At 43.7% G+C, this 144179-nt stretch overlaps 8 protein-coding genes, 2 long non-coding RNA genes and 1 pseudogene across 13 annotated transcripts; 9 read left to right on the top strand and 2 right to left on the bottom strand.

The window, feature by feature from the left end:
• The first annotated feature begins 619 nt into the window (after positions 1-619).
• LOC138971731 (oocyte zinc finger protein XlCOF6-like) lies at positions 620-4857 on the top strand. Its single transcript, XM_070344524.1, has one exon. It carries the CDS (start codon positions 754-756, stop codon positions 3184-3186), a length of 2433 nt encoding a protein of 810 aa, XP_070200625.1. The 5' UTR covers positions 620-753; the 3' UTR covers positions 3187-4857.
• Positions 4858-5576: 719 nt separating this feature from the next.
• Positions 5577-11509, bottom strand: LOC138971730 (zinc finger protein 93-like). Of its 2 annotated transcripts, XM_070344523.1 has the most exons (3): positions 11375-11455; positions 10704-10780; positions 5577-9889 (listed from the first exon to the last, which is right to left on the bottom strand). In XM_070344523.1, exon 3 carries the CDS (start codon positions 9856-9858, stop codon positions 7411-7413), a length of 2448 nt encoding a protein of 815 aa, XP_070200624.1. In that variant the 5' UTR covers positions 9859-9889; positions 10704-10780; positions 11375-11455; the 3' UTR covers positions 5577-7410. The 2 variants fall into 2 exon arrangements, with proteins under 2 accessions (XP_070200624.1, XP_070200623.1); XM_070344522.1 differs by lacking the exon at positions 10704-10780 and having other exon boundaries at positions 11375-11509.
• Positions 11510-12008: 499 nt separating this feature from the next.
• On the top strand, positions 12009-16395 carry LOC138971732 (zinc finger protein 93-like). Its single transcript, XM_070344525.1, has one exon. It carries the CDS (start codon positions 12163-12165, stop codon positions 14464-14466), a length of 2304 nt encoding a protein of 767 aa, XP_070200626.1. The 5' UTR covers positions 12009-12162; the 3' UTR covers positions 14467-16395.
• A 2105-nt stretch (positions 16396-18500) lies between these two features.
• Positions 18501-22759, top strand: LOC138971729 (endothelial zinc finger protein induced by tumor necrosis factor alpha-like). Its single transcript, XM_070344521.1, has 2 exons — positions 18501-18726; positions 19455-22759. Exon 2 carries the CDS (start codon positions 19490-19492, stop codon positions 21602-21604), a length of 2115 nt encoding a protein of 704 aa, XP_070200622.1. The 5' UTR covers positions 18501-18726; positions 19455-19489; the 3' UTR covers positions 21605-22759.
• A 13180-nt stretch (positions 22760-35939) lies between these two features.
• LOC138971727 (zinc finger protein 585A-like) lies at positions 35940-45683 on the top strand. Of its 2 annotated transcripts, none has more exons than XR_011457356.1 (2): positions 35940-36099; positions 38172-39927. XR_011457356.1 is itself a non-coding variant. In XM_070344519.1 (2 exons), exon 2 carries the CDS (start codon positions 42372-42374, stop codon positions 45111-45113), a length of 2742 nt encoding a protein of 913 aa, XP_070200620.1. In that variant the 5' UTR covers positions 35940-36099; positions 42351-42371; the 3' UTR covers positions 45114-45683. The 2 variants fall into 2 exon arrangements, 1 of the variants encoding a protein (XP_070200620.1); XM_070344519.1 differs by lacking the exon at positions 38172-39927 and adding an exon at positions 42351-45683.
• Positions 45684-45808: 125 nt separating this feature from the next.
• LOC138971728 (uncharacterized) lies at positions 45809-46818 on the bottom strand. The gene is made up of 2 exons (XR_011457357.1): positions 46433-46818; positions 45809-46152 (listed from the first exon to the last, which is right to left on the bottom strand). It is a non-coding gene; the product is annotated as an uncharacterized lncRNA (long non-coding RNA).
• A 3767-nt stretch (positions 46819-50585) lies between these two features.
• Positions 50586-53930, top strand: LOC138971717 (uncharacterized). Its single transcript, XR_011457352.1, has 2 exons — positions 50586-50650; positions 51220-53930. It is a non-coding gene; the product is annotated as an uncharacterized lncRNA (long non-coding RNA).
• A 14670-nt stretch (positions 53931-68600) lies between these two features.
• LOC138971716 (uncharacterized) lies at positions 68601-90463 on the top strand. The gene is made up of 9 exons (XM_070344499.1): positions 68601-68873; positions 71311-71510; positions 71796-71919; positions 76892-77030; positions 84117-84171; positions 84605-84850; positions 86167-86355; positions 88525-88658; positions 88937-90463. The coding sequence occupies exons 1-9, from the start codon at positions 68621-68623 to the stop codon at positions 89610-89612; spliced, it is 2016 nt and encodes a 671-aa protein (XP_070200600.1). The 5' UTR covers positions 68601-68620; the 3' UTR covers positions 89613-90463.
• Positions 77764-77882, top strand: LOC138972083 (5S ribosomal RNA; annotated as a pseudogene).
• A 1156-nt stretch (positions 90464-91619) lies between the features above and the next one.
• On the top strand, positions 91620-127136 carry LOC138971715 (uncharacterized). Of its 2 annotated transcripts, none has more exons than XM_070344498.1 (12): positions 91620-91690; positions 94083-94276; positions 94563-94674; positions 107830-108027; positions 108595-108794; positions 110236-110359; positions 119649-119787; positions 120637-120691; positions 122128-122373; positions 123371-123559; positions 124027-124157; positions 125193-127136. In XM_070344498.1, exons 2-12 carry the CDS (start codon positions 94094-94096, stop codon positions 125902-125904), a joined length of 2289 nt encoding a protein of 762 aa, XP_070200599.1. In that variant the 5' UTR covers positions 91620-91690; positions 94083-94093; the 3' UTR covers positions 125905-127136. The 2 variants fall into 2 exon arrangements, with proteins under 2 accessions (XP_070200599.1, XP_070200597.1); XM_070344496.1 differs by lacking the exon at positions 91620-91690 and adding an exon at positions 92098-92328.
• A 4958-nt stretch (positions 127137-132094) lies between these two features.
• Positions 132095-138268, top strand: LOC138971721 (zinc finger protein 678-like). Its single transcript, XM_070344508.1, has 2 exons — positions 132095-132151; positions 133505-138268. The coding sequence occupies exon 2, from the start codon at positions 133538-133540 to the stop codon at positions 135482-135484; it is 1947 nt and encodes a 648-aa protein (XP_070200609.1). The 5' UTR covers positions 132095-132151; positions 133505-133537; the 3' UTR covers positions 135485-138268.
• The last annotated feature ends 5911 nt before the right edge of the window (positions 138269-144179 follow it).

Here is a 144179-nt window from a genome sequence, read left to right as displayed (position 1 = left end):
ATACCTTAATCTGCACAGTGGAACTCCAGTTAAAGATCTGAAATCTGAGAAAATCGGGTCTTAAAAAGGGGTGGTCTTAAAATAGAGTTACAATTTGGGGATTATGAACAGAACATCTGAAAAAAAATCAGTCTTATAAAGGGGGAAGTCTTGAATTTGGGAGTCTTAAACGGGGTTCCAGTGTATTTGTAAACTTGCCAAAGGTATACCTGTAATGAGAAGCTTTTTATATTGTTTCAGTTTAACTAACCTGAGCATACAATTGCAACAGTCATCGGTGGTAAATAGTGGTGCACATGTATTATTAATGTATTTGTTAGGTACCAGGCAATCCAAATCTCTGCGATTTTGCAGATTTCCGCGAAAGCAAATACAATTTTTTTTAAATAAGAAACTACACACAAAAATTGATTAGTTGAACTTGAACCCAATTGAGAGGAACAAAATAGTATGTTTCTTTACCTGCACAAGATATCTTTCACCGCAGGGGGTGACATTCATATAATACAAGGCCAAGATGCTTCAGCTTCCACCTATGTGGCCCCGTGGACCCCCGTGTTCTTTATTTTCTTGAAACTCATTCTTCCTTGAATGGAGTACCTGAGGTACTGAAAGGTGCTTTGAACTATAGTAGAATTTACCCATAGAAATCCTTGTGATTATTTTTATTTTATTTTTTTTATTCTTGGATGCTTATAGTCTTTGCCTACTTTTTTCAGGTGACTGAGCAGCCACAAGCTTGTACCTGTTGCCATGGCTTCAGCATCTCCTGGTGAAGGTCAAGGTCAGCAGACTGTGGCCATGACACCATCAGACAACAGCTTTTCACAAGAGCAACCACCCAGTGACCAGAGGCCTTTCCAGTGTGGTCTGTGCAGCGTGACCTTTGACATCAACGTGGAGCTGGTCACCCATGTCCACAGACATTCCCTCACCAAGCCGTACCAGTGTGGATACTGCAAAGTCAGCTACGATGACAACCCACAGCTGATAATTCATGTCAAGACACATGCACTTTTTACAATCCATGTATCCACCAGGGGTGCAGGTCCTGTATTCGATGAACATTCCTTTCCCAGCCTGCAAGAAGGGACAGAGTCCCCGCACCAGACTTCTGCATCTAAAACACCACAAGATATTGGCAGCCCGACTGCTCAAGTTGAAACCAATGTCAGCTTGAAGAATGATATTGACGACACAGCTGATACTGTCACCACAGGAGGACATTCTGTTTCCAGCATTGTTCAAGCAATCGGATCAGAAATGGTTCTAGAAACCCCATTGCATTGGCCCCAGCCAAAGAAAATCAAATCTGAACTTTTATCGGATGATGAGTTGGCAGATTCTCTCCCGAATGAAGATGTCAAAGAAGAAGAAGATGAAAGTGCGGACAAAGATGTGAAATTGACAGCATACTTGACAAGTACTGAGAGGCGTTTTCACTGTGACATTTGTGGATCTGATTTCAAAGCTGCTCGTTATGTAAACGATCACAAACGCAGGGTTCACAAAATGTCCCTTACAGTTACACCGACCCCCAAGAAATCAGCACTTTCTCAGGTTAGAAAACGTAGAAGTACTAGAACAACAGCAACCTCTTCAAAAGAACTAGAGAGAGGTACTAAACATGCCAAAGGCAGCAACAACATTGCAGACAAACATGCAGGGAATGCAAAGATTGACGTTAAACTGGATGTGGATGCTTCTCCAGCTGACCAATCAACTGAGGAGGAAGATTGGGCTGATACACAGAACTGCTTGGAATGTTCAGTTTGTGGGAAAATACTGAAAACAAAAGAAACATTGCGAAGACATGAGCTCAGTGTACATTCTGAAATCAGGCCTTTTCAGTGCCAAGAGTGTTCCATGAGTTTCAAGACAAAGAAGACCTTGAAGGATCATATTTTCTTTGTCCATACCAATGAACGACCTTTCCCATGCACACAGTGCAGTGCGCGTTTCAAAACGAAAGTGCAGGTGTCCCGTCACATACGTTACAAGCACACTGACGAAAGACCGTTTCCATGCACTCAGTGTACACTGCGTTTCAAGACCAAGAAAACTTTGAAGGATCATGTTTCTTTCATCCACACCAATGAAAGGCCGTACCCATGCAGCTACTGCTCCATGCGATGTAAGACCAAAGTGCACTTGAACAGTCACATACGCAACAGACACATTAATGAAAGACCATTCCAGTGCACAGAATGTCCTGCTCGTTTCAATCAGAAGAGCACCCTCACAACTCATGTCCGCAGCAAGCACTCTGGCGATACTGACACCAACCAGGGTGACCCCACGAACGAAAAGCCATTCCAGTGTATGCACTGTTCTGCAAGGTTCAAGATGCAGGGGACTCTTTCCGGGCATGTCCTCATCAAACACAATGATGTTGTCAGTGCCAGTGAGGACAGGCCTTTTGCTTGCCCTCACTGCCCTTGGAAATTCAAGGGAAGCTTCAGACTGGCCAATCACATAGCGAGGGTGCATGACAACCAAAGGCCTTTCCCTTGCGTTCATTGTAAAATGCGCTTTAAAAGCAGCGGTGAGCTGTCTTGTCACGTGAATCGCAAGCACATAGCGGAGACACCACACCAGTGCACGGACTGTGGCAAATGCTTCAAGGTCAAGAGAGACCTCAACCGACATTTCTGCAAACCGAAGGAGTGCCCCTTTTGCCAGCATCTCCTCAATTGTAAGAGTTCCTATGAACACCATATCAAGCGGAAGCACTCCACGGACAACTATCCATGCACCCTGTGTGACAAAGGGTTCATATCTCCTCGTGAACTTGAAATTCATACCAGAACCCACACTAAGGAAAAACCGTTCACTTGCGAACTGTGCGGTCACTCATTTGCAACACTCGCAAATCTCAACTATCATCGTAACGCAAAACACCTCAACAACAGACCTTACAAATGTGACATCTGCCAGAAGGGCTTCAACTCTCATCAAAGTTTGCGACTGCACAAACGTCGCCATATTGGTGACCAAAGGTACACCTGCGATCAATGTGGAAAAAAGTTCTATCAGTCCTGCAACTTGAAAGCACACGCTCTGACTCACACAGACCTTAGGTCTTTTGTTTGTACGGAATGTGGAAAAACATACAGAAATCGAGGCAACTTGTATTACCACATCAAGCATTCTCACCAGGTAACTGTAGGTCTAAGTACTGACTAAATACCTCAGTTACACTTCCAGGAAAGGCAAAGTATGTGAATCCAAGAATGACTGTAGTTATTGTTGGCTCACGTAAGTGTAGCCTATGCGATCGTAACTTTGTCTGTCTGTGCGTGCGTGCGTATGTGCGTGCATGCGTGTGTATGTCTGTGGTAGAAACTCTAACATTTGAAGACGTCACATTACATGGTCACATTATGACGTAAGAGGGTTAGACGTCACGCGAAGGAAGTACTGAAAGTCTCGGTCATTATTATTTTGAGCGGGCCGAGACTAGTTGGCAGTCGTGTCCCTGTAAGTAGGCTACATGCAGACAGACAGATCTAGATCTAGTGTCTCGCTTTCTTGCACAGTTTCACCTATGCTCTTTCTCTGTGTGTGTGTGTGTGTGTGTGTGTGTGTGTGTGTGTGTGTGTGTGTGTGTGTGTGTGTGTGACGGAGTGATTGAGTTTGTGTTACTGTTTGTCGATTTCTTACGTGAGCCTTGATGGCTTCGCCTCTTGTTTTAAATATTTTGATACATACATACATGTACGTAGTCATTTTGAATGTCAATTGTTATTGACTTATGTTCATGGAAAATTCTTGTGAATCAACTTGCCTTGTTCATCTACTTGAGTCAAGAAACTAAAATATTACTGGAGGTACATGGATTTTGCAGCAAATTCATCTCTTGCCTTGTTTAGGTAGAGCCGTCAGCTATGACTTGAGAAGACTGGTGCTCATCTTAAGGGGAGGCACTGGTGTTAAAAGTGATTTTTTTCGTTTAATAACTCTCTGGTCAAATTTTGTGTGTGCTTTAATAGGTCTATGATTTCATTCAACAAAAAGTTTTATTAATTGACTGTTTTTTCACTCAGTTAAAAATGTATGCTTTGGTGGTCATCAGTTTTCTTTGTCCTTGCTGAAAACTCAAAGATCACTGGTTTTTTCCTGAGCAAAATGTTTGAAACTCGCTAGTCAGATCTTACAATATTACATGAATTGGGGGTGTCCTGACTGCTAAATATTGCAGCAAAGCCTTTAAAATTAAACACCTTCCTTCCCGTGTACATGATGATATAAATCCCAACAGATCTGATCCCTTACGACCTCCTCTCGAAAGCGACCACTTGCCCACAACCACCACTATGAAAGATCCCAGGCGACTCTTTCTTCTATATATGTATATAATTCATCTTTCCATTACGGCCACCTGTCTATAACGACCACTTTTGATATGTTTCTTGAGTGGTTGTGACAGACAGGTTTTACTGTATTTGGGACCAGAGCATTCATTTCCACATGGACCAGGAGTCTACAGCCTGGCAGTGTCGTATGCAGACTAAATATTTTTGCTGAATTAATTTTTTAGATCTCCGTATTTTTTTTGGGGGGGTAGCCGCCTGGTGACTACTTTGAGAGAGACAGAAATACATATATATTGAGACAGCGAGTGTGTGTGTGTGTATGAGGAAAGAGAGAGATACAGAAAATGAGAGAGAGTGCCAAAGAAAGAACAGTATTATAATACAAAGATAATACAATATTTACAAATGACATAATATCCATCACGTACCGTCATTCTTTAGTTATCCATACCATCAAGAAGAAGTCAGCGACAGGCTGAAGAAATATTGATGAAGAATATAAGAAAACTGGATACTGTTGTGTTTTCTTTTTGTTTTAACTTTTCAGTTTAAAATAGGTGTCAGTAATAAAGTTAATTCAGTGAAGAAGAAAAACTCCCACTGTGCCGAGGACGATTTTTGTTTCTGTGCCTAACCAGAAAGATGCTCTTACATCATGTAAAAGATGGGACAGATCTGTGGTGGTTTACATGATCATTTACGTGAGATAACATTTACTGTTCAAAACGGACATTTACCCTGTTATGACAGGACTTACTTTACAGTTATGTTTTCATCGACTCAAAATACAAAAGAGAATATCTGATATTGATTTAGTATTTCTGTATACCAATTTTATGAAATAGAAAGACAATTTAGATTTTTTTCCGTTTGTTGTGGTGTGTTTTAATGGAGAAACTGACATGCACGTGTATGTTATAATTATTATACCTGAACCTTTTTATTTTTATCATTTAGCATTATTTGACTAGAAAACCGGGTATTAACTATAAGATTGTCTGGTATTGTACCTTCGACATTGTGTGTGTGTGAATAATGTACAGTTAATGTACTGTACGTATTTTGAGTTTTTGCTATATATTTAGTATTACAAAGCCAAAAGTGGTCAACCAGCCAAAGCCAGAATATTATCATTGTTTCGTTAGTTATAAAATAAATGAACAAGCTGCCTGGATGAACATATTTATACTGCATGACTGAGAACAAGAAAATAAAACAATAAACTGCAGTAGTTAATTTCTAGACCCGAGCACCTTCCGAAAAAACTGTTAAAGAGTGCATGGAATGGTTTTGCAATGTTAATTTAACATGCACGAATTCTGTTATTGTTTCTTTTACCCTGAGGTATGTTACATACTAGTACATGTATTGAGAAGAGGTTCTGTAAGATTCAATAAATACAACATTCAATGAATTCCATTACTCGTTTTTGTTTTATCTGTTGATAATGTACCAACGTGTGTGTGTGTGCAGAAAAGCTGAGAAACATGATAACGCTGAACATGCTATTGTAAAATTCTGTAGATGAATCCACAATTCAATGAGCTGGGATTGTATCTGTGAATATTTGCAAGGTGCCATCCTGTCCATAGACACACACACTGACACACACACACACACATAAAAAGCAGAAGAAAATAGTAAGTCTCCTTTGATTACAAAGTAAACTGTATATATTATTCTAAACAATCACAACAATCACTGTGTATTCATTTTTCTTAACAATCACTGAGCATAAAAGGGTTTATCATACCGGTATGCATGTAAAGATGTACTTCACACTGAAGTGGTGCAATGCAGTTAAACACAAATTTTGGCATAAGATCGTGCTTGTTTGCCTTCATAAGCATAAAGTACACATTTAACTACAGGTTAAATTTTACATTCCACATTTGCAATCAGGACATGCATTTGATATATTCATCAACAAGACAATATTTCCTTTCCTATCTGTTGGAACACACACACACACACAGGGCACACACACACCCACAGACAGGCTGGGAATAAATAATATCCCAAAAAAATGCATAAAAATTGAATTTCAAATAGTAACATGTGTACTACATTACAATACAATACAATACAATACAATACAATAACTTTATTAATCTCTAAAAGAGAAATTACATTGCTGAGCGTTTGTGTCCGTAATAATAACATACATAAAACATTCAAAATAAACATTTGTTCTTTGTAAACATTCAAGTATACCTAAGTGTGTACATTGTTAAATAAACATTTTCTTAAAAACACACAATTATGCAAGATTCATATGAATAAGTGGAACAAACAAAGTTCCACAAATGTACAATCAACACATTACCCCTGATTCAATCATTCTCAGTCAAAAAAGCTAGATCCTGAATAGCGTGTTAAAAAAAATTACTCCAAGATATTGACCTCTTTCTCTCTCACAAACACAAACAAAATCACACACAGTGACTCACACAGTCACACAAGCGCACACTGTGACACACACTCATGCGCGTGTACACACACATACGCACGCACGCACACACACGTGATGTGTACTCACACACACACTTATACAATACAGTTTTCAACTCACAACAAACAAAATGACACACTTGTCCTCGAAAATGCCAGATATATAATATATAATTCATATAATTGTATTAATACTAATGTCTCTAATTTGTAAGACTTTTTCAGTTGATAGTGCTTTGGTCACGCTACTTATTTTTTCTTTCATTCCATTCCTCACCACCAAGCGTCACAGGATACTTTTCACTTTCATCACATGCATGCTTTTCTACATCTTTACATACAAAAAATATGTATAAATATAATAATTAATAATTTTTGTATGGTCCTTAGTTTATCAAAAACATATACAGGTACTGGATCTCATTTGTACTGAGTAGTTCTGCATCACCAATTTGCCGTAAACATCACTCCATCAACCTACAAAGTATGATTTTTACTTTGTCAACATTTCCTATCACAAATTTAAACCTTGTTTTTCATAAATACTCATGGGCAATCTGCTCTCTTTAAGGGACAATAATGTGCATAAATGCATTGGTTTGAAATTGTCCAGTAATCACACTCACAACCAGCTGACACGCAACTAATGGGAATGCTTCACGTGGTAGTTTAAATTCCCTCTGTTTCTGTACGTTTTCCCACACTCTAAACAGGCGTATGACCTGAGATCTGTGTGAGTCAGAGCATGCTCCTTCAGATGACAAGATTGATAAAACTTCTTTCCACACTGATCACAGGTGTACCTTTTGTCCCCAAAATGACGACGCTTGTGTTGAAACAAACTAGGATGGGAATTGAACCCTTTCTGGCAGATGTCACATTTGTAAGGCCTGCTGTCAAAGTGTCGAGCGTTTCGATGATAAGTGAGATTTGCAAGTGTAGCATAGGACTGACCACATATCTCACAGGTATAGGGCTTTTCTTTAGTGTGAGTTCTGGTGTGAATCTCAAGCTCACGTGGCGACAGAAAGCCTTTGTCACACAAGCTGCACTGAAAATTATCTGATGAATGCTTGCGTCTCATGTGTTGTTCGTAAGAACTTTGACAATTTAGCAAATGCTTGCAAATGGGACACTCTTTAGGCTTGCAAAAATGCAGGTTCAGGTCTTTTTTAATCTTAAAACATCGCCCACACTCTGCGCACTGGTGAGGTGTTTCTGTTTTGTGCTTTCTGTTCTCATGGCAAGACAGTTCACGGCTGCTTTTGAAGCGCATTGGACATTGGGAGCAGGGATAGGGTCTCTGGTCTTCATGAACTCTGGCTATGTGAGTGGCAAGGCTGAGTTTGCTCTTGAATTTCCAAGGACAATGTGGACAGGCGAAAGGTCTGTCATCACTGGCGTTGGCTGCATCCTTGTGTTTGATCAGTATGTGGGCGGAAAGAGTCCCTCTCACTTTAAATTTGGCTGAACAGTGCATGCAGTGGAATGGTTTTTCGTTGCTGGATTCACCGTCCTTGTTCTCAGCATTGCCCGAGTGTCTGCTGCTAATGTGAGTCAAGAGAGTGCTTTTCTGATTGAAGCGAGCGGAACAGTGAGCACAGTGGTATGGCCGTTCGTTCAGGTGCTTGCTACGAATGTGACTCTTCAAGTGCACGTTAGTCTTGCATCTCACAGAACAATAGGTGCATGGGAATGGGCGTTCATCAGTGTGTACAAAAGAGATATGATCCTTCAAAGTTTTCTTGGCCTTGAATCGCAAAGGACACTGTGCACATGGGAAGGGTCTTTCATCTGTGTGTTTATGACGAATATGACAGGACAACTGGACCTTTGTCTTGAATCGCATAGCACACTGATCGCAAGGAAAAGGTCTCTCATTGACATGAACAGCATACACATGGTCCTTCAAAGTCTGCTTGGTCTTGAACACCGAGGGACACTGCGTGCACGCGAAAGGTCTGTCAGCAGAGTGCACCTGCACCGTGTGTCTGCGTAAAGTTTCCTGGGTTTTCAGGAACTTCCCACACACTGAACATTCAAAGGAATCTGGAATATCTGTCGCATCTGAACTCTCAGACGCTCTGTCTGCAGCAGAAAGTATGCCACCCTGTGGGATATCTTCAGCTGTATTTTTTGACAAACTGTTCATCTTAGCAGCAAGTTCTGCTCTTTCTGAATCTAACTTAGACTTAGAGAGACCTGATCTTGTACTCCTGCCATTCTGAGAATGTCTAAATTTTTGATTTGGCTGGTTGGGCGAGATTTTATGAACTCTTCTTTTGTGATCTTTGACATATCGAGCAGCTTTGAAGGTTGAGCCACACATATCACAACTGAAACGACCTCCAGTATCCATCTTGCTAGGCTGATCTTCTTCGTCCAGCTTTGTGTCTCCATCTGAACTATCTACGTCTTGTTCATCAATGCCTTCTGCATGCTGATCTGATTCTTCATTGTCATCATCAGATAACGCTTCAGGTTTGATCTTTCTTTTGCCTAGCCATGGTAACTGAGTTTGCACAAGCATTTCTGATCCAATCTGAAGGACTGAGCCTGGCTCTCTTGTGGCTGGATCACAACTGGAATTCACATTAACTTCAGTCTCACTGACAACAGTTTCGGAGGGGTTACTACCTGTCACACTCTCTGCTGTTTCTGTCAGTGCAACTTGACCAAATTGGCCAGATGAGCTTGTGTCTGCAGACAGGTGACTGAGGACTGGCTGATCAACATCAACATCAGCTGACTTCGGAGGTAGCCGGATGAAGAAGGTGGCATGGGTCTTGACATGAACGATCAGCTGTGGGTTGTCGTCGTAGCTGACTTTGCAGTAACCACACTGGTACGGCTTGGTAAGGGAATGTCTGTGGACATGGGTGACCAGCTCTACATTGATGTCAAAGGTCACGCTGCACAGACCGCATTGGAACAGTTTCTGGTCCGTCTCTAATGGCGACACAGTCTCAGGTGACCGTTCCTGTGAAAGGAGAGTAGTGGCAGATGTCTGGTCCTGCGATGATTGCATGGTGACAGACTGCTGACCCCGAGTCTGCTGAACTTGACTATCCCCTGGAGATGCTGAAGCCATGGTGGTGTGTGGAACAAGCAGCTTCACTCACCTGCAATTGAAAGGCACAAAACTAAAATCATTTTATTATAACCTGGAAGAGACCTGTATACAGCAGCTGCATGAACCCTGCCTGTTTTTATTTTTAATTTTTATTTCCACTGCATGACCCTGTGAGTAAATAAAAAAGCAGTGGCTCGGGAACCGACAAGTCGGTTATGGAGCCCCCGGGCTCGGGAACCTGCGAGTTGGTTATGGAGCCCCCAGGCTTGGGGACCGGCATTCTCAACAAGCTACCTTTATTTTTCGAGGTCCGATTCGTTAATTTTATTGAAAGATTTTCTTCTTAAGTTCAATTAAATAAACTGTGGTCTTTGCCTTTTAAGAGAAAGAGTACTAATGGAAATCAGTTTTAGACTCAGAAAGACTTTGGCAACAACGCGATCACTGATGACCGCTGTGACTGACCGTAGCCTCACGAGAGATGCAGTTCGCAGGTGTCAGAGATTCTGTCAAACTCAAAGCACTGAGAGTGAGAGACATAGGTCGAAGTAACTCGATGCAAAGCAGACTTGTGTTTTGCCTTTTCCTTAACTTAAACAAATGTGTTGTTTTCATGTTCATAAGTACTGCATTTTGCTAAACTAATGCCGCTTCTAGCTTGGTTTGCGGACGAACTGCAGTGACGGTGACTAGTGACAATAACTAGCTTTGTTGTTGCAATCTCAGTTCGATCACCAAAATGCTTTTGGAATAAATTAGAATAGAGAAAATAAAAGAAAGGCGAGTTAAGAAGAAATTAAAACTAAAAGGCAGAAGTTATTAGTTAAAAAGATTTTTTTTTTAAATTGACGAAGAAGGCAAACCTGATACCAGCAGGGCTCGAACCGACAACCTCATGAAGGTGAGCATGATTCGCTTCCAACTGAGCTATGGCGAATACCTGCCAGGATAGGGAAAACTAAGAGTAAGAATGTTTATTTTGTGAGACACCGGTGACTGTCGTTTCCGGAGCCACACTAATAATTATGTAGTAGTAGTAGTATGTAGGGGCGGCTATATTTGTTAGCCGAAGGCCGCGAGGCCTTATTGGTGCCCCTTCTTTGTCAGATACTTTGCATGCCTAAATCCCTATTATACACTTTTAATTAGCAACACTTTTCTCACTTATTCCAGTGGCAGTGGAGAAAGTTCTGATAACACCCTTATTAAATTTTATATAAAATATAACTTGAATTTTGAAAGAGATCTGAAATGACTTGTTATGATTACAAGTGCAGGTTCTACAAATTTGGAGACTTAATTGCCTCTAAATTATGAGCTATGAATTTAACACGCTAAAGTTCAAGATTACCATATAAATTATAATGGCAAGTGGGATACCCCTTTCTTTTGTTGCCAAGGGGCAGTTCCAACTGAGTCTGAGGTATCCACTATCTGAACATTTTGAAGGAGTGGAAGAGCGACTGTACTATCAATTAGGCTATAGAATAGCGCTAACATGCTTGTGTTAAAAACTCAACACGGTTTCACCTACCTCTACTTGTACAGTCACTAGTAGTTCAGGTTCTTCTATAAAAAGCTCCGGGGTAACACAATCAGTCTTTCACTGGAACTGAGAAAACAAGGTGTAGACATAAGACGGAAATGTCTTTTTACCCAAAACTACATCCACTTTTCTAAAGATAAGTAGCGTATGTGAGACTGTTTCTTTAGGGCAGAATGTACATTTGAAGTTAAAATCATGCATACATGCTACAAATACTTCTTCTTCAGCGTTCCAGAAATACAAAACATGGGTCTCCAAAGACTAATATTCTTTCTTTGCAATTAGTGGAGTAAAAAGACACTTCCGTCTTTACCACTGCAGAAGAATCGTCTGCCAAATAAAAAGAGAACATCGACTTTCAACAACATACCTTTAGTTTACCTGAAGAATTGCAAACAACAAAACAAAAGGCAAGTGATTTTTAAACCAATTAATCTCTATACAAACGTTTGGAGAAAGGAAAGCAGCAAGATCGCCGAGTTTCTGTGTTGATGTTCACCTTTTGCTTGTCCGCCTTGACTGAAACAGTGAAAGAATCATGCAGTGTCCAGTGATCATTAGTTGATGTCTAGAGGCCGAGTGTTCGTTTGCTTCTTCTTGTATAATTTCGTATTTTACCTTTATTTGTCACCAGAGCCATGAACTGTAAGTATTCCTCAGTTGTGACTGGAGTGATCGAGGGCTAGTTAAAATTTACAGAAATAATTGTTTGTTAATTAATTAAATACTTAAATTGTCCATCTCACAGGTTCAGGTAATCAAGAGTTGACAACACAATGGCTTCAGCATCTCCAGGGGAGCATCAGTGCCAGCAGACTGTCAACATGGAACAATCAGAGGACCAGCCGGCTGTTACTTCCATGCCTCCATATCAGCAATCACCCAGCACTGGACAGCAGCAGCCTTTCCAGTGTGGCCTGTGCAGCGTGACCTTTGACATCAACGTGGAGCTGGTCACCCATGTCCACAGACATTCCCTCACCAAGCCGTACCAGTGTGGTTACTGCAAAGTCAGCTACAACGACAACCCAGCACTGATAATTCATGTCAAGTCCCATGCGCTGTTTATGTTCAGCGTACCAGCCAAAGCAGTTGATGATAGTGCTTCTCAGCTTACCCCTTCGCACTTGAATACAGATGCCATATTACTCATGACCTCTGCAACTGATGAATCACTGGGGCTTGTGGGTAAAGAAATTCCATCACAGACTGTAGGGGCCGATGTCAGCGTAAAGGAGATATGGGACAAGTCAGATAGTGTTAGTACTGGTGATCTAAAAGAGACAAATGTGGCTTCTGGGACAGTCATAGTGGGATCAGAGATGGTAGTAGAAAATTCGTTGCCGTGGAAACTTGAAGTTATGTCAGAGGATGAGTCACTTGAATCACATGAGTATGCCGAAGTAAAAACTGAACAAGATGATGAAAGTTTGGATGAAGATGTTAAATTAGTGAAAACAAATCAGGGCAAAAAGAAAACTACGGGGAGACGGTTCTGTTGTGATATTTGTGACTCCACTTTCAAAGCTGCTCGTTATGTGAAAGATCACAAACGAAGGGTTCATAAAATTTCATCTGCGCGAATGTGTACAACTTCAGAACATTCTCAGGTTGATGCAGCAATGGGTCTCTCTGGTACATCAGGAAATACAGTGACTGATGATTGTTCACAGGTTTCTGTGTCTTCTGATGCCAAGAGAAGGTCTGAAAGTGTAGAAGCCACTGACAGTCAGGATGGGACTGAAGCAGACAAGCGACCTTTTCCGTGCCCTCAGTGTTCTTTTCGTTTCAAAACAAGGCAGACTTTGAAAGATCACATCGCTTTTGTCCATACTGATGAAAGGCCTTTCCAGTGCACGCAGTGTTCTATGCGTTTCAAGAGAAATGTGCACTTGTCTCGTCACGTGCGTTACAGACACACCAGTGACAGACCATTCCCATGTCCGCAGTGTTCTCTGTGTTTCAAGGCCAAAAAGACTTTGAAAGATCACATTTCATTTGTTCACAATAACGAAAGACCGTTTCCATGCAGTTACTGTGCTGTGAGATGCAAGACCAACGTGCATTTGAAGAGTCACGTTCGAAATAAACATCTCAATGAAAGACCCTACCACTGTACTTATTGCTCTGCCCGGTTTAATGAGAAAAGCACCCTCTCCTCTCACATCAGCAGCAGACACTCTGGCAGCACTGTTACCAATGATGGCGATTCCACGGATGAAAAACCATTCCTGTGTACGCACTGTTCTGCAAGGTTCAAGATGAAGGGGACCCTGGCAGGGCACATCTTGATCAAACACAAAGATGCCAACAGTGCCATTGACGACAGGCCATTCTCTTGCCCACATTGTCCGTGGAAGTTCAAGGGAAAGTTCCGACTGGCTGACCACATAGCAAGGGTCCATGAAAATCAGCGGCCTTTCCCTTGCCCACACTGCAGCACCAATTTCAAGAGCAGTAGCGAACTGTCCTGCCACGTGAACAGAAAGCACACGACAGAGACGCCTCATCAGTGCGCTGACTGTGGCAGATGTTTCAAGGTTAAGAGGGACCTCAACCAGCATTTCTGCAAACCAAAGGAGTGCCCCATCTGCAAGCGTATGCTCAACTGTCTAAGTACTTACACGCAGCATATGAAGAGAAAACATTCCGAGGACAGGTTCAAGTGCAGCCATTGCGAGCTGGGCTTTTTGACGCCTCGAGAACTTGAAGTTCATACCAGAACTCACACAAAAGAAAAGCCCTTTACTTGTGAAATTTGCGGTCAATCATTCTCCACACTTGCTAACCTCTCATACCACCGAAATGCTCGGCACTTGAACAGTAGACCGTACAAGTGTGATATCTGCCAGAAAGGGTTCAATTCCCACCCAGGTTTGTTTCAGCACAAACGTCGTCATTTTGATGACAAAAGGTACTCCTGCGATAAGTGTGGAAAAAAGTTCTATCAGTCCTGCAGTCTGAAAACACACGCACTGACTCACACAGACCTCAGGTCATTTGCTTGCTCAGAGTGTGGAAAAACGTATAGAAATCGAGGCAACCTGAACTACCACATGAATCATTCCCACAAAATGTGAATGGATGTTTTCTAACCACTGCAGATACAATAAACTAGTTGCTGCAACGTGTATTCTAAAAAGTATATGTAGTACATGTGTACATCACAACAAGAAAGAAAACTAGGATTTGGTAAGTTGATGCTGTAAGAAGCTGTATTTGCCTAGTAAGGCCAACAACAAAGATATGTTGGTCAAAGATCTTGTAGGCTACGCTAAGATGTTGCACCGCCTCTTACAGCCCTTTCGGAAACGCGCGGTAGCGGCGCTCCTCTTATCGCAAAAGTGTCCTTATCGTTGGCTGAGCCAGGCAGAGAGCTATGCGCGCTGACTATTTATTTAGATTGTTTAAATGGCATTATTTATAAACACGCGGCGAAGTGTCAAAACTGTTAATGAAGGGTTATTGCAATATAAGTGGACGCTATTTCATTACAAAACATGCACTTTCAAAGATAACAAAATGTATGTTTGCTGGATCGTTCGAGGCTCCATTCACGCAGTGACTTACACATGATATATATCATAAACAGGTAGAACTGTCTCACAAGAAAAAGACAGGGAGAGTAAACTGGTCAGACAATTTTAGATTTTAGATTGAATTAGAACAACGTGTAGTTCACTGAAATTGTCTGGCTTTGAAGTTCTGGGTTAGGTTTTTATCATTGTTTCTGACCTGTATGACAATTCACTTGTCTCAGTCAGTTACAGTCAAGAGTATTGTCACAGAGATTGTCAATTTTAACAGCAACAGAGACGTCACAAACCAGTATTGAGGGCGTCAATGTCAAAACACACACACACACACACACACACACACACACACACACACACACACATCCCCCACAAAACAAAACAAAACAAAAACCTATCCCACATCTTCTGTCCCCCATATGTGACTGATGTGCTTTTGTGTTCTTGTGTCACTGGTGTGACACTTTCAACACCTTTCTGTTCTGCCTTTTCGACATCTCCCCGAAAGACCTGCAGCTCTCTTTGAGGGTGAAGTGCAGCCGTATATTGAGGTACAGACGTACACAGAGGGTCATGAGAGGACAAGCGTTTTCTGTCGATGGACAGGCGAGGCGGTTGTCTCCAAGTTTTTCTTTGAGCAATATTGCCATCCTGGTCATCACTTTCCGCATGTGGATATTTCTCTCTATGTGTAGCTTGTATGTACTTTCCATGACTGTCACAGCACTGACGAGCGAAATGCTTGGGGTGATGAGGCCTTCCTTGCAACCTTCGTGCATCTTGTGAACAAGAAGCAGTTCGGTCTGTGCACCTGTCAGTTGACCGGTCAGCATGTCAGTACATCCTGTGCACACCTTTTCTTGCAGCTTTCGGACAATGTAGCCAGAAATGTAGGTTAGCACGTTGTCTACTGTATCCTTGAAATTATCAGCGGCAGCAGAGCCCAACAAGCCAAGGGGCGTGGCACCGCAGCTAGCAGCGAACGCGCAAAAACGGCTCCAGTGCAACATCTTAGCGTAGCCTACAAGATCTTTGTGTTGGTTTAGGGTAACCCGACCGACCTTATTTTTTCCCGCCGACCCTCAAACTTATTTTTCATTTCTAAAATAACAACAAAAAACTTTTGGCACATTTGCGAATCATATCGAGACTAAGGGAAGTAACCTCCTTTGAGCTCGAGACAAAATGGTGTTTGTGATGTTTTCATATTACATGTACATGTATTATGTATTATGAGGTCAACTAAGTTTTGTTTTTTAAAAGAAGAGAAAAACCTACCTAGCGACCTTATTTTGTTTGGTCACGTTACCATAAACCAACTTTTTTTTTGGGGGGGGGGCCTATATAGTACATGTAATTGCTTTTGTGACTGCTCTCTACAACATGCCTTGTCTTCCTGCCCTGTTATGTGTTTTCTTTATTTAATGCTTCTCCGGTCAAGTCATACATGTATTAAACTCTTCAAGAAGAGCCTCATGCAAGTCTTTCTGATTGTTCGAATGAGTAAACGGGTCGTGTGAGTGTATGTTTGTAGACATGTGTCCCTATATGTGTACTTGGACGTTTGTATGTGTGTGTGAAAGTGTAGGCATCTATATATCTATATATATATACAGCTTGTGTGTGTCTGTCTGTCTGTCTGTCTGTGTCACTTCGCGATGCACGGCCAAAGTTCTCGATGGATCTGCTTCAAATTTGGTGGGCATATTCAGGTAGACCCCGGACACAATCTGGTCGATGAAAATTTTGAACACGTGCTCTCAGCGCGCAGCGCTGAACCGATTTTGGTTTTTCTGTACATCCATTCCCAGTAACTCTTCCTTATCTTCTTCAGTGTTTTGCGCGTTTATCTCCCTTCCTTCGTGTGGCGTCAATCGCGTACAATGCGCCGGCAAAGCCGGGTATTCGGCTCTACTTCTTCCTGGCGAAGCCAGGTACCCGGCGAAGCAGGTATTCATCTAGTGCATATATATATATATATATATATAATACTAGATGAATACCCGCTTCGCCGGGTACGGCTTCGCTGGGAAGAAGTAGAGCCGAATACGCACCGTACGAAGGAAGGGAGATAAACGCGCAAAACACTGGAGTCAAGATAAGGAAGAGTTACTGGGAATGGATGTACAGAAAAACCAAAATCAGTTCAGCGCTGCGCGCTGAGAGCACGCACGTGTTCAAAATTTTCCACGATTGTGTCCGGGGTCTACCTGAATATGCCCACCAAATTTGAAGCAGATCCATCAAGAACTTTGGCCGTGAATCGCGAACACACAGACAGACAGACAGACACACACAAGCCGTATAGATATAGAAGATGCAGTACCCTGATCAGGGCTCCCCGAACTGCATCCCTTAAATTTGCGTCAGCATGCACACATGGTACTGATTTTTAGACTGTCAGCAGTACAATATTCGCTCAGTCAATTTCTCAGATTCAACAAAGGTGTCGGTACCTCAATAACAAACTATACGGTGCTAATGAGTAGATTACAAAACAGAAACGATGAATACATACTGCTCAGGCCTTAACAATTGGCTTGATAGAACACATACAAATTGGACATTTTAACCACTAAAGGTCTTCTTCAGGTGGAAATGTCTGTTTGTATTTGTTTACATCAAGCAAACTGGTGAGGCGGGTCCAGTTTTCATTGTTTCTGTTTTTCTTTCTGAGGGTACGTGTCACTTATAAAATCAATTCAGGAAAAAATGCAGTCTGCACAATTACTACTGAAATAGTAGCAGCCATGTTGTAGTTTGTTTTACGTACAGTGTACCGCATAAGGCATTTAGACTTGTCTGCCATTTTCAAGCTCCATGGCGAGATCATCCTAAAAGGGATATATACATACTATATTGATTTGAAGAATCTGAAAAATCTAGGGAATCCACTGTACCATAATCTAGACGCACACACATGATTTGCTCTAATTAAAACACACCACAAATATGGTAAGTAGATAATTGAATCAATTAAAGTGAGTGAAAGCGCTTCAGGGCGCCGCTTCTCTCCAATGTTAAAAACACAAAGCAGTCCAGATGCGCTACACCTGGCGACCAGACGACTATCGCAATCTTTGATGCAGCGGCCTAGTAACCACATCAAGTATATGTTAAGTACCTCAGTGGAAGTAACTCAATCCAACCACCTCCAAGAGGGCTCTTTCTTTGCCTATTTTTACGAAATTTAATTATGCTTTTAAAAAACTTTTCAAGTTTGTAACTTCATACAAGATATAATGGTATTACACTAATTAATCCCATAAAAAAATCAGTCCTCTGTGCTTCAATTACAATCAGTGAATTACTTATATGGGAAGGAGTGTACCCTTAAATGTAGGTATACTCGGGCTAAATCTGGTTGTGAGAGTCACGATAATGTAAAAAACGGTAATCTCAAAATTCGTGTCACGGTGAGTGACTTCAGGTGCTCTGTGATTTGTACAAATTCCACTGAAATGTCTTTTTGCTACGTCTCCAGTCTCGGTTAACCAGCACAGGAAAAGAATGGATTCATCGCGTGTAAAATCTCGTCGGTAATGAGTGATATTTTCCGAGACTATACAATTTCCCGACTTCCGTTTACATTCCGGGCTAGCAGCTTCGTTCTGTGTACAATTTTCAGTCATTAATATTGCTCCGGCTGAAGAGGCTATTGCACAAATAACGCGGAGAAGCTTACTGAAGAGAAATTCTCTATGCGAATTTGCTTTGTATTTTTTTTCCAACTAAGTTCTCATTCGGGATTCAAGTATGCTCGTCGCAAGAATCGGCGACAAGTTTTTATGATGTCTGCAACCGCAGGTACTAGCATTAATGGGAAACTTTCCTAACTGCGATTGCAGACATCTTCCCAATTAACGGGAGAGAGGAAGAGAGAGAGAGTTTGTGTGTGTTTTTGGTGTATGCGTCAATGTTTGGATGTACTTCAGTAACAGTGTGTGTTACTGTTAGTACTGTTACTAATACTATGTTGTATCATGTACATGTATACTGTTCACATGCTCGTGAGTAAGTCAGTGTAAATTACTATATGACGTGTCTTCTGTGTCCTTCGGCTTCAGTGTGTGTGTGGGGTGGGTATGATGCATGAGTGTTTGGGTGTATGTCAGGGTACATAATATTAATATGCCGTGTGTCAAATGCTTTGTGTGTGTAGATGTGTGTAGCGTGCATGTGCCAGATGAAGGACTTCTAATTTCTATTTAGAGAATTAATGTACGCTTCATATCTCAGTGTGTGTGTGACTTATTTGCCAATGTTTGAGAGTATGTCAGTGTGTGTGTGCTCATCGGTGAGTCACTGGGTGTGTGTTGATCAATATGTCATGTGTTGTTAATTAAATTGTTGTGTGTGTGTGTGTGTGTGTGTGTGTTGGCTGTGGTGGTGAGTGCATGACTGTTAGGGTGTGCTCTGTGTGTCCGTGTTAAAATCCATTGGATTTCATAGTCACATCATAGTAACTGATTTATGACATTTTTCAGCTGTGTACCCATTGTCTTCTTATCATTGTTTTTATTTGGATGTTTCAGGCGGTTGGGCTGATTTTGAATAAGTCTTCATCACCATGGCATCAGCATCCCCAGGTGTGGCAGAGGGTGAGCAAGGTGTCACCATGACGCAATCAGCAGACTCAGTACCTGAAAGTCAAATCTGGGGTCTTCCACAGGAGAAACCTCCCAGTGACGTCCCGTCTCTGCAGAAGGACCAGAAGCCTTTTCAGTGTGGACTGTGCAGCGTCATGTTTACAGTAAACGTCGAGCTAGTTACCCATGTTGAAAGACACTCCCTAACCAAGCCGTATCAGTGTGGTTACTGCAAAGTGAGCTATGACAACAACCCAGAGTTGATGGTTCACGTCAAGGTCCACACACTGTTCATGATGCAGATATCTTCCAGTGCCCCGTGCGACCATGGGGATGTTGGTCAGTCTTTGTCGTCCAACTTACATGCAGGTGAAGGCTCACCAGGTCAGTTTTTCGCAGCGAGTGTGGCTCAAGAAACTGAGAGTAAGCAACACCCATCGTACCAGGCTAGTGTTGATCTTACTAAGACAGAAGCTGCTGCTCATTTACATGGTGAATTAGTCATGACAGAGACAAAGCCAACCCCCAGCAAAGTCCTGCAGATTGGGTCAGAAATGGTATTGGACAATCCAATGCCATGTTTTCGCAAAAAGAAAATCAAGCCTGAAATGCTGTCTGAGGATGAGACAGCTGAGTCAGACCACGATGTACAGGTGAAAACTGAACAAGACACTGATGAAGAAGTGCCGTTAATAAAACTGAAAGTGAAAGCAGGCAAGTCCACCAAAAAGAAAGCTTCCGTTTATTTCAGTTGTAACATATGTGATGCTACTTTCAAGGCTGCTCGCTATGTGAATGATCACAAAAGAAGGGTGCACAAGATTTGGCTTTCGCAGACAAGCAAGAAATCTGCACAGGATGATGGTGACGACGACACAGAACCAGGCCCAGCAGCCTCCGAGTCCGACCAATCAGAAACACAGAATGAACGTTCCAAAAAAAGAAAAGTTAAAATTGAAAGACCTTATGCATGTACAGATTGTTCTTCGAGCTTCAAGACCAAGCAAGGGCTCAGGGATCATCTCACTGTCCATTCCGAGGAAAGACCGTTTCAGTGCCCCCAGTGCCCTCTCCGCTTCAAGCTAAAAAGGCAGATGAACAACCACATACGCTACAGACACGTCAACGAAAGGCCACACCTGTGTGCTCAGTGCCCTGCTCGATTTAATCAGAGATCAACTCTCACAACGCACATCCGCAGTAAGCATTCGGGAAATCCAGATACCAGTAATGGCGAAAAGCCTTACGAGTGCATTCATTGTCCTGCCAAATTTAAACTGAAGGGAACTCTGGCGGGGCATATCTTGATCAAGCACAAGGATTCTGCACATTCTATTGATGACCGACCCTACGCTTGCCCCCACTGCCCTTGGAAATTCAAAGGAAATTTCAGACTGGCCAGCCACATAGCTCGGGTCCATGACAACCAGAGGCCTTTTCCCTGTCCCCACTGCAAAGTGCATTTCAAAAGTAATTATGAACTAACGAGTCATATAAACAGAAAGCACCAGGCAGAGTCGCCGCATCAGTGTACGGACTGTGGGAGATGTTTCAAGTTGAAGAAAGACCTCAACCTGCACTTCTGCAGACCAAAAGCGTGTCCGGTTTGTAATCATGTTTTGAACTGTCAGAGTACATATGAGCAACATATGAGACGCAAACATTCTGACGACAATTTTAAGTGCAGTTTGTGTGGGAAAGGTTTTCTTTCCCCACGTGAACTTGCCATACATACCAGAACTCATACCAAAGAAAAGCCTTTTACCTGTGAGTTGTGTGGACATTCCTTTGCGACACTTGCTAATCTTACTTACCACAGAAATGCCAGGCACTTTGACAGCAGACCCTACAAATGTGAAACTTGCCAGAAGGGATTTAATTCTCACCAGAGTTTGTTTCAGCATAAACGTCGCCATACAGGTGACAAGAGATACCCTTGCAATCAATGTGAGAAAAGGTTTTACACTTTGGGCAGCTTGAAACGCCACGCAATAACACACACAGACCTCAGGATGTGCGCTTGCACAGAGTGTGGAAAAACCTACAGAAGTTACAGCAGTTTGCGGTACCATTTAAAACATTCCCATCAGCTTTGACTTTGAGTTTGAGAAAAAGACTCCTGACATATTGTGCACTGATGTTGGACAATGTAGTAACTGAGCACTTGCTTGTAATGTAAAGTACAGTTATTGTGCAGACTCTGAAACCAAACAAAGGATCGTCGTTTTTAATATTTGACGATGTACAGAAATAACTTGTGTGGGTTGTGAAAGACTGAATACTCTTGCGTTTAGTGAGTCAAACTTTCCCACATGACATTATAAGCCAGTGCCTAGCAAGGGGTGTGTCTGAAACACAGTTGACAAGGAGCACATGTAGGAATGTTTGTCTCACTAGAACTATAAGCTAGAGTGGGTTTGTGTTTACAACCCACATACAAACCTGAGTTATATCCGGAATAGGTCTATTTGTGTCTAGCATTTAATTTATTCATAGACATAGATGAAATGTATCTTTTTTCAACTTTATTGACAAATAGATTTATGTATTCACTATATTTTTGCTATGCTGGCTTGCTCACTTTAAAATTGCACATTCTAAGTTCTGAAAAATCAAATGAAAATGCATCACTCAGTTTATGCCAAATGTATTCTTTTGTCATTTCCTCATGGGAATTGGGATCGCTTCAAATTTTCTTTTGATCAAAAATAGCTGATAACAGAACCGTTATTTTTTTTTGTATGCTGACTGTTAGCAAATTATTACAGATACCAACATTCGGCTTCTGGCTCATGTTTGATATCCATTTCTCGCATCATGTCTGTTATTTTAGTCAAGCAGTGTAAGAAATGTTAAGTCCTTTGTACTGGAAACTTGCATTCTCCCAGTAAGGTAATACATTGTACTACGTTGCAAGCTCCTGGAGCAAATTTTTGATTAGTGCTTTTGTGAACAAGAAACTATTGACAAGTGGCTCTATCCCATCTCCCCCCTTTCCCCGTCGCGATATAACCTTCGTGGTTGAAAACGACGTTAAACACCAAGTAAAGAAAGAAAGAAAGCATCATGTCTGTTAATTTTATCAATTGGTAAGTCAGCACATTGGAAAAGAATTCGAACTGCCAGTCTGATTAACAGAAGTCTTATGTTTGTGCAAGAATTAGCTACAGTATTTTCACTTGAAAGTTGAATTCATCTGTGAACAACCCGATCTGCAGAGGTGTTTCCGATTGTGCCCCAATAGACGATTTTTTTAAAAATCAAACTCCGTTGGTTTGTATGGGTAGTGGAAGAGTGACTTTTCTTGCAAAACCTCGTGCAAATATTGGAGGGGCCAATCACTAGCAAGGGGTGTGAAGGACAAACGTGCCTGTTTCCACGTGTTGCAGTCAGACCCCTTGCTAGTGATTGGCCCCTGCAATATTTGTACGAGGTTTTGCCTGTAAAGGTCACTCTCCCACAACCAACAGAGTTGTTTTTTTGGAATTCTTCTATTCTGCTAGTGCTATGGCAGGGATTCCTATACATGTGTATGGGTATCAGGAGCAACTATGCACACACACACGTACACACACACACGAAACAACATTTTTTTAATTAAGTTACACTTCTTTTATTCTTCCATTCCCTTTGACAAGCAATTTTAAAAAAATACATAACACCAACAAGAAAACAGATTCAGAAGAACTACAAAGACAAAAAGATACTGGTAATACCAATTGTGACACCAACATGACAATGTAAAATGATGTCATTGTCTTTATGAATCCTATTGTTGGTTGAAATGTGTGAAGTGCAATGAAGTTAAACTTTTCATAAAAAAATTCTGTTTAATATGACATTACTTGGCTTGTTTTGTATATACATGTACTACATATATATATTTCAACTCAACAGTCATAATTTTTAGATATTCATGAAAACAACCATAGCATGTTTTTGAATCATAAGATTTTTAGATTTTCTTTGGATTGTTACATCTATGTCTTGATCTGGTGTCAGTGGTTCACTGTATTTGAAAGTACAATAGCAATATTCAGTATATCTGGCAATTGCAGGCCCAGTTATGATATTAGAGAAATTTAAAAAAAATTATTATTATTATGTGAAGTCTTTTATCACGCGCGTATCTCCAGACTCAGACTCAAGGCGCAGGGATCTATTTATGCCGTGTGAGATGGAATTTTTTACACAATACATCACGCATTCACATCGACCAGCAGATCGCAGCCATTTTGGCGCATATCCTACTTTTCACGGCCTATTATTCCAAGTCACACGGGTATTTTGGTGGACATTTTTTATCTATGCCTATACAATTTTGCCAGGAAAGACCCTTTTGTCAATCGTGGGATCTTTAACGTGCACACCCCAATGTAGTGTACACGAAGGGACCTCGGTTTTTCGTCTCATCCGAAAGACTAGCACTTGAACCCACCACCTAGGTTAGGAAAGGGGGGAGAAAATTGCTAACGCCCTGACCCAGGGTCGAACTCGCAACCTCTCGCTTCCGAGCGCAAGTGCGTTACCACTCGGCCACCCAGTCCTTTTTTCTCTCACAAAATCCACATGGGCCGAACAGAACCATATTCAGATACATGTGTAGTCAACACTGTATATTCCCGCAGTGGGGCACTGCGGTTATGAAATTAAAGGCCCCTCCTGTTTTTGGAACCGCAGGAGCTTTCTAGTTTGCTGTTAGGTAGATTTTTGGTTCCTCTTTCCTGTCATGCTCTCTTTTTCTTCATGAATTCTTTTCTTTTTTCTGCCTTCTTGCTCATTCACCTGTATTTTTTCCAAAAATCTCTTCTCTTGCCGCTTGTCCCGCGATTCATGTATAGTTTAATCTGTTAGTGTTCTGATGCAAGTCCAGCAGTAGATAGGTTAAGCCTATTTTAACATACTGGAAACTGGTAATCTTCCAGTAGGTATTAATTTAGTTTTACTAAAGCCTGCTGGGACACAAGTAATGGGTTAGTGCATTTGTAAACAGGAATCGCTTGACAAGTTAGGGCCCCTTCATCCCCCCTTCCTCGACCTGATATGGCTCTGCGTAGTCGGCTGGACGTTAAGCAACAAATAAACAAACAAACAAACACTGTATATTTATTTATTTTCTTTTTTTAAAGCATTTACCGCCATTACTTCTTCTTCTGTGTTCGATGTTGATAGAACCGCCATTACTGAATGATTGCAAAACATTTTACAATGTTTTCAAGTGTTTTGAAGTTTGAAGAAAATGGACTGCCTGGTTTTAGAGATGAAGTCTTTTTAAGAATATTTAATTTGTATTTGTTCATGGCATTTATAACCCCCCCGCGGGTTAGGGGGAGTCCCATATTGGTTGGGACGAGAAAGAATTTACCCGATGCTCCCCAGCATGTCGTAAGAGGCGACTAACGGATTCTGTTTCTCCTTTTATTACCCTTGTTAAGTGTTTCTTGTATAGAATATAGTCAATTTTTGTAAAGATTTTAGTCAAGCAGTATGTAAGAAATGTTAAGTCCTTTGTACTGGAAACTTGCATTCTCCCAGTACGGTCATATATTGTACTACGTTGCAAGCCCCTGGAGCAAATTTTTGATTAGTGCTTTTGTGAACAAGAAACAATTGACAAGTGGCTCTATCCCATCTCCCCCCTTCCCCCGTCGCGATATAACCTTCGTGGTTGAAAACGACGTAAAACACCAAATAAAGAAAGAAATGGCATTTATAAGAATATAGGTTGTTTACAATCTATTACCTGGCTGAAGGGTATTGATTTTGTTTGTATGTAGGATTCCATACTTTTTGTACCATACCCAACCCCCACCCCAACCCCCATAAAAAAGGCTGTAATAAATGCACCCTGATAAGGTGAGGTTGCTTTTTTGTGTTATTCATTTGTTATACAAAGACACTGTTCAGTGTGAGTGTGTGTGTGTGTGTGTGTGTGTCAGTGTGTGAAAACATACTGATGCAAGTACAGGAGCAGCTTCCAAATGTTGTAATATAGATAAATCTGACTTTCTAACCTGTTTAAGAACAACAAGTCGCGTAAGGCGAAATTACTACATTTAGTCAAGCTGTGGAACTCACAGAATGAAACTGAACGTAGTCCGCCGCTAGTGCAAAAGGCAGTGAAAGTGACGAGCCTGTTTGGCGCGGTAGCGATTGCGCTGTGCTTCATAGCACGCTTTACTGTACCTCTTTCTGAGCGTGTTTTTAATCCAAACATATCATATCTATATGTTTTTGGAATCAGGAACCGACAAGGAATAAGATGAAATAGTTTTTAAAACGATTTCGGAAATTTAATTTTGATCATAATTTTTATATTTTTAATTTTCAGAGCTTGTTTTTAATCCAAATATAACATATTTATATGTTTTTGGAATCAGAAAATGACGAAGAATAAGATGAAATTGTTTTTGGATCGTTTAATAAAAAAATAATTTTAATTACAAGTTTCCGATTTTTAATGACCAAACTCACTCATTAGTTTTTAAGCCACCAAGCTGAAATGCAATACCAAACCCCGACCTTCGTCGAAGATTGCTTTGCCAAAATTTCAATCAATTTAATGGAAAAATGAGGGTGTGACAGTGCCGCCTCAACTTTTACAAAAAGCCGGATATGACGTCATCAAAGGTATTTATCGAAAAAATGAAAAAAACGTCCGGGGATATCATACCCAGGAACTCTCATGTCAAATTTCATAAAGATCGGCCCAGTAGTTTAGTCTGAATCGCTCTACACACACACACAGACAGACAGACACACACATACACCACGACCCTCGTCTCGATTCCCCCCTCTATGTTAAAACATTTAGTCAAAACTTGACTAAATGTAAAAATAACTCTTAAGCAGGTAAAAATCATTTCAATCACTGGTTCCATTATAATTGTGCATATTTATCTGAGTTCTATCAGTTCCACTGTTCACTGACACATCATGTACAAAATAGACAAAATTAAAATTCCAAGATGAAAGATGTTAATTTCCAATGAGATCATAGGGCTGATTAAAACGACCTTTTATTATTTGATTTGTGAACATTCTTATTAAATTATGTAAAAGTCAGGTGAGATCACACCTGCATATGGAAATTCCTTTCTAAAATTGAAATCGGATGTCATAGAGAAATTACCAAGATGAGCAATGACGTTGCTCAGGTAATGCAAAAGCAGGTTGACGTTGTCTAAAATTATGTTCACTGAAAGGAAGGAAAATCTGAGGTGACCTTCTTAATGACTTGGTTGACATTGACCCTGCACAAATCTTTTCACTTTCAAAATTGGAGTGCACAAGAAATTCACAAAGTAAAAAATACAATAAAATTAGAGCACTGTAAAACTCAGATGACAGAAGACACGTTCAGTAACAGGGTTGCACCATTCTTGAATACCCGTCTACAGATATATAGATACGTTTGAATTTGAACAAGGTACTAACCATTTCAAAAATCCCGGGGTCAGGCTATCTCCAATTAGGTGGCGGGGCGACCATCCCCAACCCGGCGGGTCCCCAGGTGGCGGATAGGGGGTGTCCCTTAGATATAAGGGATTGCAGCGATATAAGTCGGGCTTGCCCGGACGAATAAGCTGTCCTGGACCAACTGGCGGTGTTCCTATCAGAGCGGGGTGGTTAACAGGTGGCACTGTTGACTAGTAAATACCCTATGTGCTCATACGGGTTCATCACGCGGATAAGAGGCGCGTTAAAACCCCTGCTACCTGTGCTCCCAGGTAAGGTCCCTGACCAGGAGCTAAGGGTGGGGTAACCCCGACAGAAACCTCTAGTGCTGAAGTCGGCGGTACTGAGCGAGACAGCGCACTTTAACGGATCACAGTACCACGCACACCATCGCCATGAATACACGCAGAGACCAAACCAATCGAAATGGTGCTCGCCCTGTGAGGACCCCCCAGGCAGGTGCAGCGCCGGGCTCCGTGCCTCAAAGGAGCCCACCCTCAGCTACTGGAGGTCCCTTCGTCTTGTCCTGTGGAGCCAGGGGACGAGCAAGGATAGCGACTGGCCGAAAACCAAGCAAGGTCAAGGAGACCCCTGACATTAACATAATGCAATGGAATGCAGAAGGGGTCAGCAACAAGAAGGAAGAACTCGTACACTTTCTTCATAAGAACAGTATCAACATCTGCTGCTTACAGGAAACACACCTGCAAGAGGGGAAGCCGTTCAAGATCAGAGGCTACCAGGTGTTTTCAAATGGACGGAAAGGGAGAGCAAAGGGAGGAGTGATGACACTGGTGAGAAACAACATCAACGCCACTGAAGTCAAGAAACTTACAGGCGAAGCTGAGTACATAGAAGTCAAGGTCATTATCCAAGACAGCACATTTAACATCGTCAACTACTATTGCCCCGATGACAAGATGCTGTCCCTTGACACTATCCAGGTCCCAGACAGCGGCTTCCTCATCGCTGGAGACTTCAACAGCCGGTCCCAGAGTTGGGGATACAGCAACATGGACAACAGAGGAGAAGAAGTTGAAGCCTGGCAAGATGAACACCACCTTATCCTTGCAAATGACCCCACTGACACACATACCTTCTACTCGCGCCGCTGGCACACCACCACAACTCCAGACCTGGCCTTCTGCACCGATGACATCCACAGAAAGATCAGCAGAAAGGTAGAAGAACAGCTCGGAGGTAGTGACCATCGCCCAGTCGTCCTTACCATGCGTGCTAAAGCACCAGAACACTCGCAACACCCGCGATGGAACTACAAAAAGGCCCAGTGGGGATTGTTCAGCGTACGCACCAACGAGCTGACAAAGGGCATAGAAGTTACAGATAGGAACATCAACAATGTAGTCAAAGACTTCAACAACAGTATTTCCCAGGCAGCCAAGGAGTGCATACCCAATGGCGCAAGAAAAGACTACACCCCTTATTGGACAAGTGAGCTGCAGAAGGCGCATGATGCTCTGACAGAAGCAAGAAGAGAGGCTGAAACCAACCCCAGCCAGGAGAACAACATCAAGCTCCAAGAAAGAAAAGCAAAGTTCTTGCGAACCAAACTGGAGAGCAAAAGAAGAAGTTGGAGAGAGAAAACAGCAAGCCTCAACATGGAGAAAGACACAACAAAGCTTTGGAAACTGACAAAGGCCCTGAACGACGAAAGCACCAAAGGCCAGAAGATCACCCTGGAAAATGAAGGAAACACTCTTACAGGAAGGGCTGCCGCCAACAATTTTGCAACAGCATATGCAGCAGAAAGTAATACCACCATACCCCAGCACCACCAGAAAGAGATACGACAGGAAGAGAAGGAAAGAACACCAGGAGAAAATGAGGTACCAGACGCAATGCATACTGACATCAGCCTGGCAGAAATGAAGAAGGCCATCAGGAAGTTGAAGAAAAAGAAGTCTCCAGGACCTGACAACATCACAAACGAAATGCTTCAACATCTAGGAAACACCGCGCTTCAGAAGCTACTAGATATTTACAACCTCAGCTGGAAGCAAGGCCAGGTACCGCAGTGCTGGAGAGAAGCCACAATGATTCCCATCCTCAAACGTGGCAAAAACAAAAGCAAAGCCCAAAGCTACCGTCCCATCAGCTTAACAAGTTGTGTCTGTAAGACCATGGAGCGCATCATCAATCAGCGCCTACAACTCTACCTGGAGACACAGAGCATCATTGCCCCAGAGCAAGCTGGCTTCAGACAGTACAGAAGCACAGAAGATCAAACGACCCACCTCTCACAGGTCATAGAGGATGCTTTTCAGGCCAAGAAGGCTGTCCTGGCAGTGTTTATTGATCTACAGAAGGCATTCGACAAGGTCTGGAAGGATGGTCTTCTAGTAAAACTCCTACGGTGTGGCATCAGAGGCAACATGTTCCAGTGGACCAAGTCCTACCTACACAACCGAAGAGCCAGAGTGTCGGTAGATGGTCGCTGTGGCCAGAAGGTGTTACTGAGGCAGGGAGTTCCCCAGGGAGGCGTCCTCTCCCCCTCTTTGTTCATACTCTTCATCAACGACATTGTAGCAGAACTACCAAGAGGTGTCCACGCAGCGCTTTACGCAGACGACCTGGTACTCTGGTGCAGCGAGGAGTATGCAACCACAGCAACATACAGAATACAGATCGCCCTAGAGAGCGTTGCAGCATGGGCTGAAAGCTGGTGCGTAACAATCAACAGGGAGAAGTCAACCGCCACTCTTTTCACACTGTCAACAAAAGCCAAACCTGGAAAACTTACCCTGGGAAATACCACACTAAAGTACGAAGACCAACAGACGTACCTTGGTGTCACCTTTGACAAGAAAATGACCTGGAAACCTCACATCAACCAGGCAGAGGGAAAAGCCAGAAGGAAGCTCAACATCTTAAGGAAACTGGCAGGAACTACATGGGGCGCAACTGACAAGATTCTGAAATCAGTTTACCAAGGTACTGTAAGACCACACCTCGAGTACGGGTCCAACTCTTGGATGACAGCTGCGAAGACGCATCTACAGACCCTGGACAAAGTCCAAAACCAGGCACTTCGACTAATCACAGGTGCCATGAAGACAACACCTATAGTGAAGATGGAAGAAACATCTAGCATCCCACCACTTGCCAAGAGAAGAGAGCAGAAGGCAATGCTTCAGGCCAACAAATTCAGATGCTCACAGAACCACCCAATGAAAGAAAGGCTCCAAACGCTATCATCAGGCAGACTAAAAAGATCAAGCTTTGCTGTGGAGGCCAGAGCACTGAACAGGAAGCACCAAGAAACCCTCCCTAACCAGGTCATTCCCATCTCCTTTTCCCTCGACGCCCCACCTTGGGAAGATACAGAAGAAACTGTCACTGTCCAAACAACAATACCCCACATCAACAACAAAGGTGAACATAGCGACCAAGTCTTGAAAGCCCTGACGTTGGCAACGCTTGAGGAAAGATACCCTGATGATGCCTGGATCCGGGTGTATACGGACGGCTCAGCCACAAATGCCGTCAAAAGTGGAGGAGCTGGGGTCCACATCCAATACCCCGGTGGAGAACGGACGGAGGAGACGCTTCCGACCGGCCTTTACTGCACCAACTACAAGGCAGAGGTATACGCTCTCATTCAGGCAGCACACACCATTGCAACAAGAGCAGACCACAACACAAATGTCGTCTTCCTAACAGACGCCCTCTCTGTGCTGCAAGCCTATAACAGTGACAGTCAACCCTCATTGAAGAAGGCCCTCAACAACATCAAGAGCCTACGGACAGTGCTTCAGTGGATCCCCTCACACTGCGGCATAGAGGGAAATGAGAAAGCCGATGACCTGGCAAAATCCGGTGCAGAAAAAGAACAAGAAGACAACGCCGTGAGCCTTGCCGAGCTAAATACCATCACTAAAGCCCTGTTCCGAACCCCGGCTCAAAAAGACAGCCTTCACCTGCTCTCAAGACCAGAGCAGGTCACCATCTTTAGGCTGCGAACAGGGCACAACAGGCTGAACAAACACCTCCACTCAAAGCTGAAAGTTGTGCCATCCCCGATGTGTCCCTGTGGAGAAGCAGAGCAGGACACCCACCACATCCTACAAGACTGCGGGAACTTCCAGTTGTTGAGAAGGAAGATGTGGCCGGAGCCGACCCCCATCCAGGATAAGCTGTACGGCACGGCGGCGTCCCTGCAGATGACCACTACATTTCTAAATTGGACTGGTCTCCACGTGTAGCGGCAACAAGAAGAAGAAGATTTCAAAAAACTGGATAAGCCAACAAACATACTTATTAGTATACAGAATTTTTTCAAATCTGAATCATAAGAATAAAGAAAATAAAAATCCAAATATATGCAATCCAAAGTTTAACTATAAAATGGGACACATTATGGGCAGCCAGTCCTATAACTACTTTTACATTAATTCACATTCCATTCTGGCATTCAAGTTTTGAAACAAAAAATATTGACCATTTATTTCAATTTTAAAAGGTCTTAACAAAACTGGGTGTTATTTTTCACTTTGCAAAAAAATGTGTGATAAAAGTTATTTAAAGGAAATAATGTAGTAAATGAAATGTAACCATTCAGACATGAAAGAGTTAAAACATCATGGATTTGAGATGAAAGTTAAAAGTTTCAGTGCATTATAAACAGACACAATTTGTGTAGCTTTTAGGACCTTTAAACGAATATCAGAGAAAACAGAAACTATCACAATTATTGACCAGATCACAATTGTGCATGACAAAACCAAGTAAATTACAATTTACTCGGCTTTGTCTTTCTAAATGACCAGACCACCCACAATGTATTTTATAATGTGATTGGGTAAAAAGACACTTCCTTCCTCCTGCGAGGATAAGTCTTGGTCAGCCTAGATTTCGCTTTGACAGGAGCTGGTTTTCGAGCGTTCTACAGACGTTTTCAGCGTCCGAGAAAGTAACTGTGACTACAAAAGCAAAACCTGGTTACGCTTCCCAACCACGCTTCCAATTTTGCGGTCTAGAAGTGTCGCGGAAGTCATAGTCATACATCTGCATACATTATTTTGCTGAGCACAATTTCAAGTCCCCACCATGAAAGGCAACCCCCGCCCTGCACGGCAGTGCATGTAATCGGACCTTGCAACAAGACAGGTACAGCAATTTCGCGAATAATGCCCAACACTACTGGCGCATGGCACTAGTTGGGGGCATGGGGGTCTGAAGGCTGCCTGGTATGCCTTGCAACACAACCGTAAAGCGGATTTACTGAGACCCCGATGCCCTTCCCCTTCCAGCCCCCCCCCCCCCCCCCCCCAAAAAAAAAAAAAAAAAAAAAAAACACAAAAAAAACAACTAAATCAGCGTCATGTGCTAGTGGTGCTAAACACAGGATAAAACGACGGCAACAAAATACGAGTCTTTGATATGCTACAGGTTTTCTTGTTACTTGATTATCAGACCTAAATGAAGTATTAACAACCTATTAATCTTGTTCCCTTATAATCACATACATATAATTATATTGTGTATATATTTTTTTAATTTAAAAATCCATATCCAGGGTCCGCCACTTTTAGCAACAATACTGGGTGCGGTCATATATATCCCACTTGATTTTATGTGGCATTTTTCCCCACTTTCACATCCCCCCCCCCCCCCCCCACACACACACACACACACATACATACATACACACACACACGCACATGTTGCATGTACACACGTACAATGCAAAACAGGAAATAAAGATATCAATAGAGTTAGCACAGAATGAAGAATAGTTATTATATATATATATATATACACGTACTAACCATGAAGATCTTTGCAAGTTACAGTTCAAATTTAATTAAGTTGGCTGACTTAAAAAACCACTTTAACAGTCTCAATTAATACTGTTTTAAAGTGAATGATTGATAATAACCAAAGAACATAACATTTCCATCCTTTATCTTTCAGGTAGGAAACTACTGGCAAATCAGAATCCAGGAGGGACCATATGGGGCATGGCATCAGCATCTACAGGAACGTATCGGGGCCCACAGACAACCAGCATGAAGACATCTGGGGGTTCAAACCCTTCACAAGCAAGACGACAAGGACACGTTTCTTTTCAGCCTGAATGCAACGACCAGAAGCCGTTTCAGTGCGGTTTGTGCAGTGTGATGTTTGCCATCAACGGTGAGCTGGTCACCCATGTGTCGAATCACAGCCGCGTCAACCCCTTCCAGTGTGGCTACTGCAAACTGAGCTACGCCAGTAACGTTCACCTGCTTGTTCACGTCAGGAAGCACACATTGGTCATGCTTCCCGCCCCTCTCAAACCGTCCAGTGCATTTGTTGGTCTGTCGATCCAAAGCTCATCTTCTGGGGCTTATGTAGGAGCAGCATTGGAAGATATTGTCAGTGACAACAACCACAGTCCCACTGTCAAGACTGAAGCCACCAGGGTGAAAGTTAAGGAGGAGTTGGAAGATGATTCAGCTCGACCAGGTTCTTCACATTCAGCTAATTCCAGCAGAATCAAACAGGTGGGATCGGAGATGGTGTTAGAGATTCCTTTATCCTTGCCCATCAGCAAAACAAAAACCAAGTCTGAGTTGTCAGATGTTGAGTCCAAAGATCCAAAAAAGGAACTCAGTTCTGAATTATCAGATGATGAGTCCAGGAGTCCAGACCTTTCTGATCCTGACGGTACTCCCAATCAGTGTTTGCTGTTTGAAAAAAAATACATTGAAAGCAAACATCCAGCTGAGAACACGTCATCTGAGACCAAAAGACAGACTGAGACGCGTTTCTCCTGCAGTAAATGCGACTCTACGTTCAAGAAGCCGAGCTATGTGAAGGCACACATAAAGAGAGTACACAAGGTTTTACCCACCCTGTCATGCACACAATGCTTGGTTAGTTTTAAGACGAAGCAAGCTTTGGAAGATCACCTTGCCAGTCATGCTGTCAAAAGACCCTTTCAGTGTAACTATTGCAGTTTTCGTTTTGAAAGCAAGAAATCAGTAAACTTCCACATGAGCACAAAACATGATGAACAACTCCCACATCCTTGTACTCACTGCTCAAAAAGATTCAGTAGCAAGAAACAGTGGCTTGCTCACAACTGCACTAGGCATTCAGGCAAATCTGACGCGAAGAGTGAAGAAAATTTGTACAGGTGCAGTCATTGTCCGGCAAGTTTTAAAGTGAAAGGAACGCTGTCTGCGCATATTCTTATCAAACATAATAACAAAGGTGATGACATTGGTGACAGACCTTTTGATTGCCCACACTGCCCTTGGAAGTTCAGGCACAAATTCAAAATGGATGAGCATATAGCCAGGATTCATGACACTCACCTTTTCCCCTGTCCTCACTGCGCTAAGCTGTTTAGAAGCCGTGCTGACCTGACATGTCACATGGATAGAATGCACAAGACAGACACGCCACATCAGTGTGCAGAGTGTGGCAAATGTTTTAAGCAAAAGAGAAACCTAAAGATGCATTTCTGCAAGCCGAAAGAGTGCCCTATTTGCAAACACGTGCTCAACTGTCTGACCTCTTATCAGCATCACATGAGGCGAAACCACTCGGACGACAATTTCAAGTGCAGTTCTTGTGAAAGAGGATTTTTGACACAACGTGAGCTGGACGTTCATGCCAGGACTCACACAAAAGAGAAACCCTTTACCTGTGAATTTTGTGGTCAGTCGTGTGCCTCCCTTACCAGCCTCACCTACCATCGGAACTCACGACACCTTGATAACAGACCTTTCAAGTGCAATCTGTGTCAGAAAGGGTTTAATTCCTACCCAAGTTATTATCAGCATAAGCGTCGCCATGCAGGAGATAAAAGATACTCTTGCGATCAGTGCGGAAAGAAGTTCTACAACTCTGGCAGCTTGAAACGCCATGCTCTAACCCACGGGGATCTCAGAACATTTGTCTGCTCAGAGTGTGGGAAGACGTACAAGAGCTACGGCAGTTTGAAGTACCATTTGAAGCATGTTCATCAGCTGTAGGAGGATACTACATGTATTGCAGTCTCTCTATAAATTAAAACAAAAATTGTATTTATTGTCTTAGCGTTCAAGATTGTGCATTTATTTTGTGCTTCTATTTATCATGCACTTCACAAGAAGTAGAAGAGCCAAATGTTGATTTACAACCTCATTGCTACCGGTATTGCCACCCTGTCCAAGATCATTCTGTTTACCACATGAAATCTCACAATCATTGAGTGACTTGTCTGTGTCCAAGATCACTGTTTTTTAATACAAATATTTTTTACTTCAGCTTGTTGGAGTATATTTTGCAAGTGTACTTTTTTTTGGGCCCACTTTCTTTAATAAGTATGCATTTCACACTGCACTGATCAAAATAATACCAGTCAGGTTGTGATGTGTAGTTAAAAAACTGAAAGAAAAATAAGTTAATGCTGAAGGTGTTTTTTTCCCACAGGTAACATAACAACACAATTATTTTGTGTTTCCTGTGGGTTCTAAAATGTAATTTATAAAATCATGTTCCTTCTGTGTGTGGGAAAAAACTTACATAGGAATAGTACCTCTTTCGTGTGTGTGTGTGTGTGAGAGAGAGAGAAAGAGAGAGATCGAGAGAGATCATTACTTTTGTGTGTGTGTGGCGTTTTGTTGTTGTCATTTATTTAATTTATCTATTTTAATTCTAAATATATCAGTCAGGCTGTCAACGGATTTCTGTTACAAAGACCCAACAGACAAGGGGGCTTTAGGCTCCTATTACACACATCACAGTACCCACAGGTCCACAAGATATGTCAGGATTATAATATGCTCAACGCTAAATGATAAGGTTTCATTGTTCAATACAATGACTTATCATTTCTAAAAGATGGAAAAGAAACAGATGAATAAACCTTAATGAAACTAATAAACAGACACATACAAAGCGGTACGACATCAGACTTATCGTTGTTATCTAAAGCTATTTGTGTCCTGCTGAGAAGGAATTTGGTAATTTTCTGTGTTAAGACATAAAGTCAGGTGAAAAGACATTTCCGTCATATCCGGTTAGTACTTGGAGAGGATACACTTCACAAATTGACTACATTCCTGCTATCAAGTGATTGACCGCAGTAAGAAGAAGACGAGTGCACTGCACACGATTTGTCTGGTTTTGGGAAGAGAAGGTAACCCTAATTTGGTTGCATGATAGAAAATGGACAAGCACCTGTTCTTGCTTTGTTGCTCGGTTGTTTCTGGTGATCGCATCGGCCGGCTGTCGTGTTTGCCCTACGCTACGTACTAAACCAGATCTCGTCTGACACATACCATTCCCAGTTTGCACGATCCCTCCCAAGGTTGTGGTGTCCCAGATCCTGCGTTACCGCATCTCAATTTGTCTCCCTCTTCGCTGCAGTACGGGTACATTAGGGCGTGTTTGTGTTGTATACGTAACAATAAGGCTGCATCTAAGTCTAACTTCTAAGCAGAGACATCGAATCGATAGATGTATGTCTCTGATCTCAGTCAGTCAGTGCATGGTTCTTTGTTAAAAAAAACATTGTGCTGCTGTTGTGTGCGTGTGTGTCCCTGATAGCATGCTAACGTGTTTTTTTTAATGTTAGATTAACGTTAGCACGGTTAGATAATAATAATAATAAATGAGCATTTATATAGCGCAACATCATAACTTTACAATTATGCTCTTTGCGCTTGACACATTTAAAAATTAAAACACAATTATGTAAGCATTTACATCTACATTCATAGTCAACAACGCTTAATTAAAAGCATACACCATCAAACATACATTTACACAAAATTTTGGTTTTAAGGTCCTCGTCTACATTTTCTCACAGAAATTGACATTTTACAGCTAAAATGCTGAATCTAGTCACTAACACTTTCAAAAAAACACCCCCCTCCGATCAGAAAGGACGGAGCCAGGGTATCCGTTTGAAAATTCATTGTAGTATTTCAGCATAGCATATATCCTTATTTGGAACATAATGTAAACCGAAAGTTTTCAATGTGCTCAACCACCCAGAATTCCTAACGGTGAGCAGCCGCTTCCTTGACGAAAGTTCTCTGGTAAGTTCTTTTATTAATTATGCAATACATTCTTGTCGTATAACTTCTATAAGACTTTTAAGTGGCTGCAAACAAGGCTTCATAATGCAACAAAACAGTTTCAAGCAATGTGTTTGCTCTGTTCACGTACTGTGTTCGTCATTCGTAGATCTATATTAAATCTTAGCCGAGTTGACGCATTTCAGGGAACCTCTCAAAAGTCAGTTTTACGCTTTCAGCATTGCACGGTACTTTATGTTTTATGGCGGTTTACAAAGAGGCTTTGCTTAATGATTCTGTTCAGGAATTAAGGAGTCATCATAAAAATAAAGCAAAAGCATAGGTCTAACGCTTACTGAATGTTAGCGAGTTACTCAAATGTACCATTTTTTGTCTCACTACCCGCTAAAACGGCTTCAAAAACTGCCTTTTAGTTTATGCCTGCTGAGAGGATTGACACCTACACCGCTCAGCATGCCATAGCATCCATGTTAGACAAGATATGTGAACAAAACTTACTGATTTGGATACAAATTTGATTGTTTTGTCTAAGAACATGCTAAACATGTTTTGTTTTAGCAGTTCTGATTTTGTTTTCAATTTTAACGCGGGAACCTTGATTTTGCGAATTTGATTTTAGGGGGTGTGTGTTGTAGGTTTCACTGTATCGACACTACGTCATGTAAACTCAATCTGTTTTCTGAATAAGTTAGGGGCATAAAAGGCCTTTCCAGTCATATAATTGGTTTTACGATAAACGGCCTCATCATAAAGATCTGCCCTCAAACGCATCTGTAAATTTTTTTGTGACGAGTAGTGTAGAACAATCACCATCTTACACATCTGATCGCAAGATTATGCATCCCCGAAAAATTCTGCTATGTCTCCGGCGCATTCAGTATCTGTCTGAAGGGTTTGAAAACAACTAATTACAACACACACACCCCTCCCAACCTCCACCACCACCCCACCCCCTTCCCACCCAAGGAAAAAAAAGAAGAAAAGAATAAATACATTGATAAATACAAGGAGAAGGAAAGAATTAATTTACCTTTTTTTCAATTGTTTTTGATAACAAATTTATTGCTTCTAGGACATCATTATCAGGCCGATGATTAAACCAAAGCTTAGTCACGGAAATGCATATATATATATATATAGACTAAAAATGACGTGTTTTTTCTTGCAGGACAATGGCTTGGACATGACTTCATCCTGAATCGGCAGAGCAGCGATGTATTCTTACATGGATGCCATGGACGTCTTCCACCTAGCGGGCACACAGATGGTCCACAAATCTACCCACTTGTATATTGCATACCTACCCCCTCACTGCTGTAGTGTGGGCGTGTGTGTGTTGGTGTGTATGTCAGTATGTGTGGGCGTGTGTGTGTGTGTGTCAGTGTGTGTGTGGGTGTGTGTGTGTGCGTGATTTTACCAACACTACGCGAAATTCCTTGTGCTTTAAATGTTTTTTAATGTCACTTGGCTCAATAAATACTGTATTCTGTATTCTGTATTCACTCTTAACCATTGCTCCTTCAGTTCTGTAGTAAAACATAGAGCGATTCTGAAAATATTGCAGGACATTAGCTTCTTTACTTCTGCAGCTGCATCAACACACACACACACACTTAATACCGATGCCACATTTCAAGTAATCGGGCTGCATGTATATTTGTTGTCTTCTGTTTGCAACGAAGGACACACGGCTATACATGCTAAAGTCCACAATCAGAATGGCAGGAGCTATTGGGAAAACCGTTTTCTTTTTTTACATTTTACGGTAAATATATTTTTGTCTTTGATCTTCAGGTTTCCATAACAGTTCTCTAAATGTCTTGAGAATACGCCTGAAACGTTACATGAACCAAAACAATAACAACCGAAAAACAAACGCTGTGCATAGGGAACACAAAATCGATGATAATCAATTTAGCAGGGAGTATCAGCCGGGACATTATTTATTATTCTGAATAGATCAACATTCATATATGCATCAAGTGTACTAATTGATCCTGCTAAATAGTTGTATTTGTTTGTGACTGATGCACTATTTGTTTGTGACTGATGCACTTTTTATTCACTTTGCACATGTATCACGTAAGAAAAATCAAGGGAGGTAATTTTGCTCGGATTAGATGGTTCCCTCCCCTGATAACAAAAGCACACAAATTAATTTTTCCCCCCTTCTCGTATGTGTTATTCAAACGTTTTGTTGAATATTGATGTGAAAGGTTCAGTCCTTCCCGAGTAAACTATTCGATTTACAGTCTCAGAACAGACCAGGCCTGAAAAGACCATCGCTAAACACATCAACTAATCAACCTGGGTGCAGTTTGTGATTGTTTTTTATTGACTGATTTGTGAACGAACACAAGCAGGAATCTGTGATGATAACACATTAAAATAAATTATCACTTTGCGCAGGAAGCAGCCAGGTTGTCGAATCTAAGTCTTTGTTCATGTACAATCTTGTCTAAATCTGAGATGGTGAGCCAAAAGTTTTCATGGGAACGACTGTGCCTTTCTGTGTCTCTCAATTTTTACACCACTTGCTACTCATGATTGCATGACACTAAGAACAGGCAAGATGTGGATATCGTGGTTTTAATGATACATTCGGACATATACATGGTTACCGCTGTTTTCTTAGATACTGTGATCTCTCTTTTTCCCCCTGGTCCTTTCTTTTTGATGTTATTTAGCCTGAAGTTTGTTGCAACTATTGGTCCGCTTGCATTTGTTGTTATAGTAATTGTGGATATGTTATTTAATTTGTCTGTGTTCCCTTATTATGTTGTCACTGTCAGCTTGATGAATAAAGGCTATGAGAAAAAAATGTTACCCTTCACCATTAGCAAAATATGCAGCTGCATATATATACTAAATATTTCTGATACCTTGACCAAATGCGATGTTTATTTTTGCGTGTTCTCGTTTTTTCAGAGCGAACACACACACACACACATACACACACACACACACACACACACACACACACACACACACACACACACACACACACACACACACTCTCTCTCTCTCTCTGTCTTTCTCTCTCTCTCCCACAAACACACACACACACACACACACACACACACACACACACACACACACACACACACACACACACAGTTTCAATGTTAAAAACTTAAAACAAGTATCCCTGTAGCATCGATGAAGGTTGTGTACAGGAACATCATAAAAGCTTGCTTACAAACGGACTCGCTGTCTTCGAATAAAACAGCTTTCGAATATAATAGCTTACCGTTGGATCTTTGCTCAAACTGCGGCTTTCTTGTCCACATTCCTGGCGCACAGATCTGCAATGTGCAACGTTACTGTTGAAGACACACAATTTATGTTGAAGTCACAGGGCAAAGACAGACATATCCCCCCCCCCCCCCACACACACACGCGCGACTGCGTGAAGATGCACGTCACCTTATCATTTAATCACACAATGTAAAAACGTAGTGGTCAAAAATCTCTGAAGAGAATTTTTTTTTTTTTTAAACAGTCGTTCGTGTAAGGCACACGCAGACGGAATGTAGCTGAAGCCATACCGTAAAAACTAAGAACAGATCTATAAGATTCTACAAAAAATGTGACATTTTAGTTCTATTCATCTGGATGAGCTTGATCTGTCCGAAGTAGAATCGGCCACTGAAAATGCAACTCCCCCCCCCCCCCCCCCCTTTCCCACGACACACACCACGACACGACACTAGCTGAGAAAAGGAAAACGTGTGGAGGAATACATAATGTAACAAGAGGCGAAGCCATCAAGGCTCACGTAAGAAATCGACAAACAGTAACACAAACTCAATCACTCCGTCACACATACACACACACACACACACACACACACACACACACACACACACACACACACACACAGAAAGAGCATAGGTGAAACTGTGCAAGAAAGCGAGACACTAGATCTAGATCTGTCTGTCTGCATGTAGCCTACTTACAGGACACGACTGCCAACTAGTCTCGGCGCGCTCAAAATAATAATGACCGAGACTTTCAGTACTTCCTTCGCGTGACGTCTAACCCTCTTACGTCATAATGTGACGTCAATGTAATGTGACGTCTTCAAATGTTAGAGTTTCTACCACAGACATACACACGCACAAACAAACACACACACGCACGCACAGACAGACAAAGTTACGATCGCATAGGCTACACTTACGTGAGCCAAAAACCAGATCTAAAAGTAAGCCCGGTTTACGATTTCAAACTTTGAGTATGAAATGTTCGGACGCGCCCTTTCAGCCTACAGTGAAACGGTAATGTACGTACAAGCTTTGTTTCAGATCTGTAATAACTAGGTTTGAATTCAAATATATATACAAGTAAAGTTAATGGAAGATCAAAGTAAAGGTTGGGTGTAATGTCAAAAATTATACTTACATTCTGTTTCAGCATGCTCTTCCACACGAAAAACTCCCAGGGCTTTGTCCTGCTTGCGATTTTGCCAAAAGTACTTTGAACACACCCCCGACGTAACTTTCAATGAGCATCATAGTGTTTTTGCCACTTGCCGGTTGAATTTGGCGCCTAATTCCAACTTCGCTGCATCTCAGGGTTGTTTCTGGTCCCCCAAATGTACACATTCAGACCTATGCCGCCCTGATCGATCACAATTTTGACCCCCCGTGGGTTAGGGGGAGTCCCATATTGGTTGGGACGAGAAAGAATTTGCCCGAAGCTCCCCAGCATGTCGTAAGAGGAGACTAACGGATTCTGTTTCTCCTTTTACCTTTGTTAAGTGTTTCTTGTATAGAATATACATGTATGTAGTCAATTTTTGTAAAGATTTTATTCAAGCAGTATGTAAGAAATGTTAAGTCCTTTGTACTGGAAACTTGCATTCTCCCAGTACGGTCATATATTGTACTACGTTGCAAACCCCTGGAGCAAATTTTTGATTAGTGCTTTTGTGAACAAGAAACAATTGACAAGTGGCTCTATCCCATCTCCCCCCTTTCCCCGTCGCGATATATAACCTTCGTGGTTGAAAACGACGTTAAACACCAAATAAAGAAAGAATGGATCTGGATCCTCTGGACTCTCAAATAAGCATAAAGTGTCCCATTTAACTGGCTTCATGGACAGCTTTCTGTACAGAGTACTCAGAATTCACTCATGCAAGATGCCACGTGTATAACTATAAGCAATGTAATAGGTGCCCATTGGCCGTTGGTTTGTCATCTCAAACAAGGGGGGTAATTAATGACATGACATATAAAATGATGTATGTATCCGCGAAGAACTGGAAATGTTACCATGTTACACTTGAAAGATTTGTTTTGTGGAATTCTCCAAGTGACACTGTTTTTGGTGCATGTTTCAGGAAGGAGAGTCCAGTTCAACCATGGATTCATCATATCCAGGGGCAGGTCACGGACAGCAGAATTTCGTCATGAAACTTTCAGAGATTCAACCTCCAACCATTTCCTCACACAACCAGCCACACAGCAGTGCAATGCTCCCACACGTCCAGTCTTCAGGCATTGTACATCCTGCACACAACCAGCCACACAGCAGTGCAATGCTCCCACACGTCCAGTCTTCAGGCATTGTATATCCTGCACAAAACCAGCCACTCAGCAGTTCAATGCTGCCACACGTCCAGTCTTCAGGCATTGTACATCCTGCACACAACCATTCACTTGGTACTCCCGTACTGTTACATAGCCAACCTCCTGTCATGTCAGTACCGCCACAAAACCAACAATCTGTACCAGTACCCCTACAGAACCAAGTGCCTGTACCATTACCCCTACAGAACCTGATGCCTGTACAAATACCACCACAGATTCAACAGAACCAAGTGCCTGTAGCAGTACCACTACCATTGCACAACCAGATGCCTGTGACAGTACCACCACAGAACCAGGTGCCTGTACCAAACCCGCAACAAAACCAGCCTTCTGTACCAGTACCATTACAGAACCAGGTGCCTGTACTGGGACAGCACCAGATGTCTGCATTGTCACAGAACCAAACTCCTGTACCTCTACCACCACAGCACCAGATGCCAATACTGGCACAGAAACAGATGCCGGTTTTGTCACACTCACAGAACCAGGCGTCTGTACAATCACAGAACCAAATGTCTTTACCGAAACAGAACCACATGCCTGTATCGGTACCGGCACAAAACCAGGTGCTATTGCCAATACAGGCACAGAATCAAGTGCCTGTACTGTCTCAAAATCCAACAACTGGGACGTCACCATCACAGGGTCAGCCACCCACGGCTCTGCTGCCTGTCCAAAAAGACCAGGAGCCCTTCCAGTGTGGTCTGTGTAGCTTGACTTTCAGCATCAACATACACCTGGTCACCCATGTTCACAAGCACTCCCTTACCAAGCCGTACCAGTGTGGTTACTGCAAAGTGAGCTACGAGGAGAATGCTGAGCTAGTGGTACACATCAAGACTCACAAGTTATTCATGATTCACGTCCCTATCAAAGCTTTCGATAGAGGAGCTTCTGCTCAGCCAGTTCTGTCAAGTCCTTCTGTAGTCGCCAAATTGTCCAATCTGTCACCTACAGCTGCAGTGGCAAAGAGAAAGTCTATAGGTAAAAGGAGCTTGTCTCGTACGTCAGATGCTGGCAGTGGCACCAAGAAAAAGAAAGTTAAAAAGGAGCCAGTCTCAAAAAAGATGAATTCAACCTCAAACAACGTTGTGCATGTTGGATCAGAAATGGTGCTGGAAAATCCACTGCCATGGCTCCTGCGTGAGAGAAAAATTAAGCCAGAAGTGATGTCAGATGATGCAGAGTCGGTGGACTCCGTGCAGCATGAAGATGTCAAAAGTGAAGAGGATGACACAAGTATGGATGCAGGTGCAAAAGTGGAACAGGAAGATGGAGAGGGAAAAAAGACAATGGGGACAGATTTTGATTGTAGTATCTGTGGTTCTTCTTTTAAAAAAGATCGCTATTTGAGAATGCACAAGAGAAGAGTGCACAACATTTTACCCGACCTGTCATGCGAACAATGTTCTATGATTTTCAGGAGTAAAGCGTCCTTGCATGACCATACTTCTCGTCACTCCAGCGAAAACGCTTTCCAGTGCAACCACTGCAGTCTTTGGTTCCCAACCGAGAGAGCGAAGCACAATCACATGAGCTTCAAACACGTTGATGAAAGACCGCATGCATGCTCTCAGTGCTCTGATAGGTTCACCACCAGAAGCGCCCTGATTACTCATGTGCGTGCCAAACATTCTGAGACCAGCTGCGAGGAAAGGCCGCACCAGTGCACCCAGTGTCCAGCAAGCTTTGCACTGAAGGAATCACTGGCTGGACACATGTTGGTCAAACACAAGGACAGTGACAGTCCCATAGAAAAACTGCCCTATGCTTGCTCACAGTGTACAGGCAAGTTTAAGCTGAACTGTAGGTTGATGATGCACATTGCCAGGGTTCACGAGGGCAAGAGGCCCTTCTCCTGCCAACATTGCGGCAAGAAGTTCAAAAACAAGACAGACTTGGACACACATGTCATGAAAATGCACAAGACAGAGACGCCGCATCAGTGTGCAGAGTGTGGCAAGTGTTTCAAAGTCAAGAGTGATCTTCGGCTGCACTTCTGCAAACCAAGGCCGTGCCCTATTTGCCGACATATGCTGAACTGTCTGCCGACCTATTATAATCACATGAGGCGAAAACATTCTGACAAGAGTTATCTGTGCACGTACTGTAAGAAGGTGTTTCTCACACAGCGTGAGCTTGAAGTTCATACTAGAACTCACACGAAGGAGAAACCATACACTTGTGAGTTTTGTGGTCAGTCCTTTGCCTCCTTTGCCAATCTGACTTACCATCGCAATGCACGGCACTTGAACAGAAAGCCTTATAAATGTGATATCTGTCAGAAAGGGTTCAGTTCTCATCCAGGTTTGTTTCTCCACAAGCGTCGACACTTGGCAGACAAGCGATACCCATGTGATCAGTGTGACATGAAGTTCATCAATTCCGCCAGCCTGAAACGACATTCCCTTAGCCACACAGACCTCCGACTCTTTGCCTGCACAGAGTGTGGCAAAACATACAAAGGTCATAGTGCTCTGAAATACCATTTGAAACATACGCATCAGCTATAAGAACATTATATTCAAGCATTCACTACAGGTATCATTCTGTTAGTCCTGTGTTTTTATTAATTTGTACATGTATCATAACCGGCATTGTTGGCCTAGTGGTAAGGCGTCCGCCCCGTGATCGGGAGGTCGTGGGTTCGAACCCCGGCCGGGTCATACCTAAGACTTTAAAATTGGCAATCTAGTGGCTGCTCCGCCTGGCGTCTGGCATTATGGGGTTAGTGCTAGGACTGGTTGGTCTGGTGTCAGAATAATGTGACTGGGTGAGACATGAACCCTGTGCTGCGACTTCTGTCTTGTGTGTGGCGCACTTATATATGTCAAAGCAGCACCGCCCTGATATGGCCCTTCGTGGTCGGCTGGGCGTCAAGCAAACAAACAAACAAACATGTATCATTGATGATCAACTGGGCATTTTATTGAACAGATGTATTTGTTATGGAGTGGTATAGCCCGGTTTTTAGACAATCATAAATGCCCCTACACAACTCTATAAATTTAGTATTTGTTTACAGACTTGAATGTAATCTGAATAGTTGTCCGCTACCGTAGCTTACAAGGCACAAGCGCACACGCACTCACACACGCAAAAACCTGGTGTTAAATGGATCTTGACACTGCCAAGACTAATTATTATTGTTTACAAAGCTTTTTACATCACAAAATCATTTCCGGGCTTCGACCATTACTCTAGGCCGACAACACCGCAAGAAACTCTACAGTCCAAGACGCAGACACCTTTTGGCTCAAACAAAGCAGCTTAACAGGTAAGACGAATAGGTATTCTACTGTACGTTACCCTACTGCCATCTTTCGGCCCTCAAGATGTTGGTATGGCTGTAAGTCCTTCAGACGACTGACAAGGGTGCACCAGTCCTCACGACACCGCAACCATTGCTTGACGTAGTCCTTGATCCTTCCAGTTCGTCTCGGCGGCTAACTGTAGAACCCTGCCAGCTCTCCATGCCATGGTCATGTACACCAAGCCGCAGTTGACTGGTTCAGTTCAGCCTCCGGCGATGAAAACCCTCCAGTTGGAACACTGTAAAGTTTATAGTCCATAAATCAACTTGTCTTTAGTTTCTTTCACTCGCACAATAAAAATACTCACTCGTCCAACATATTAAGCTGCATGAGCCAATATAATTATTTACACGTTAATTCCTGTTTTCTAAAGCCAAGAAAACTTTACGTAAAACCCTCACATGTTTAAGCAGTGTAGCACAATAGCTTAGGCCTACACAATAACGTTAAACACAGAACCAGTCACTCTTCTCACATACGACAACATGACATGAAAATATAACCGGTTTCAAACATACCTCAAAAGAGTGTAAAGCCAACATTTAGTACAGTCGCCGGCCTGGCATGAATATGAAAATGGAAGATATCACGTAGACTGATAGGGAAAGTTCGTCAGTCTTCATCCTTCTTCAGTCAGATACCTAAAACAGGAGCCCGTCTGCTAAAGTGTTACGAAAAACATGAGTCGAGCTTGGCTCCTTGACGGCGACTGATTTTACAAAGTCGTTCTTGCTATGACATTGCCAGTGAGCTGTCGCCTGCATTACTTGCACGTGAAAAACCTTGTCAGTTACACAAAGGTTCCACTGCGGTCAACGCGACGGTATGCAGCCTATAGCCCTTTCCAATGTCTGACCATCGCTATAGTCTATTCTATTTACAACAATACACATTACCACAAATACGAGTAAACCGCTTCGTAACAGTATTACTATTAGAAATAGAATTATGTTGTGAGAATACTGTAACAACATTGACATGTTGGTGTAAAAGTAAACCCAAGTATTTCGGGACAGTACTGATCTGTGTGTACAGTTTATGTGTGACAACTTATTTTTATTGCTAAAACTGTAACTATAATTGTATAATTAAGCATAAGCACTCTTCTGTCTAATACAGGCTCATATTTTTGGGCTGGTGTTTCATACTTAGGGGGGGGAGGGAGGGGGGAGGGAGGGGTATTGTTGGTTTCGATAACTAAGTAGATGTGCTTGTATGTTTATGTCATTGAAAAGTGGACCTGTTGTCCACAATTCCAACTCCAAGAGGTCATCAGTAGAGATCTGTCATTAACAACATTATTTACACAGCTAAAGTTGGATGAGTTCTGCAGAAAACTGAGACAGAGTATGGATGGTTTGAGTGGTGGTAGAGAGGGGGTATGCTGACTTTAGCCTGAAAGCTGTCTATGTAGGCGTGTGTGTGTGTGTGTTTCTGTGTGTGATGCTCTGTGTGTGTGTGTCTGTCTGTCTGTCTCAGTGTCTGTGTGCTATCAACAGAAGCAGATGATAATTGCAAAGTTTTGCCGTGGCAGTGATTTTCTTCCAAAAGCCCTCTTCCAATTCCATGTACAGTAGTACCTGCCATATCCGGTCACCCATTAGTCATTGCAAAGGTGACCGCAAATATCAGGTGGCCGTTCATTACAGGCCCCCTCCTCCTCCAAAAAAACCACCAAAACACGATCAAGTTTTCATGAAGAAAAGAAAGCGATCATCCACGAGCCGCCGATTCATTGTCTCTGTTAGTTTTGCTTTCGTTTATACATCTTAATTATTTGCGTGTTTAACTCGATCGTCCTGGCTAAGCTATTGTTTCGTATGTTTCTATGTGTGTTGTTTGGATTATTATATATGTATTTGAGTGTCAGATAAACAAGTGTTTCAAACTCACATCAGCTGTGATCGATCCGGAAGTGACTGCCGTAAATGTACATGTATGCGCATGTCTGTATTTACAGTTTGCGCATGCGTAAGTATTCATGTCGTCTGCTCGTGCTGTGCCGTCTGTGCACACAACACACACACACACACACACACCACAGGCGCTCACCCGCGAAAGTGACAAGTGGCCGTTAAGTGGCCGCTCCTGTCGAGTAAGAGGGGCACCTTAGGGCAAAAATCAGTGACCGTTGACCGCGTCAGACAGGTTAACGGCCATTAAGAGTCAATTATAGAAGGAAAACTCATTAGTCATGGGAAAGCTGGCCGCTCCGGGTAGGTTCACGCCCACGAAAGGGCCGGAAATGGAAGGGACTACTGTATCAGTCTATGCCATGGACCCATCTCCCTTCCTTCCAGTATTTAACATTTTGTACACGATTCATCTCTTTTGTCTGCTATTTATAAACTATACTCAATTTTAAATACAACAATAAGATATATTTATATGTAAAGTTCACAGCACATAGTTTTGTAAACAAAATATGTCAGTTTTGTCGCACAATTCCTTGAATATTGAGGGTACATGTATGCTATTACGAACATAGTACAGAGGAGCCCCCCTGTTTACAACCTCGTCTGTTCTTATCAGTCAGAAATTGTACAAGTTATTGTGAGGGTGTTTATTATTTCCCACAGTTGTGATCATGAAATGTTCTTGACTTTAATTTGTAACATTGGTTACTGTTTTTTATAGGGATATGCAGTGACTGTGAATAACTTTTGATATTTGATATGTTCAGGATATTTTGTATTAGTGTCTTTGTAAAACACTTTTGTAGGTAGGTACATGTACATGATGGGTTGTTAATTATTTTTGAAGTAGCAACCTTTCTTATTTGAAGTGTGTATACCCCCTGCGGGTTAGGCGGAAGAATTTACCCGATGCTCCCCAGCATGTCGTAAGAGGCGACTAACGGATTCTGTTTCTCCTTTTACCCTTGTTAAGTGTTTCTTGTAAGTTGTATAGAATATAGTCAATGTTTGTAAAGATTTTAGTCAAGCAGTATGTAAGAAATGTTAAGTCCTTTGTACTGGAAACTTGCACTCTCCCAGTAAGGTAATATATTGTACTACGTTGCAAGCCCCTGGAGCAATTTTTTGATTAGTGCTTTTGTGAACAAGAAACAATTAACAAGTGGCTCTATCCCATCTCCCCCCTTTCCCCGTCGCGATATAACCTTCGTGGTTGAAAACGACGTTAAACACCAAATAAAGAAAGAAAGAAAGCTATCTTTCAAGTGTGAGTAGGTGTGTATTTTCTGTAGTAATTATACATGTACCTCAAATAAAGTAATCAAGTATGAAGAATTGTGCCGATTGTGTGTGTGTGTGTGTGCGTGTGTGTGTGTGTGTGTGTGTGTAAAGCAAAGTAGAACATAATAAGCACAACAAAGAAATCAAGGAGAAGAAGATAAAATAAAGGAAGCGAGGGTGATAAACATATTGTTACTCAGACAAATTCGGCTTTCCGCATAACTCGATCTGACAGATCGACTACAGGGGTGGGATTTCGTCCCAGGAAGAATTTTGGAATTTTTTTTTTTTACATGTATATACTTTTTTTGTTAATCCCTTGCAGCTGTTGTTTACACTCCGTTATGTGAACTACCTTTCACCAGACTATGTCGTCCTGGCGAATGTGGCATCTTAGTTGCTATCTATTTGAAAAACAAGACATGTCGAGAAAAAAGATATCAAGCATGAGCCTTTTAGGCAAATGCTGATATCGTTTGTGAGACATGTCTGTTATCATTTGCTAACAGTCAGCATATTAGAAATAACGGTTTTATTACCGTTTAATTCGACCAAAAGAAATTTCGAAGCGACCCCGCGAATTAGACAGAACAGCCGCAATGGGAACTTGAGGGATTCTACCTGATTATGCCTGTCAGTCAACGAATGCTCGTGACCTGAGTCAGCCAATCAGAGTGACGTGATGAATATTCACAGGTCAAATGCCTTTGACACACAACAATCTCACAAGATAAACCATGTTGAACATGCGTTTCGGTTTCTTCGCTTTTTCTCGTTGAACAGAGAGCGACAGATTTAGAACCGACTCCAGACGGATAGGAAATGACGTAAAGATACATTTGATGTAAAGCGAGTGACGCAATTTCACTTGATTTTTGCGAACTTTGATCATTTAGATTTCAAGTGAGCGGTCGGCATTGCACACTCAGACGATGGGCGGTGCCTTGCTGTTCCGTAACGCAACCCACCGACAAAACTCGCTTTTCGGTATTTTTTTTAGATAAAGAGAGTATTATCTGACAGCATTTGAAGTGTCATTCTTTAGAATAAATCACGCTCATATTGTTGAATTACATTTGTACTTTGTCTTGTTAATTTTTAGCGTGATAAACAAAAAGGGTCCCTGTCTGAACGTTATAACATTTAGAGGGTCACCTAGAATCCGTCCTGATTGGTCAAAAAGCCATATGGGGCACTGAATTGGTAATAAAGTGAGATATTTTGACTAGAACAAGTATATAACACGAACATGTTTACTTTAGTTTATTATATCTGTCAGTGTGCATGTGTATGTGTGTGTATGCACGCGCGCGCTCTTAAACTACCATGGTTTATTAATACTGTACATGTGAGACATACACGCCATACAACAACAAAAAAGTTTGTGTCGTGTGCTCATAGCGTAATATTCTCTGTGTTCCATGTATTTTTTCTGCATTTGAGTAAAAAGACACTGGCAGCTTTCTTGTTTTCATGCCAAGAGAATAGCTGTCGATTCTCGACACTTCAAACTTGTGCTGCTAAAGGCGCGCACCGCAGGTACGGTAAACGTCTAAAACACAAGACATTTGAGTGTTATGTCGATGAGGATCTTCATCAGTAACTTTGGAGACTTATGCATCAGTTTGGTCCTATTATTCTAAAATGTTGAGGCTGTAGTATTTGTTGTATACACCGGAGAACAGGAAGTTGAGGAACTGAGGTCAGTGAGGAAGTAGAAGTACCCGGAATACAGCCTGATGTAAAATCAAGTCATGCGAAACAGAGATTGCTCAAACTTTGCTACTAAAGTGTGTCACTGTCAGTTGAAAACATTGCAAACAAGTAAGACAATACTCAAGCAGGGAACGGCATTGGAAGGCATCCATATATAATAATATATTAGTTGCTGAACTCGCCCAGTTGTAATACTTGTTATATTTTTAGTACATTTTAGCATTTTAACTTGTAAGCATTTCCTTAACTAGGCAAAGTATACTTCACGAAGCTTAAGCACTGAGTTTTCGACACAAAGACTTCGCAATTAAGGATTTTATTTTTATTTTTTAGATATGATTATGAACTGATGAAGGTACTTATTTTTTATTTTATACCGTATTGTGTTTCAGGGTACACACACTCATACTGAGAGGCATCGCGCATGTCTTCATTGTCCCCAGGAACAGGCCAGGGGACTGTCGCCATGACTCCCTCGCACGCACACACCCCTGCTTACACTGCCTCTTCATCAATCATGACTTTCCTGCATGTGGAGAAGGAGCAGAAACCTTACCAGTGCGGTCTGTGCTGTGTCATGTTCAGCGTCAACGTGGAGCTGGTCACCCATGTCCACAGACATTCCCTGACCAAGCCGTACCAGTGTGGTTACTGCAAAGTCAGCTATGACAGCAATCCAGAGCTCATAGTGCATGTCCAAACCCACACCGTGTATCGAGTTCACTCATCAGCAAATGCTGGTTTTGGGTTGGTCAGTCCAGCAGGCCAGTCTGTCCTGCTGTCTGCTGAATCACTCTTGACCCCAGGCTGTGGAGTCCTTACCGAACTGGAATCTGGCAAAGACCATAACAACTTGAACAAGGCAGCAAACTGCTGTACAACTACAAGTGGTTGCCCTGCAGAAAGTCCTGGCCACATCTTTGTTGAGCCTGGGGTAACTGCCCTGAACAATAATGTGGAAACGTTGGATAACTCTGCTAGCTATCGTAATGATGACAACAGTGCAAAGACAGGCGTTGTAGACCTCACTATGCACGCTGAGGGTGAATTGCAACTGAAACTGGAGGCCATAAGTGATGATGAAACGGAAATGCCGGAAACATTTGCTGAAATAAATGCAAAAACCGAAGACATTGCAAGGTGTCTTGTGCCTAGCCAAGTGGGGGTGACACATACTTTTAGCTTAGAAATAGAAGCATCTTGTATAGAAACAGGAAAGGTTCCTGTTGACAAGATCAATGCAGACAGACCTTTTCGGTGCGACATTTGTGGGGCTGATTTTAAGCTCGCTCGGTACGGCGAAGATCACAAGAGATGCTGTCATGACAGAAAGGCCTTTCCAGATGCTACACTTTTTAAATGCGTAAATTGTGAGGCAAGTTTCCAAAATGAACATGACCTCGGTACTCATGTAAGGTACACTCACAAAGGAAACCCACAGGTTCATGAGACTGAAAGTAAGAATCAAGCACAGCTGACAGTGACGCAAGGTTCTGGTTCTGAGTTAAAAACGCCATTGGGTGAGTCAGAAAAAGTCACTGCTGACAGTGACAAAGTGATTCCAGACCGACGCTTCTACTGTGACCTTTGTGGGGCTGATTTTAAGACCACTCGGTACGTCAAAGAACACAAGAAAAACATTCATGAGGGAAAGATCTTTTCAGATGCTAGACCTTTTCAGTGCACTATTTGTAAGGCTGGTTTCAAACGCCAATGCGACGTCAGTTCTCATGTAATGTTTGCTCATAAAAGACCGCAATATGTTCGTGAGAGAAACAAGAGAGTGCAGCCATTGAGTGAATCGGGAGAAGTCATAGATGACACTGATAAAATAAATCCAGACAGACCTTTCAGGTGTGACCTCTGTGGAGCTGATTTTCAGTTTGCTGAGTATGTCGGCAAACACAAAAGAAGGGTTCATGAGAAAAAGATCTTTTCGGATGATAGGCCTTTTCAATGCACTGTTTGTAAGGCTGGTTTCAAACGCAAATGCCACCTCAGCACTCATGTAAGGTGTTCTCATGAAAGAAAGGGGCAAGTAAGGAACCAGAAAGCAGATCAAAATGAGAAAACGCATCCTTTCCAGTGTCATATTTGTGAGGACAGGTTCACGAAGCTTTGTGGTCTCAGCACACATCAAAGAGTAATCCACAAAGAGGTGCTCTCCAAAAGGGCGAATTCTGAGGAACTTTTCCAGTGTGAAATTTGTGGGTCCAAATACAAACATGCTCGCGGCCTTCGTTTCCATGAGAAATTTAAGCATGGATCGGCCATTTCTGAAGTTCCTACCACTACCGGAATGGAAAGTCACCATCAGTGCCCAAAGTGTGGAACTTGTTTCAAATCGGCAAATAAGCTCAATGTGCACTTCTGTCAGCCAAAGGAATGCCCTGTCTGTAAGCGAAAGTTGAAAAACAAAAATGCGTACAGAAGTCACATGAATATTCACACACGTGAAAGGCAATTTACCTGTGAGTTTTGTGGGCGTGTCTTTCTCAGGCACATCTTTCTTGTTTACCATCAAAACAGCTCTCATTTCAACAGCAAACCCTACGAGTGCAACGTTTGCCAGAAGGGATTTAGTTCCAACATTTGTTTAGCTAAACACAGACGCCGACATACTGAGGACAAGAGATATTCCTGCACTCAGTGTGACAAGAAGTTTTATAATCCGGGCAACTTACAGCGGCATGCTCTCACACACACAGAGTTAAGATTGCATGAATGTACACTGTGTACAAAGACTTACAGAAGTCGAAGCAGTCTGGAATACCACCTGAAGCATTCCCACGAAATATGATTGCATGAAAGATGTACTGATGTGCACAGTAGTGATGTAATACATTTACCAGCAACAATCACTGCCTGCAAATACTCCCACAGTCATACATACACACACACACACAAGCATGCATGCATATACACATACATTCACAATATAAAATGTATAATATATGCACATGTATACGTACATAATTACAGCATGAATTACTGTCAAAAGCTTTTAGAGCTTAAAAGGTTATCTTTGAAATGATTTTGAACAAGCACACCAGCAGACAATCCCAATTCCCATGCAGACATTAAATAAACTCAGAAGACTGTGCATTGTTTTGTATTTTGTTGATTCATTGACCCACCAAAAAGACTGCATGATTTGAAACAATTAACGTGTGTCAGCTTTGAAGCTGAAAATGTCTTCAATTGCAACTCTCTTTGAAAATACAGCTGAAACATGTATACATAATTGTAAAGTCCAGTGTTGTTATTTGTGTGTGTGTGTATTTTGTTTTGTTCTGTTTTTGTTGTTGCTGTGTTTGTGGAGAAGTTTATGTTTGGGCGTGTGCATGCATGTTTGTATGTGTGTGTGTGTGTGTGTGTGTATAAGAGAATGTGACTTGAACCCATAATCTGTCCACCTGACTTGTCAACATTGAAAGCGGATAAAAAAAATCTCAACAACAGCACTTAATTGAACCCTTGTTTATCAGTCTATGTGCTGGGGTGGAAAATAACAGTGACTACAGTAGCTATAAAAAACAAACATTTGTGACCGAAAATCTTAGTGAGTAACCATGTAGCTATTCTTTGTTTATTCAAGAACCTTTCATATTCCAACCAACATAAGCAAACTTCTGTTGCGGGTTTGACCCTTAGTGGGCAGCACACTAACTTTGAAACAAGCTCGGTCTGAATACAAGCTTGGCGAGGACATTATTATTTGCAAGAGTCAATTTTGTGCAGATCAATACTCTTCCAGGTGTTCAAACACCCCCTGAGCCGCCTCAAGTTTCAGTAAAAGTTGAATATGTGGTCATCAAAATCATTTACACACACAAAAAAAAAGGTCTGAGGACATATATCATACCCAGAAACTCTCATGTGAAGTTTCATGCAGATTGGCACAGAAGTTTCTCTGAATCGCTCTACACACACTCAAATACACACACACATACAGTACATACACTGTCGTCGATTCCCAGTCTATGTTAAAACATTTAGTCAAAATTTGAATAAATGTAAAATGTACTTGGTTGTGTGATTTCGTTGTTCCAAACTATCATCAAGGTTATTAGCCCAAACTTACTAAGTAAATATATCAAACATGAAGTGTCATTAGTTCAGACAGCCAATGCTGTAACTGAATTCTTGGGTACAGACTCATGATCGAGTGGTTCAGACGGCCAATGCTGTAACTGAATTCTTGGGTACAGACTCATGATCGAGTGGTTCAGACGGCCAATGCTGTAACTGAATTCTTGGGTACAGACTCATGATCGAGTGGTTCAGACGGCCAATGCTGTAACTGAATTCTTGGGTACAGACTCATGATCGAGTGGTTCAGACAGCCAATGCTGTAACTGAATTCTCGGCATACCACTTTGGTACTGACAAAGATGGAGGCTTGACGCACCCCCCCCCCCCCCCCCCCCTAGGGGCATGAATTTACAGAACCACCCATACAGAAGAGTGTAATACTGTACAAGGAAAATAGAAATAAAGGTGCAGACATAGATTATTCCATTTTAACTGTAAAGATCCCATTGATAGAAATGCATTGCATTTCTATGTCACTTTGTTTAAAATTGATTATTATTTATCCTTTTATCTATTTTATATATATAGCAATGTTAATGTTTTGGTATCACTCAGTGCATGTGTGTGCACACAAACTGCCATATTTTCTTAAGAAGACATATATACTTACATACACAACATAAGAAAAAGTTATAAGGCCACCCAAAAAAAGTTCGTTTAGGGTAACGTGACAAAAAACAAATAGGGTCGGTAGTTAGGCTTTTTTTTTAACTTTTAAAAATTTAGTTGACCTCATAATAATATGAAAACAGCACAAACACCATTTTGTCTCAAGCTCAAGTTGTAAGGAGGTTACTTCCCTAAGTCTCGGTATGGTTCACAAAATGTGCCAAAGGTGGTGGGTTTTATTTTGCAGAAATGAACAAAAGTTTTGGGGTCGGCGGGAAAAAAATAGGGTTGGTCGGGTCACCCTAAACCAACATATTTTGTGTGTGTGGCCTAATCGTTTTTTAGACGGCAGACCATTAGCCTGTATCAAATGATTTGTTTTTATGAAGGCAGTATTGATATTAACTATAGGTCTTCTTGTCGATTGCCTTTTACAATCGGATTTCAGGTCTGGAGATGAAGCTGATGGTCTTCTGCAGAGCAGCTTCCGGCCGCTGTACAGCTTCTCTTGGAGGGTCATCGGCCTGGGCCAAACGTCTCTCTCCCCCTGCTCTCGCAGCAATCATGAGGGATGTGGGCCGTGTTTTGCTCTGCCTCTCCGCAGGGGCGCATGGGGGTGGGCATGGCACACACTTTCTTGTACAGTTGTTGATTGAGTCTGTTGTGCCCAAATTAAAAAAGACTACGAAACAGCTGATGTAGCCATACCCTCATTTGTAATATTATTACAGTAGTCATTTTGAAAAAATAATTAGCATCCAAGCCCCAACAATTATTTTACTTGCAACATCATTGTGGTCTGATTGTCTTGAATTGATTTTGAGGAGAATACAGAGCAAGTACCCAATGCAAAGTTTTTGAAATAAAGGGGAACATTCAAGTACCAGACTGGGTCTCGAATGAGACATGTTATACGTGTACATCCCCTTTGTGTTTCATGTGTTTTGACTGCATTTGAGTAAAAAGACATTAGTAGCTTTATTGTTTTCATGCCAAGAGAGTTCCTGTTGATTCTCCAGAGACCTGTGACTACTTCAAACTGTTAATGCTGCTGGAGGTGTGACTGTGAACCGCAGGTAAAGTAAAAGTCATGTATGTGTTATGTCGATTAGAATCTTCATCAGCGCCAATTTTTGACACAAGTGCAACAGTTAGGTCCGATTTCTACGTGTTATAAGATTGTCCGTGGGCTGGACTGTGGACAGCGTACACATACAGATTATCAGATCTATATGTAATGTATTCACAAAATGACGCTTGGTAATGAAAGCTTGAAGAGGTACATTTATCTGAGGGAGAGAGTTGTTTCTTGTAAGTTAAGGAAATTCAATTCCTGGTGAAATTTGATAGATTATTTTTACCCCAGTCCCCAGAGTTTGATTTGTTTCAAAAATGCGCACTGAGTGGGAGACGATTGTTTTTTTGTTGTTGTTGAAAACATTATAAACAACACTTAAGTTAAAGTTACACAGAAAGAAAACAATTGTGAATTTTTAATTAGGATAATTCTTCTTCTTTTGCTGGGTTTATTGGCTGAAACTCCCAAATACACTTGTATTTTTTGCACAAGTGGCTTTTTTAACGTGTATGAGTCTGGCCATTTTTACCCTGCACTCACAGTTTACTGATTTACAGGCAACCAACAACCGATTTTGGCAAAAAACTTTTTAACTCTTAAGATTGTTTTTCTTTGTTCAGACATGAAGGTACTTAATTATCCCATTCCCAGCGAAGCTAGAGGTATCCCACGAACGCTAAACTGTAATCGACTTGAGAAATGTTCATGACGATAATACAGGCTATAGTTGGGGATGGATCATGAAAAAATGGGTGTACACTAACTTAAAATAATAAATATGGTGGGTGCCGACCAATTCTTCGATTTTTGATCCAACGCCACCCAGGGCTGCTTTGTTTGGGTAGAATTTTCGAGACTACAGCAATTATGCTGGCGCAAGTAGACGACGTCACAATGTTTTTACGTCGATGCAACGTGATGTCATCCCCTCTCTAGGGCCTTTCTCTCACGCGCGTGGCGTGGCATGTGCATGTTTATGTGCACAAGTGTGTGTGTGTGTGCATTCGTGTATGTGTTTGTGTGTGTGTGTGTGTGTGCATGCGTGTGTATGTGTGTAAGAGAGAGAGAGAGAGAGAGTGAGTGTAGCCTATAATTATGATTATCTCAGTGTGCGTGTATGTGTGAGGGTGTTTGTGTCTGTCTATGTATGTGTGCGTGAATGGTGTGTGTGCGTGTATAACTAAGAGAGTGTGTGTGCGTAGATATGTGTGTGTGTGTTACTGCTTGTGTGACAGGGTGTGTGGGTACCTGTCTGACTATGTGAGTGTGTGCTTTGTGTGCATGGATGATGTGTGTGTGTATGTACGTGTGTGTGTGTCAGTGAGAGAGAGAGAGGGGTGATTTGTCCTTTGCGGGGGGTATGCAGTGCCTTGGCAATGCACTTCTACTTAATTTTTAATTGTAAATTGGATTGTGTTTCAGGGTGAGGACAAGTCTGTCCCAGGACGGCACCATGTCTTTATCGCTGCCAGACAGAGGACAGGGTCAGCAGAGCGTCGCCATGACTCCCTCACAGGCACAGCGCACTGCTTACACTGCCTCTTCATCAATCTTGACTTTCCTGCATGTGGAGAAGGATCGGAAACCTTACCAGTGCGGTCTGTGCTGTGTCATGTTCAGTGTCAACGTAGAGCTGGTCACCCATGTGCGCATGCATTCCCTCACCAAGCCGTACCAGTGTGGTTACTGCAAGGCGAGCTATGACAGCAATCCAGAGCTGAAAGTACATGTTCAAAAACACCCCCTGTATCGAGTGCAGTCATCAGCAAATGCTGGTTTTGGGTCAGTCAGTGCAAGCCAGTCTGGTCTGCCATCTGCTGAATCACTCTTGACCCCTGGCTGTGGAGTACTTACGGAACTGGAATCTGGCAAAGACAAGACAGCAAACTGCTACACAACTACAAGTGGTTGCCCTGCAGTAAGTCCTGTCTACATCTATGTTGAGCCTGAGGTGACTGTACTGAACAGCAATGTGGCAACTTCAGAGATGTCTGATAGCTATCGTGATGAAGATAACAGTGCAAAGACTGACATTGCGGACAACACTACGCAGGCTGAGGGAAAATTCCAACTGAAGCTGGAGGCCACAAGTGACGATGAAACGGAAACGCCAGATACATTTGGAGAACTGAATGTAAAAACTGAAGACATTGCAGGTTGTCTTGTGCCTAACCATGTGGGGTTGATACAATCTTCCAGCTTAGAAATAGAAGCATCTTGTATAGAATCAGAACAATTTCCAGTTGACAAGACCAATGCAGACAGACCGTTTCAATGCGACATGTGTGGGGCTAATTTTAAGCTTGCTCGGTACGTCAAAGACCACAAGAAAAACATTCATGAGGGAAAGATCTTTTCAGATGCAAGACCTTTTCAGTGCACTATTTGCAAGGCTGGTTTCAAACGCCAATGCGACCTTTCTACTCATGTAATGTTTGCTCACGAAAGACGGCAACATGTTAAGGAGAGAAAGAAGAAAGTACAGCTGACACCAGGTTCTGACTCTAAGTTAGAAACCCCATTGGGTGAATCAGAAAAAGTCGTGACTGGCACTGACAAAATCAATCCAGACAGGCCTTTCAGTTGTGACATTTGTGGGGCTGATTTTAAGACCACTCGGTATGTCAGTGAACACAAGAAAAGGGTTCATGAGAAAAAGATTTTTTCAGATGATAGACCTTTTCAATGCACTATTTGTAAGGCTGGTTTCAAACGTAATAGCGACCTGGGCACTCATGTAAGGTTTGCTCATGAAAGATTGCGGCAAGCAACGGTTCCGAAAGCAGAACAAAATGAGAAAACACATCCTTTCCGGTGTTATATTTGTGAGGACAGGTTCACTCTACTTACTAGTCTTCAAACTCATCAAAAAGCAATTCACAAGGTAGTGCTTCCCAAAAGCGCATTTTCTAAATCTGAGCCTCAGGCATCTTTCCAGTGTGGTATTTGTGGGTCTAGATTTAAAACCGCTCGCAGCCTTCGTTTCCATGAGAAATTTATGCATGGATCAGCCATGTCTGAAGTTGCCACCACTGCTGGAATGGAAAGTCGCCATCAGTGCTCAAAGTGTGCAACTTGTTTCAAATCAGCAAATTTGCTCAATGGGCACTTCTGTCAGCCAAAGGAATGCCCTGTTTGTAAGCGTAAGTTGAAAAACAAAAATGCGTACAGAAGCCATATGAACATTCACACAAGTGAAAGGACGTATACCTGCGAGTTTTGTGGAAAGGTCTTTCTGAGGAGCATGTTCCTTGTTTACCATCAGAACAGCTTTCATTTCAAGAGCAAACCCTACAAGTGCGACATTTGTCAGAAGGGGTTCAATTCTCATCCAGCCTTGCGCATGCACAAAGTGCGTCATGAGGGTGTTAAGAATTACTCGTGCAATCACTGCGGCAAGAAATTTCTATTTATATCTGCCATGAAACAACATGCCCGTAGGCACTCAGACCTCAGGCTGTTTGTTTGTACTTCATGTAGCAAGACTTACAAGAGTCGCACCAATTTGGTGCTCCACATGAAGGTTAAACATGAGTATCAGCCTGTCAGATCTGCCGGTGGCCGTCCACCTGTACTTGACTCTTGAGAGAAAAAGGTGCATTTGAAACTTTCTTCCAAGACCCTTCTTATTTCAGGCTTTCCTCTTGTCAGACCTTGATTCCTGGAATTTTTGAAAACCTTTGCCAATTTGCCTCAAATTTAATAATAAACGATACATTTAGGTGACCGTACAATGAGTAAAACCAGTTTTTCTACTGCACGCAGAAGAATGAATTTTTCTTAATCAGTTTAATGTGAAGCCATTATTAACATTTTTTCAGATCTTGTTTTGATTGTCATGTTAGATAGTTTTATAGGGAAGACCATGCCAAGAAGAGATGCCTGGGTTTATTTAGCCGGTGTCGTTTTTCATTGAGACCCCCTTCCTTTCAAGACTCCCTTTGTTCTTCAGATTTTTGGATGTCGTAAATGTGTGTGTGTGTGTGTGGGGGGGGGGGGGGGGGGGGGGGGGGGTTTCTTATGTATAGTTTGGTGCTTGGACTTGAAGAACTTTGTGTAATACTAATAGTTTGTTTGGCTGTCTCCCTCCCTCCCAAATCCAATGTCTTTAGAGATCTCACATCAAGGTAAGAAATGTGATGAGAGGCAGGACAAAGTTGCATGGGTGGGAGCCCAAAATTGTTCCAAGACTGAACTTTTTTTAAGGCCGGGGTCCAGGGGCCGCCAAGGCCCCGGCGGGGTCCAGGGGCAGCGCCCTGGTGGGGGGTCCTGGGGGGCGAAGGCCCCCGGCCGAAAACGAATTTTATGAATTTAAAAGGGTTTCTCTGGCCTCTCCTGAGTTTAATTCTGATAAATAAGAACCTTGTTGGAGATACAAAAAGTAACAAAAACTAAAAATTTTAGGGACCTGGCAAGCATTAGAAACAACAAAAAGTGCACTATCAGTCCATTTGGCATAACACAGTATGAGATGACTATCAATGAGGGCGCAAAAAAAAAAAAAAAAAAAAAAAAAAAAAAAAAATTGTCAAAATTTCTCTGAGACGGAAATCCGTCTGAGACGGAGGAACTCCCACCCATGAAGTTGTAAATGTGTTACTACATGTACTACATTGTATAAACGTGAAGGATGGAAAGTACACGGAGTACACATTGATCAAGGGAAGGATGAAATGAGGTGAAAGTACAGGCAAATCCAGCTAACTCACAAACGGTTAAGTCAAAAATTCGCTTAGCACACAAAGAAATTCTGGTCCGGAATTATCCCTCTTTATCTATGTGTACAAAGTACCCTGAGCTCGAAATGGGATTTCTCTTACGTAAGTCGAAAGACGGATAGCACACAACAGAAAGTCAGTCCCAAAGACAAAGTTTACTCTATATTTACTACAGCAACTCGAAACACGAAACTTGGCGTCTCACACTAGCGCATTGTGTAACCTTATTCCCTTCTTCTCTACACGGACGCCACACCGACTGGTCAGTCGGCACGCAATAAAGTATGAACTGAAGTTAGGAGGGGGCGAGGAGTAAGGAGGGGGCGAGGAGTAAGGAGAATTATCCAACTCCAAGAAAACATTCTGAAAAAAGTGGGGAAGTGGTGACAAGGCAGTGAACGCACTCACCATGCACTGACATCATACGAAAGCAGCCACACCGTCAAACACAGCACAGAGGCAGAGGCAGGTGTGCAGATGCTTTGTGAGAATACGCGTTGAAAACCAGTTTGAATAAAAAAAAAAAACAGCAGATAGAGCCGCAGTCATAATCATTCTTCTTGTCTGGCTTTATTGACTGCATGCCGATCTTGTGGCAGTGACTTTTCACTCTTCAGTCGGACTGTACACAAACCGCTCTCACTCTTCCTCACTGACTACCCTAAGCCCTGACAACTGATCCTTGGAAATTGTTTGGAAGAGTACACCTCTCTATTTCTCTCCAATGCTCTTCCTGCTGACTTCGGTGACACCGGACACCCCACTGAGTTTAGCCAGCTACCCCCCCCCCCCCCCTCCTCTCTCTCTCTCTCCCCCCAGCCATGTACTGTTTGGTGCTGTGGCCAGAGAGGTGTCACCGGCTAATTGAGGCCAGCTGCACTGTTCACTCAGAGCAAAACTAGTTGACTGTGTCTAACTTTTGACAAAGCAACACAACTGAAGGGTTCACAGATTAGGTAACCGACTCACTGGTCAAGGCTGCAGGGAAACAAGAGTATCTTGTCAATGAAAGAGCTAGGTTACACACAGATACGCGATGCTGAGAACGGTGGCCGATTTTTCACTCTCTTTCTCGGAGGGCCTTCATCATTGCAGGGACTGCTGTAAAGAAATGCTTGCTCAGAAACTAACTCTTTTTGCATTGAAACATGCACCAGAACTGGTGGACACCATCGACAATGTCAAACATGAAATCGAAGCAGTTTGCTTGAGGAAACGGTCGTCAGCAACTCAAACTTCTCTGTTTTCTTTTTTTAAGAAAATCTGAGGTGACTTTCTTTGTGGCCCCGCCCCCTCCCTCTGTAAGGACCCCCCCTCCATAAGGACCGATTTTTGTCAACATTTTCAAGGTCGCTAGAGAGGGGTTCCACTGTACTATGACCAAGTCGAAATTTCGGATAGGACACAATAACAATTCGGTCCCTTCAATTTCGTCTTATCCGGATTTGCCTGTACACAAAGTAAAACTTTGGCTGTACTACAGTCTACTAGTACTACATTGAGGGAAGCACAGAATGAAAGTACATGTATACATAGACTGACAGAGTAAAACTGTCATCGTTCTACATGATGGGAAGGATGGAATGAACGTACACCTAGGCTGAGATGCACAAAGTGAAACTGGGTGGGAACAAGCCACAGGATCTGATTAGTTGAAATCACAACAAGGGGGGCCCGGTAGCTCAGTTGGTAGAGCACTGGACTTGTGATTGAAAGGTCGCAGGTTCGAATTCGGGCCGGGACGGACACGGGTCAACTTTATGTGCAGACCCAGAGACGGAAGCCATGTCCCACCCCCGTGTCATCACAATGGCACGTAAAAGACCTTGGTCATTCTGCCATAAGTGCAGGTGGCTGAATACACCTAAACACGCAGACACCTGGGTAGCGCGACTCCGTTGCTGCTAGCTTTCCACTGGGAGGAAGCGACCCGAATTTCCCAGCGATGGGACAATAAAGTAATGAAAATTATTATTATTATTATTATTATTGTGATCATTTTTTTTATTTTTTTTTAATTTTTTTTTATGCGCCTAATCTAGATATAGCCCTAGGCGCTTACATATTAATTTCTGCCGTTTGAAATGGAAAAATGAAAAAAATGAAATGAAAATCTCAATTCTGCTGCTGCGTGTCACCTATTTGGGTGGCACCCAGTTTGGCTTTGCGCACCTCATCCCTGAATTCCATTCTGAATTCCATCTTTTCAACAACCTCCCCCCCCCCCCCCCCCCCCCCCTTCCATATTGTGAATTGGCTGAGGGGTTATTCTTGCAACTTTGTTGTTTGATTTACATCCCTTATTTCACAGTGCATGTTTTGCTTGCAACGTTCACTCAATCACTGTGTGTATGCATGTCCAAAACTATTTTAATAAGTTACTCATTATAAACATTTGTTGTTTGCTTGTTTAACTTGTTTCTTTAAGTTTTTCACATTTATATACATTATTCATGTATACCATACTATAATCATTAGATTAGTTCCTCTCTTGGGCCGTAGGGCTGGATATAAACTGATCAGGAAGGGCATTGACCTGTGTAATTTGAGAGAAAAAAGTCATATTTAAGACCACCTCCCTTTAAGGTAAATACTTTTCCAGATTTCCTGTTTAAAATGTTAGTATGGTAAACATACCTCTGTTTCAGGATTCCTCCCACCCCCCGCGGGTTAGGGGGAAGAATTTACCCGATGCTCCCCAGCATGTCGTAAGAGGCGACTAACGGATTCTGTTTCTCCTTTTACCCTTGTTAAGTGTTTCTTGTATAGAATATAGTCAATGTTTGTAAAGATTTTAGTCAAGCAGTATGTAAGAAATGTGAAGTCCTTTGTACTGGAAACTTGCATTCTCCCAGTAAGGTCATATATTGTACTACGTTGCAAGCCCCTGGAGCAATTTTTTGATTAGTGCTTTTGTGAACAAGAAACAATTAACAAGTGGCTCTATTCCAGCGCCCCCCCCCCCCCCCCCCCCCCTTTTTTCCCGTCGCGATATAACCTTGAACGGTTGAAAACGACGTTAAACACCAAATAAAGAAAACAAAGAAAGGATTCCTCCCATTTAAGACCAGATGTTCCCAGACATGTTCAGTTAACCTCCCCCCTTTTCACTTATTTAAGCTTTTCAGAGTAAGACCCAACCCCCATTTCACACTTCTAACTTAAAGACCTTGATTTGTTAACAGATTTTGTTCACCTCCATAATAAGAAACTAAAGGGGGGAGTTTACGTCCTCTCAAACTATTTCTATTTGGGACAAGAGTTGGTGATACACTAAGGAATAATAATAAGACTCCCTCCCCCAGATATTTATAGGTTTTAAGAGGGGGTTCCACTGTAGTAAAATAGGAGTGGGGGTTTCACTGTACCACCTCTGTGGAATGAGAGTGAAACAGTCTGAGAAGGTCTACCTGATTTGTGAGAGTGTGATTCTGTAAGCTTTCCTCTCTCCTCTTTCAAGATATTTTTTCCTCACAAGGTTTTGGGGGGGGGGGGGGGGGGGGGGGTGTTAAAGAGTATTTGTACGAAAAATATTTTTAGGTGCATAAACCCCTCATATACAATAAAGATGAATTCATATAAACTGCAATGTGATGATCATTGTGTGTGTTTGTTTAGACTCTTATGCGGTGTGTATGTGACTGTGCGACTGTGTCACAGTGTGTGTGTGTGTGTGGTTACTCTGTGGCGTAGCTATGTGTCGATAACTCTACTTGATTTTGTCATTTTGTGTCCATAACACTACAAAACTAGTGCAAGTGAGAGGTATTGATTTGGGGATTCACCCCCACCCCCCTCTTACACACACACATACACCATGACCCTTGCTCATCTGAGTCTCTCAGGCATGGGAATTGTCCGAAAGGAAATTACGTTTCAGCAAAAATAAAAAAATTGTGCGCGGCAAAAAGAAAGTAAATTAAACAAGAAACTCCTCCGAGGTAGGAAAAACACCCCCGTTGGTCAAAGGGAAATAACCATTCTCACTGCCACCAACTGAGAAGGTTATTTCCCTTTCACCATTAATATCTCCCTCTATAAGTCCTTGTAGAATCTTAATCCACCAATAACTCCCTAACCGTGTGTTTGACTGGTCCCAATTTTTGTAAGGACCGTCTCAGGAATGTATAGAACCTGTTCACCAAGTTTGGTGATGATCGGTCCGTTCATTCTTGAGATCTATATGCAAACACAAACACACAAACACATCGACCGAAACCTATACACACCCCTATACCGGGGGTGTAATTATATGTGTACTATAGTCTCTCTATCCATTGTTTGCTTACACAAGAACTATCAAAATATTGGTCTAAAATGCTATAATTCGTTTTCCTTCCTTTGCCCCCCGGGTCCCCCCAACATAGCCTGCGGGGGCCTAGGCGGCGCCTGGACCTTGGCCTATTTTCAAAGTTTTTTCTATTTTGGAATTCCCATGCCTGGTCTCTCTGAAAACAGTTTGTCAAAACTTGACTAAATGTAAACAAGTCGCGTAAGGCGAAAATACAATATTTAGTCAAGTAGCTGTCGAACTCACAGAATGAAACTGAACGCAATGCCATTTTTCAGCAAGACCGTATACTCGTAGCATCGTCAGTCCACCGCTCATGGCAAAGGCAGTGAAATTGACAAGAAGAGCGGGGTAGTAGTTGCGCTAAGAAGGATAGCACGCTTTTCTGTACCTCTCTTTGTTTTAACTTTCTGAGCGTGTTTTTAATCCAAACATATCATATCTATATGTTTTTGGAATCAGGAACCGACAAGGAATAAGATGAAAGTGTTTTTAAATTGATTTGGACAATTTAATTTTGATAATAATTTTTATATATTTAATTTTCAGAGCTTGTTTTTAATCCGAATATAACATATTTATATGTTTTTGGAATCAGGAAATGATGGAGAATAAGATAAACGTAAATTTGGATCGTTTTATAAATTTTTATTTTTTTTTACAATTTTCAGATTTTTAATGACCAAAGTCATTAATTAATTTTTAAGCCACCAAGCTAAAATGCAATACCGAAGTCCGGGCTTCGTCGAAGATTACTTGACCAAAATTTCAACCAATTTGGTTGAGAAATGAGGGCGTGACAGTGCCGCCTCAACTTTCACGAAAAGCCGGATATGACGTCATCAAAGACATTTATCAAAAAAATGAAAAAAACGTTCGGGGATTTCATACCCAGGAACTCTCATGTCAAATTTCATAAAGATCGGTCCAGTAGTTTAGTCTGAATCGCTCTACACACACACACAGACGCACACACACACGCACATACACCACGACCCTCGTTTCGATTCCCCCCGCTCGATGTTAAAATATTTAGTCAAAACTTGACTAAATATAAAAAGAGCACATCACTATCTATATATATATATGCCCATGGCTAGATGTTCAATATCATATCTGTGACAGACAGGGAAGTAGGAAATATTCAGCAGAGTTGCCAGTGAAGGCCTTGAGAGCGCTCGTTTTGTGAAAAAGTGTCATTCAACACAGTGCCTGTGTTTATAGATATAATAGACTATATATATATACTGTTCAAAAAAAGAAACGCATAGCTTGTAATATTTGGTTAATTTAGTTATATGGCTACAAGGATATCCACCAAACTGCAGAAAATGTTTATCTGGTCGTCGACCTTTCGTCCATTGCCACAAGTGAGCTCTGCACGTGACGCATGCGTTATCAGTGGCTACAATGTCAAAATTGCTCATTTGGCATGACCACTCGTCATGCTTCAGTGTAATCTCGTGAAACTCGGGGAATATTGAGCTCTCACCATGTCTTCCAAAACCCATAAAAGCGGATTGTTCGCCACAAAGAAATCAGACGACAATTCAGCGACGAAAGATGGCCCGATTGAGCAGAGAAGACCGCCAAATTGCATTGGGTCGTTTACAAGCAGGCCAAAGTCAAAGTGCAATCGCCAGGCACTTCCACGTGTCCCAGAGCACCATCAGTAGACTGTGGGTCAGGTTTCAAGCCACTGACTCCGTTGCTGACTTGCCACGAGCGGGAAGACCAAGGGCGACAACTGCTGCTCACGACCGCTTCATACGGCTCCGCCACCTCCGGAATCGTTTCCTGTCGGCCTCATCTTCTGTCCAGGCTCTCCCCGGGCCACACCGATTATCGGACCAGACCGTGCGGAACCGCCTGCATGAAGCTGGTTTGAGAGCTCGCAGACCTCACAGAGGAGCTGTCCTCACCCGCCGCCATCGCCAGAACCGAGTGCAGTGGGGCAACCAGCACCTTCGCTGGACCGTCCGGAATCACTGGAGACACGTGTGGTTCAGCGACGAGTCCTACTTCGTGCTCCAGCGACATGATGGTCGGAGGAGGGTCTACCGGAGAGTAAACGAACGTTACGCGCCCAACTGTGTGGATGAGGCACCCGTTCATGGTGGTGGAGGCGTCATGGTGTGGGGGGCGATCAATACCGCTGGAAGGAGCACCCTGGTGCACGTCCAAGGGCGCATAACTGCCCAGCGATACGTGGAGGAAATTCTGCGCCCACATGCCCTTCCTCTTCTGGCTGACCAGGATGCCATATTCCAGCAGGACAACGCTCGCCCGCACACAGCACGACTCACCACCCAGTTCCTCACCGACCACCATGTCCAGGTGCTTCCCTGGCCATCCATGTCGCCAGACATGAACCCGATAGAACACCTCTGGGATGAATTGGACAGACGTGTGCGCAGGCGAGAAGAAGCGCCGGCAAATCACCGCGATCTATTGCAGGCACTTCAGGAGGAGTGGGACACCATCCCACAGCAAGATATCCGGCATCTGATCCAGTCCATGCCCAGAAGGTGCCGGGCAGTTGTTGCTGCTCAAGGCAGTCACACCCCCTACTGACTTGACAGCCTCGGCACCCAATCGTATTGATTGACTGATTGATTTGAAGATGCAAATGAACTGTGTGTGCATTCAACTGTGTCCATACCAAATTTCAAACAAATAATCTAAATATTGGATTTTCTGTTAATTTTTTCGAAAAATAAAACAAATTTGGCAAGTAGCAACTATGCGTTTCTTTTTTTGAACAGTATACTATGCTGTGTTTTAACCTGAAGTTTCCCCTGGACCACAGGCGCATGACACTGAGTGGTTACGTAGTGAGGTGGCGGAACCTCCACTCCACTTTACCCTTTTTTGGGCGAGGGCTGGATGTAAAAAAGCAGATCACTGAATAAAGAATTGTCATTATACATGTATGTACTACTACTGTACTCAATACGTGCACTGAGCAGCTGAGGGCACAACAGGCTCTGCCCACCTTGCGCATGCGCACAAGTTTACCGTACTTCCGTCGTTTCTTTGCCTTCGATTTGCTTGCTACAGTATATCTGATTTGCTGGAAAATGGAGAGACTTTGCGAAGAAACAAACATGTCTGAAAGAAGAGAAAGAATGGAAGAATTTGCCGAACAAATGTCAGCGGTGGTGACCTACATGCGGACTGGAAAACACAAGCCTGGACACAAAAAATCACAGCAAAAAACTACACTGAATCAGTGCAAGACACACTTTTTGCGAGGTAAGGACTGATCACAGGCGGAAGGTATCGTCCACTGGACTACTATTACTACTATCACAGAAAGACTACTTTCTGTGATAGTAGTAGTCCAGTGGACGATACCTTCCGCCTGTGGACTGATCATATATATTCTCTTTCACCAATATTTCAACTGGCACTTTCTGGATCTGGATTTATACGTTCCAGGGCCGATATGGCATGTTCGCAACACATTTGTTTCGATTCGATAATACAGTACGGGTCGGCAAAACTGGTTCCAAATCCAATATATCGAGAGCACAAATGCAATGCATTGCGAAGAAATTCTTTAAATGTTGATTTAAAACACAAACGGAGGGTTGTAAATCGCCACCGCAAGACTTCGAGCGTTGACGCCATGTTGGAACACTTGCAGTGGCCCACACTTCAAGATCGGCGCCGCAGAGCCCGCCTCATCACCATGTATAAATACACCAATGGCTTGCTGTCGATCAACACCCGCAACACACCCACCCCAAATCCCACCGCCAAAAGCACCAAACTCCTTCACGATGCTGCCTACGAGCTACCGTTGTGCCGCACAACCTACCGCCAGAAGTCCTTTCCACGCACCATCGTGGACTGGAACGCGCTCCCGGGTGAGGTCGCTCTCAGCCCCTCTCTGGAAGCCTTCAAATCCCGGATCTAGACACCCCTCCCCGCCCCCACCCCCCCCTCCCCCCGCCCCTGATCCTCCCCACCTCCCTCCTCTATTTCTACCCCCCACTAGCTATCACTGAACCCCCGGGCAGTTCTGATGACACCAGCTGCAAATCATCTTCGCAACTCTCTCCAAAGTCTGCAGAATCTTCACTTTGATGAAGGCGGCAGTCTAAAGAAAGAAGAAGAAGAAGAGTGGATCGGGAACCGATGTTAGTTGTAAACGATGTCAGTTTTCCGCCTCTGTCACCTTTCCGATTCGGCCTTGTTGATCTTGTATGAACAACAAAAAACACCCTTAGATAGTAAGCTTACTGACGATCGAACTTGGGTACTTTACATTCATGGGGTCAAATTTGTGCAGGGGTGGGACTTTTCCGCGAATCCGCGGACACAGGAGTAATCTATTTTTCCGCGTCCAATTTCATCACAGTATCTATAACTTGTTGACTGAATGATATGGAGAGAAGTGAAGATGGAACAGAACACTGGAGGCTTGAGAGTTAAATTGTGCTGTCTGAATACTCCTGATAACTATAATAGTACTCATGTTGAGCTTCAATGCATTGGGGCGTCACTTGGGTATTGGATATTCCTCTAGTACTATATATATATAAACAACAGCCAGTATAAAAATGTTCATGCAAGAATATTAAAGGTACTGAACTTGTCAAATCCAGGTGCACGGAGCCCCTGGGGTTTTAGTCATACCTCAGGCAGCTATCGTTAGAAGAACTACCAAGTTTCATTGACTTGCACCCAAAGAGTCAAGAACTGCGATTTTTTTACGAATTAATTTCATACTCGGACCCGGCTGGTCTTGACCTATTTTTGGATCTAAATTTAGATCAGGTAGATCACCACATCATGCACAAAAAGACAGTCACTAGCAAACTATGTCAGACGTCATCATGAGTTTGTGTAAAACAAAATGGAGGCCGGAATCATTCAGTTGAATCGAACTCCGACCAAACACCACGTAATAACTAGGTTAATTTATGCACTCGCGTGAACAAGAAACTGTCGAGCTTCACAGATGTCGTCGTTGGGTAGTTTTGGGTTTGTTTTACTACCATAGGAGGATTTTTGAACTGTAAATGCACTCAGCTGCAACAAAAATGAAAACGATGGCTGTGAGCTGCACTGTGCCTTTAAGGATTAAAGATTGCATGCGAGCACCCATAGACGAAAAGACACTCTCACAGACACACACACACACACACATACAGGGATTGGCTTGGGCGTCGGTCATCAGTCTTTTGCCATGTTAAATTCGGAAAAAACTGACACACATGGGTCTCAATTTAATCTGTCAACTGACCGATAGACACGCAGCAGTGTCAGTCAGCTCGTCTTATTTTTGTCTGCTGTCTTGTTCTTCTTTTTTTACTTCCCTTCCTTACCTAATTGAAATAAATATGGTTATTGTGTCCTCAGACCTTTTATTCCTCTTCATGTAAGACCATTGGAAAATAAACAAGAAAATTAAGAAATGAATTCAATTGTCCTCTCATTTGTACATTGTAAACAACTTTCAGAAGTTTCTCCTCACTGCCGTAATGCACAATTGCGGCAGTCCCGTGGTGGAAGGAAAGTTTTTTTCTTGACTGATTGGTTTGCAAAATGACTGATTGATTCATGGCCGAGTCAGTCAATGGACCTCAAGTGGACAAAATCCAAGCCAATCCCTGCACATAGGAAATCATGGCAGTTTTGTCATCAGGTTTGTTTACTTGACGTGACTTGCTTTGTGGACCAGGTGATGTCTTGTTCTACCATGGGCCTGAAGAAGAGCGTGGGGAAAAAAGAGAAGTCCTCACCAGTGTTGAGCGGATCGATGAGATTATTCGCCTCGCCCACTCTCCAACAACGGGACGTCATTTTGGTGTAACAGGAACAGCGACGAAGATTTCCAAGCGTTACTGGTGGAAAGGCATTTACAAAGATGTTATCACATATGTGAGTCATTATAATTTATAATAACTATGTTTATATTTTCGTTTGACCACTGTTGTCTCTCATTCTCTCACATTGACTAAATATATATATATCTTAGATAACACAATTACCATACATATTATTTGTGTATAAAAAAAGATGGGATACCTTTTTACAGTATGATTCATAGATTTAAGGGCAGAGAATGAGAGATGGCACAGAAATTAAGTGTTTTTTTTATCTTTGGTCTGCACACATCAGCTTTTGTTCTTGTGGGTTGAAAATATGTGACGATCTGTTGATCAGGTCTCTTCCTGCAAAACATGCCAAGGCTCACACTCCCAAAAGCCGAAAATACATCAGTCTCCACCACCATTGAAGCACATTGATGTGGGGGAACCTTTGGAGCTGGTTGGGATGGACCTGATTGGTGTGTATGACTCCTTGAAATGATAGCACTATGGTTGTTACAGTGGAACCCCCATTTTCAGACCCCCCATATTAAGACTCCCTCCCTTTAAGACCTTGTTTTCTCAGACTTTCTGTTCATAACCTCTGTAAATTGACCCCCATTTGAAGACACCCTCCTTTTTAAGACCTGATTTTCTCAGTGTATGACTGCTTCTTGAAATTATAGCTCAATGGTTGGTAATGGTATAACTTTCTTCTCATGCTCCTTTACAACCAAATGTGGGGGTCAACGCTTAAAGCTATGTTTCCGTATTGGAAAGCGACAGTGGCAGCAGTAAAACCAATTGCAACAGTAGTACCACCAAAGCACGAGTGTTTCCATATGATATATATGCGTGGCGTGCCACGTTGCCGTTTGGCGGCAAGATTTGTTTCGCTCCAGGGAGCACAAAAAAATCTGTTGCCGTGCAGACTTCTCTTTTCAGGGGTGGGACTTTTCCGCGAATCCGCGGATTTCCGCGGACACAACTTACGAATTCCGCTGGAGTAATCTATTTTTCCGCGTCCCATTTCATCACAGTATCTATAACTTGTTGACTGAATGATTTGGAGAGAAGTGAAGATGGAACAGAACACTAGAGGCTTGAGAGTTAAATTGTGCTGACTGAAAACTCCTGATAACTAATAGTCATTTTGAGCTTAAATGCATTGGGGCGTCACTTGGATCATACTATTGCCAGTATTGGATTATGGATAGATGGTTCATTACGTAAATATGCACCATTACAATGTTACCATTGCAGAACTGTTTACCCTCCCGGATTGTCCGGAATTATAACAATAACAATAACAATAACAATAACAGCACTTTATTGTCCATTAAAATATTACATAAAAATGGAAATTTTTCTTCGGCACACCCTGTCTGCCTGTAAACGATTATAACAACAATTGTATAGGACGACAAACATAAAACATAAAAGGGATACAATCAAATATGATATTGCACTATGTAAATTTACCCTCTCATATCACAGGAGTTGGGTTTCACAGCCGAGTAATCACATTACAAATATTTCCCACACACCTTCACATGTACACATTGTTTGTTTTTTCCCAGCCGACCAGCCTCTACGTGATGCGAGAAGAATTTAAAATGGTGACTGCAGAAGGCAGGAATGACTTTTTAAACTGGTTTTTGCGTGCCAAAGGGACCTTATAACGTTTTCCTGCAGGGAGAATTTCGAAACAGGGGTTGAGAGGATGGATCGGATCACGGACAATTTTGAGAGCTTTCCGCTTAATGGCAGCTTCGTAGAGACTGGTCAGCTGTCGTTGGGGTTGCCCAACAAGCTTGCTAGCCGTCACAACAATGCGGTGGAGTTTAGCTTTGTTTTTAACATTTGTGGTACCATACCATGTCACAATGTTAAAAGTCAGTATGCTTTCAATCAAACTGCGATACACAAGTTCCATAACACTTTGATTGACATTAAAATATTTAAGCTTCCTGAGAAGAAAAAGTCGCTGCTGAGCTTTCTTATAAACAGCATGAACATGATCACTAAAAGTCAGCTTATTGTCAATTGAAACCCCAAGATATTTGAAGGTTTCCACAAGTTCAACTTCCTTGTCGCTTATTCTCACTTTTTGGGGACCACAATTATCACTCTTTCCTCCAAAAATCATTTCTTTTGTTTTGCCTACATTCAACTGCAAGAAACTGGACTTGAACCATTCATTCAGAAGATCAACTTGGGTAAAATACTTTGACAAAGTTTCGTCGTCCTTCAGACGCCCAACGAGGGCCATGTCGTCTGCATATTTAATGAGGGCTAGAACTGGATCATTTAAAAGCATGTTGTTTGTGTAAATGGAAAAAAGGACAGGAGAGAGAACACAACCTTGTGGGGCCCCGGTGTTTAAAACAACTTCGTCTGAAAGCACAGAATGACCAAACAAACGGTTGCTGAGGCTGACACGTTGTGGCCGATCGCATAGGAACTCCCTGATCCAGAAAATCAAATTATTGTTCACATCTAACTGGACTAACCTCTGGATAAGTATATGGGGCTGAATCGTATTAAAGGCTGATGAAAAATCCATAAAAAGAACTCTAACCGTGTTCCCTGCTGTATCTAAATGGCTGACAATCATGTTGATAAGCGTGAGTGTAGCATCTTCGACGCCTCTCTTTGCCCTATATGCGAACTGAAGGGGGTCCATGCGATCTGCCACAGACTCAGTGAGCTTGTTACAAACAAGCCTCTCCATACATTTCGCTACAACAGAAGTCAGTGCCACAGGGCGAAAATCATTTAGTTCTTTTGCGTTTGGTTTCTTGGGTACAGGTGTTATAGTGGAAGTTTTCCAGGAACGAGGCATAAAATGTACATCGAGAAAGAGCTGAAACAGCTGAGTAAAAACTGAACCAAGCTGATCAGCACACACTTTATTACGGATTTGGGGTCTAAATTCCGGTATTACGGAATACTACCGAAAATTCCGGAAATTCCTGTCGAGAGAACCTTTTTCTTGCGTGGAAATTCGAAGTCGAAATTGTGGTAGTCACCAGGACTGTGATTTCAAGGCTGACTGAAACAGCCTTTTCTGCGCATGTGCACAGCAAGGTACTTGTCGACATTGGTCCGAAAGGTAATATAGGGCCGATCTCTGTGGGGACGAAATGCCAACCAAAAAAGCGAAAGTTGTACAGAAATATCGGCAAAACTATTAAGTCAAGGTATTTGTCGGATTCCGTGGATTTGAGATCGACATTGGTCCGAAAGGTAATATAGGGCCGATCTCTGTGGGGACGAAATGCCAACCAAAAAAGCGAAAGTTGTACAGAAATATCGGCAAAACTATTAAGTCAAGTGGCGGTGTCTGGTGAAGTTTAAGAAGAGCGAACCACATTCATTTTGGTGATCAACTTGAGATCAGTGCAACAACAAAGCTAGTCAGTTACGAGTCACGTCGCGGCACGTGTCCCGAGGTCAGACGCAGCATTAGTTTTAACAAAATGCAGTACACAAATGAACATGGAAACAAACAAAAACACCAAACTATGCTTGGCAAAACATGAGCCTGCTTCGCATCGAGTTTATTTGACCTAGGTCTCTACTTCCACAGAATCTCTCAGACCTGCGAACCGATCTCTCACTACGGTCAGTCGCGCCAGAGACATAGATGCAGGTCGAGTATGGTCGCGCTCATCAGTTACTTGGCTGTTGCCGAAATTCAAGTCTTTCTGAGTCTAAAACTGATCTCCATTAATATTTCTCCAAAATAGCAAAGATCACAGTTCTTTGAATCGAAAAACTTACAACAAAATGTTTAAATGAAATAAACGAATCGGTCCTCTAAAATTAAAGGTAGCTTCTGGAGAGAGTTATTATGACTGGTTTTAATGCAGGATGTCTGATGTGACAGAATGTAAGGTGGTTTTGTTCACATGCATCTTCAAGTGACTGTAAATAGTCCAGGGGTGGGGGTGGGGGATGTTACAGGGGATGTCAAAAAAGCAAAAAAAACAACAACAAAGATTCAGTCTGTGGGAAAAAAACTAAAGACATTTTCTGTCTGTGAAATTGTTGTTGTTGTCTGGAGCAGATATCAATGAAGATAAATTGCCATTATTTAATACTAACTTTAAAAGAAATAATGAGTGGCTGCTGACACCAATTTATCATGTTTAAAATCAAGGATAAACTACAAATTGTTTATAAAATAGCTAACATTCTTCAGCCAGACCCCCCCCCCCAACCCCTGGACCGCAGGTTGTACACCCCCCCCCCCCCCCTCTAGCTCTCTTGCTCCGCCCCTGAATACTGTGGGTTTTTTTTTTTTTTAGATAAACTAAGTAAACTTGTCTTAGTTAACTTGCATATTATATATCAGGTGTCGTTCGTTTGTGTGTGTGTGTGTCATCGAGCTTCTGTGTGTGTAGTACCATACTGTTAACCAAGGTTATCAATTTTGTACTTGTTTTGCATGGTAGCGCGTTTTCGAGCTGGTTTATGGTTGATAAAAAAGATTACTCAAAGATGCCTCAAATTACGGAAAAGTACCAGCTGCATTCCTGATTTTCATTTTGGGGGGTAAACAGGTCTGCCATTGTTGTGTGAAAGTTTTTTTTTTGTTTGGTTGGGTGTTTTTTTGTGTGTTTTTTTTGGTGGGGGGGAGTGAGGAGAATGTCTTTTTTACCTGATCCAAACGAGTTGAGTTTTAGTCTCAGAATGCACCAGATTGCACAGATTTTAACATGTACCATTTAAAAAATTTTCGGGGGAGCATGCCCCCGAACCCCCCTAAAAAAAGGGATTTCCTCTTTTTTCATCACAAGAGAGTCCCACCCCTGTCTTTTCGGGCCATGCTCTTCTTCAGGCCCAAAGTGGGCGTGGTATTAGTCATTCCAAATATTCTGAGACCCCCCCCCCCCCCCCCACAACAAGGTTTATAATCTATTTTGACTTTTTTTTTCTCCGTCAAATACATGTATTCCGTGAGCTGCACATCATCCAGAGAGGATTCTTTAAAAGGTTGTCAAAGTCACCTGGTTCGTTCCCTTTTTGAGCATTTCTTGGAAATAAAAGTGGTTTTTCCATTTCATTTCTCGTCTTTTCAATTTTCTTTCAAACATCAGTAGCTTCACGTATAGTTGCCGCTTTTAATGGAAACACAAATACTAAAATATGCTGCCGCCTCCATGGAAACATAGCTTAACTCTGGCCAGATGACATGAAAGATGGTTGAAAGGTGAAAGACATACAACATGACCATAGTCGTGAGATTTTTTCTCTCCATATTTGCACATGCACAGTGACAAAGGAAGATCGTAAAAACTGGGACACAGAAATCAAATTTTAGTTGCTTCATTGCTAGTGTTTCATAAATCTCCGAAGTCCAATTATCACCAGTTACTTCCCCTCATTATACATTTTTAGTCTTGGACACCTTTACTAACAAGTAATTTTTGTACCCTTTTTTAGGACCATTCATGTTGACCGACCAAAGGCACCGGTATGTGCTGGCCCTGACTGACTACTCCACCAAGTGGGTCGACTTGTTCCCGATGTCGACCAAGGAAGTAACAGAAGTCTGTAGAGCCATCAAGAAGTTTGTCACTCGGTAAGTAGAAATGTCAAAACAAATTTGCTTCATGGATATATGTGTTCTCACATGTATATTGTGATTAAATTACATATCTTACCCAACTCACATATAGCAATTAACCCTGGTTCAGTGCTGGTATCGCTGTACGCGTCCCCTTGGTAACAAGAAAGACGCCTCTAAAAAAGAGTGACCGAGACCCGTAAGGGTGTCTAGGCCAGCCCGGAAACGAGGCTGCCTTCCGTATGCGCGCGCATACTCCGCCATATGCATCATTCTAAAAACTCAGCGTCAGTGGGACTGGTCGCATTTTATGTACGCTCTGGCTGTTTCAGCCTTTGTTACTTAGTCTTTTTGACTTTGTTTCGTTCCTCTTGGTCTCTTCTTGTCATCTGGACTTCACAACTATGTTGAGGTGAGGTCGTTCCTTGTATTTTGCTTGATTTTGGCAGTTTTGTTGGCCGTATTTTGGACTTGCGATGTTTCTCAGAAATTTTTTCGTGAGTCGTTTTTCCGTCATGGCTGACAATGCTAAGAAGAGGGCAGCTTCTTAATAGGTAGCTGCTGTGCCCTTTTCTCCTTAGAAAGCTTTTAGGAAGTCTAAACAATCCGGTCTATGTCCGTTTCTGTTGTAGATTCTCTTGCTAAAAATCTTTTGATGTGTTGATTGTTTACCCGCTAAGCCGGTAGACAAGGCCGCTTCCAGTTTGTTTACTACACTGGTGACTATTCCGGAACCCCCATTTTGCCGGCCAACGGCCTCGCCACGTTGTAAGCACCGGTTCTCGTCCTTTCATCGAAGTTAAGCAACGTCGGGCCCGGTTAGTTCTTGGATGGGTGACCGCCTGTGAACACCGGGTGCAGTGGCCACCTTTGTTTTAAGCCTACGGATTAGTCCGGGCTCGGTGTTAAACATGTTGTTATTGGGCTTGCGTCTGTAGACGTGGCCTCTTTGCTTTTGACTTTAAGTTCACAGGTTTCTGCTTTGGCAGCTGGCACTTCGTCATCAAAGGCAGAACTACGTGCTCTCCCGGCCGGGGTTGCTGTGTGTTCGTCTCTGGACAGTGGTCGTTCGTCCCCTGCTGTGACCTTATGTGGGGAGTTCACGGTCTCCGGCGTCTGTCCTTCTTCACAAGGTATGTGTACTCCACGTGAGCGTTGTCTTGAGGGAGTAGCCTCGGGTCTATCCCAGGTGAAAGTTCTGAAACACTGGCTGATATCCACCGCTTAGTCGGGGTGTCAGTGGGTGCTAAGGGCCCTGACAAGCGAACAGATGTTCCTATTCTTCCCGCCTCGTCAGTAGACTGTGGTCAGGTTGAAAGGCATCTGCTTCCGCCCAGGGGGCAGGAAGGGGTGCGTCCACGGTGGTGGACGACATCCAGCTTACTTGCCGTTCAAGTTGTCCAAACGCCGTGACGCGGGCAGCGGAAAACGGCATTTAAGTTTTGTGGAAGTTGGTGGACCGCGAAAGGCGGGGGTCACCTTCCTGATTGCGACTGCGAGCATGAAGGAAAGGATAACGAGGATACTTCCATTTGAGGGTGCGTCCACGGGGATGGACGACACCCAGCTTACTTGCCGTTCAAGTTGTCCAGCGCAGTGGCGTGGGCGGCGGAAAACGGCATTTAAGTTTTGTGAAGGTTGGTGGACCGCGAAAGGCGGGGGTCACCTTCCTGATTGCGATTGCGAGCATGAAGGAAAGGTTAACGAGGATACCTTCTTATGAGGGTGCGTCCACGGGGATGGACGACACCCAGCTTAACTTGCCGTTCAAGTTGTCCAGCGCAGTGACGTGGTCGACGGAAAATGGCATTTAAGTATTGTGGAAGTTGGTGGACCGCGAAAGGCGGGGGTCACCTTCCCGATTGCGATTGCGAGCATGAAGGAGAGGATAACGAAGATACTTCCATATGAGGGTGCGTTCACGGGGATGGACGACACCCAGCTTAACTTGCCGTTCAGGTTGTCCAGCGCAGTGACGTGGGCGGCGGAAAACGGCATTTAAGTTTTGACTGGAGGGGGTGGTTGAGAGCAAAGCTTTACTTCCTCCACCTCTATCCGGTTTGATGACTTCTGGAAGTTCGGAGGAACAGGATGTTCACTTCAGCTTCCGGGAATCGTTGTCCATTGCCCTGGAGTTGGCAAAGGGCCGCGTGTAGCCGGGTTCTCCGGTGAAAGTGGTGTACGTTCGCAGGAGGTAGCAAGCTTTGTGCGGTGTAGTGTTAAAACCGTGTCTGTTCTTCCGCTTTCTGGCGCACGTTCAGCAGCGGCTAAGAGCCCTAGGCAACGTAAGCTTCCGCCCTGGGGGCAGGAAGTTGGTGGGCTGGGTGATTCTTGGGTTGACCATGCGAGTCTCTCTGGGGGTCACTTTCCTGCCTTTGATACCGAGCAGGGGGGCAGGAAGCGAGCAGTAGGGCTGATTCTTTGTTGGAGATTTAAGTCTAGCATGGAGTCAGCTTCCGGATTGCACGGAGGTGCATGAAGGCTGTTCAGATTAAGGTGCTCCTGTTTTTCTGTAAAGCACTGATTTTAGGTTCTGTTTCAAGTTAGCAAGTGCAGTGGCGCTCGCAGCTGAAATGGTTCGAGGTACAACGGGATCGTCCGGTGTGTTTCTGTGCAACCGGTTGGTCCTGATGTTTACTTATCCACGGCCTGTTGCGCTTTCGCTTTTGCGGCTGTGACTTCTGGGTGCAGGACGGGATATCCTTCTACTGTTAACACTGTGGTGTTGGTAGTCGGCACTTTTCAGCTTTTGGCTTCTGGTTCCGTTTCTGCGGTTCCTTTGCCTTTTTTTACAGGCTGTTTTCACTTTCTCTTCCAGTCTTCCAGCTGGCGTGAGTCAGGTGGATGGAGATCTGGCATGGTGTTATGACGTTTGAAACTTTTCAAAACTTTTCCGATTGTTGGCAAGTTTTTGCCTTATCGGGATGGGTGACTGGTTCTCATCATTTCGATGTTCGTTATGATGCTGGAACAAGAGGAGGAAATGGGGAGGCTCATACTTCAGCTGTGTCGCGGTTCGCGGCATTTTGTAGTTGGTTTGAGCTTTCTGAGGAGAATCTTCGAGTGTTAAGTTCTTAGATCCTCTGGCGGGGTCATCTTGTTCTTGCGGAAGTTTTCGCAAGCGAGTCTTCTTTGTCACCACTACATTTGTGGGCAACGCACGACTATTTGCCTGTGGTGGTGGTGGTGCTTTAGCTTGTTTCTTACGCCCAAGTAGCGTGTCACTCGCGGAGCGCTTTCTGTAGGCTTCGGGTAACTCCAAGCTTAAGGACTTAGGTTCTCTTGTTTTTCGTTCTATGGAACCGCCCTCGGGTTTGGTGATGGCGATAGCAAGGAGAGACTGTCTGTTAGATCAAGGTCTCCTAGCTCTGGGAGATTGCGGCATCTTTTCTTTATGATTGGCTCGTTTGAACGAAACTTGCTTTTAGTCTCTCGCTTGGGCGGTTACGTTTAACAGGTTATCTTTGTGGTCCGACAGGACTCATATACAAAGATTTTACTTTGCCGTTTTTTACCTGAGAGTAAGCCTCTGCCCTTTAAGTATTATTCTGTTGGCTAGAGGTTAATCTCTTTCTTGTTTGAAAGGTCTCTTTTTGAGCCCGCTTCTAGGCACGCGGGTTCTCTAACTAAGAGAATCTCACGGTAAAAGGAAAGCGCAGGGCAGGTCTTGGCTGTTTTTCGTTTCCAAACGAAAAGCTTCAGGCTGGCTGTTATCCACTTTGGGTTGGGGCTCCATACCCTCGCTTTCACAGGGCTCTTTTTGAGTTAGTTTGGGCGACCTGTTGGTCGCACAGTACGGGTCTTTGCAATCTTGGTTTCCAGACCTCTTTAGGCTGGCAAGAAGGCATCTTTGCTTTCTCACATTGGAATTACTTGAATGTCTGCTGTAAGGGTTCACTTGAGATACTTAGGGGCTTCTGCCTCAACTCTGGATTTGGTTCAGAGTTTCTGTGTTCTATGCAGAAGGTTTTTTGACTCACATGCGAAGCAAAAGTGAGTCTATGTACTCACCCGAGTCGTCCGTCCGTCCGTCCGTCCGGCCGGCCGGCCGGAAAACTTTAACGTTGGATATTTCTTGGACACTATTCAGTCTATCAGTACCAAATTTGGCAAGATGGTGTATGATGACAAGGCCCCAAAAAACATACATAGCATCTTGACCTTGCTTCAAGGTCAAGGTCGCAGGGGCCATAAATGTTGTCTAAAAAACAGCTATTTTTCACATTTTTCACATTTTCTCTGAAGATTTTGAGATTGAATACCTCACCTATATATGATATATAGGGCAAAGTAAGCCCCATCTTTTGATACCAGTTTGGTTTACCTTGCTTCGAGGTCAAGGTCACAGGAGCTCTTCAAAGTTGGATTGTATACATATTTTGAAGTGACCTTGACCCTGAACTATGGAAGATAACTGTTTCAAACTGAAAAATTATGTGGGGCACATGTTATGCTTTCATCATGAGACACATTTGGTCACATATGATCAAGGTCAAGGTCACTTTGACCCTTATGAAATGTGACCAAAATAAGGTAGTGAACCACTAAAAGTGACCATATCTCATGGTAGAAAGAGCCAATAAGCACCATTGTACTTCCTATGTCTTGAATTAACAGCTTTGTGTTGCATGACCTTGGATGACCTTGACCTTGGGTCAAGGTCACATGTATTTTGGTAGGACAAATGTGTAAAGCAGTTCTTAGTGTATGATGTCATTGCTAGGTTTAGTTATTTGATCTTGACCCTGAAGGTCAAGGTCATGTAAAGGTCAAGGTCAAGCATGTGAGTCGTATGGGCTTTGCCCTTCTTGTTCTGGCTAGGTTTGCTATGGACAGCTTTTTGGAGAAAGACTGATCTATGGTTCTTAGGGTTCCTTCAAATTTTCTGGCAAGTAAGCAGAATTTGGAGAATCCAGCTTCGTGCACATTTTAAACCTTTTAGCAATATTCTGGCTCCTCCAGAGCCATATTTAGCCTTTTGATCATTTCGAGTTCAATGATTTTTCTAGCTTGCATGGATCTTTTCAGATTATTGATTCTAACAGCTCTTGTTCTTATTTTTCAACTCCGTCGCTTTTTAACCCTGAACGGTTAGAAACGACGTTAAACACTGGTTAAGGATAGAAAGTTTTTCTATCGACTTTGGTGGAGGTAATGACTTACTTAAGTCAACCTTAGCTTTATAGACTGCCACATTGTTTAGGCATGCCTTCAAGTGTTGGCAAGGAATTAAAAGGGGGGGGGAGCAGTCAGTCCTCTCTCTTCGGGTGGCGCGGACTCAACTTTCCTCTCTTGAGCAAGTTTATTGCTCTTGGAGATCCTGATGTACATTTTTGTCCTGTTAGAGCCCTCAGCAGATTTCTGTTTCGGACTGTGCACTCTCGTTTGGAGACTCAGAAACTTCTTTTTATCTCATTCATCATGGTACGGTTTAGAGATATGTCGAAAGTCTCGTTAGCCAAGTGGGTCTCCACCATAGCTAGGCAAGCTCTTGGCTGGTGGCAGAGTCAGGCAGGGAATGTCAGGGCAGTCTTGCCCTTTACTACAGCCAGGCCTCATGAGGCAAAAGATTGGGCTTCCACTCTAGTTGATCTTCATTTTAATCTCCTGGCGGAAGTTCTTGAGTCGGCTTACTGGCTTTCTTGAAAGGTTCTTCATTGATGTCTTTCTCAGGGATTTCTTTGCCTTGAGACAGGATGCGTTTCTGGGTTACCTGCTCGGGTAGAGGCAGGACAAAATCTCGATTCCTATTTGGGTAAAGTGCCCTCCAACCTTTAGTAGCAATCTGCTATATGTGAGTTGGGTAAGATATGTAATTTAATTAAAAATTTTAGTAATAAATTTTCATTTGATTAATATACTTACCCAACTCACATCGTTTATTCCCTCCCGCCTCCCCGCTGTGGGGTTATATATGTCTAAAAAAGAAGTGAGTTGGGCTTCGTTTTAGAATGATGCATATGGCGGAGTATGCGCGCGCATACGGAAGGCAGCCTCGTTTCCGGGCTGGCCTAGACACCCTTACGGGTCTCGGTCACTCTTTTTTAGAGGCGTCTTTCTTGTTACCAAGGGGACGCGTACAGCGATACCAGCACTGAACCAGGGTTAATTGCTATATGTGAGTTGGGTAAGTATATTAATCAAATGAAAATTTATTACTAAAATTTTTAATTACGGTACTTTTCAGACTATAAGGCGTTTTTTTTTCCTCAACTTGAACCCCTGCGCCCTATTGATTGGTATCGCCTTATGTATGGCTAAAGAAGAGTAAACCTGTACCCACATCCCCATACAAAGAAACCTAACACTCCCTCTCTTGTGATGATCAATCAATCAATATGAGGCTTATATCGCGCATATTCCATGGGTACAGTTCTAAGCGCAGGGATTTTTTTTTAATTTGTAAAAAATTTTATTTTATGCAATTTATATCGCGCACATAATTATTCAATGTGCAGGGATTTATTTATGCCGTGTGAGATGGACTTTTTTTACACAAAACATCACGCATTCACATCGGCCATGATGATGCATGTTTCTGCTTATCACCCTGGCCGAGTTTCCGCTCTTCAGACATCAGAGAGACCGCCCCATAGGTTAATTTAAACTCGGTCACTGACCTGGGGTAAGGTGGTCAGTGTCTGTAAACTGGGGCAGGCAGTGTTTCCTCTCAGACATTAAAGGAGACCTGACCTCTCATAGATAAAACTCAGTCATTGACCCCAGGGAAGAAGGTCAGTGTCGGTAAACTGGGGCAGGCAGCTGGTCTCAAGGCCAACCAGCTATTACAATGCACCTGCCTTTGATCTCACCGCACATCCAGAGCAAAAATATTTCCACTGTGTATTCTTCCTTTGATGTGCGGCTAATACACCGGAAGCGCCTAATGTGATGGTTTTTCTCAATTTTACCTCAAAAGTGGGGATTGCGCCCTTATAAAAAAGCGCTCTATAGTCCCGAAAATATGGTATAGTTACTTTCTGTCCTAATGTTAAGCCTTCCTTGGCAATGAGTCTTTCATTTACAGTGCAGTTGTCTTCCAGTTTGATTGCTTCCCTAAATTGTCTGCATTGACTGTTTCATGTTGTTCTTTTTTTTCAGATGGGGAGCTCCCAAACTCATACTGTCCGACGAAGGCAGAAAGTTTGTGAATGAGGTAGTGAATATTGTTATAATGTTGACATTAAAATATAATTATTATCATGATGATGATGATGTCGATTTTATACATAACGTAAACATATTTGCACTGATTTTAGCATTGTTCTCGATAGTTGTTTAGGTTGAAAGTAAACAGACTATTTTTGTAACATGACTATCGATTCAGACGCTTAACATTTCATAGAAAACTCAGACTGTCTTAGAATTTGCCTTCACTGACAAAGGCAGCCTCCTGCATCCTATCCCCTAATACTGTTTCTACATGTCGATTGTCCTTTTGACCGTGGCATCTGCAATGATACGTCTGCAGTGTGGCAACAGTTTTCACAACTCATCTAGACAATTAAAAATGTTGATTTACTGAATTTGAGCTGTATCTGTGCATGAAGTTTTGGGGAATTTGAACTGTACGTTATTATCCTTTACAGTTCAACAAGGAACAAGTATGCAGCACGTTTGGTATCTGTTGCGCGGCTGCTTCGGAATACGATCCCCAGTGCCTTGACAAGCAAACCAAGCAGACGGTCAAGACAAGGCTAGACAAGCTGGTGTCCCAGCGCGGCATGTCCTGGGATAACTTCCTGGACGATGTGGCTTTCTCCCTCAGAACGCAGCCACAGGCGTCGATGAAATGTTCACCATTTTTCTTGATGTTTGGACGACACCCCAGACATGTTGGTTCCCTTATTTGTTAATGTGTCTCCTACAGTTGTTAAAAAGGCAATAACCTGATTAAGCCCCTTATGTGTAAATCTCAACTGGTCGTTCTTCTGTCAGTATGTGACATCTTCTCTTCCATGGGGTCAATTTGGGACTATACTATTAAAAAGTGTTTGGACTGAGGGAGCTAGTTAGGCTGATGGGGTCTATGTCGACCAAAAGAGTGGGATTCCCTGTAGGTGGAGTTCCTGTAGGTGGATTTCCTGTATACAGGGAATACCACAGGGTGTAATTCCTGTAGCGTTTCGCTGATATCGCTCAAAGTCACGTGATGCTTAGCAACATCGGTAGAATTTGATGGTTTTTTAAAAATCTTTTTTGATATTTCTTAGAAATTCGAGTATGGTTTGCAAGTTTTATAGAAAAACTCCACCCTGTGGGATTCTTTGTATACAGGGAATCTCCCGACAGGAACTCCACCTACAGGGAATCCCACTCTTTTGGTCGACATAGACCCCATCAGCGTTACTTAGGGTGGGTGGCACTCCTTTCTCAGCTGAGCAAACAGGGTCCATATCATGACAACTCTTATTTCCATCCTAGAGTTGAAATTTTCAGACCTATTTCATATATCGAAGGGGATGTTTTTTAGCTCATGAAGTCTTAGTCTGATGTAACTCTATGGAATGCGATGGTTATGTAGCTAATAAATTCATATAGAAGGGGACATTGTTGTAGCTGATAAAGTCTTATCCTGATGTAAGTCGTAAGGGAAACATTCGTATGGAAGGGGATATTTTTGTAGCTATAAAAGTCTTATATTGTTGTCACTAGGGAGAAGGAGAGGAGTGTCTTAAAAGGGAGCGAGTTTTTTTCCAGGTGTGTGTGTGTGTGTGGGGGGGGGGGGGTTCCTAAAAGGGAGTGAGTCTTCTATTGAAGGGTCTAAAAAGGGGTGGGAAGGGATGTGTGTCTTGAAAGGGAGGGAAGAGGGGGGGGATGGATGGGTGGGGGAGAAGGAGGTGTGTTTTAAAAGGGAGGGAGTCTGTTATCAGGTGTGAGGAGGGGGGGGGGGGGAGGGGAGTGTCCTAATAGGGAGGTAGTTTTCTATTGAGGGGTCTATAAAGGGGCGGGAAGGGGGGGGGGGTGTCTTGAGGGGTCTAAAAAAAGGGGGGGGAGGGAGGGGGGGGGGGGGCGACTATAATGGGACATGACAAAGGGAAGTCATATAAGCATTTGCTTTTCTTGTACCAAGTGTACGTCCTTGTCCAGCAGTTTCAAGGGAAACGTTCTTGAAAGCTTTACCAAAGTTGTTATTCTGTGTTCCATGCAGGTGAGTGAGGCTGCAGATGATGCGGAGACGGAAGATGCTGCAACGAATGCGGAGATGATACTGGAAGATGCTGCCAGGGATGCAGAGATGAGAGACACTGCAGAGATTTTGGGGACCCTTCAGCATGTGTCGGAAGAGAACATTCGTGCCAGGGTGGACCTTCTAGCACAGGATGTGTTATACCAGAAGGTGTGTTTCCATGTTGATGTTGCACTTTGTTATACCAGAAGGTGTGTTTCCTTGTTGATGTTGCACTTTGTTATACCAGAAGATGGGCATGGTGGTAAGACGTCGGCCTCCTAATCGGAAGGTCGCGAGTTCAAATCCCGGCCGCCCGGTGGGTAAAGGGTTGAGATTTTTCTGATCTCCCAGGTCAACTTATGTGCAGGCCTGCTAGTGCCTTATCCCCCTTCGTGTGAACATACAAGCACAAGACCAAGTGCGCACGGAAAAGATCCTGTAACCCATGTCAGAGTTTGGTGGGTTATAGTAACATAAAATACCCAGCATGCCTCCCCCGAAATCGGCGTATGCTGCCTGAATGGCAGGGTATAAACGATCATACATGTACAAATCCACTCGTACAAAAAACTTGAGTGAACGTGGGAGTTTCAGCCCATGCACAAAGAAGTTGTACGTTGTACCAGGATGTGTGTTTCAAGGTTGATGTTGCACTTTGTTGTACAATGGAACCTCTCTTTTAACACCTCCACAAATCTGAAAAAATGGGGTCTTTAAAAGGAGGGAGTCTTAAAATGGGGTAATTTTACAGAGGTTATGAACAGAGGGTCTGAGAAAACAAGGTCTTTAAAAGGAGGGAGTTTTGAATTGGGGGTCTTAAAAGGCGGTTCCACTGTACAAGGTGTGTTTCTATGGATGTTGCACTTTGTTATTGCAGAGGTGTGTTCCCATGTTAATGTTGTGAGGAATTAATTCATACACAAATGCCACCACTGCACAGCCACAATAGGCAGTCAGGTAGTAGATTTAAGTATGAGTGGAAGTATAGTGATTGCCTTTTCCCAAATGAAAGCCTTGCCAGATCTCAGTTGGTGAGCCAGATTGTTTTTTACAGGACTGTTCCTTTAAACATGGTTCCAAGCGACAGTCGTTCAGCCAGATTATTTATACCGATGTCTGCCTTAAAACATGGTTCCAAGCGACAGTCGTTCAGCCAGATTATTTATACCGATGTCTGCCTTAAAACATGGTTCCAAGCGACAGTCGTTCAGTCAGATTATTTATACCGATGTCTGCCTTAAAACATGGTTCCAAGCGACAGTCGTTCAGCTAGATTATTTATACCGATGTCTGCCTTAAAACATGGTTCCAAGCGACAGTCGTTCAGCCAGATTATTTATACCGATGTCTGCCTTAAAACATGGTTCCAAGCTACAGTCGTTCAGCCAGATTATTTATACCGATGTCTGCCTTAAAACATGGTTCCAAGCAACAGTCGTTCAGCCAGATTATTTATACCGATGTCTGCCTTAAAACATGGTTCCAAGCGACAGTCGTTCAGCCAGATTATTTATACCGATGTCTGCCTTAAAACATGGTTCCAAGCAACAGTCGTTCAGCCAGATTATTCATACCGATGTCTGCCTTAAAACATGGTTCCAAGCGACAGTCGTTCAGCCAGATTATTTATACCGATGTCTGCCTTAAAACATGGTTCCAAGCGACAGTCGTTCAGCCAGATTATTTATACCGATGTCTGCCTTAAAACATGGTTCCAAGCGACAGTCGTTCAGCCAGATTATTTATACCGATGTCTGCCTTAAAACATGGTTCCAAGCGACAGTCGTTCAGCCAGATTATTTATACCGATGTCTGCCTTAAAACATGGTTCCAAGCGACAGTCGTTCAGCCAGATTATTTATACCGATGTCTGCCTTAAAACATGGTTCCGAGCGACAGTCGTTCAGCCAGATTATTTATACCGATATCTGCCTTAAAACATGGTTCCAAGCGACAGTCGTTCAGCCAGATTATTTATACCGATGTCTGCCTTAAAACATGGTTCCAAGCGACAGTCGTTCAGCCAGATTATTTATACCGATGTCTGCCTTAAAACATGGTTCCAAGCGACAGTCGTTCAGCCAGATTATTTATACCGATGTCTGCCTTAAAACATGGTTCCAAGCGACAGTCGTTCAGCCAGATTATTTATACCGATGTCTGCCTTAAAACATGGTTCCAAGCGACAGTCGTTCAGCCAGATTATTTATACCGATGTCTGCCTTAAAACATGGTTCCAAGCAACAGTGCTTCTTGTGCAGCTCGGGTATTACACATACATTTGTTTTCTTATTGACCTCTTGTTATTTCATAAAGTGGGTTTTTTTTATCTAAAAGGTGAAGGAGAACCATGATGGTGGGCATCACAATCAGCAAGAGGACTTGAAAAGCAGGGGTAGCAAAGGGCTCAGGTCCTTTCACACAGGCAGAAAGGGCGGGGCCATAAAACCCTTGAGGGCAGAACCTTACAGGTAAATGATTGTTTCACAGATATATGATCTACTGAGTAGCTTCCTTTAGTTGCATGCTACTTAAAATTCTGTCCTGCAGACTTTTTTCTTCTTGAAATTAATGTCAACAGGTAAACCTTTTAAAGGACATGAGTTGTGGGTTCCAATATAACATTTTAGCTTTACAGGATTGGATATTTGTTCATTGTCGGAGATTTGTCATTGTTCAGCAGTTCTAAAGACTTGTTTTCAGTTTACCCAGATATGTTGTCTCATTTGTATGCTTGATTCTGTTTCAGGGTGAGGACAACGTCACTGGTCAACCCCGTGTCTTCATCTTCGCAGGGTCAGCAGAGCGGGGTCATGACTCCCTCACAGGGTCAGCAGACCATGGTTACGACTCCCTCACAGGGTCAGCAGAACTTTGTCATTCCCACGCAGTGTCAGCAGAGTGGGGTCATGACTCCCTCTCAGTGTCAACAGAACAGTGTCATGACTCCTTTACAGGGTCAGCAGAGTGGGCTCATGACTCCCTCTCAGTGTCAACAGAACAGTGTCATGGCTCCTTTACAGGGTCAGCAGAGCGGGCTCATGACTCCCTCTCAGTGTCAACAGAACAGTGTCATGAATCCTTTACAGAGTCAGCAGAGCGGGGTCATGACTCCCTCACAGTGTCAACAGAACAGTGTCATGACTCCCTCTCAGGGTCAGCAGAAAGTGTTTATGACTCCCTCACACGAACAGCCCCCTGCCTCTTCAGCCCCAAAACAGTCAACCATCACTTTCCTGCATATGGAGAAGGAGCAGAAACCTTACCAGTGCGGACTGTGCTTTGTCATGTTCAGTTCCAACGTGGAGCTGTATAACCATATGGGTATGCATTCCCTGACCAAGCCGTACCAGTGTGGTTACTGCAAAGCGAGCTATGACAGCTATCAAGAGCTGACAGTGCATGTCCAAACCCACACGGTGTAATGGGTTCTTGCATCGGTCAGTACTAATGCTGCGAAGTCCTTTCAACATCCATGTTGAGCCCGTTTGAGCAGCTATGTGGAAACATCAGATACAGTTGAAGAATTTGACTTCAGACAACAACAAAAAGACATGGCAAGTTGTATTGAAGCAGACCAAGTAGAGATCACACAGGAAGCATCGTTGAAAGAATCAGAAATATGTTACGGCTCTCTGTCAAGGAGATGGTCACAGAGAAAGAAATGAAAAAGATCTGACCATCTGCTTGCCAGTGCTAGAGATCGCATCCAAAGCATAATAAGCAAAGTTTCTTTTCCATCTGTTTTATTTGTCTCATAAATTAAGAATTAAACATACCATTGTTTTTCTTGTTTCCTTAAAAATAAAACTTTCCGAGAAGTACCCTTTCTTATTTGGTTTTGATTTAAACAGCCTCAACACACATAATTAATGCATCTGCCTATTTTTTATTTTGACTATTTATTTTAATTTTAGTAGACATTGGGTGAAAGGTGGAATGAAAGCAAGAAGAGTAAAATTGTCAGTGCAATATTTTAAAGGAAGGATGGAATAAAAGTATGCAGCAAGCTACTTTTTATATTGCGTCAAATACGCATGAAGCGTACATCAAAGCGATCCCAGGGTAAGTGACCCTAGCAGTGTGATTTTTATAGTTGTCAAGTTGTTAGAGTAACACCGGTGTGTTTGTGCGTTCAGAGTTATTCCGTCATTACCTCCTGTCCAAGGTGAAAGTTACCACTTGACTTGAATCCCAAATTTCTTGATTTGAAGGCATACAAATGGATCCTGTATTTCCACAAACTCAAGAAGGAAAAATGTAATGAACCGAACAACCCCCCCCCCCCCTTCCCCTCTCCCTTGCAACCAGAAGTATTATTTCACTTTCAAGCTTAATTCATGTTCTTGATGTGATACTTCTGAACATTGAATCATGTACCTCATTTGACATGCAATATAAAGATTTGTAGAAACATAGATTTTTTCTGAGTGTTTAAGTTTGTAATACTGTAACTGGTTTCTCTCCATTTATTCTTTGATTCTTTGTCTTTCTTTCCCACCTTATGTGTGTGTGTGTGTGTGTGTGTGTGTGTGTGAATGAATAGGTGAGAAGCACCTGATTAACATCATCAACAGCACTATAAGCTTAGGAGGAAGGCAGAATATGAGCAACGCAAACAATGTACATGATTGTTTATATTATTTTACACGCATCGGTCAAGTACAGCATGTGCAAGCATCAGTCAAGTACAGCATGTGCAATGCATAGACACAGATGAAACTCAAGTACATCTACATGTATTATGTATCCTGACAGAAATTCTTTAAAGCCCGACCTCCTCCACAAAACTTTCCCTACTGTGGTTCCACAGCCTTTATCAGCTAAGCTTTCAACACAAGACCTCATGCTTGCGGTGGTTTGTTTAGCGGAGTCAATTAGGCGTTTATAGTACATGTAGTGCCAAGACTGTTTATCTAGTGTGCCCATGCTATCGCCAAATTCTGACAGCTCCTGTAGGCTAGTGTGTACCCTGGGACAAGGAGATTTACGATGCAGGAGCTGTCAGAAGTCGGCGATAGCATGGGCGCGCGTTTGTGTCTTAAATTTAGTCAATTCTAAAGGAGGTTACTTCCCTTAGTCTCACTATGGTTCGCAAAATGTGCCAACATTTTCAGTTCTTTTGAGAAATGAAAAAAAAGTTTAGGGTAGGCGGGAAAAATATAGGGTCGATCGGGTTACCCTAATCCAACATATATTTTTATTTGGTCTTTTTGTTGAAGTTGCGATTTACATTTGTGAAAGTGATTAAACTTGATTCGTTTTGGGGTATAAAAGAAGTCGCCCTCCATGTACCAAAAGAGTAACATAACACATGTACAACTTGAAACTTGAAACTTGATTTTGACAAATAATGATGTAGCTGTGGATGCAGAGTACGTGTTGCACAAGTAGAATCAGGTAAAAAGATGATTCCGTTATTTTCGTTTCCGACATCGGAGAGTTCCAAATGTGCAGGCGACAGAACAATATCAGCTGTTTTGATATTTGATTTGCAGTTAAGGTAATATTTATGTCCATATCAAGCTTATGTTTCTTAGGTCATTTGATCTTCTACAATACTCTACGATATTAAAGCTATGCATGACTTCCTCTTCTCTTGCACACCTGCAGACGACTTTAGCGACCGAACGCGCAGGCGATGGGAAGTGTTTCCGTCTTCCCGACTAGTAATAAATTTCACTCGATGGGATAGTGAGGGTCGCATAATTTTTACGTTGAATCCTTCTTAAGAAAGTATGGCTGTACACCACACTGGCACAGAGATATAAAATAGAGCCACCAAGCGCCGCAACACGTGCACCAACCGAGACCCGCGCGCCGGTGTCACGGCGTGAGTTTACGCAGAGATGCTTGGTTTACGCTGTCCCGAGTTGACGCTGTGGCCCCAATGCGCATGCGTCGAAATATGCGTCACTTCCGCCATCGTGAATTTGCCGAATTATTCGAAGCGGGTTGTTTTCACTTGAGTAAGGAAGGTGTCAATCTCGTTTTTAGTGATCATAACCCGCACGATGGAACAGTTCGCTGATCAGATGCTTTCTTTAAAACATTTTCTCCGAAAACACACGCACCGCGAAGGCTTGACCCGTGGGGAAAAGAAAAATGTGGTAAACCAATCCAAGACTCACTTCTTGCAAGGTAAGTCAATACTGTACAGTCTGTAAGTCTAGTACATTACACGGCAAAAGATCGTTCAGCAAATTTCTCCTTTTCAGTTTTTGTTATAGCACGGGTAAACACTCAAGGGTAAACTACAAGTAAATTATCGAAGATCAGCTTACCGACGAAGGACAGGTGAAAATATTTAGGCAAGTTAGACTGCCTTGCTAGCTGAATGTTTACCCTAAAGAAAGATGGTGTATTCTAAGAGGTTTGTCACTTAGATTAATAGAAGCTCACACATTGCTCACTTTGGAAGTCCGACTGAGAATGGTATAACTAGCAATGCCACATGATTTGGGCCACATGATTTTTCTCAGAATGCATGCTGTACCTCCATGCTCTGTGAATTGAATCACATGACATTGACAATGATACGAACGCAAAACATATGATACTAACAGACAACATTGAGTAAGGAAGGTGTCAACTGTCATTTGCATACATTTGCTTATGTTGCTTATTAGTAACTGTGGTTGACTGAGAACGCAAAACGGTATACTTGGGTTCTGATTCACCAATTTGAAAAATTCAATGTTTTCCATGATCAGCTGAGCAAGAGGAAATGTTTTCTGTTAGTTTTACACATATCTCTGTAAATGATCACTCAAGATTGATCGTGATCACGACATAGAAAAAGGACCTATTTACAGAAGAAGAATGTGACAAACCAATCCAAGACTCACTTCTTTCAAGGTTTGTTACTTAGTACAGCACAGAGCAAAAGTTTGGTCGGTTTGTTTGGAGGATGGTCATGTCTGTTGAGTGTTGTGGGTGGGGGATGATCAGGGAATGTAAGAAGAATCAGTAAACAAGTCGCGTAAGGCGAAAATACAATATTTAGTCAAGTAGCTGTCGAACTCACAGAATGAAACTGAACGCAACGCAACGCAGCAAGACCGTATACTCGTAGCATCGTCACTCCACCGCCCGTGGCAAAGGCAGTGCACGTGGAATGGACAAGAAGAGCGGGGTATTCGTTGCGCTGAGAAGGATAGCACGCTTTTCTGTACCTCTCTTCGTTTTAACTTTCTGAGCGTGTTTTTAATCCAAACATATCATATCTATATATTTTTGGAATCAGGAACCGACAAGGAATAAGATGAAAGTGTTTTTAAATTGATTTCGGGGAAAAAAATTTGATAATAATTTTTATATATTTAATTTTCAGAGCTTGTTTTTAATCCGAATATAACATATTTATATGTTTTTGGAATCGGCAAGTGATGGAGAATAAGATAAACGTAAATTTGGATCGTTTTATAAATTTTTATTTTTTTTTACAATTTTCAGATTTTTAATGACCAAAGTCATTAATTAATTTTTAAGCCACCAAGCTGAAATGCAATACCGAACCCCGGGCTTCGTCGAAGAGTACTTGACCAAAATTTCAACCAATTTGGTTGAAAAATGAGGGCGTGACAGTGCCGCCTCAACTTTCACGAAAAGCCGGATATGACGTCATCAAAGACATTTATCAAAAAAATGAAAAAAACGTTCGGGGATTTCATACCCAGGAACTCTCATGTCAAATTTCATAAAGATCGGTCCAGTAGTTTAGTCTGAATCGCTCTACACACACACACAGACAGACGCACATACACCATACCCTCGTTTCGATTCCCCCTCGATGTTAAAATATTTAGTCAAAACTTGACTAAATATAACAAAAGAAAAAACAACACCCTTTGCATTATCTACTCATAAATAAACGTTTGTATGCTTTAAATCAGATGGAGTGCTGATGTACAACGGTGGTGCCGAAAAGCGTGTGAGAGAGGTAATTACCAGCAGACAACGTGTTCACGATATCCTGTATCAGAACCACTCCTCGGCAGTGGGAGGACACAGTGGAATTGGTGCCACAAGGAAGAAAATCAGTCAAAAGTTCTGGTGGAATGGAATGCAGAAGGATGTTGAGGAATATGTGAGTAGTGCATCTTCCCTGGCTATTATAATATATAACTAATTTTATTACAGCTCTGTGTGAGTAGTGGTGTGTCTTCCCTGGCTATTATAATATATAACTAATTTTATTACAGCTCTGTGCAGTCAGCTAGGCGTTAAACAATGTGTTTGTGAACCAAACCAATGAATATCTTCTTTTAGCCCCTAGTTTTGTGATGCAGCCATGCACAATAAATACCCATTATTATTATTATCATTATTAATATTATAATATATATATTATATATTATTTGTTTGTTTGTCAGGTAGCATCATGTGGGCCATGCCAATGCTTTGTAAAGCTAAAAACCCAGGCTCCTGAGTTAAAATCGATCAAAGTCACGGAACCAATGGAACTTGTTGGGATGGACTCAATAGGTAAGGAATGTCAATGTTAGTTAAGAACTACAATTTGGTATGTCATGTTTAGATTTGTTGTATTATTCATGTGCATGTTTATGTTTAACAAATCTGGACAGTTACAATTTTTAAAGTTAAAGACATGATTTTTTTAATGTGTGATAGATTATACATTTCATGTTATGAGATTTTAACATCTCACTCACAAGCTCATTTGAGAGTGCATATCGACAACGGTGCTGATTAGACAGTTAACGTGTGCCACACTTGCAATAGAGGTCACAGCACAGGCCTCTATCCCACTCGGTCACATTATTTTTGACACCGAGCCAACTAGTGTCAACAGACACAGCCGAATGGAGCTGATGCGTCTTAGTTCAAAGTATGCAATCTGACACACTTTTACGACATGCTGCCTCATTGGAAGTTGTGAATCCAGGATGAAGCCGACATTCCTGGCACTGTCACAGAAAGAAATGTCATGTGATCCCACCCTGACACTAGATTACTAGAAGGACAGGGATGTTGCTACAAATCCATACCTATAGGACAAATGTCCTGAGTTCTTCAGCATCAATAGGACATTTGACCGCTTTCAGAAAGTCTAATAGGACATTATGAATTTGCGCCAAACAGCTTATAACACATTCCATGGAATTGTTCCAAAGTCATGTGCCCACACACACACGCACATACACACACACACACACACACCCATGCGTGCGCGCTGTAGAACACACACATAATATAGTAAATACATCAACACAGTGTGTGTATAATGTTGCATGTGCTTGCCCTTGAGTTGCTGTAAGATTTTAAGATGACTTATGTAAATTCTGGAGGATGTAATTTTGGTGCTACAAAGAACCGACGCGCTCACAAAACAAAACGAACACTAGAATTGGAAAATTAATTAAAGTTTTATTGTGAATATGGTCATACTTGTCAATGTCATAGTAATCCGGAATCAGCTCATAATATCAATATATAAAAGGCTAAACATAAACCTATGGAGAGCTAAGTAACCTATATAGGAGCGTGGCGGAAAAACTGATCTAAGTTTAGAATGTGAATTAAAGCTAAAATGTGAAGTAGAAATGACTAGCTTGAGTGAGAGTGCAGAACAGTAGAGTGTGAAGCGTGGAGCATGGAGCGAGAAGCGCGGAGCGAGAAGCGCGGAGCGGTGGAAACTGATAGAAAGAAAAAACTAAACTTAGAATTCGAAACATCAAACTAAACATCAAAGGTGTCCTAAAAACATAAACATCAAAGATGGACGTCAAAATGGCGGCCGAAACAAGATGGCGGCAAATCAATAAAAAATCACCAAAGCTATCATGAACACCAAGACAAAATATGTTAGAAAACCCTACATAGAATAAACGTAGGACACACTAGGCTAACTAAACAAGAAACGACACGCAGTGAAAGGAAAGCTGACCAACATTACAGGACGGAGAAATACAAATACAACTCGCAAACATGAACCAAAATCTTACAGAAGGTTAGCAAACAAAACTGGCTTTAAAGTCAAATCATAATAAACCAGAACAGTCTCAGCTCGTCCCTTACATAGATAAAAACGTAGGACACAGAAACGGAAAGAAAACAAAGAAACGGACAGAAGACACAGTGTGCATGCCGATGTGGCATGCAGTCACCTACTTTTGTTGTAATTACGTTTGCTCAAGCCATTGCACGATGTAAAAAGAAGTAAACCGTGTTTTTATTGTGGCACCTTGTTGTGACCCGTTTTGTGGAGCGTTAATATTTTTACGTGAGATTCACGTGCTCCTTGTTCAGTTGTTGTGACCTGGTTTTGGTCGGAGCGTCACAAACTGCGTCGTTTTAGTTCTAGAACACCGTGAGATTCACGTGCTCTTTTCCGTGTCTTGATTTTGAGGTGAGCCCTGCGAATCTGCGTTGCAAGTTTTAGAATACGTGTGACTCACGTGTTTTTAGCTTTGTGATGTCAGCTAGTTCCTTGGTCTTCTTTCTGTTAAATATACCGTTTTAAGTTTTGGGCATGCACGGAGTGCGTGATCGGTTACTGATTGGTTGTAAAATAGTAGTTTCACCCGATTCTGTCTTAGGAATGTTGTTGGTTGGTCAATCCGGTGACCTTTGACTTTTGAATAACTATGCCATGTTAGGTTTTTGTTTCCATAAATACCACTGCTTGACTCCTGTCTCGTCAGTCGATCTGAGGGTTTTAGGAAGCGTTTGGTTTTGATGTAAACGTATGAAGGTTATCAAGTGAACCAACGGAGTGTTTCTTATGTTTTAACGTCAACGTAATGTTCTTGGAGACAGTTGTTTCTCAAGTGTGAATCGTTTTGTGCCCTTCGTTTGTGAGGCAACACGTTTTTGGTACTGCTGGTCAACCCACACAGCGCATAAGGTAATTTTGTTGTTACTTGTTTGTGTTGTGTTTTGGTCGCCATTTTGTAATGACTTTGTGAGTTGTTTATGTATAACGTGAGTTGAAAGTCTGACTTGTTGTAGTGTTTCTTTATTGTGTGTTCAATTGTTCTAGTGTTGTGAACGTACAGCAATGTTTTGTAGACGCTAGAAAGTCGCTAATGTTTATAATGATAACTTGTGTTTTCTGTGGTTAACGAAGTTCGAAGTGAAACGTTTTCTCCGACTTTTTCAGCCTTACGTTAAAAGAATTTAGGTAAAAGAAGCTTGCGGTCTGTGGTGATCGTTTGTAAACGGGCTTATTTCTTGTAACGTTATTGAGGGAAAGTGGATGAGTAAATATCTTGTTTGTGACTTTGATTAACGCAGGAACATTGTCGTTAGGAGACTTTTTGGTATGACACTGACAGTTTGCTTTGTATTCCTGGCCTGATGAGTCAACGTTTTGTATTTTTCTGAAAGTAGCCATTTTGGTTTTAAACGTATGTATGCTAAGTTTCTTGAGTATTCTTAGTGCTTATGGTATTGTTGAACGTACGGAACGTAATTCTTTATTGTTGTTGAACGTACAGAACGTAACTCTTTATTGTTGTTGAAGGACTAACCAACGAGTGTTTGGTAATTGTAACTTTCTTGTCTGTTTGTCTTCTCCTGTCTTGTGATTGTTTATTTTTCTTGTTTTTACTTCTCGTGTCTTGTTAATGCATTTGATACTTTTGCCATGTCTAATAATTTGTTTTCTTTTCTCTTTTTCTTTCTGTTCATAAGTTTTTTACCGCAATACGTGGTACTGTAACGATATATATACATTACTGATCCCTAGTGTCAGATGTAAAATAATAAACCAGTACTTTTGCGCGTTATCGCTTGTAACCTGTGTTTGTCATTTCGTATGAACAATATGTAGTACCAGCCTCGCTCACGAAGGCGCGCACACACAGAGACGGAAAGAAGTCATAACAAACAAAGATTCGAAACGAAAATTACACGAATTCGGTAAATAAAAGCAACATAGTCAGAAATGGATACTCGCCTTTGACAGCATCAATATAACCTAAACAGGCTCAAGGCGAGCAACTAAACAGAACATTACAAATTAACTTGAAAACTGGTCCCAGGAACAGAGCAAAACCCTATCTATACTAAAACACATGTAGTTCCCTGAACGGCTTCCCAGCAAGTGACAACGAATACAGGCTATCCACCACAGAGGTGAACTAAAAGTTACTACGCGTTACTACGGTTTTACTGTTGCAAAGCATGCGTCCCGTGCTCTCCGGGGAAAATCTCCAGAGGCTAGCATGGTCCAGCGTGAGCCATACAGGCACATGAAATCAATATCAGAAAAACGCCGGCCACACTCTCGTTTATAAATTTATCTGTTCGTTACAATATTTAATGTCAGTACAACAAAAACAAAGGTCGTACCAGGACGCTCATACTTAATAAAGAAAAATAAAAGATAAAGAGCGAGCTAGACCCGCACGCGAACCTACAGAGGTGGTTGCAAAAAGGGAACAAATAGGGGCAAAAGTGAGAAAAGTGAAAGAAAAGAGGTGAGAAGGAGATCAGAAAAAGGGGAAGCCACCACCACGGAAAGTCGCATGCGAGTCAAGCTAGAAGCATGACTAAGAAACACAAGCAAAACAAAAAGAATCTAAATACACAGAAGGCTCCTTAGCAGGGGCATTCACATTGTATTTGTTTAGTTTCAAAGAAACCACAACAAAGAAACCAACATGAACAACTTCAGAGCTCTTACTTTGATTACAAACTGCATGATTTGGATAAAAGTTGAAAAACAAAATGATCGGTTTGATCTAAATTCTAATGCTGATCTTTTGCAGGCTTTAGGGTTTTTTCAGCGGCATAATTCAGTGCTTCGTCTCGTATCGAAAACAAAAGCAGACGACAAATTTAGTCAGTTGGAGTTGTCTCCCGTACTCCTGCAGCATGCACTGATCTAAAAATAATCCACTATAATAGACGGTTATACCCAAACGGCGCATACCGCAAACGGTTTGGGAATTCCCGACAAAAGAAAAGATCCGCACTGGCAACTCCAGTGTCAGCTGAACACGAGAGCGTTCTGTCTTTTAGAAGATTTGTATCTTGAAATGAAAATTAACGAATATCGCGCTGTCCGAAGGAATGGAGTACATATCGGACAATGACCACGCTCAGGCTAAAACGATAGGACATCTGACCGACATGCGGCAATGTGAATCGGACATTTGGGGATTTTCATCGATAAATGTCCGATGTCCGACGCCTAACGACATCCCTAGAAGGAAGTGAACAATCAGAAGGCAAGTTCGGAGGAGAACAGAGAAGGGCCTCAGTTTTATCGTTGTTGACCTTTAGCTGGTTTTTGCTCATCCAAGACTTGATGTCGGCAGTTCAGGATTGCAACTCTGGGGAAATAGTTTGGATGTTGGAGGGCCAAGAATACTTTTATATATATTTTTTGTTAATCTTGTTTCGAAAAGTAGAGGTACCTCAACGTTTCCAACACCTTCGAATTTTTAGCCATGGTTCATCTACGGTGACATACCCCCAAGGATGTTAGATTTGTTCTTAGTTGGCAGTGTGGGGATGTCTTAAGGTCAGAAGACCCACCAAAACCCCCTCTTTGTTATGTGTTATTTTTGAAGTCTTTGAGACCACATATCTCAAGACTGGCACAAAGTATATGTTTTCCCGTTTGGCACTGATGGAAGGTTTATAAGCGTTAAAAAATGACATACCGGTACAGGCTAAGCTGTGACTGCTCTACGTATTTTTTATGAGACTTTATTCTGTGAAATTTTCAGATATTTTACAGTTATGTTACAATTTTTTGAGTCACTTGAGAAAAAGTGACTCTATGTAATCAGTCAGTGTTAGTCTGTCCGGCCGCCCGGCCGGCCGGCCGGCCGGCCGGCCGTAGACACCACCTTAACGTTGGACTTTTCTCGGAAACTATCAAAGCGATCGGGCTCATATTTTGTTTAGTCGTGACCTCCAATGACCTCTACACTTTAACGATGGTTTCGTTGACCTTTGACCTTTTTCAAGGTCACAGGTCAGCGTCAAAGGAAAAATTAGACATTTTATATCTTTTCTCGGAAACTATCAAAGCGATCGGGCTCATATTTTGTTTAGTCGTGACCTCCAATGACCTCTACACTTTAACGATGGTTTCGTTGACCTTTGACCTTTTTCAAGGTCACAGGTCAGCGTCAAAGGAAAAATTAGACATTTTATATCTTTGACAAAGTTCATCGGATGTGATTGAAACTTTGTAGGATTATTCTTTACATCAAAGTATTTACATCTGTAGCCTTTTACGAACGTTATCAGAAAAACAAGGGAGATAACTAGCCTTTTCTGTTCGGCAACACACAACTTAACGTTGGGCTTTTCTCGGAAACTATAAAAGTGACCGGGCTCAAATTTTATGTGAACGTGACTCATTGTGTTGTGAATAGCAATTTCTTCCTGTCCATCTGATGCCTCATATAATATTCAGAACTGCGAAAGTGACTCGATCGAGCGTTTGCTCTTCTTGTTTTAATTTACAATCGCTAACAACAGCATACGTCATTTTTTTCACCTGTCATTACGATTGCATACAAAATAAAAACACAAGTAAAATATTAACAATGTGTTCTTGAATTTGGTCTCAAAGAAGCATGTTTTTTTGACGTAAACATGTCCATATAAACTAAAGCGCTAATTAAATATTCAAATCCGTATTTGCACATTTTTCGCCAGGTTCCTTTTGAAATGTAACCAAAAGCTCGAAGCAGGGCTCCCTGTAGGATTCAAATCTGGGAGTCATGATGACCCCCTGTCCAAAAATCTGGGAGTTATTTACAATTTTAGGGGGTCATATTTTATCTAGCATTTATTTTTTAGGTTGCACTGTGTGTAAATGTCAAATAAGTGTTGAAATCTAAACAACGAAGTGACTGTGGTAAGATGAACAAAGTTAAAAAACAAAGGAATACTGTACTCACCGATACAAGAACGAGACAAGACGGTACGAATTTTCGCTTATGGAAGCTTCATCAGGAAAAACAAGAACACAAAAGACAACAAAAAGCAGACGCAACACGGAACGAACAAGGTTTGAAAGAAAATTCCAGCTGATTCTTATCAACCAACAGAGATAAGATGCCCAGAGTGCCACAAAACCACTGGAATGTACACTGGCCAGGCTGTGGGATGGGCACAGCGAAATGGCGGCCAGGCAGCTGGTCGTTGCTGCAATCGTTTCCGCTGCCAGCATAGCGCTTGGTGGCTCTATTCTATATCTCCGTGCTGTACACGGCCCACATCATCTGGCCTGTGAAGGTTAAGGTTTTTCTGATTTTCGGACGTCTTAAAAGGGGGGGTCCCACTAGCTATAGCTACTTGTGTACAACTATACAACTATCACTATGGCAATTTTGTCCTAGACTACAGTAGTGCAAGGGTGAACCTTTTTTAAATTTTTATTTTCTTTTCAAAATCTTCATTAAATTACATATTACTTCCCCAAATCTCATAAATAGCAATTTACTTCCGTTAAGTGCTTAAACGTTGAACACGCTTCCCTGGTTAACCAAAGGAAGCTACTCCCCCAAAGAAAAATCACGTAACCATGGTCACCAGACCACGTGATCCATGAGGGTAAGCTCCCCTTGAAGCCACGTGACACGCGGCCGCCATATTGTTCCCCACTTCTCTTCCAACGCTGAGCCTGCTCAGACGTTCTGAACTCACGCTCCGGGCTTTTTTGTCCTTTTCAACCTTGGTTGGTTGAAATTTTCCCTGGTTCTCTTCGTCCTTACTCACGGGTGAGATCTTTCCTGCTTTCATTTCTAGGCTAGGGAAATTTTAGGTTTTAGAATGTGTATTTCTAGAACTTTTCCAGTGGTCAACATGTCTTTTTAGACGCTAGAAGCACAGCTCTACGTTCGTGCAGTTTGTTTCACCTTCTTAGCGGTCGGCGAAGAAACTTTTACTGTTGACCCAGCCACTTCGGCTACATTTATCGTAGTCTTTTATTCACTAGTGTTTTACTGGTGGTTTCTCCACCTCCTGAACTTAACAGTTTTCTGCTAGCAACGCTCATTTAACCAAGAGCATGTGTTAGAAAATGTTCAGATTTTGCATGTCAGTTTAGAATTTTTGGTGTGGAGGAATGGCGATCTGCCAGCTCTATTCTGCTAAACTCACCTCTAAGGTCGTCGGGTGTCAGTCGATGTCGGTGTGTGAGACTTTCTTCTGTCACTGTTACGTCGGCCGACGTCGTTAGACGATGCTTCGTTTCCGGTCTTGACGAGTTGTTGGTTCCGTGCAAGGACCTGACTTCCGGTTTCCATAACTGACAAGGTATGACTGGTCGTTCACAAGTAGTCAGCTGCCGTTCCGCGGCAGTGGGTGACGAACGTGATCTACAAGGGCGTCCAACAGCGGGTACATCTTCCCGTCTCGCGGACGTTTCTTGTGCCATCCCACTGGGGGTGCGTCGAGAGCGTGAACTGCATCACGTTGCGTCGACAGCACAGGCATCTTCGCTTCCGCTTGCGGAACAGGAAGAAGACATTGACCAGATGTCACGAGAGGCTTACACTTCCGGTGGACGCCCTCATTGGTTTCCGGTTACCGTGGACAGTGACGCTGGCCGTACTGGACACGGTTTCCTACTAGTAGTCAGCTGCCGTTCCGCGGCAGTGGGTGACGAACGTTACCATTTGTTTCCGGTTACCAGTCACAGTGACGCTTGCCGTACTGAGCACACAAGTAGTCAGCTGCCGTTCCACGGCAGTGGGTGACGAACGTTATCTACAAGGGCGTCCAACGGCGGGAACGTATTCCCGACTCGAGGGCGTTACTTGTGCCATCCCACAGGGAGTGTGTCGAGATCGTGAACATCCTCACTTTTCGTCGACTGCACAGGCATCTTCACTTCCGCTTGCGGAACAAGAAGAAGACATTGGTGAAATGTCACAAGAGGCTTACACTTCCGGTGGACGCCCTCATTTGTTTCCGGTTACCGTTGACAGTGACGCTTGCCGTACTGGACACGGTTTTTCTACCGGAAGTCTGCGCTGCCGCGCAGCATGCTTCTTCGGTTTATGGAAGTGCTACTTCCTTTCCGGACGAAGAAGAAAGTTTCCGCTTGGCGGCGTGCGTCGAGATAGTGAACGGTTTCACGTTTCTTCGATTGCACAGGCATCTTCACTTCCGCTCGCGGAACAGGAAGACGGCGTTGTCCACATGTCTGTGAAGCTAGGGCTTACACTTTCAATGGACTCATTTACTCTTTTCCGGTTACTGTTGATAGTTACACTTGCGGTACACTACTTCTTCAGTTAAGGAAGTTCTACTTCCGTTCCGGATGAAGAGTAAAGTTTCAGGTTTCTAGCGAAGTTTCACCTTTCCTTTGCCTTAGCAACAGTGGTGATTTTCCAGAAGGCATAGTTGCAGTAGCTGATGCTGCCTCTCCTCCGAAGACAGTGATGATGTTATTCCATCACGGCCTGCTTTCTTGGGTCTTCATTTTATTAGACTTTGTATGGTCGAGAGCACCTTTTTACGGTGACTCCGGCAAAGGGGTCTCTTTGGTTTGATTCTTTTTGACTCACATGCGAAGCAAAAGTGAGTCTATGTACTCACCCGAGTCGTCCGTCCGTCCGTCCGTCCGTCCGTCCGGTAGAAAAACCGTGTCCAGTACGGCAAGCGTCACTCAGTGTCAACAGTAACCGGAAACAAATGAGGGCGTCCACCGGAAGTGTAAGCCTCTTGTGACATTTCACCAATGTCTTCTTCTTGTTCCGCAAGCGGAAGTGAAGATGCCTGTGCAGTTGACGAAAAGTGAGGATGTTCACGATCTCGACACACTCCCTGTGGGATGGCACAAGTAACGCCCTCGAGTCGGGAATACGTTCCCGCCGTTGGACGCCCTTGTAGATAACGTTCGTCACCCACTGCCGTGGAACGGCAGCTGACTACTTGTAGGAAACCGTGCTCAGTACGGCAAACAGCTATTTTTCACATTTTTCACATTTTCTCTGAAGTTTTTGAGATTGAATACCTCACCTATATATGATATATAGGGCAAAGTAAGCCCCATCTTTTGATACCAGTTTGGTTTACCTTGCTTCAAGGTCAAGGTCACAGGAGCTCTTCAAAGTTGGATTGTATACATATTTTGAAGTGACCTTGACCCTGAACTATGGAAGATAACTGTTTCAAACTTAAAAATTATGTGGGGCACATGTTATGCTTTCATCATGAGACACATTTGGTCACATATGATCAAGGTCAAGGTCACTTTGACCCTTATGAAATGTGACCAAAATAAGGTAGTGAACCACTAAAAGTGACCATATCTCATGGTAGAAAGAGCCAATAAGCACCATTGTACTTCCTATGTCTTGAATTAACAGCTTTGTGTTGCATGACCTTGGATGACCTTGACCTTGGGTCAATGTCACATGTATTTTGGTAGGAAAAATGTGTAAAGCAGTTCTTAGTGTATGATGTCATTGCTAGGTTTAGGTCAAGCATGTGAGTCGTATGGGCTTTGCCCTTCTTGTTTAAGAGTTAAGTCCTTTGCTTACTCTGAATCCGTTTTGGATCGGAGAAAGCCGGAAGGTCATCGCTGGAACTTGCGTCTCTTGTCTGAGACTTTGTTGCGATATTTGTTTCGTTCACTTGCCTCTTTTCTTGAACCATTGAGTTCAAAATCGACGCAAGCATACAGGATGTGGCCTCTCTCTCTCTTTTGTATGCGCTGGTGTTAGTGTCAACACAACAAATACTTCCTTGGCCAAGATCTACGCTCATGCAGCCCTTACCCTGAGAGATTTTCTCTGAGTATAGACTGCACGATCGTAGAACGATTGACTCCTTGCATACCTCCGGTTCACAGGAGACGCTCTACTGGTTCTTTTGTGCCTTGATGCACTGCACATAGACACACAAGAAGCGACAGTCTTGGAGTTTGCAGTTACGCAACACTCTGTGGGTCAACCTTTTACCAAATTTTTTGGGTTCGCTGCCCTTATGGCCATTTTGGCTGCAGGCGGCTCTATACAATGTGAAGTATCTCGGATCAGTTTATCCTTACAGCTCCCGTCACGGGTTCTCTGTTGCTAGTTACAGTATGTACACAGCAATGGATCATAGGGATATTCCGATCGGGGTTCCTGCTGCTCTGGCAAGTGTTCAAAGCACTTCTTACCAGAGTTCTACCCTTTTTTCTTTTCTGCCAACTTAGAATCGATCACGGTTATCAACACCGAGATTCTGCGTCTTTGCCCAAAGCAGCCACGGAAGAAGTGTTCTATCATTTCTCCCTGGGGTTTTATGATCGGATCTTCATGGTCCACGAGATATCAGGGGGGCGATTGCAGATGCTGGTCCTATCCCCCCTGAACGCTTTTCTAAGATCATATCCTTTTTGGTAATACCAGCGACGGTCAAGTACGCCCGTCGTATTGGTTTTTGGGTCACGTCGGTATTCCTTACAGACATGACTTTCATTTTCTATTTCACCGCATGGACAGGTAGTGGCTGCGGTTTTTTTCGGGAAGACAAAGCTTATCAGTTCAGGGCCCTGCCCTTCGGCTGTCACTATGGATCTTTTCTATGGTTGTGAGACAGCTTGTGCTCAAATCAGGCACGAGCGTACGCCTTCGGGCGTACTTTAAAGGCTGACATATCCTGAGTCAGTCTAGGAAATTTTGCCTTTCCCGTACTCACATTGCCCTGCGTCTATCTCTGGGCACGGGCTTTGTGGTCAAGCAAGCCAAGTCGGGTCACTACACTGCCCAGCTATTCCTATCTGGACATGAGATTTGACACTGTGGCTTAGAAGGTCGGTTTTCTCTCAAGAGATGACCAAACTCTAAATTTGTTTCGGAGGTTGGATTAACAGCGTAACCACTGTCCCTCCTCCCTCCGGTGCAGATCTTTCCACAGACGCGTCCCTATCGTGATGCGGGGCACACATGGTACAGCTTTGGCCTCAGGCCTCTGAACATTTTCAGGCAGAAGATCAAGCCAACAGTTTCGAACTGGAGGCAGTCGCTCAGGGTCTCCTGGGTCTTCTGCCTTATCTGCTGAGCAGCCATGTTCGCATTCTCATGGACAATTCCATAGTAGCCTCATAGCTCAACAATTAGGGCAGAGTGCACTCTCCCTTTCTGTTGATCAGAACTTTCCAGATTCTGGTCTGATTTCGGCAACATCGATCCACATTGTCCGCGTAACATCTCCCAGGCCTTCTCAAAGTCCTGGTAGATGCACTGAGACGGTCCTCACGTGTTTTACACTTATCATGCCCTCCAGCGCTTTCGGGCTCAAGTAAGAAAGGAATATCATCAATCTTGGCGGAGCTATAGCCGCGATGCTGAAAGACTCCTCGTTTTTAGACTTCAAGTCTCAGATACCAGTCCCTGCATGGGATCTTTTCCTTTTACTTGAGCTTCTTGGATCATCAGAGTTCAACCTCTGTGTTCTGCGGAGCTCCCGATTCTACTCGCTAACACTCATGTTATGTTACCAGCTACGGCCAGAAGAGGTACTGCAGTACTTTCTCTGTCCGGCTTACGAAAACTTTCTTTTCTATCAGATGGTTCCTTAGTCTAGCACTAACCACATCTGATTCAGCACTCAGGAGCTATTGTTTATTTCAAACACTACCAGAGACAAAGATATTATACAGTCTACTTTGGCTTAATAGGCTTCCACCCGCATCAAACAAGCTTATGTGGTGTGGCAGCAAAATACGTTGGGGGGGGCGATCTAGTTTGTCCTTCCTCTTTCTTGGGCGAGTACGCACGAAACGTATGCATGGGCCTATTTGCTAGCTTGCTGTCCTGAACTCCAGACGGCTCTCTGAGGCCCTTGGGGCTGTATTATTTGAAGTCAGACGTCAGCTTTCTGAACTTCTTCTTGTTGGACGTGCAGAGTTCACGTCCTGATGTTTACAGTATTCTACCAACTGTGGTAGTTGCCGGGCAAGCTCGTTCTAGATCCTAGATTGAGTAATCCCTCCTCCTTTAGTAGCAATCTGCTATTTATGAGATTTGGGGAAGTAATATGTAATTTAATCAAAAATGTTAAGGTAAATTTTCATTTGATTAATATACTTACCCAAATCTCATACCAAATACCCTCCCACCTACCCCGCTATAAGATGGCTCAGGCTTGTCGAGAAGTGGAGAACAATATGGCAGCCGCGTGTCACGTGGCTTCAAGGGGAGCTTACCCTCATGGATCACGTGGTCTGGTGACCATGGTTACGTGATTTTTCTTTGGGGGAGTAGCTTCCTTTGGTTAACCAGGGAAGCGTGTTCAACGTTTAAGCACTTAACGGAAGTAAATTGCTATTTATGAGATTTGGGTAAGTATATTAATCAAATGAAAATTTACCTTAACATTTTTGATTATATATATATGTGTGTGTGTGTGTGTGTGTGTGATTTAAGTATCCCTTATATAATATATACATGTATTAATACTGAAGTCAGCTAGTACAGCAGAACTAGCTAAGCATGATATTTGAAAGTTTTGAACATAAAAACCTTTGTACTAATTACCCAAGGGTTTTGAAGTTTGAATTCCGTGCTCCACTCCACTATACTACTCATACAAGCAGTTGCGAGCACACAACAGGCTCCGCCCACCTCGTGTCAAAGTGCCTGTGTTCAGCTTTTTCGGCCATTGCGCATTTAGCACAAATCTGATGCCTAATTAAGTTTCTTACTTCAGCCTCCGATTTGCTGGACAGCGGAAGGACTTTGCTTGCCACCACAACTAAAATGTCTGAAAGAAGGGAAAGAATGGAAGAATTCGCCAAACAAATGTCAGCGGTAGTGACCTACCTGCGGACCGGAAAACACAAGCCAGGATTTTCAAGAACTCAGCAAAAAAATACACTGAATCAGTGCAGAACGCACTTTTTGCGAGGTAAGGACTATCTTCACTAACGTCACAGGTAATAATTAAGGTGAAAGTCATTATTGACCCTCTTTTGGTAGGGCGGTTGTCACCATTCAGAGGTTAGTTACACTTACAGTGTAAAAGGCATCCGTGAACAGAATCGGTCGGCAACCAGAGCTAGGGGGTCGTTATGGGAGGTTCGACTGCAGTAATTAATATAGTAATAGTTAAATAGTCCATCCCTTGTAAAAGTTAAGAATTATTTTACTAGTGAATTTTTCTCTGAAAGTTCAAGGAGTAAATAAAATAGACCATAATATATTTCTTTTAAACAGAAAAATAGGGCTTTACATGATAATTTATAAAATAACGATTGAATGTTGAATTTTGGGTATCACATTTTTTTCACAGAAACACTACTAAAGAAATTACCAAGATACTTCTGAAGCTTTTTCATCACAGTGAATGAACTTCACATTGTTCGCCTTGTGGCATTGCTTCAACAGGGCTGTTTTAGTTTACTGGAGTATGCCAGGAAATCATGGCAGTTTTGTCATCTTGTTTGTTTACAACAGTCGTTGCTTTGTGGACCAGGTGGTGTCTTGTTCTATCGTGGCCCTGAAGAAGAGCACGGCCCGGAGAGAGAAGTGCTCACCAGTGCTGAGAGGATCGACGAGATTCTTCGCCTCGCCCACTCTCCAACGATGGGCCGCCATTTCGGTGTTACAGCAACAGTGTCGAAGGTCACCAAGCGTTACTGGTGGAAAGGCATTAAGAAAGATGTTGACACAATTGTGAGTCATTATAATTTATTGATGTTCGTTTGAACACTATTGTTCTCTCTCATCCTCTCACATTTACGCTATATATATTAAAAAACCCGGTTACTATACATATAAAATTAATATTATTTATGTTATATAAAAAGATAGGACACCCCTTTACAGCATAATTAACACAGATTAAAGGGCAGAGATGCCACAGAAGTTCAAATTTATTTTTGGGGAGCTTTTCATTTTTTTTTTAAACCACTCTTAATTAATTCATAATTTATGGAAAGTCTTTCTGTTATTGCATAGAAAAATCATTTCTGGCCAAAGCACTGACAAAGAAAAAAACAAGAACATTGAGATGTCAAATGTTATTATAAATCACTTCGAAAAATGTTCGAAGTGATTTAATGAACACTTGCAAGGAAGAGGATGAAAAGGGCAACATTACCATGCACTTTATGGCGTTCAAAGTACTTGAAATGCTGAGAACCCAAAGCACTTTTCTTGGCCAACATTTTGAGCCACCTCTGGCCTTAACACTTTCTACCCCACCTATGTTGACCAAGTTTGTTTTAGCCGAGACCAGTTGTGCTGCAGCAGGTCACTCAGAATTGTAGTAACTGTGTAGTAACTGTGTATCAACACGCTGGAATGCAGGCGTTAGATGGACGTTACAGGAAGCGACTGAAGCTAACAGTCCGAGCGGATATCCGTACCGGGTCAGATAGAGCCATATCAGTGGGTATGGATATATCCGTACCTGGGAGACAATCAATCAATCAATCAATATGAGGCTTATATCGCGCGTATTCCGTGGGTACAGTTCTAAGCGCAGGGATTTATTTTTTTAATTTATTTTTATTTTTATGCAATTTATATCGCGCACATATTCAAGGCGCAGGGATTTATTTATGCCGTGTGAGATGGAATTGTTTTACACAATACATCACGCATTCACATCGGCCAGCAGATCGCAGCCATTTCGGCGCATATCCTACTTTTCACGGCCTATTATTCCAAGTCACACGGGTATTTTGGTGGACATTTTTATCTATGCCTATACAATTTTGCCAGGAAAGACCCTTTTGTCGATCGTGGGATCTTTAACGTGCACACGAAGGGACCTCGGTTTTTCGTCTCATCCGAAAGACTAGCACTTAAACCCACCACCTAGGTTAGGAAAGGGGGGAGAAAATTGCTAACGCCCTGACCCAGGGTCGAACTCGCAACCTCTCGCTTCCGAGCGAAAGTGCGTTACCACTCGGCCACCCAGTCCACCCAATGAGTTAAAAGAAATCTATATTTCTCTTGAAAAGTATTCATGTCACAATGAATCAAAGAAAAGCAAGAAACGATTACACCTACCAGGGACCTATATTATAGGTCCCTGCACCTACCCACAGATTATCTGCACACATCAGTTTTGTTCTTGTGTGCTGAAATGTGACGATCTGTTGATCAGGTCTCTTCCTGCGAGACATGCCAAGGCTCACACGCACAGAAGCCGAAAACACATCAGTCTCCACCACCATTGAAGCACATTGATGTGGGGGAACCTTTGGAGCTGGTTGGGATGGACCTGATTGGTGTGTATGACTCCTTCTTGAAATTATAGCACTATGGTTGTTACAGTGGAACCATCATTTTCAGACCCCCCAATTTAAGACTCCCTCCCTTTAAGACCTTGTTTTCTCAGATTTTCTGTTCATAACCTCTGTAAATAGGAAGGTTTCCGCCAGTTATCTCTTTGAGGGTTTGGGTGCTTACAGAGTACCGTGCCCCTTGCGGGGGCATCAAACATCAAGGTCACAAGCAGGGTCAAGGGGAAGGTCGGCTGGGCGAACAGGAGACTATTGACCCCCATTTGAAGACTCCCTCCTTTTTAAGACCTGATTTTCTCATTTTTTTTTGGGGGGGGAAGGTTTTTAAAGGGAGGTTCCACTGTATGACTTTCTTCTCAGAAGGAATATTTAGCTTTTTCACACTCATTTTTAACCAAACGTGGTGGACACAGCTTTATTTTTGACCAGACGACATGAAAGATGGTTGAAGGGCTAAAGACATACAACATGAGGACAGTCTGAGATTTCTCTCCCATGTTTGCACATGTACAGTGACCAAGGAAGATGGTACACAGGGACACTGAAATCTACAGACCTGTTTACCCTTACGATTTTGGCGTAATTTATTACGATTTTTCTGCAAAAAATACGCCATTCCGCTATCCGTGTCAAGACTACGATTTTCATAAATAAAAAATTTAAAAAAAAAAAAAATTTAATTTTTTTTTTAATCAATTCACATGTTTGGCATTGTTTTTTTAATGGCAAAATGGGGTGAAAAAGCACAGGACTGACCAGAGATCATGTCTGTCTGACGAGACGCTGGAGAGCCTTATTCTAGTGGTGAAGTCTCGCCCTCACTCATTCGGCAAGCGCAAGTACAGTAGAGAAGCGCTTGACACACTGAAAAAGGCCTACTACGAGCAAAAGAAAAAGAATTAGTGATGCATGTGCTTTTGATGGGATCTTCTTTGAAATTATGATGACTACAAAAACTGACTGATGTGTTTTGTTTGTAAATGATGGATATATGTGCATGATTGCGTTTCGCAGACACAGTTGTCATGTGCCGCGGCGTTGTAATTGGCGACGAATGCTGGATGATTACTATTTTTGTGCCAGGATTACTATTTTTGGGGCTGAGCATTACTCCAAAACACTTATGGGGGTAAACAGGTCTGAATCTATTTTTGAGTCACTTGAGAAAAAGTGACTCTATGTAATCGGTCAGTGTTAGTCTGTCCGGCCGGCCGGCCGGCCGGCCGGCCGTCCGGCCGGCCGTCCGTAGACACCACCTTAACGTTGGACTTTTCTCGGAAACTATCAAAGCGATCCGGCTCATATTTTGTTTAGTCGTGACCTCCAATGACCTCTACACTTTAACGATGGTTTCGTTGACCTTTGACCTTTTTCAAGGTCACAGGTCAGCGTCAAAGGAAAAATTAGACATTTTATATCTTTGACAAAGTTCATCGGATGTGATTGAAACTTTGTAGGATTATTCTTTACATCAAAGTATTTACATCTGTAGCCTTTTACGAACGTTATCAGAAAAACAAGGGAGATAACTAGCCTTTTCTGTTCGGCAACACACAACTTAACGTTGGGCTTTTCTCGGAAACTATAAAAGTGACCGGGCTCAAATTTTATGTGAACGTGACTCCCAGTGACCTCTACACTTTGACGTCTGCTTTGGTGACCTTTGACCTTTTTCAAGGTCACAGGTATGTCTTGAAGGAAAAAAATTGAAATATCATATCTCTGAAACTATTCATCGGATTTGATTCAAACTTTATAGGATTATTCTTTACATCAAATTATTTACATCTGTATTGTGTTGTGAATAGCAATTTCTTCCTGTCCATCTGATGCCTCATATAATATTCAGAACTGCGAAAGTGACTCGATCGAGCGTTTGCTCTTCTTGTTAGTTGCTGCGTTGCTAGTCTTTTATAAATCTGCAAAGTGCTGAGAACTATTGTTGCAAAGAATGAGCATAGATAGTTACCTGTCTGACCAAAGTAATGTGGAGGTGCATGGTTTTGGTGGGTTTGAATAGAGTTAACCCCTTCACTGCCCACCCCGTATGTAATACGTGGTCATTTTCGGTTTGTCCTACGCCCATAACTGTATCTCATACGTGGGATTTGTGTCAACAACATTTCAGGACATTTCTGAAAACTAAATGGGAGGTAACCACTGTCCAAGTACTTGTAGGGGTTCTAAACACATTTCTTTCCTATAGACCGTTCGGATAATGCTGTTATACTGTGGCAGTGAAGGGGTTAAGTTCAGCAATATCTTTACTTTGTACCTCTGGATACCATAGCTGTGTGCAAGGTTTCTTGTCAAATATTCGGCCAGTTATGCAGATTTATCATTCATTGTGCACTTAAAACGTCATTATCTTTGACTGACAGATGATGAAAAGATAACGTTTTTATTTTGGACATTAACACCAGTTATTTCCCTGATTATGCATTAAATTACATATTCTTACTCCGAGTCACATATTTAGCATTGACGCAGTCGAGATGCTAGGTGCCTGAAAAAACGCTATCCCGTCTATAGTCTAAGGGAAGCAACCCAAGCTAAAAAAGTAGCAAGCTTGCTACCCTGGGTTGCCTCCCGTAGCGTATCACGCCACAGATCTCGTACCCAGTACGAGACACCCTCATTCGACTCCTTTCAGCCAGAGAGACAGGTCGTCTTTTCGCTAGCGCTCCTAGGCCGTTTGATTGTCAGCCTGACACCCTCCGGCCTCGGCTCCCGTCTTCTTCTCTTAGCTGGTTTCCAGTTGGTGAGATCTTTCCTTGTTGTTGTATTTCGCGTTTCTACTGTTATTCTGACGTCCTTGGGACTTAGAAGTTGCTGCAGTAGTTTCGTTGTGGCCGCCTTGCCGGTCGCCATTTGTGGCTAGCACGTGTTGTTTACACTTGTACGTTTCTGTCCGTGCTCGGACTGCGAACGTTCGTTTAGTGCTGTTTGTTTAGCGGCTGTTTGCCGCTTTTACGTTAGTGCTAGTTCTTGTTTCTGCTGAATTTTTCGTCCGGTGGACTTAGTTACGTTCAGTAGTTACTTTGCTCGTGGCTTCCTTTTCGGTCGCCATTTTGTGACTAGCACGTGTTGTTACACTTGTTCGTTTCTGTTCGTGTTCAGACTGTGAATGTTTGTTTAGCGCTGTTTGTTTAGCGGCTGTTTGCTGCTTTTATGCTAGTGCTAGTCCTTTTGTTTCTGCTGAATTTTACGTCCTGTGGACTTAGTTACGTTCAGTAGTTACTTTGCTCGTGGCTTCCTTTCGGTCGCCATTTTGTGACTAGCACGTGTTGATTACACTTGTACGTTTCTGTCCGTTTTCGGACTGTGAATGTTTGCTTAGCGCTGTTTGTGTAGCGGCTTTTTGCTGCTTTTACGTTAGTGCTAGTCCGTTTGTTTCTGCTGAATTTTCGTCCAGTGGACTTAGTTTTGTTCAGTAGTTACTTTGCTCACGCCGTCTTAACATGGCGGACGGTGAGAAAAAGAGGGGGGGGGGAAGGCTGAGAGTAAGGGCAAGGGCCCCGGCAAGCCTAAATCCTCTGCTTCTGGTTCTGGTAAGAACCCCGTGGTAGTCGTCTCTGATCCTAAGACTAATACTGTCTTTTCCGTTTCGATTTCTCCTCCTAAAGTGACCCCTTCGGGCTCTCAGGCGTCCGTTTCTGCCCCTAGGGCTCCTACGCGCACGCCTTTGCCGGCACCGGAGTCTAGTGCTCTGGTGTCTTCGTTGCTTTCCTCTCTACTTCCAGAGATTCGCACACTGGTCAGGGAGGAAATGGGTCGTTCTGACTCTCTTGCCAGCTCTGCCCCCCTGCCGGGGGTGGGTGACCAGTTTTCGCTGGCGTCTCTGCTTCCGATGTCGGCCGTTTCCGGATGTGCTCACACCGGATCTTCGCCTCTGCCGTCGGGTTCCGGCGTCCGTGACCTTCATGGACTTCACCCACCGGGACTTACTTCCCTCCTTGGCCGGTACTCGGCGGCTTCCGCTTGCGGAGGTACGCCTGAGCGTGTCCCCTCGGGGACGCGGCCAGTTGAAGGTATGTGCTCGCAGCAGCCGCTAGCGGCAGCTGCACTTCCGGTCTCCGGAAGTAGCTACTCGCTGGTTCGCGGACAGCCCATGGTCCCGTCCGGCTCGAGCAGCTCTTTACGTGAGCAGTCGTTTACGACAGCTCCACTTCCGGCTCCGGCCAGAAGTGTCAGTTCACCGGTGTGCGGGCAGCCCATGGCCCCTTCCGGTTCGAGCTTTGCACTTACTCAGCAGCCGTTTCCGGTAGCTGCGCTTCCGTCCTCGACGGGAAGTGTGGGCCAGGCCGGAAGTTCTCATGACGCTGTCACTTCCGGTTCCGGCCTAGGGCTTGCCTTCGGGCTTTCGGGCTTTAGCCCACAGGCGGCTCAGCAGCAGCTATGGTTTAGCTCTGCTGCTGCTGCCTCACTTCCGGTTCCTCCGGGGTTTTCCGCGGTTCCCGCTGCTTCCGCTGGGTTGCCGGCGAACTGTGGACATGGTCTGCCCTATGGGCATACGGGCTTTGGGCCTGTTTTGGGACTACAGTCACACACTACGGTGGTGGCTGCTAGCCCCTCTAGACCTCTGCCTTCGGTGATTGATGCACCTCAGTTTCCTCTCAGCCAGGACACGGGTGACATCTTTTGCCAACAGGAAGGACCTCAGCGTCATTCAACGGATTTCGGCTTCGAGCCTTCCTCATCCGTCGTCGCTTCGGACTCCAGGTCCGTGGTTGACGATCAGACGCTGGCGGAGGCCCCTGCTAGCTTCCGGGCTATGCTGGAGGGCGCCGCAGAGGTCACTTCTCATTATTTTCCGGAGGGAGCTTCGTCCTCGGCCTTGCATTCTGCTGGTCCGTCGGCGATGGCTGACTTCCGGTTGGCAAAGGAAGAAAACAGCTACTTCCGGTTTGAGGAATCACCCTCTGTAGCGTTTCAGCTTTCTCGGCTTTTTGCCAAACCCGCTCCTCCTGGCAGCGGGTTGCCACCGGCGCTGGTCCCGTTGCTGGTGCCGCACGGTACAGCTCCGGATTCAGCGCTGGACTATCTTGCCGCTCCTGCGCAGGCTTCTTCCTTTCTGCCCGTAGCGGCTCAGAGGAAGTTGCCTTGGCCTAAGGCGTCTCGGAACCTTCTGTCGTCTTTTGCCCTCCCGCGGGGACCTTTGTTGGTCACGCCGGGCCTTCTTCCGCTTCTGACGAAGCCTTTGAAGAGAGATTCGGTTCTGCCTATTTCTGAGCAGACCCTGGTTTCCTCTGAAGAAGTGGGCCGACAGCTGCTGGAACTCAGTTCCATTTCCGAGACCTTGCTTAGGGCGCTTTCTCGCGCTCTGACTGTGTCCTTGGCGCCCTTTACTCTTAGTAAAGAGCAGGACGCGGAGGATGTGGCCACACTGCTCTCCACTCTCGCACGGGTGAACGAAGAACAGATGAGGCTGTCCTCTCTGCACTATTTCCATGCGGTTTCGTGCAGGAGGGACTTGTTCCTTGCCCACTCTCAGTTCTCTGAGGAGTTGACTCGGAACACCCTCAGGTCTTCACCCGTGGTGGACGGTGCTCTCTTCGGCAACCTGGCCTCTGATGCCAGGAAGCAGGAGATCGACACCAACAGGGAACAGCAGTTCTCTTCTTTTGCGCTTCAGGCCTTGAAGCAGCAGAAGCAGGCTGCTCCCAAGCAGGCTGCTCCTAAGCAGGCTCAGCCTCAGCGGGCTAGGTCCTCAGCTCAGGCGCATCCTGCTTCCCGAAAGAGATCTCGTGCCCCTTCCCGCGGGTCGGGCAAGAGATCCTCGTCGGGCAGGGGTAGGGGCTCTTCCAGTGCGAAGCCCCACCCCCAATGAAGCGTTCCCGGCTTCACCCCCCCTCCGCCCTCCACTCTGGTGATGGCGGGGGGCCTTGCTCGGGCACTGTCACACTGGCTGACCTTAGTACAAAGCCAGTGGATAGTGGGAGTTGTGAGGTCGGGATTCCGCTTACTGTGGCTGGGGGACCAGGCCCCTCTAACCAGGCGTCCTCCAGCCTTCAAGCCACCCTTCTCGCAAGAGGCAAGGGCCGTCCTCCAGTCGGAGGTTGCCTCTCTGCTGGAGAAGGGCGCGGTGGAAGCGGTCTCGGACCACAGTTCCCCGGGGTTTTATGGACGGCTTTTCGCGGTCCCCAAGGCTTCGGGGGCTTGGCGTCCTGTTCTGGACCTATCGTTTCTCAACACGTTTCTGAGAACGATTCGGTTCAAAATGGAGACTCCTGCCTCGGTTCGAGACGCTCTCCGCCCAGGAGATTGGGTGACCTCTATAGACTTGACGGATGCGTACTTCCATCTTTTGGTGCATCCCGCCGACCGGAAATGGCTCCGTTTCCGGTGGGGCGACCAAGTCTACCAGTTCCGCGCACTTCCCTTCGGACTGTCTCTCGCTCCATGGATTTTTACCATGGTCGTGAGGCAGCTCTGCGCGCTGGTGAGGTCACAGGGAGTGCGGCTGCGAGCATACCTCGACGACTGGCTCATCATGGGCCAGAGCGAGGCTCTCTGCATGCAGCACACTCTCTTGGTTCTCCGGGAGGCCAGCTTGCTGGGATTCTCGGTCAACCATACGAAGTCAGAGCTCGTGCCCTCTCAGTCATTCACTTACCTGGGGATGACGTTCAACACGGTCACCTGGACTGTCCAGCCTTCGCAGAAGCGGGTGGACAAGCTCCAGGCTCTCATCCGCTCTACTTCGCTTCTCCTGCGGGCTTCACTTCGGACTCTGGCCTCCATCCTGGGGCAGATGGAGTCCATGGCCCTTCTGGTTCCACTAGGGAGAGTTCACAAACGCCCGCTTCAGCACGCGCTGAAGCCGTTCGTGGACTCTCCTTGTGTGGATTGGAACACTCTGGTTCCCCTTGGGGATTGGTTCCAGGCTGCGACCCTCCCGTGGCTGGACTCGGGATGGGTATGCAGGGGGGTTCCCATTGTTTCCCCCCCTCCCAACATGGACCTTTTCACAGATGCGTCCCTGCTGGGTTGGGGGGCTCACACGGACCGGCTCACGGCCTCCGGACTGTGGTCTGTGGAACAGAGCACATGGCATATCAACTCGCTGGAGTTGGAGGCCGTGTTTCTTGCTCTAGTCGCGTTCCTCCCTTCCCTGGCGGCCAAGCGCGTGCGTCTGTTCACAGACAATACGACAGTGGCTGCCTATGTGAACAAGCAGGGAGGCTCGCGGTCCCCCACTCTCTCCCGCAGAACGTGCGAGATCCTCACCTGGTGCTCCCAGCGGGGGATCTCTCTCTCAGCGCGTTACCTGCCAGGGAGTCTCAACACACTGGCGGATGCGCTCAGCCGCTCCGACGAGGTGTTGCAGGCAGAATGGACCATCACGCATGGTGCCCTTCTCCGCCTTTGGGCTGTGGCCCCGAAGCCTGTGGTGGATCTCTTCGCCACCAGATTCTCCAGGCGCCTTCCGGTGTTTGTCTCCCCCTTCCCCGATCCGGAAGCGTGGGCGACCAACGCCTTGGACATCCCCTGGACAGGGCTGGAGGCTTACGCCTTCCCGCCCTTCCAGCTTCTCAGCCAAGTCCTCAGGAAGGCGGAATTGGAGAGGCCGTCTCTGCTTCTGGTCACCCCTCTGTGGCCGTCTCAGCCCTGGTTTCCGGACCTTCTGAGACTCGCACGCGGCCCTCCAATTCCTCTCGCTCTGGTACCAGGCGAACTCGTTCAGCCTCGCACCGGAGTTCCTCACGGGCACCCGCAGTCTCTCAATCATCACGTGTGGAGACTGTGAGGTCCGCTCTGAGGCGGTCTGGAGCTTCCGACCGCACTTTGGAGTTGGTGCAGCGCTCACATAGGGCCTCCACCTCCTCAGTGTATTCGTCACTTTGGCGTGCCTGGGTCACCTGGTGTCAGGCTCATGGGCTGAACCCGGTGGCCCCTCGTACTATGCACGTCGCCAATCACTTAGCGGATTGGTCTTCCCAGGGGGCTTCGTCCTCCTCTTTGAAGGTTCGCAGGTCGGCCATTGCCTCGACTCTTAAACAGATTGGTCATACCATCAATGTTAGCGGGGTTGTCGCTGGGGTTATTAAGGGCGCGTCTTTGCAGGACGTCAAGCGCTCTTCTCTGCCCAAGTGGGATCTTTTCCTTGTCCTTGAGTTCTTGCGCTCGGCGGACTTCGAGCCTCTGGAGGGCTCTAGCCTCGCGAACCTTACTCGTAAGGCTCTGTTCTTGCTACTTCTGGCTTCGGCCCGCAGAGGTAGCGAGATCCACGCTCTTTCAGGCAGTCCGCAGGACATTGGCCGAGAGCGCGACGGCTCCTTGTCTTTGCATTTCCGGGAGGCCTTTCTGGCCAAGAATCAGACACCGGATCAGCCTTCTCCCTGTGTCCTTGTGAGGCCTCTGTCCCATATTGTGGCGCAGGATGACCCAGACATGGTCAATTGCCCGGTTCGGGCCCTGGAGGCCTATTTAGCTCGTACTCAGCCCATCAGGTCGAGCTCGCAGAAGCTCCTATTTATCTCCTTGAATACATCTATGGAAAGAGATATTACGAGGACTACCTTGGCCAGGTGGGTGTCAGCTCTCATAAAACAAGCCTATGTGTGGAGTCTGGCACAAAAGGGGGGGGGCTCAGCCTGCCTTCCCTCTCGAGTCAGCTAGAATGCACGAGTCCCGGGCATGGGCGTCTTCTTTGGCCGTTTTGAGGTCTCGAAGACTCGACGATGTTCTGCGCACAGCATACTGGCGTTCGGACGACGTCTTTATCTCGTTCTACTTGAGAGACATCGCCGCGGTCTGCCGTGATGGCTCACGGACCCTCCCTGCACTGGTGGCAGCGGGGCAATGCCTCTCCAGATCATAACGGTGAGTTTGAAATTTTTCTTCTTACCCACCACCTTGTTGGAGTTATCTGCTAAATATGTGACTCGGAGTAAGAATATGTAATTTAATCGAAAATTTTTAATTAAATTTTCATTTGATTAATATACTTACCCGAGTCACATAGGTAATTCCCTCCCACCTTCCCCGCTTTTAGTTTCTTTGTATTCTAGAAGTCGAATGAGGGTGTCTCGTACTGGGTACGAGATCTGTGGCGTGATACGCTACGGGAGGCAACCCAGGGTAGCAAGCTTGCTACTTTTTTAGCTTGGGTTGCTTCCCTTAGACTATAGACGGGATAGCGTTTTTTCAGGCACCTAGCATCTCGACTGCGTCAATGCTAAATATGTGACTCGGGTAAGTATATTAATCAAATTTTCGATTTTCATTCATAGGCACCTTGACTAACAAGTTATTTTTTTACCTTTTCTAGGACCATTCATGTTGACGGACCTAAGGCACCAGTACGTACTGACCATGACTGATTACTACACCAAGTGGGTCGACTTATTCCCGCTGGCTACCAAGCAAGTAACGGAAGTCTGTAGAGCCATCAAGAAGTTTGTCACTCGGTAAGTAGAAAAGACAAAACAAAGTTGCATCATCAATGTTTTTGCACATACAGTTGAACCTCCCTTTTAAGACCGCCCAAGTTAAGACTTCCTCCTTTGTAAGACCCTGTTTTCTCAGATTTTTTGTTTATTACCTCTGAAAATGTACCCCCATTTTAAGACCCCCGATTTTTCTTAGATTTTTGGACGTCTTCTTCTTCTGCGTTCGTGGGCTGAAACTCCCACGTACACTCGTGTTTTTGCACGAGTGGAATTTTACGTGTATGACCGTTTTTACCCCGCCATTCAGGCAGCCATACGCCGCTTTCGGAGGAAGCATGCTGGGTATTTTCGTGTTTCTATAACCCACCGAACTCTGACATGGATTACAGGATCTTTTCCGTGCGCACTTGGTCTTGTGCTTGCGTGTACACACGAAGGGGGATAAGCCACTAGCAGGTCTGCACATAAGTTGACCTGGGAGATCGGAAAAATCTCCACACTTAACCCACCAGGCGGCCGCGGCCGGGATTCGAACCCTCGACCTTCCGATTAAGAGGCCGACGTCTTACCACCCCGCCACAGCGCCCGTCTGGAGGTCTTAAATGGGGGGTTCCACTGTATTGTGATTACTGAGTTACCGCTGGTTTTAAGCTTGTCTTGGCCATGAGCCTCTCGTTTATACTGCATTTGTCTTTCACTCATGCATTTTTTTGCTGTCTTGTATTGTGCATGGCTTGGCATGCATGTTTTCTGCCATTTTTGTGGCAGTTGAATCAAATTATTTCACTTGCCATTTATCATAATGCAGTTTGATTGTCTCCGTAAATTGTCAACATTGAGTGTTTCATGTGTTGTTGTTTTTTTCAGGTGGGGAGCTCCCAAAGTCATACTGTCCGACGAAGGCAGAAAGTTTGTGAATGAGGTAACGATTCTGTTCACTTTACAAAGAATTCATAGGTAGTTTTAAGCTGAGAAAGGACTGTAACTTTTATACATAATGTAATAATGAATACAGTGATTTAGCATTGTGCTGGATGGTTATATAGGTTGAATGTAAACAGGTTATTTTTGTGTAACATGACTACTAATTCAGTCGTTCTAAATTTCAGGGCTAACACCTTTCCGGTTCTCGAAACATTTTTTTTTGTAGGTTCGATGGTTGATGGAGGCAAAATGTGTATTATTGAGTCACTTGAGAAAAAGTGACTCTATGTAATCGGTCAGTGTTAGTCTGTCCGGCCGGCGGCCGGCCGTCCGGCCGGCCGTCCGTAGACACCACCTTAACGTTGGACTTTTCTCGGAAACTATCAAAGCGATCGGGCTCATATTTTGTTTAGTCGTGACCTCCAATGACCTCTACACTTTAACGATGGTTTCGTTGACATTTGACCTTTTTCAAGGTCACAGGTCAGCGTCAAAGGAAAAATTAGACATTTTATATCTTTGACAAAGTTCATCGGATGTGATTGAAACTTTGTAGGATTATTCTTTACATCAAAGTATTTACATCTGTAGCCTTTTACGAACGTTATCAGAAAAACAAGGGAGATAACTAGCCTTTTCTGTTCGGCAACACACAACTTAACGTTGGGCTTTTCTCGGAAACTATAAAAGTGACCGGGCTCAAATTTTATGTGAACGTGACTCATTGTGTTGTGAATAGCAATTTCTTCCTGTCCATCTGATGCCTCATATAATATTCAGAACTGCGAAAGTGACTCGATCGAGCGTTTGCTCTTCTTGTTTTATAATTTATTAGCATACTGTACATTTTGGTACCAGGAGAGGCTGTTCTTTGACTCTACAAGATAAAAAAAAAAAGCCTCAGCTTCTGGGGGGCGTTCCCCCCAAACCCCCTGGTCGCCGTGGATCCTGGCCTTTCTGGTTTTTCACTTTTGTTTGGTGCCAGCCCTGAAACCTCATTAGAAACTCTGACCATCCACAGGAGCTGGTATCCAATCGCCAGTCGATCATTATTTACTCCTTATTCCATTTATTTACTCCTTATTCCATACAGTCTCCTTACTACTACTATTTACTAAATAGTAGTAGTAAGGGTAAGCATGCAGCAGTAAATAATAAGCATGCAGGAGTAAATAATTATCGACCGGTGGTTGGATACAAGCTCCTGTGGACCATCTAAGAATTTGCCTTCATTGACAAAGACAGTCTCCTGCCCCCTGTCCCCTAATGCTATTTCTGCATCTCTTGATCCTAGCATCTGCAATGATACGTCTGCAGTGTGCCAACCGTTTTCACAACTCATCTAGACAATTAAAAATATTAATTTACTGAATTTGAGCTGTATATGTCCATGAAGTTTTGGGATGTTTACTTTACTTTTTTTATCCTTTACAGTTCAACAAAGAACAAGTGTGCAGCACGTTTGGTATCTGTTGCGCGGCTGCTTCGGAATACGATCCCCAGTGCCTTGACAAGCAAAGCAAGCAGACGGTCAAGACAAGATTGGACAAGCTGGTGTCCCAGCGCGGCATGTCCTGGGATAACTTCCTGGATGATGTGGCTTTCTCCCTCAGAACGCAGCCACAGGAGTCAATGAAATGTTCACCTTTTTTCTTGATGTTTGGACGACACCCCAGACATGTTGGTTCCTTTCTTTTTTTATGTGTCTCTTGCAGTTGTTAAAGAGGCAATAACCTGATTTAGCCACTTCGGGTTCATGGTAGCACTGAGTAAATCTCAAACGGTCGCTCTTCTGACAGTATATGACATCTCTTCCACAGGGTTAATTCAGTACTTTACATGGAAATTCCACAACATCGCGAATTCGGCTATATATTGCTTAACACTTTCTACCCCTCCTATGTTGACAACATTTTTTTAGCCGAGACCAGCTGTGCTGTTGCAGATCACTCAGAATTGTAGTAACTGTGCAGAAACTGTGGATGAACACGCTGGAATGCAGGCGTTAGATCGACGTTACAGGAAGCGACTGAAGTGACTGTGTGTACAGATATATATCCGTACCAGGTCAGATAGAGCCATATGAGTGGGTACGGATATATCCGTACCTGGGAGACAATGAGTTAACCCCTCACCCACTCACCGAAAACACATAAACCAGTCACCCATGCTACTGTACCATTAACAGGTGTTTTGACGAAGAGAGTTATTCAGGGTTGGTGGCACTCCTTTGTCAGTGTATATTTTTAAATTGTCAAGACTTTTGTCAATTTTGGTGATCTGGACAGTAACTGGTACACTTAGCACACAGAAAGGGTTGGTATCATTTGATTTTCATCCAAGTGGATAAAGACATATTTTTATTTCATGCGGAAGGGGATGTTTTGTAGCTGTTAAAGTCTTATCCTGATTTAACTCGTAAGGGACATATCCGTATGGAAGGGGATGTTTTTGTAGCTAATAGTCTTATCCTGATGTAACTTGTAAGGGAAACATTTGTACGTAAGAGGGTGTTTTTGTAGCTAATAAAGTCTTATTCTGATGTGATGTGACTTGTAAGGAAAACATTCATATGGAAGGGGATATTTCTGTAGCTTTAAAAGTCTTACCTTGTTGTTACTCGAAAGGAAAACATTCTTGAAGCTTTACCAAAATTGTTATTCTGTGGTCCCTGCAGGTGAGTGAGGCTGCTCATGATGTGGAAACGGAAGATGCTGCAACGAATGCGGAGATGATACTGGAAGATGCTGCCAGCGATGCAGAGATGAGAGACACTGCAGAGATTTTGGGGACCCTTCAGCACGTGTCGGAAGAGAACGTTCGTGCCAGGGTGGACCTTCTGGCACAGGATGTGTTGTACCAGAAGGTGTGTTTCCATGTTGATGTTGCACTTTGTTATACCAGAAGGTGTGTTTCCTTGTTGATGTTGCACTTTGTTATACCAGAAGGTGTGTTTCCATGTTGATGTTGCACTTTGTTATACCAGAAGGTGTGTTTCCATGTTGATGTTGCACTTTGTTATACCAGAAGGTGTGTTGCCATGTTGATGTCACACTTCGTTATACCGGAAATGTAGAATTCCATGTTGATAATAATTATGAGGAATTAATTCATAAGCAAATGCCACCCGTGCACAGAATGCAGTCGGGTAGTAGATTTTGAATCCCAAATAAAAGCCTTGCCAGATGATGAGCCACATTGCTTACACGGGAATGTGCCTTTAAACATGGTTCAAATCGACAGTGCTCATTGTGCAGTTCAGGTAGTTCACATACATTATTTTCTTATGGACTTCTTGTTAATGCAGAGTTGTGCTTTATTTTAATCTAAAAGGTGAAGGAGAACCAGGATGGTGCACAAGATGGCTTCCAAAGGAGGGCTACCGAAGGGCTCAAATCCTTTCACCGGAGGAATATGGACAGAAAGGGTGGTGCCATGAATCGTTTGAGGGCAGAACCTTACAGGTAAATGATTGTTTCACAAATATGTGATCAACTGAGTAGCTTCCTTTAGTAGCATGCTACTCAAAATTGTTACCTGCATATTTTGTTTTCTCCAGGAAATTAATGTCAGCAGCTAAACCTTCAGAGAACATTGAGTTGTGGATTCCAAAATAAAATGTTGAGCTTTCCAGGATTGGATGTTTGTTTATTGTCGCAGATTTGTCGAAGTGTATGTCATTGTCCAGCAGTCCTAAAGACTTGTTTTCAGTTTACTCGGATATGTTGTCTCATTATTGACTCACATGCGAAGCAAAAGTGAGTCTATGTACTCACCCGAGTCGTCCGGACGTCCGTCCGTCCGGAAAACTTTAACGTTGGATATTTCTTGGACACTATTCAGTCTATCAGTACCAAATTTGGCAAGATGGTGTATGATGACAAGGCCCCAAAAAACATACATAGCATCTTGACCTTGCTTCAAGGTCAAGGTCGCAGGGGCCATAAATGTTGCCTAAAAAACAGCTATTTTTCACATTTTTCCCATTTTCTCTGAAGTTTTTGAGATTCAATACCTCACCTAAATATGATATATAGGGCAAAGTAAGCCCCATCTTTTGATACCAGTTTGGTTTACCTTGCTTCAAGGTCAAGGTCACAGGAGCTCTTCAAAGTTGGATTGTATACATATTTTGAAGTGACCTTGACCCTGAACTATGGAAGATAACTGTTTCAAACTTAAAAATTATGTGGGGCACATGTTATGCTTTCATCATGAGACACATTTGGTCACATATGATCAAGGTCAAGGTCACTTTGACCCTTATGAAATGTGACCAAAATAAGGTAGTGAACCACTAAAAGTGACCATATCTCATGGTAGAAAGAGCCAATAAGCACCATTGTACTTCCTATGTCTTGAATTAACAGCTTTGTGTTGCATGACCTTGGATGACCTTGACCTTGGGTCAAGGTCACATGTATTTTGGTAGGAAAAATGTGTAAAGCATGTGAGTCGTATGGGCTTTGCCCTTCTTGTTATGCTTGTTTCGGTTTCAGGGTGAGGACAACGTCACTGCTCAACACCATGTCATCATCTTCACAGGGTCAGCAGAGTGTTTCCATGACTCCCTCACAATGTCAGCAGAGTGGAGTCATGACTTCCTCACAATGTCAGCAGAGCAGGGTCATGACTCCCTCACAATGTCAGCAGAGTGGAGTCATGACTTCCTCACAATGTCAGCAGAGTGGAGTCATGACTTCCTCACAATGTCAGCAGAGCGGGGTCATGACTCCCTCACAATGTCAGCAGAGTGTTTCCATGACTCCCTCACAATGTCAGCAGAGTGGAGTCATGACTTCCTCACAATGTCAGCAGAGCAGGGTCATGACTTCCTCACAATGTCAGCAGAGTGTTTCCATGACTCCCTCACAATGTCAGCAGAGCGGGGTCATGACCCCCTCGCAATGTCAACAGAACAGTGCCATGACTCCCTCACAGGGTCAGCAGAAAGTGTTCATGGCTCCCTCACGTGAACAGCCCCCTGCCTCTTCAGCCCCAAAACAGTCAACCATCACTTTCCTGCATATGGAGAAGGAGCAGAAACCTTACCAGTGCGGACTGTGCTTTGTCATGTTCAGTTCCAATGGGGAGCTGGATACCCATATGGGTATGCATTCCCTCACCAAGCCGTACCAGTGTGGTTACTGCAAAGCAAGCTATGACAGCAATCCAGAGCTGTCGGTGCATGTCCAAACCCACACTGTGTAATGGGTTCATGCATAGGTCAGTACTGCTGATGATGATGTTGATATTGAGCCAGTCGGTCCAAGCCAGCCTGGTCTACTGTCTGCTGTCTCACTCTTGTCTCCGGGCTGTAAAGTAGTTACGGAACTGGCATCTGGCAAAGACCCCAACAAGGCAACAAACTGCTGTACAACTACAAGAGTTGTAAACGTGAAGCAATGTGTCCTTTCCACATCCATGTTGAGCCTGTGGTTGCTGTTTGAGCAGAAATGTGGAAACGTCAGATACAGGTGAAGAGTTAAACTTAAACACTAAAAGATGACATTGCAAGCAGACCAAGTAGAGATCACACAAACTCTCACCAGGAAGCATCGTTGAAAAAATTGGGAACAGTCATGGCTGACTTAGTATGCTTTGGATACCATCTCTGTCAAGACAATGGTCACAGATAAAAAAATAAAAAAATAAAAAATCTGACCATCTGCTTGCCAGTGCCAGAGATCGCATCCAAAGCATACTAAAGTAAGGTTTTTTTCCATCTGTTTTATTTGTCTCATAAATTAAAAATGAAACAATACCATTATTTTTGTTCTTGTTTTGTTCAAAATTAAACTGTTCATTAAGTACCCTTTGGTATTTCTTAATCTGGTTTTAACTTTTAACAACCTCATCACAAAGATTTGCACACGAATGCATTTGCCTTTTTTTTGTTGATTGATAGTTAAGTATACATTGTGTGAAAGATAGCATGAAAGCAAGCAGAGTAAAATTGTCAATGTAGTACATTGTTGGAAGGATATGAAAGTGAGCAGAGTAAAAGTGTCAGTGCAATATGTTAAAGGAAGGATGGAATGAAAATATGCAGCCAGTGGGTTTTTATATTGCGTCACATATGCATGAAGCGTATGTCAACTCAATCCCAGGGTTAGTGACCTTGGCAGTAAAATTATGACTGTTATTAAGTTGTTAAAGTAACACCAGTGTGTTTGTGCGTTCAGAGTTATTTCCTCACTACCTCCTGTCCAAAGGTGAGAGTTAACACTTGACTTAAAACCTGAATTTCTTGATTTAAAGTCGTATGAATGGAGCTGTATTTTCACAAGCTCAAATGTAATGAATCCAACTTACCCCCCCTCCCCCCTTCCAAACAGAAGTATTATCTCACCTTCAGCTGAATATAATGTTCTTGATGTGATAATTCTGAACATTGAATCTTGTACCTCTTTTGACATGCAATAAAGTTTTGCAGATAGGTAGATTTTTTCTGAGTGTTTAAAGGCACAGTAAGCCTCCCGTAAACCATCACAGATACTGTCAGGCTTTTACACACAGTACCTACCGCAACACGGTGGCCTAGTGGTAAGGCATCCGCCCAGTGAGCGGGAGGTCGTGGGTTCAAACCCCGGCCAGGTCATACCTAAGACTTTCAAATTGGCAATCTAGTGGCTGCTCCGCCTGGCGTCTGGCATTATGGGGTTAGTGCTAGGACTGGTTGGTCCGGTGTCAGAATAATGTGACTGGGTGAGACATGAAGCCTGTGCTGCGACTTCTGTCTTGTGTGTGGCGCACGTTAAATGTCAAAGCAGCACCGCCCTGATATCACCCTTCGTGGTGGACTGGGCATTAAGCAAACAAACAAACACACAGTACCAACACCCTTTCGTTTAAACACTCACCGCTTGAGAACATCCTAGGTGCCCAACGTAAAGAGCGAGCAATTTTCAAAGAATTTATTTTTGTGGACTGTCTGGTCGACCAATCAGGCGCCTCGTTTTGGCCGTTTTGGCGCTGGAACTAACTTTTAAAATCTAGATAATAAATTGACAGCTTGTTACACAAACATTCTTAAAACAAAAGAATTCTTATTTCATCAAAACAAGATCAGTACAATTCGAAGTTTTGAAAGTTTGAAAAAAGAAAAGCCCGGAAACGTGTCATGCAAACCATCTTTTTTGTAGCAGACGATGGTTGTGCCTAGCGCCCGTTCCTCTGAACAGCCAACTGTCACCGCTCTAGTTCACACGGGTTCACGATGGCTCAGGAGTACGCAAAAATAAATTCTTTGAAAATTGCTCGCTCTTTACAGAGGGCACCTAGGATGTTCCAAAGCGGTGAGTGTGTAAATGAAAGGGTGTGTAAAAGCCTGACAGTATCTCTGATGGTTTACGGGAGGCTTATTGTGCCTTTAAGTTTGTACAACTGTAATTTATTTTCTCTCCATAAATGTTGTTCTCTGTTTCTCGCTCTCTTTTTTTCCCTGCCTATCTTACATTTTCTGTCCCACCCTGTGTGTGTGTGTGTGTGCGTGCATGCATGCATGAGCGCGTGTGTGGGTGTGTGTGTGTGAACAGTTGATAAGCAACTGATTAACATCACCAGCAGCACAATAAGCACAAGTTGCAGACAGAACCTGAGCATTGCAAACTGTCTACATGTTTACATTCTTTTCCAGGCACAGGTACATGTGCAACGCAAAAACAAAGATGAAAATGAGTTAGTACATGAATGTTAAGATAAGATAAGAAGGCTTTAATTTTCATTTTACATAAAGATGGAAAATGTTCTTTCCGCACCAAATCGGATTTTTGATTAAAAAAAACACGCTCAAAAAACATAATCAAACAAAAATACACTACTAAGATAAACTTATTTCCTGAAAGAAATTCTTCAAGTCTGGTGCATAAGAGGCAAGTCGATCAATGCACTCTCTAATTTTTACCAAAAGGAAAACTTAACGAAAATAATTTATGACCAGAAATTATTGTAAAATGTTTAGAAAATTAAATGTTATAATAATTGATTCAGAGAATACTTGTTTCGAGAAATCCTAAGCAGGCAGGATTGGAGTAAAACAGGAGCCTATTTTCCGCACTATTCAGCTTCAGCCTTTGTGAGAGAATCCTGTTGGGAATCCTTTGGAATGCATGGTCGTTGGGGCAGGTGGTTGTTATGAAGGGGATCAGCTCGTTACTCCCCCGGCTCGTTACTCCCCATTAGGGTTAGGGTTAGTAAACAAGCCGGGGGAGTAACGAGCCGGGGGAGTAACGAGATGCTCCCGTTATGAAGAGGTGATGGTCAGGACAGGTTCGACCTTACTTGCAGAGAACCGACCTTCCCTGACACTACAGTATTCTTTTGGCTTTCCAGGTAAATATTGCTACTTAATTGACATGACTGTGTGTGTGTGTGGGGAGCATCTCGTTACTCCCCCGTATCGTCACTCTCCCGGCTCGTTACTCACCCGGAGGGCCCCAAAGGGGGGGTATCATCACGATCACAGGAAGAGAAATTTTAGCTTTCACGATCACAGTTACCTTGATTTTTGTTTTCACGATCACGAACACCAGTGGCAAATCACGGTCACGGTAAAAGTTGCATGTACAGAAAGCACGTGTCAAAGTAAACACAACCACACAGTAATTCGCTCCTCTGGATCTATTGTTTATTCAACACAAAGTGAGAACTGTTGCACTTTTTTATTATTATTTTTTTAATTCTCTTTCATACACACATAGAAATACATATCATGATTTGTAATCAGTAACAAGAATGTTGTTTTCATTGTTCTCTCTCTCTCTCTCTCTCTCTCTCTCTTTCTCTCTCTCTCTCTCTTTCTCTTTCTCTCTCTCTCTCTCTCTCTCTCTCTCTCTCTCTCTCTCTCTCTCTCTCTCTCTCTCTCTCTCTACACTCATACACATTCAACTCCCACACCCTCACTCACACACATGAATATATACTTGCACAATTTCACATTTCCAGAGCTAAATCTTGTAAACCCATTTTCTCAAAAACTATTGGGTGGATTGAAATTAAAGTACATGTATGTGTGATGGGTTCTTTATTTTCAAATTTGCCATACAATTTGAGGCCGGTACACCATCTCCTGGTTTCATGGCCTTGAAAAACAAACAGGAATGCTACAGGCCAAAAATGGTTTTACCTGAAAGAAGCGCGAGTCTGAGCCTGCAAAGCAGGCAAGCCAACTAGGGGGGCCCCCCCGGCCATTTTTTCAAAAAAACGGTTAAAATCTGTGCAATCTGGGCATCATTTTCAGGGCTGTAATAGTGTTGTGATCTTGTTAAAAATCCCATTTTAGCCTCCCCCCACCACCATTCAACACACCTCCAAACTGGTGAAAACAACACTACTGTGCGCTGGCTTCATTGAGACCGGCGCCCGGTCGCGTTGCGCGATATTCACACTTCACCGGAATAAATTTGACTTTACCGGATTTTGAAAACGACTTTATCGGATTTCCGGCAATTACCGGAAAAGTAGCCACCAAAAAAGTAGACAAAATCCCCAACGAACATGACTTTGATCGTCTTTGACATGAGGATCAAGTGACCCAAACTGGCACGTCTCCCCGCCATTGTTTCTGAATTTAACCCATTGTTGATATTAAAGTTTACAGGCGCTAAAATAAATCCAAGCTTAATGCAAAGAAGCGACAATTAGAATCTATGCCAAGAGTGTCCACGGTGCTGGGATGAAAAACACATTTCTAGTTTCGGTTTTGGCTACACGCAGACTCGATCTCGAGCCAGTCGAGGTCACACTGAGCGAGTGACAGCCGGACGTGGCAATGTCGACAATGTCAATGATCTCACGGCTCAAACTCAAAGATCTTGAACAAATTTCAAGATCTTTGCCTACATTCAGAACAGTCAAATCATCGAGCAACATAGATCAACATACCTTGATATTTCGTCTTCGGAAAACCGACCCGTAGCCTGACCTTTCCACCAAGGAAGGCATTCTCGCCGCCTGCTTTGGTCTGGCTTGAATCCACAAAATATAACAGAAGTTCGATGACAGTACCGCTGCACGCCATTTTTGATCTTCGAATTCGAATTTGACTGAATGCACTCAAAACTTTTGCACGAAGCCCTTCCATTGGATGAAGTTTGGCAGACTTTTGCAATTTGCCTTCTGATTGGATCTCGTCTGAATGTGTTGTTGCTTCCCTTCAATCGGGATTGGCTCCTTGACGAATAGAGGATCATAGAGTGATACAGCTGTGAAAAATGTACGTTGAAAATAAAATGCTTTGCAATAATGCCCATCACGATCACGAAAACAAATCACGATCACGAGACTTGACTCTTTTTTTGTCATCACGGATCACGGGCAAAGTCCCATCACGATCACAGAAATGAAAATTTCGGCAATCACGGTCACAGAAAGGTCAAAAAACGCCAATCACGATCACGATTTTAAACCCTTTGGGGCCATCCACCCGGCTTGTTATGTTATATGAAGTCTTATATCGCGCGCGTATCTCCAGACTCGGACTCAAGGCGCAGGGATCTATTTATGCCGTGTGAGATGGAATTTTTTTACACAATACATCACGCATTCACATCGACCAGCAGATCGCAGCCATTTCGGTGCATATCCTACCTTATACGGCCTATTATTCCAAGTCACACGGGTATTTTGGTGGACATTTTTATCTATGCCTATACAATTTTGCCAGGAAAGACCCTTTTGTCAATCGTGGGATCTTTAACGTGCACACCCCAATGTAGTGTACACGAAGGGACCTCGGTTTTTCGTCTCATCCGAAAGACTAGCACTTGAACCCACCACCTAGGTTAGGAAAGGGGGGAGAAAATTGCTAACACCCTGACCCCGGACAGGGTCGAACTCGCAACCTCTCGCTTCCGAGCGCAAGTGCGTTACCACTTGGCCACCCAGTCCCAGGGTGAGTAACGAGCTGGGGGAGTAACGAGCTGATCCCTGCGTGTGTGTGTGTGTGTGTGTGTGTGAATCGGTATTTAAAAACAGGTATTTATCAAGAGTCAGCATTAGTTAATTCCTGCTAAAATGTCTGAATAACGTGCAAAGTATTCTCTATGAATGAAACATTAAAGGAGTTTATTCAGCAAGGATTGCACATATCAAAACGAAATAATTGCCTTTGGGACTCTTAAAAATGTATTGGGTGAGTTTGTATAATTATTCTTGATATTTTGGTGTTATTGTTGAATTTACATATTGACATTTGTGGCAGGAACCAAACTTGTTTCTTTTGTTTGTTTAACAAAAGTCACCCTCCATGTACCAAAAAATTGTATAAGGAGTAACACATCTTGAAGCTATAACGTGACAAATCTGTACATTTTATGTGAATGCTGAGGGTATGTGTATGACCAGTCGAATCCGGTAAAAAGATGTTTCCGTTATTTTTGTTTTTAACATCAAAGAGTTCCAACAGTGCAGTCGACAGAACACAATGAGCTGTTTTGATATTTAATTTGCAATTAAGGTAATATTTATGTCCATATTCAGAGTATTTCTCTCAGGTCATTTGATTCTGTACGATGTTCTTGCAACGCATGACTTCCTCTTGTCTTGCACACCCGCAGTCGCAGACGATTCCAATTTCCATCAACGCACAGGCGAAGGGAAAATGTTTCTGTCTTCACCGACTGATTTCAATTTCATTGACATTCGTTCTTTTACTTGATTTTTTTAAAGAATTTGCAGCGAAAACAAGAATTAGTGTTGAAGCTCTGCAGGCAGATCTATCCATTACCATGATTGACTTCTGTTTTTTGATTTTTTTAAATATTTTTTTTTATCTGGAGGGGCCAGATGCTTCACTGTGCCACGCTGTAATACTGAGCAATACAGACATTCGTTTTTCCCAAAGACTGTAGTGGCCTGGAACCAATTAGATGAAGAAACTGTAACCTCAGCATCGGCCGAGAGCTTCAAGTCGGCGCTGGCAGTAGCCAGACGATGATAAAGAACTAGCTGCGCACCCCCCACTCCGCTGCAACAATGCCAGATATCTGGATGACTTGTTCTACAAGTGCAGCGTAACAGACAGATACAGATACAGTGTGTAGGCTATATATTTCAGTTGTCACCGCATGATAGTGATATCAAACTCAAAGGAAAGAAATTGATAGACAATTTTCGGAAATAACTCCGTCAGGTTTGTATGGGTTGTGTAAGAGTGACCTTTTCTTGCAAAACCTCATACAAACATAGGAGGGGCCAATCACTAGCGAGGGGTGTGAAGGAAACACATGCATGTTTTCACATGTTTCCTTCACACCCCTCGCTAGTGACTGGCCCCTGAAATGTTTGTACCAAGTTTTGCAAGAAACAGTCACTATCCCAAACCCCATGCAAACCCGACAGAGTTATTTAGGAAAATTGTCAATTGACAGATTGAGCACCAAAATGAAATTAACATTTCCTATCACACACAAGGTCTTGACGTAAAGTACCCAAAACAGAAAGAAATTTCCCTCTCGCCGAGACTAATACTAATACTGTAGTAATAGATTTCCATGTAGGCTTTTGACATAATTACTTCCATGACATGTACTGGACTTGATGAGTGCCTGGTCGAGGGCGACTCATTCCTGCCCGGAGGCAGTCCAAAATTAATCTGTAAACAATTTGCAGTTTTTGACTTTGTGCATGAAAGTGAATGAAACTTGGTATTTCTTCAAACGGATAGCTCCCTGAGGCTCCATGCACCTGGAGTTGTCAGTTCCAGTAACTCTAAGGAAAAATATGTCTGGTAGTGATTGAAACTTCTTTGAATTGTATTGTGTTTTGTCATGCAGTTGTGTCTCATTATCTGTTTTTGATTCTGTGTAAGGTTTCGTCATCACACAGAGCGTTGGTCAAGGCCATGTCTTCAGCGTCCCCAGAGTCAAGCCAGGTTAAGGAGACGGTCAGCATGGAACAGCAGCAGGGGCAGTCACCCAGTTCTTCCATCCCATCACAGGGTGATTCCCCCTTCAGTTGGCTGCCTGGACAGAAGGACCAGAAGCCGTTTCAGTGTGGTCTGTGCAGCGTGACCTTTGACATCAACGTGGAGCTGGTCTCCCATGTCCACAGACATTCCCTCACCAAGCCATACCAGTGTGGTTACTGCAAAGTCAGCTACGACGACAACCCACAGCTGATCGTTCATGTCAGGACCCACACTATGATGGTGATACGGGCGCCCACCAGCACCGCTGACGTCACTGGAGTGCAGCTGATCCAGACCTGTCAGCAAGATGCTTCAAAACATCCGCTGGTTGCTGCTGCCCAACATCTTCCTCAAGACTCGGGAGCAGTTGTCAGCACTGGTACAGATCACACCATGCTGGACAACTTGAGTACGGATGGCATTAAAGCAGGCAAAGTCTCTCTGCTGCGCAAGATGGTGGAAGCAGAGGTACCCGTGTCAAGCGGTGGTGCCAGAACTGCGGGAACACTTCCGCCCCTCAGTGATGATAGTTTGACGAAGAAGGCTCAAACAACTAGCCTGCAGACAGACGCAGTGGTGGAAAACACCAAGCACTGTCAGCAAGAAGTCAAGTCCGAGGTCGTGTCTGATGAAGACACAGATGCTCAGGAAGAGGTGGAGGTTGCACTGGATGTTAAGACTGAAAATGATGTTGAAAACTGTTCAGCAAAAAAACAGGCTGAGCTGACTCAAGTTGTTTGCTCAAACTTAGCAAGTGATTCTGGAGGTAAGCAAGGTAGCCAGAATAGCACCTTGAAACCTTTTGCCTGTGATATCTGTGGAGCCCGTTTCAAAGTTGCTCGTTACATCTCAGACCACAAGCGCCATGTTCACCAAAAATTGCGCCCAAAGTCAAAGAAGAAGTGTGGCCTTAGTGAAGAGGAGAAGAAGCAAAAAGAAGCAGACAGGCCTTTCTACTGTGATTTATGTGGAGCTCGTTTTAGACTCGCTCGCTATGTCACAGATCATAAACGAATAGTTCATGAGAAAAAGCGCACCCCCAAAAACAAGAAAGATGAGTGTGAGACAGATATATGTGACACTGACAGACCTTTTAAGTGTGATATGTGTGGAGCTGGGTACACAGCTGCTCGTTATCTCACATGTCATAAACGAAGAAAACATAAAGCGGAAATTCCGACACGAAAGCAGGAACAAGCCGCTGGTGACGATGAGGGCTACGGACCTTTCCCATGTAAACATTGTGGAGCTTTGTTCAAGTACTCTCGCTATGTTCGCGATCATGAAAGGATAGTTCACAATATATGGGTGGAAAAACCAAGACCAAAGCAGGCCTCACCGCGTCTGTGTACAACCTGTGGAACTTTTTTCAAATCAAAAAATGATGTTTACCGGCACTTCTGCCAACCAAAGGAGTGCCATATCTGTGGGCGCAAGCTGAAAACCAAAATGACATATGAAAAGCATATGAAGATCCACAGTGAAAACCCTAATACATGTACATGTGAAGTTTGTGGACAGTCCTTTGGCAGGATGGCTACACTAAGGCACCATCAAAATGCCCGACACTTCAAGAGCAAACCCTTTAAGTGCAACATTTGTCAGAAGAGCTTCAGTTCCCGCCCAGGGTTGAGCCAGCACAAAATCCGTCATTTTGGTGTAAAAAAACACACATGCGTTCACTGTGGTATGAAGTTTTACTTTGCACATAGCTTGCAGCGGCATGCTCTTACACACACAGACCTGAGACTCTATCCTTGCAAAATGTGTTCCAACACCTACAGAAGTTCGACTAGTTTGATGTACCACACGAAACACACGCACCAGTACTGTCGGTCTTCTAACTCTCCAGCTTTAGGTTTCAATGAAAAAGATGAATAACAACAGTTGACATTGATTCCATGCTGCTTTATAATAACAACACATTCACATTGGGACATTGACCACATGAACTGATGAAGGCTTTTCTTCACTTTACACTTTGCAAATGTCATGTGTTCAGTTCGATTTTGAATTAGTCATGGGTTTCTATTCATTGTCTCAGGATTTTTGTGTGCCCAGACTTGCTCTTTCTTTGCTTTTTCTCAAGTGTCAAGTGTCTCCCTCTCTCTCCTTTTCTCGTTGTGTGATGATGCGTTTAATTCTTTCTTGGTTCAGGGAACATTGCACAGCGATATAATATAATAATTCTTTTCAACGTCTAAGATTAAAAACAGCGGAAAGTTGTCTAAAAGGAATACATGGTCGAAGCACACAGTGTCAAAAAAAGAAGGCATGCACAGTACACACACTACATCAGTACATGCAAGCATAGACCATTTATACTGGACCGCCAACTAGCTCTCTCTCCGCTCTTTCTCTCTATTACGAGGTAGCGGCCCCTCGCATTTAGGAACGAAGAGAGGTACAGAAAAGCGTGCTATCCTTCTCAGCGCAACTACTACCCCGCTCTTCTTGGCCTTTCAGAAATCAGGGGGATGTCATATCCGGTTTCGATTGTAAACATGGACGAAGTTGCCGAGGTAAGTTCTGAAAATGCTAAAATAAACTCAGCTAAAGTTGAATGGGAACATGTTTTTCGATGAGTTTTGTTAAGTTTAGTTTGGAGTTTTGGAAAATCCAGTTCATTGTCACCTCCCATTGTCACAAATAACTGGAGCGTGCTTTCTTTTCACTGTCTTTCAAACCGGACGCTAAGCGCCCCTGTGAAAGTCGAGCGTCGTAACCTCGAAGGGTCACGTGACGAGTTGGCGGTCCAGGCTATTTGGTCTATGATGCAAGCTAGGAATTGTAGTGTGTCTTTACCAAGACTAGAGACAGACAGACTCTTGGACTATATAACCTTTTGCATGAAATAATCCATCCGTATTTTCAGGAAACAGTTGAATTCTGTTACCTAAGCTTTGTTTTTCTCAGTCCAGCAGCCCATTTTTGCTATATATGGTGGAATAGAACAAAGAGTCCTTATTAAGTGTTTTCTGGATGACTTAATGAACTGTCTTGGGTGTCGCACCCTTTCTATGCTGATACTTGATCACAGCATTTGCGTTCATTTTGATTTTGGCTGCACCCCTAATAACTTTTTAACAGCCTCAAATGCAAACAAGTATTTCAAATTGTTTGCTTTATCTTATATACTTATAGTTGACAGATTATATATGTTCTGCGCGAGGTTAGAATCCGGTACCATTCTAGAATGGACCGGGTCCAGGTTGGAATTCCAACCCTGCGCAAGTACAGAGGTGCCATTCTAGAATGGTACATGCGTGAAGCATCGCGAGAGTGAATAAAGGGGGCCGTAATGTTTGTAGGTAAGACAGAGTTGTCTTCCCTTGAATTATCTCCACCTGCACCTTCCCTTTGATAAAATGGGGCTGATTTGTCTACCCCTGAAAAAAATCCTTTGGCGATCTTGCGATGTCATGTCATGTCAAGAAAGTTGACACTCCTGAGTACGCAATAAACAAAGGCAGACCATAGCAAGGGGGACTATCAGGGCGGTAATGTTTGCAGGGCAGTTGTTTTTGTGATGAGAGCCGGTTGCGGCCGCTTGCAATGTCAGCGCTGTCTCCCTCTCGGAAATGTCCGGTTTTTTGACAATTTTTTTGACAGACAGACAGACAGACGGTCAGACCGACTAACCGACAGACAGACCAACAGAAGGACACAGTGAGTTATAGAGCTGTTGTCACAGGTTTAAAAAAAGTTGACATTAACAAAAACAGAAATCAACAACAACTTTTGTCTGGTTTTATAATATTATGGGAAAACATTGAAAGCAATTCATAGTAGTAGTATTACCACAACAAATACTCTCAAAGGGGAATTCCATGCCTAAAAGTTTGACAGTTTTTATTTAATCTATCAGAATCCCTACCTTCCAAACTGTGATATGCCCACGTTTCAAACTCCTACAACCCTGCATTACTACTACACAAAAGAACAAAGTTCCAAGAATTATATCCTGGTGCACATTTATTTGTAGAGGAAGTACCAATCATTCAAGAGAGTTCACTTGATTTACAAATGGATTGGAGGTCTGTCATTTCCAAGCAACTGAATTGTAGCTTAAAATCAGTGAATACCCTTTATTTCTGACCAAGCCTCATTGCAATGACAGTCAATTAATTTTTCTCTCCAAAATCACAACATTATACCATGTCATACTTTCAAATAACCTCTAATTGCCCTTGAAAAAAATACAGGCTCCTGACGTTCTCAGTGCCCAGTGACGGCAGAGATTGACGAATTGCAATTCAACCGTGTAGCAAGATGACACCACTTGAACCAGAGGTCAACTAATGATTAGTAATGACATTCCAATTCACAGCATCTTGATTGACAAGCTTGATTTTCCGTAATAACTGTGGAAAGTCAGAATTTTCAAAAATTTTCCCTGAAAAGCATAAATACTCGAAGCTCAGCGTTCACAAATGAATCAAATGAAAGAATGAAATCGATGATTAGATGCCACAAGACCTTATGTCGAAATACAAACGCCAGTTATGGGATGATATGTCATTTTGGAGAAAACAGAGACGATTTTCTACAGAAACTAGCCTCGCCTTTGCCGATTTTCGTGGGGCCCACTGCAGCCAATTGCTTTCGTTGTGGTCGGCGCTCATAACGAGGGGTTTGCTATGGCTGCGAGTGTTGTGGTCAAAGCAGCACCGCTCTTAAGCGGCACGTGCCTAATAGGACGTTAAAGCTAGTTAAAAAAAAAAAAAAAAAAAGCCTTTCCCTCGCTCAAACTATATAGTCATATTCAATCACATATTCTTACCTCAACTCACATAAATGGCATTAACTTCAGTTCATTGCTAAGATATTGAAGTAGTACTCGACCCTGGTAAGGGGGGAAGTAACTCCCAAAGAAAACAAAGTCCGTAGTCAAGGACGGGAGTCACCTCCCCTACCGGTAACCCGCGCATGCGCGGTCCTACTACCGGCCGGCATTCCACCCACTTCAACACTCGAGCACAGACGTGTTGTGGTACTCCGGCATCTTTTTTGCCTTGGCCTTTTGTGGAAGGCCATTTGACCCTGGTATTTGCGTTGCTATCTTTAGGTAAGATCGTTTCACTTCTCTTCACTGCGCGTTGCGTTTGTTTGAGTATTTCGCTGTTGTAATTCGTCTCCACGTGCGCGTGTTCGAAATTGCAAATGGCGGACAAAAGCTCTAAAAGCAAGGGCAATCTTGTTTCTCTGCTCTCTTCACCGGGGAAAGAGAAAGATAAGGACAAGTCTAAGTCTAAATCAAAGACGCGTGCCTCTGTAACTTCGTCACAGGCTACGTCTTTAGTTCTGGTTACTGACCCGGTGACTAAGAAGGCAGAACGGGTTTTGATTGACTCCACGTCACCGTCACCGGTTTTTCTTACGCAGGAACGCGCTACTTCTCCTCTCTCGCGCTCGCAGGCGCCTCGGCCTAGCGAGTCCGTGTCTCGGGAAGAAATCTTGGCAATGTTTGCTACTTTGAAGCATGATTTGGTTGCCTTGCATTCTGCGGAAAGGCCTGTCGCTCCCCTCCCGCCTGGCGTGGGGGGGGTGGCTTCACTTTCTAGGCTGCGGCCTTCAGCGACGATCACTTCGGCTGATCTCGGACCGGATTTTTCCGGTTCGGTAGCGGATCCCCCTGCCTTTTCAGGGGGGTTCGCGTCCATAGCGCCGCCCGGTTCTAGCGCTTCGGCGTTGGGCGGCGTTTGTGGGAGTCCCCATCTTTTTGGGGGCTCACACTTGCCTGCGTTCCCTGGTTACGCTCTTGCGTCTCCTTCGGGTTCACAGACGGCTCCTCCCCGGCAGTACACCGTCCATCACGTGGCGGGTGCGCTAGGGAGCGGCGAAGCGCGCCAGCTTGCCCCCCTGGGATCAGTTTCGGCTGTCCCGGCCTCTGGGGGACAGGCAGCAGCGTCTTGCTTGTCCAGCTCTGGCCTGCAAGATTCTGTCGGCGGTCATCGTCCTGTAGCTCTTGGTTCGGCTGCCGCCGTTCCTGTTTCGAGCTCGCAGGGGGTAGGCTCCTCTGGTTTCCCCTCGGGGCTTCCGGTCGGGCCTACCCGCGGGTTGTCGTCCTCGACTTCCGGTTGTGCTGTGGCAGGCACTTCCGGTGGAGGACAGCGGGCTAGCGGTTCCGGTGGCAGTGTCCCTGCTATCCCGTCCCTGGTCACGCATCGACATCCGGCCCTGACTTCCGGTTCCGCCGCGGCGGTTCCGGTTGTCGGCGGTGCTGTTGGTGGACAGTTTGCGGCGCTTCCGTCTACTGTTCAACCGACGTTAGCCACTTCCTCTTCCGTGGATGGGTGGGTTTCCGGTTTGCCGGACCCTCCTTTCGATGGGGATCAGGAAGGTTTTGCAGAGGAACAGGAAGGGGATGAGGATCGTTCCGAATCCGTTACCCCCTTACGGATTCCCAATAAGCTGGGCCCTACTCTGGAGTTGGCTGCGGAGATAACCTCACGGTACTTCCCTGAGGGTGTCTCCGCCGACTCTACTGTTGTCGCACCCCCTCCTTCTGCTTTAGCAGACTTTGCGGGCGCGGGGGACACGAGGGCGAAGTTCCGTTTCATGGAATCTCCTTCCGTCCCGTTTGTGATGGCTCAGGTGTTGGCGGACGCTAACACACCCTACCCTCTTTTGGCTGCTCATGGGGAAGCCCCCCCTTCTGCCCAGCCTTGGTTAACCTCGGCTCAGGCAGGCGGCGGCCTCCCAGCCAACTCAAGAAGATCGCGGCTGCCTAGCAGGCCACATTCTCTTCTCTCCTCTTTTTCGCTGCCCACAGCTCCACTTCCGGTGACTCCGGAACTGGCTCGCTTGCGGCAGGATGGTTATAGCCGAGATAGGACTTCCGTTTGTACGGAACAGAGTCTACTCGGGCTGGAGGAAAGCGGGCGTTCTTCCCTTGAACTGACCTCTTTAGCGGAAACGCTCATCCGGTCTCTCACGAGAGCCATCGCTTCGTCCATCGAGCCTTTTAGGTTTCGTGACGATGCTATTGAGGCTGATGCTGCCATGCTCCTGGCGGCGCTTGCGAAGGTCACTGACAGTCAGATGACGCTTGCTGCTCGGCTCTACTCTCAGGTGGTGTTCTGGAGGCGCGAGGCTTTTCTTAACGGCTCTCGCCTGACGGATAAGGCCACCATAGACTCTTTGAGAGTCTCTCCCTTTTCAGAGGGTGCATTGCTGGGGTCACGCTCTTTGGATGCCCTTCGGCAGCAAACTGAGGAAACTCGTGACCAACATGTGGTGCAACTGACGGAACTCGCTCTTAAGCAGCACAGCAACAAACCACGGAGTTCTGCGTCAGCGCCAGACAGCTCTTCTGGGCAGCAGTCGTCTCGCGCAGGTAGGGGTGGGTCACGGTCCCGTCCTTACCAGCGTAAACCTTCCTTCGGGAAGCGGGGGTCTGGGCGCAAGCCCAACCCCCAATGAGCCACCCCCGATCCAGTCACCCCCCCAGCCTCTACCCTTTTGGTAGCAGGCAGCCTCTTCCGGGTTCTTCCAGCTTGGCTGTCTCGGACAAGCAGCCTATGGAGCATGGGGGTGATTCGATCGGGGTTCCGCCTTCCTTGGCAGGAAGGCAAAGCCCCTTCGTCCAGGGCGCCGGCCAACTTCCGGTTTCCGGTCAGCCCAGACGCTCAGGAGTCTTTACAGGCGGAAATCCTTCTCTTTCTGCGGAAGCAGGCTATAGAGGAGTTTCTCGGCCACCCCTTCTTGGGACTTTACGGCAGAATTTTGGTCGTCCCCGGGGTGTTGCACCAAGGCATGGTGTTCGATTCACGGGAGTGGGCAGTCCGTCCCACTCAACGTCGTTTATTCAAACTGCAGGCGCGCCCTTTTCAGGCGGCGCTCAGTTCAGTCTGGAATCCGACGTCACACGGCTGGGACGTCTCAGTTCCGTTTCGGGGTCTGGTTGCAGCAGACCACGCCTCAGTGGATGAACACTCCTTGGCTTCTGCAGGGAGTGCCCATAGCGCTTCCTCCTCCTTACACGCATCTCTTTGCGGGCGCAGCACAGAAGGGCTGCGGGGCTCACTTGGACACGCACACGACTTCCGGTCGGTGGTCACAAGAGCAGCGGTCTATGGCACAACATTCGCCTCGAGCTCGAGGCGGTCTTTCTGGGTTTTCATCACTTTCTCTCCGCTTTCCAGGGCACCCATGTGTTGTTTCTTTACGACAACACGGCGGTCTCTGCTTATTCCAACAAACAGGGCGGGTCCCGATCTCGGCTGTGGTCCAGCCGAGCATGCGAGACTCTTTCTTAGATCCTGATCTCGGCTCGCTATCTGCCCGGCTGCCTGAACGTCCTTGCCGACGTCATCAGCCGTTCCTTCCAGATCCTCCACACGGTGTGGACCATCACCCATCAGGCGCTCCTCCTTCTTTGGGCGCAGGTAGAGCGTCCGATGGTCGTCCTTTTCGCCACGAGATTTTCACGCCGCCTCCCGATCGTTGTGTCTGTTTCCGGGCCCGGAAGCTTGGCAGATCGACGCGATGACGATCAGCTGGACAGGGCTAGAGGCTTACGCCTTCCCTCCCACTCCACTCATCGGAAGGGTTCAGCCTAAAGCCGACTTAGAGCGGCTTCATCTCCTTCTCGTGGCACCGCGCTGGCCCAGTCAGCATTAGTTTCCGGACCCCATGCGGCTCGCCAGCGGCCCGCCAATCCCGCTCGGCCGCCGGCGAGGGGACCTTTTCCAGCCCAGAACGGGGACTCTGCACAATCGCCCCGAGGGCCTGGATCCTCACGCCTGGAGAGGGTTCGGAGATCACTGGGGTGCTCAGGCGCCTCCGTTTTCGCTTTTGGACTTAGGCCAGAAGGCTCACAGGCCACCTCCTCTGTCTACTAGTCACACTGGCTGGCTTGGACTCGATGGTTTGCGGCTAACAATGTTGTCCCGGTCGCCCTGCGATCAATGCAGGTCGCAAACCATCTGGCATGGCTCTCCGCTCGGGGATGCGCCGCGTCCGCTTTGCGCGCTCGCCGCTCAGCCATCTCTGTTACTTTTAAGCAACTTGGACGCTCCATCTCCCTCGGGGGAGTTATCGCGAGTGTGCTAAAGGGCGCGGCCCTCAGTTCTGCAACGGAGAGAACTTCTGTCCCGGCTTGGGACGTTCTTCTAGTACTCGAATTTCTCCGTTCTAGTGCTTTTGAACCTTTACAAGACGCTAGTCTCTCTGACCTTACGCGCAAAACTCTCATGCTCATACTGCTCGCTTCCGCGCGGAGGGGCAGTGAGATCCACGGCCTCTCAGGCCTAGACCGGGATATCACTTTCGAAAGAGACGGCTCGGTTTCACTGCGTGTCCGTCCCGATTTTCTCGCCAAGAATCAAAAACCTGGTCAACTTTCACCGATCATTTCCATTCGGCCTCTCCGGGACATTTTTAGCCCCCGGCGATCCGGATCTTTCTAACTGTCCGGTACGCGCGCTTAAGGCTTACTTGTCGCGCACCGCTCCGTTTCGAGCATCAGCTCCGAAGTTGTTGTTTATTTCGATCATTTCAGCCCGAAATAAAGACTTTGCAAAAACCACGCTTTCCAGATGGTCTTCCACACTTATAAGGCATGCTTATCAGTGGTGGCAGACACAAAAGGGGGGGGGGGCAGTCAGTCCTTCCTCCTCGATCACCTCGTACGCACGAGGCTTGAGCGTGGGCAACTTCCTTAGCTGTCCTCAAGTCTGGAAGGATGTCAGACGTCCTCAAAGCTGCATACTGGACGACTCATGATGTCTTCCTCAGCTACTACCTCCGGGGCATTGCCAGCACTCATCCGGACGGTACCAACTGCCTCCCAGCTATGGTTGCCGCAGGCCAGATACTTCCAAGAGATTAATGTGAGTATCCCACCGCCTTTATGTGCAATCTGCCATTTATGTGAGTTGAGGTAAGAATATGTGATTGAATCGAAAATTTCAAAACTAAATTTTCATTTAATTAATATACTTACTCAACTCACATCGTTTATACCCTCCCATCCATCCCCGCTAACATTATATGTGTTACAGGTGTGTGTTTCCGTGGGGGAATGACGGCCGGTAGTAGGACCGCGCATGCGCGGGTTACCGGTAGGGGAGGTGACTCCCGTCCTTGACTACGGACTTTGTTTTCTTTGGGAGTTACTTCCCCCCTTACCAGGGTCGAGTACTACTTCAATATCTTAGCAATGAACTGAAGTTAATGCCATTTATGTGAGTTGAGTAAGTATATTAATTAAATGAAAATTTAGTTTTGAAATTTTCGATTATATATCGATACAAAGCTAAAGACTTTATCTTCACAATTCAGAAGACCAACTTCATGTATATGAATAAGATTAAAAGTTACAAGCAAGATCGGCAAAACACTGTCAGTCCGGAAATTTCCGTTCGTAGCGATCAGTGCTGAGTGTCTCTCAAAATCGTAATCACTTTCAGAACATCACAATCCCAATTCACGATGTCTTTGAGTAAAGTGTAAAAAACCCGAGAAAAAAACCCCAACCAAACACACAAAAAACAAAAACAAACAGAAAATCCACATTTGTGGCTTTGGCTGTGTGATAGTCCAACTGAAATGACTATTCCAACTTGGACCC

Source organism: Littorina saxatilis, linkage group LG7, assembly GCF_037325665.1.
Source record: "Littorina saxatilis isolate snail1 linkage group LG7, US_GU_Lsax_2.0, whole genome shotgun sequence".
Classification (NCBI taxonomy): domain Eukaryota; kingdom Metazoa; phylum Mollusca; class Gastropoda; order Littorinimorpha; family Littorinidae; genus Littorina; species Littorina saxatilis.
This window is presented reverse-complemented; position numbering and strand designations above follow the sequence as displayed.

Bases quoted from the DNA above. Each gene is read 5' to 3' on its own strand.
- LOC138971731 (XM_070344524.1), top strand. From the start codon at position 754: ATGGCTTCAGCATCTCCTGGTGAAGGTCAAGGTCAGCAGACTGTGGCC.
- LOC138971730 (XM_070344522.1), bottom strand. From the start codon at position 9,858: ATGGCTTCAGCATCTCCAGGGGATAGTCAAGTTCAGCAGACTCGGGGT.
- LOC138971732 (XM_070344525.1), top strand. From the start codon at position 12,163: ATGGCTTCAGCATCTCCAGGGGAGCATCAGTGCCAGCAGACTGTCAAC.
- LOC138971729 (XM_070344521.1), top strand. From the start codon at position 19,490: ATGGCATCAGCATCCCCAGGTGTGGCAGAGGGTGAGCAAGGTGTCACC.
- LOC138971727 (XM_070344519.1), top strand. From the start codon at position 42,372: ATGGATTCATCATATCCAGGGGCAGGTCACGGACAGCAGAATTTCGTC.
- LOC138971716 (XM_070344499.1), top strand. From the start codon at position 68,621: ATGCGCACAAGTTTACCGTACTTCCGTCGTTTCTTTGCCTTCGATTTG. The intron at 71,511-71,795 runs GTGAGTCATTAT...TCTGTTGATCAG, and splicing joins ACAAAGATGTTATCACATAT to GTCTCTTCCTGCAAAACATG. The intron at 71,920-76,891 runs GTGTGTATGACT...ACCCTTTTTTAG, and splicing joins GGTTGGGATGGACCTGATTG to GACCATTCATGTTGACCGAC.
- LOC138971715 (XM_070344496.1), top strand. From the start codon at position 92,202: ATGGAACAGTTCGCTGATCAGATGCTTTCTTTAAAACATTTTCTCCGA. The intron at 120,692-122,127 runs GTAACGATTCTG...TATCCTTTACAG, and splicing joins GCAGAAAGTTTGTGAATGAG to TTCAACAAAGAACAAGTGTG. The intron at 124,158-125,192 runs GTAAATGATTGT...TTTCGGTTTCAG, and splicing joins TTGAGGGCAGAACCTTACAG to GGTGAGGACAACGTCACTGC.
- LOC138971721 (XM_070344508.1), top strand. From the start codon at position 133,538: ATGTCTTCAGCGTCCCCAGAGTCAAGCCAGGTTAAGGAGACGGTCAGC.